General features: G+C 41.5%; 3 protein-coding genes across 3 annotated transcripts in view; 2 read left to right on the top strand and 1 right to left on the bottom strand.

Moving 5' to 3' along the window:
* Window positions 1-7255: 7255 nt before the first annotated feature.
* On the bottom strand, window positions 7256-67416 carry DNAI3 (dynein axonemal intermediate chain 3). The gene is made up of 24 exons (XM_004603632.2): window positions 67202-67416; window positions 64726-64793; window positions 60837-60875; window positions 55392-55573; window positions 54176-54280; window positions 52682-52828; window positions 50526-50725; window positions 50175-50291; window positions 48928-49118; window positions 47649-47773; window positions 46319-46408; window positions 43783-43869; window positions 42302-42430; window positions 38843-38916; window positions 35357-35405; window positions 35225-35320; window positions 32260-32347; window positions 24291-24418; window positions 21387-21450; window positions 15909-16039; window positions 13230-13434; window positions 10577-10668; window positions 8325-8447; window positions 7256-7742 (listed from the first exon to the last, which is right to left on the bottom strand). Exons 1-24 carry the CDS (start codon window positions 67414-67416, stop codon window positions 7632-7634), a joined length of 2856 nt encoding a protein of 951 aa, XP_004603689.2. The 3' UTR covers window positions 7256-7631.
* A 10139-nt stretch (window positions 67417-77555) lies between these two features.
* MCOLN3 (mucolipin TRP cation channel 3) lies at window positions 77556-105273 on the top strand. The gene is made up of 13 exons (XM_055140044.1): window positions 77556-77663; window positions 81735-81964; window positions 85492-85659; window positions 92011-92164; window positions 93630-93714; window positions 93791-93887; window positions 95370-95469; window positions 96853-96965; window positions 97045-97194; window positions 100933-101034; window positions 101145-101267; window positions 102975-103181; window positions 105139-105273. Exons 1-13 carry the CDS (start codon window positions 77597-77599, stop codon window positions 105271-105273), a joined length of 1731 nt encoding a protein of 576 aa, XP_054996019.1. The 5' UTR covers window positions 77556-77596.
* A 14135-nt stretch (window positions 105274-119408) lies between these two features.
* Window positions 119409-121518, top strand: part of MCOLN2 (mucolipin TRP cation channel 2) — a 61293-nt gene continuing 59183 nt past the window's right edge. The window contains exon 1 of the mRNA XM_004603317.3: window positions 119409-119523. The gene's annotated coding sequence lies outside the window, so the exon portion shown is untranslated. The remainder of the gene's footprint in view (window positions 119524-121518) is intronic.

Below are 121518 nucleotides of genomic sequence, written 5' to 3'. Positions count from 1 at the left end.
CTATTTTAGAGTTGGCCTCACGCAGGAACACAATCTTCTATCCCAGCAGCTTCCCCCACATTGCCACATTACAGGTGATTTGGCAGTTATAGCACATTGAGAGAAGAAAATAATTGAGTGCCTGTCCAGGTTTTGTGGGCTTGTTTTTAAGTATATCTGACTTTGTCCTCACCCCACGGCTGCCCGGGGACTTAGAGGAGAAGCAGGTGGGACAGCCCCTGAACCTTGAGTTCTGGCAGTGTATGTGAGCCCTTTGGTAACCACCAGCTGGTGAGACGATGAGACCAGTAAAAGCAGGTCATAAATGCATGGGAAACAGACCAAACTGATAGCAACTGCTGTCATAGCAAAGAGAAGCCCTGGGCTTAGTTTCTAGAGCAAACATTGTAATCATGTTGTTTTTGGAAGGTAGACAAAATAATAGCAAATGTACTTCCTGCTTCCTATCGACTCGGCCCTTGATCATTCTAAGGCAGACAGAATTTATACCCATAATCCATTTGTTCTATGCCAAATCAAACTCTGCTTCTGTTAGAACAACGTGCAGCCCTGGGGAATAGCCCTATGTCCCCATTTTTTGCTTGGGGGTGGAGTGTGGGGGGTCTGGTGGTCTCACACCTACTTATATTAGGCAAAATTGAGCAGAAGTCAGCTGGATGGGGAGCAGTGATGCAACACGCTGCTTCTTGAGAGGGACAAGGAAACATCCCTCACCTTTGACTCAGATGTCACCCTTTCTAACTGATATTGAATACCTGTTTAAATTTCAATGGCCTGGCCCAGACTAGGTACTCTAAACAACATAGTGAAAATTGCCAAAGAAAGCACAGAATGATACACACGTGTGTGGGTCAAAGGACCCACCTGGCCTGTTTGATGACTCTGGTTCAGTGGAGAGGAGGCGGTAGAGGGTTTGCCATTTGTACAATAACTTTTGGCTTGCGTTCTGTATGAGCCGGGACCCTGAGTTTCTCAGAGCCCCACGACAGCTTCTGACTCCAAAGCATCCTCCCGTGGCTGTGGAGAGAGGGATGGGGCCGTGGACCTTGGTGGTTGGACAAGAAGGAGGGAAGTGATCAGGTTCTGTATCTATTTTAAAGGTGTGTTGAGCAAAATGTAGACTAGGGGTGAATTCTGAGAGAAAGAGAAATGAAGGGTGATTTCAAGGCTTTGCCTGAGCTCTAAAGCAAGGAGGTTAGCAGGGTTTTTTTGGGCATCACTCATGTGCAGATGCTCATTTACCCCTCATAAAAATGTTTCAAAGTAAATACTCTAAACTTGACTTAATAAAGAGAGCCTGTGTTTCACAGTATAAGTCACTTGTCTCAAATCATACAGGTGATTAAATGGTCACATCTGATTTTTCAAGTACCAAGACTGATTTGTGTGTGTGTGTGTGTGTGTGTGTGTGTGTGTGTGTGTGTGTATGTTGGGGGGGGGTGGAGGAGTGGGGTTGGGACCACATTCAGCTGTGCTCAGGCTCAGTGTGCTAAGGGATCATTCCTGTCAGGGCTCCAAATAGGAGTGGGGGATTAAATGCAGCTTGGCCACGTGCAAGGCAAGTGCTCTAACTGCTATATTGTCTCCTCAGTCTCAGAATATTTTTAAGAAGTTAATAATTTTTTACTTTTGTATTTATTCCCCAAACAAAATATCTTCTCGACCATAAGTGTGTTTGGGGCTGAGGGCAGGTAAGATAGAGAAGAGACTGCTATGACAATAATAGCTGGGAATGATCACGGCTGGGCAAGATCTGAAGGTTAGAAGTTGGTAAGGGATATTCTTTTTTTTTTTTAATTGAATTACCATGTGGAAAATACCAATGCTTTCAGGCTTAAGTCTCAGTTATACAATGCTGAAACAGCCATCCCTTCATCAGTGCACATATTCCACCACCAAAAAAAAAAAAAAAACTCCAGTATACCTCCCAGCCCGCCCTCCCCGCCCCCTCCCCACTGTGTAACTGATAAATTTCACTTTACTTTCTGTTTACTTTGGTTACATTCAATATTTCAGCAAAAAACTCAAGCTTGTACTCTCATCTGTGGTCCTCATAATATGGCGGTCGCCATGCCCTCCCCTCCCCCCCGCCCCCCCCCCCCCCCCGGAAGGAAAAGGTGAGAGAGAAAAACCTTTCCCCTCCTGGGCAGGCATGGGGCCGCAGCTTAGTTCTCAGTCTGGAGATATTTTGCAAGGAGCTGCTGGTATCAAAAGTAGTTTAGCTGGCCTCTGGAGTCATGCTCTTGCAGCTGCGGTGAGGACGCGCATGTATGGCTCTCGGGATCACATCTCAGCGGAGGTAAGGGATATTCTTGATAACCTTTCAGTATCAATAATGTAAGAGAGAGGAGGAGGAGGATGAGGAGGAGGAGGCGGAGGCGGTGGCAGCAGCCTACCAAAGAGGCAGGCAAGGTGTGGGGAGTGAAAGGTGATGGGAGGGAACCTGGGGACACTGGTGCTGGGAAATGTGCACTGGTGGAGGGATGGGTGTTGGAATACAGTATGACTAAAATTCGATCATGAACAGCTTTGTAATGCTCTAAACAAAATTTAAAACTCATATCTTCTCCCAAGAAAGGTTTTGAAGAGGGAAGTTCATGTTACATTCACAAGAGATTTTAAATTCTTTCTTTATTTGGGAGGGGTGTACTTTTAAAATATTTTTCTTTTAATCTTTATTAAAACACTGATTCACAAAGCTGTTACTATTAGAGTTGTCTCAAGCATATAATGTTCCAACACCACCAGTATCCCCCTCTCTCCACCAACGTCCCCAGGTTCCTTACTATCCCCCCCCCCCCGCCTTCCCTCTTCTCAGGCATATGACAAATTGATTTCATATTACTTGCTCCAACAAAATTTAAAGGAATAGCAAATGGAATTATCAAAAAATAAATCAATGAAAGTCCATTTGTGATGATTAATTGCATCATGATTTTAACCAACACAAATAAGACATTAATTCATTATTAAAAATGTATAAAATTCTGTTGCAAACTAGGAGTAAACATACCTTTCTGAATCTAGTAGAAAGAAACCATATGCACCAATGTCACACATTGGGGAGTTTGTTCTGTCCTTCAGAAAAGCTCTCTTAATGCTTCTTGCAAAACTGGTTTCAAGGCTGTGAATTCCCTAAGCTGCTGCCTGCCCATGAAGTTCTGTATAGTTCCTTCAGATCTGAGTGATAATCTAGCTGGAAAGAATATTATTGGTGAGGTGTTTAGTTCATTAAATGTTTCTGTGATATCCCTCCATACTCTTCTGGCTCACAGAGTTTATTTGATAGATTTGCTATACATCGTATGGGTTTTTCTTTGTAAGTTTCTTTTTTGATTTTTTTTTCTTTTTGGGTCACACCCGGCGAGGCACAGGAGTTAGTTCTGGCTCTACACTCAGGAATTACTCCTGGCAGTGCTCAGGGGACCGTATGGAATGTTGGGAATCAAACCCGGGTCGGCTGCGTACCAGGCAAATGCTCTACCCGCTGTTTTATATCTCCAACCCCAGATTTTGTTGTTTTAAATACTCTGTCTCTGTCTTTGGATTTTTCAGTTTGAGTACAATGTGCCTTGGAATTTTCCTATTTTTGCTGGGAAACTTTGGGCTTCTTGGATCTTTGAAACTGTAATCAACTCTGGGAAATTCTTATTAATGATTATTTTAAACCTATTGGTCTTCATCACATTTGCCATCCTGTCACTTCAATGACTGTTATATTGTTCCTCTTGAACTCATCTTCTAGTTCTCTAGTATGCTGTTCATTTTAGACTATTTTCCATCTTCTGCTTCTCCCTAGCAGTTTCTTCCCTCTCATCTCTTCAGCTTTTGTTAGTCTGCTATTTTAGAGCTTCTGTTGAGTTCTTTAATATCACCAACCATGTTCCTTATTTCTGACTATAGTAGCTTTTTTAATTTTCATTTTAACTTATGCTCTTGTGTGCCTTGCTGACTACTAGTGCTATTGTTTCTTTGAATTCATTGAACATCCCCATCATGGTGTCACAAAAAACATTGCTTGAGAGTTTAATGATGCTGTTTATGTCTTTGGTGATACTGTTTTCCCTCACTGAGCATGGTGTGCTTTTCTGTGTTTCCCCCATTGCTTTCTTAGTGCTCTTGCTGTGCTGAGCGGGGGTGAGTTTCTATTATAGTGAAACCCCTTGGAAGAGGTTGAGGGATAAGACGGGTTACACTCTTTCTCCTTTGTCCATCTTCTCCAAATGACAGAATAACTAGTGCGAGAAGCATGGACTTTGTTCAGGAAAACTGTTGCTTCAGGAGTTGTGTTGTGGGCCCTGAATTTAGCACAGGTTGGGAGTGGAGGCTGCTGGCGCCTTGCTGCTAGGGAGGGTCTCAGCCCCCCCTTCAGATGACAGTGATGGCTTCCCTTGGAATAGCTGAGCTTCAAGCAAAGTGTCAGGAGCTATAGTATGAGCCCATTTATATGGCTTAAATGTCTTCTTATGGTGTTCTCCTTTCACATGGCTTACCTTCTTTAAGGAGATCTTTCCTTGCTGGCACAGAAATTCTAAATGACTTTTTCTTCAACAAACAGGTCTCGAAAGGTGCCTTATTCTTCAGTTGTATAGCCACCTGCTCACTAGAGTAGCGAGGCAGATATGGGCTATGGAACAACCCCATTCAGGACCTTCAGATTCTTATCTGACTCCCCAGATTATCACAGATCCCCCAGGCTGTGTGGCTGGTCAGCAGGGAACTTTCTAACGGGGCAGGACACCCATTCCTTCTCTTCCCTGGATGAAAAACTTGGACACACAACTGAAGGTGTCATCTGAACACTATCCTTAATTTAATTTAATTTTTTAAATTGTAGTTTAGATAAGATGGTTATAATAATGTTAAAGTTTATGATATTGGTGTGCAAAGTTACTGCATCCACCACCACCAATGTACCTTCCATCACGGTTCCTATGTCACCTCTGGTCCTGTCTTCATCTTCTCATTGCTTGTTAATCATTTTTATGATTCAAGGCTTGCTATGCGTAGATACAAGTGTATTCCCTTGTTAGGACTCTGAATTTTATTTCCTCTATTCAACCAATTTCCCATTTCTACTTGCACCACGAAGTTCCAGAACAGGATATTCATGGGCTTTTATCTTGAACTATCTATTACCATCAACCCCTAATAGGACTTTATGTCATGAAACTCACTGCTCAAATTCATTTATCATTGTCCTGAAAATTAAAGCTAATGCATCACCTTCCTGCTCAGCCCTTCTGTTGATGTCTATTCTCTGTAAACTCTATTCCAGCATCTTTAGTTGGTTTATAGAAGCATTCACAACATGCCTCGTTTCCATCCCCTGCTCGTCTCCCTACAACTCCTCTCCCTATCAGTCACTCTTCTGCTACATGAGCCTCTTAGTGAGATACAACTAGCTCTTACACAACAGAGATTCATGTGTGTTTTCTCCTTTCTCCCCTTGTTAATTTGCCCCTAATAAATGAAGGATCAGATGATAAGAACATAAGTATCCGATCTTTTTCCATGGCTCAGAGGAAAACTTTCAACTCTTTGTCAGGAAATAATGAGCTCATCACAGGGTTGTCTTTATTTTATTTTACTTTATTTATTTACTTAATTTATTTGTATAAACTTGTTCTTCATTTATTATATCCAATATTCCAACAGCAATCCCACCACCATTGCACCTTCCTACCAAGGATCGTCTTTTGATGACCTCCATCAAATGGAGACATTTTTCTTCCTCCTGTAGTTGCTGTCACTGTCACTGTTATCCCATTGCTTAACTGTTTTTGGCATATCAAGTAATCCATAGGTAGCTTGCCAGGCTCTGCCGTGCAGGCGAGAAACTCTCAGTAGCTTGCCCGGCTTTCCGAGAGGGGTAGAAATATCAAACCCGAGTTGGCTGCGTGCAAAGCAAATGCCCTACCCACTGTGCTATCGCTCCAGCCCCCTGTAGTTGCTAAGAATTATTTTTTATTTATTTTACTTTTTAAAAAGTTTTATTTTATTTTTATAAAGTTGTTCACAATAGTTCATTACATTTAATATTCAAACACCAATCCCACCACCATGCACCTTCCCATCACCATAAGAGGAAAGTGTGTGGAGATTGTTGTATTTCATGCTGGAGCCAATTAAGGCCTGGCATAAGAGATCATAAGCATATATGTTAAACCCAAACAAATGTGTGCTACTTTTGGTACATCAGTGGGCTAGAGTCTAAGAGGTCGCAGCCGTGTGTTCCAGGATTTCTATGTTGCTCTCTTCTGGGAGCTTTATTTCATAGTCTCTGGATCTTGGCTGTTGATGAGATTATATGGCACTGGGGGCAGTTTGTGGGTGTGACTGCCAAGCTACTGGAAAACTGGGGAGCTTGGGGGAGGAGGCCCAGTCCTGTTCAGAATGAGCTTGGAGATCCATTCAGGGTCCTGCACCTGGGGTTTTCCTATAGGTTTCCTCATAGGTGAGGCTTGTCAAAGCCTGTGTAGAGCAGCCATGAGCATGGCTGCACTTTTGGCTGCCGGGGTTCTGCTGGAGTGGGGAGGGAAACTCAACCCACCCCCTCTGAGTTGCCTGGTGAAGACAGCCTTATGTGGGGTCAGGACCAAGAATTAATTTTTATTCTATTATAAATGAGTATTAGGTTTAGGAGAGGGTTATACCATCCAAGCAGTACTCAGAGAGCCCAGGGATCACTCTGAGCAACACTCAGCCTGGCTGTTTGGGAAGACTAGAGATGAGTGTTTCTTAGGGCCCCACAAGGCTGTGGACCACCAGCAGTGTTGGTTGGGTGTGGGAGGGAGGTGCTTGTGGTGCCACGGACAGATCTCAGGATGTTAGCTCAAATCCTTTTAATTTGCCCCTGGTCTTGGATGTTATATTTTATCAAATGTTCTTCTGCATTTACTTTGTACATAAAGTCTCTCCTTTTATCAATCACTGACTTGTTTTCTATGGCTAAAGTAATTTTTCATTCCCTGAATAACCTATAAAGGTGTTTTTCTCTCTCTTTCTCTATCTCTAAAGCCAACATATTTCTGGATTCAATTTGTGCTATTTCATTGGCATATGACCATGCAATCTGATCCTGATCAGTGGTTCAAGAGAAACAATCTTTTGAAAAGACAACCACAAAAGCCACCTGGGTAATTGGCAGCAAAGTTTGATTTCTGCTTCAGTCTGAAACAAATAAGTCTGGATTAGAGTTGAGGGCTGGGATGGAGAAATTCTGAAGCAAACTGAAGCATCACATTACTGGACGAAAATGACAGTTTTATTATTGGTATTTTTCATATTCAGTACAAGGTTTGGAACTCTGTTGTCCAGAAATTGAAACAAATATCATATTGTTATAAATCAAAGGTTTTAACAGCACAGAAATAAAGTTTAATCTTTATAAATAAAGCAATTTAATGTGCAGTGTGTTAGCATATGAAACATAAAAAAATAATTAATAAAAATAAAAAAGACCCAGAAATGTGGCTCAGTGGTAGAATACATGTCTTGCATGTGTGAGACTGAGTTCAATTCCATGCACTGCAAATAGAAGGAAAAAAGGAAAAGAAAAGAAAGTTCTATAGAGTCCCTGCCAACCCCACCGTGATTGCTTCCCTGCATTTTAATATATTACTTCTCTGTTACTTGGACAGGCCAAGATTCACAAGGATGGACCGTTCCAGACTTAAGTACTCTTCATAGTCCATTTTCAGTTCAGCTTCGAGTAGTTCTTTGGACTTCACATATGTTCTCTAGGGGAAGAAAAGGAGCACATCATCCCTTGTAAACCAGACAACCTTGACAACCAGAAGTACCAAACGATGAGAAATGGGTGTTTTACAGCAGTTGACCTCATAATTCTCTCTGGAAGGGGTGTGCAAAAGGGTGGGAGGACTCTTACACAGTGAGGGGGAGCCGTTGTCCAGGCTCGGGGGGGGGGGGGGAAAGAAGGGTGGAGAGGAGTAGAGAACTAGAGGGAGGAATGTGAGCACACTCCAGTGTCCAATCAGTGGTTCTTAATGAGGGCAAGACAGACAATCAGATAAATACCCTGGTGGGGGTGCAGGAGGAGCCAGAGATATTCAATAGGCAGAGTCCATTTGCATTCCCTACCCCCTAACACATTGCACTATCCAATCCCTATGAATTGAGACAAGAGTATCCTGTCTGGGTGAGAGCCCCTCAAACAAAGTCAAAACAAAAGTCCCAGCAAACATCTCTCTGCGCTCTGAGAGAGGGTGAGGGGAGACGATGAAAGGCATGGTTTTCTACCAAAGCCACGGAACAAAGCCAAACAGATATATAGTAAATGTGGGTTCTGAAACTTAACTTACAACTTTTTTCTTCTCATTTTCGAGCTCCATGTCAACCTTTTCTTGTTTACGAATAAGTTTGCGCTGTTCGACATATTCCAGATGCTTGACTTCTCTCTCAAAGTAGTAGTTCATACTTGATACCTGTTGGGAACAAAGGAAAATGGAGCCCAGGTGCACAGCCCATGTTCTCAAGGCTCTGAAGAACTTCTGCCACTTGTCAGTCATCGGGCAGATCACCGACCTGCTACTCCATCTGCAGGAGGAGTTCTCTTAGCTGGAGGAGTTCTCTCCATTGGGGGCCACTGTGCTAAGGTGTAGGGATCTGTAAATTGGAGAGCTCTAGGAAGGGAATAAGTTTGGAAGGGAAAAGCAACAAAACACTTCACTCTTCCTAGAATAGTCAAGGATTGCTTTTGTGTATTATGTGTGTGTGTGTGTGTGTGTGTGGTAGGGGAGAACCTTCCAAACAGTGCCCAGGGGCTCTTGGGGCCACTCCCAGTGATACTTGAGCAACTGGACCTCATGGAGATGTGGTGAGGCTCAGGTCCAGTAGAACCAGAGGCAGCCACACTCAAGGACAGGGACCAAATTTAGGTCTCTGTGCAGGTAGGTACATGGGCCCTTACTCTATAGCTGTCTCCCCAGCCCATGGTGGGCTCCCTGCCCACCCCAACTCCTTTCCTTCCTTCTACTTCTGAAATAGGGAAGTTTCATAATAACAATGAAGTTTGGAAAGTACAGATGGTAGGTGGAACAAGATGAGTTCCGCTACCCAGTGTGACAGTGTGTGGATATAACACTACAGCAGGAAAAAACCAGCAGAGCCTGGGTAAGGTGAGCGGGGACAGAGAGGCCCAGCCTGTCAGTGTCTGGTCTCAGATGCTGGGGCTTGCATGTTTCACGTGGGCCTGATTGTGTTGATCTTTATATACTCATTGCTCTTTTTACGTGCACATTAGCTATACAACTAAACACTCCTGTTCGTAGATGAGTGAAAATGCCAGTAAGGGCTCTCCACGAAAGAGCAGAACTGAAATAAGCATCCTTGGCTTTGGTTATAAGTGGAAAATATCATTTTCAGATTATGAACCCACAAACCAGTTCTCTAAATCTGAGCTTCTTTTACTTGGCCTTGCTCCGTATGATCTTGACAGGGATTTTATTTTTTTTAAGCCATACTACAGAAATTCATACTTTCTTTTCTATTTTTTAATGAATAAATATCATTTTTATTGAAAGAAATTTAGAGAAATGTAAGAAGAGAGAAAGATAAATATGTATCCAAGAAAGAAAAGGCTTCTCCAGAGAGGAAAAGGTGAAAAGGGTATATCCCTTTATTTACAACTATGTGTCTCATTTGTTTGTTTTTCAATGTACAGAACTAACCTAGGCCTCACACATGCAAAGCAAATGTTCTACTACTGGGCTATATACCACTGAGCTATAAGCTTGGCCCTGACATTCTTTTAATTTTTATTTATTTATTTATAATAATAATTATTTTTTATGAATCACCGTAATCACCACTGGAGCAATAACACAGCAGGTAGGGTGTTTGCCTTGCACGCGGCCGACCTGGGTTCGATTCCTTCGCCCCTCTTGGAGAGCCTGGCAATCTATAGAGAGTATCTTGCCTGCACAGCAGAGCCTGGGAAGCTACCATGGCATATTCAACACGCCAAAAACAGTAACAAGTCTCACAATGGAGACGTTACTGGTGCCCGCTTGAACAAACTGATGAGCAATGGCATGACAGTGACAGTGATACAGTGATATGAACCACCGTGAGGTACAGTTACAGACTTACAAGCTTTCGTGCTTACATTTCAGTCATACTATGATCGAATACCCATCCCTCCACCCATACCCGTTCTCCATTACCAATGTTCTCAGTATCCCTCCCATCACCCCCCACCTTATCCCCCCCCCACCTCTGTGGCAGGATGTTGTGGTCTACATGGCCCTGACATTCTTTAATTCTCTCATTAATACAAAAATGTTGTCACTTCTATTTGGAGGGGTTGTGTGAAGAAGTTTCCATACCCAGAAGTACACGGGAGTTCTGGCTCTGTAGTCGGGGATTACTCCTAGTAGTACTTGGGGTAACATATGCAATGCCAAGAACTCGAACCTGGGTTAGCAGGGTACAAGGCAATAGTGGAACTATTGTTCCACTCTCTTCTCCAAATGTTGTCGTTTCTAAATACACTATTGAAACCCAACTCAGCAACATCTGTTCAGAAAAATCCCCAAAGCCAAAAGCTACTGACCTCATTGGAGGAAGCGTGACTTAATGACCAAGGAATTTCTAGTATATGCAGTGTTCCATAAAAATCAGCTATGGCTACAAACTGCTGCTTAGCTGGAAGATGAAGAAAATGAAAATGGGGTAAAAAAAACTGCAATTCGGCACTCCGAAAGTCACCTAAGAGGTTAAGCATAAAATGTTTTGTTGTTTCATGGTTTCCCAAAGGATTTGCTGCGGTTGTAATGATCTTCCCATTTTCACAGACGTTCGTGATTGGGAAGGCTAACATATAAAAGTCATTTTTTCCATTTGGTGAAATGAAAGCTAAGCCGCTGAGCCTTTGTCAGCCACTCTGTCCACAACAGACCTTGTGTTCTTGGTGTCTAAATAAGGAGTTGGCTTCTGACTAAGCCTGGCCTTTCCTGTGGCTGGGACTTCTGTGTAGTCTTGAGAAAAAAATTAGGAGCAACACATGGAAAGACTTTCAGAGATAAATCACAAAGCTAATTTTTGCCAAAGAAAAGGAAAACTCTGAAAGACACCACCATTACTCAGATGGATTTTAAAGGTACAGCCAGAACCAGTTTTCTTATTATAAAAACAAATTGCTTCCTTGATCATTTAAAATGGACACAAAACATAAAAGTGCTTGAGGATTTTAATTCTATAGCTCCTCATGTGAGGTTGTTTCCCTTCTAATTTTCAGATGGTCTCTTTCAGATGGCTCAATCCCAGGCTTCTAAGCCCTCCTGGGTACTCAGAAGCGATGTTTTATAACAAAGACAGGAAAATACTGGGTCACCTATAAGGCAAGGCACTTGATAGGCTGGAATACTAAAGATTCTGAAAATTAAATCTCTAATCATAATGTTTCTTGGGGCTAGAGAGATAATATAGGGTTTAAGAGGATGTACCTCGAGGTTGTGTGCCTTGAGGCTACTCCTAGCAATATTTTGCCCAGTAGTGCCAGACTGACAGTTTGGTGCTCATGGTGAGGAGGTTCTGCTCAGATCCTGTGGGGCTGGGGCCCCCAGGACCAACACTGGTGACTGTGGTTGTGGAGCCACATTGATCAGGGATCAACCTTGAGCCTACCTCATATAATACACATGTTCCAGCCCTTTGAGAGAAACTTTTTTTTTTTTTGGTTCACACCTGGCGATGCTCAGGGGTTACTCCTGCTCTGCATTTAGGGATTACTCCTGAGGATGCTCAGGGGACCACACAGGATGCTGGAGCTCAAACCCAGGTTGGCAAAGGTCCTACCTGCTGGACTATCTATTTTTTTACAACTTTTTACAAATGCAGAAGTCGTAGGTTTACACAAAATATAGGACTTTGCTGAAACAAAGATTGCGATGCAAGAGATAAATTATTTTTCCACAGACACATTCTTTGATTTTTGCTTGCTTTGTTATACTGACAGACAGTGCTACCATGTAATACATTATTTCCCTTCATAGTTAATTTGGAGTTTAAATAGATAAATGACCTTAAAGAGTCCTTTGACCTCAGGAAGAGAAATTGCTTGGTATTGTTCAAGGAAGATCCACAAAATGTTACAATATTTAAAATTTGTTGAGATAGTTAAAAATTGGAGATTCAAAACTTATTCTATTCAGTACTATGCAGCTGTTAGAAAAAAGGAGGTCAAGAATTTTGTAGTCAAGTGGATGGGCATGAAAAGTTTCATGCTGAGTGAAATGAGTCAGAAAGAGAGAGACAGACATAGAAAGATTGCACTCATCTATGGTATATAGAATAACAGAGTGGGAGACTAACACCCAAGAACTGTAGAAATAAGTACCAGGAGGTTGACTCCATGGCTTCGAGGCTGGCCTCACGTTCCGGGGAAAGGTCAACTCAGAGAAGCGATCACCAACTACATTGTAGTCGAAGGCCATGTGGGGGAAGGGAGTTGCGGGCTGAATGAGGGCTAGAGACTGAGCACAGCGGCCACTCAACACCTTTATTGCAAACCACAACAGCTAATTAGAGAGAGAAAACAGAAGGGAATGCCTTGCCACAGTGGCAGGGTGGGGTGGGGGGGAGATGGGATTGGGGTGGGTGGGAGGGACACTGGGTTTACGGGTGGTGGAGAATGGGCACTGGTGAAGGGATGGGTTCCAAACTTTGTATGAGGGAAGTATAAGCACAAAAGTGTATAAATCTGTAACTGTACCCTCACGGTGATTCTCTAATTAAAAATAAATAAAAAAAAAAAAAAATAAAAAAAATAAAAAAAAAAAAAAAAAAAAAAAAACTTATTCTATTCAGAAATGAAGCAGAAACAATGCCACAAAAATGTAGGAATTACTCTATGTGACCTGGAGAAGATGAGAAGGTTATTTTTCACATTGTGTGAATCAAAATCACTTCTTCTTGGCAACTAAAAATATACTAAGGCTGACTTCAGAAACAATTGTTGGTAAAGAAAACAGTAAGGGAAGCTAAAGCTGCATCTAACATATGGTTTAAAGAGATAAAGGAAGGAGGGGGTATGGGAAGGGAATGGAAGGGAAAACCTGCAAGAGAAGGAAGGGAGGGAAAAGGAGGGGAAACAAAAACTTGAGAAAAGAATGGAGATTTTTCTAGGAAAATGTCTACAATGGTTCCTAAGTTTTACAAAAACAAAGACAAAAGGACCTAAAATTATTAATTAAGAACTGACATACCAGAGAAGGTCCAGGGTTTGATGAAGGTAATGACAGTTATACAAATGTTTTGCGAATGGGCTGGTTCATGAGTTTTCTCCAAGAGATCCCAGATGTCAATGTATCCATCTTCTCGGCCAACATAGAAGACTCCAGGCCTAGTAAGGGACCAGTGCCCTGAGGTATACCTTTTTGCTGAACAGGATGACTGAAGGAGCGGTCCAGCCTTAAAACACATTTTTCAAAAAGACAAATTAAAAGATTTTTTTTTTTTGGTTTTTGGGTCACACCTGGCGATGCACAGGGGTTACTCCTGGCTCATGCACTCAGGAATTACTCCTGGTGGTGCTCGGGGGACCATATGGGATGCTGGGAATTGAACCCGGGTCAGCCGAGTGGAAGGCAAACGCCCTACCCGCTGTGCTATTGATCCAGCCCCCAACAAATTAAACGCTTTTACTACTATAAGAGAGATATTTCCCACAACTTCAAGTCCAAATCCCATGACTATAATTATGTAACAGCAAACTTAGATCCATTAGGACTTGTCATTCCTTTTTCTTGTAGGGCTTTTATATAATGTCATCGCTCTTCTCTTGTATGTTATCTCACTATCTTGTTGCCCCTATTTTAGTGACTTTCAGAGGTTGACCACAAAGGTTGTGGTTATTCTCAGTTCTGAGCTCAGGGTTAACTCTTGGGCATTATGTGGTACTGAGGATTGAACCTTGGTCACCTGCATGGAAAGCTGTGTTCAGCCCCTTTCTAGTCCTTTAATGATTGCTTTTTAGAAGAAATAAGAATCTTCCAGGTGGGCTGTTGATGGTTTTAAACAACTACTGCTAAAGCCCACTGCTCTTTCTGTGGAGGTGACGGAATAATAAATAAATAAAGATTATGATGATTATACCTTTATTTTGTTGTCAGGTGTCTGCTTCCCATGGAAAACAGTTGAGGTGGCCAGGAAACGCAAACAAAAAGCCAATTCTGTGAGCTGCACTCAATGGCTTATAATATTGTTCGGAAGAGATTTCAAGATCTTTTCTCTCTTGTGGAGGTTACTAACTCCTTTGGGAAGTTCTAGTAGGAATAGATCAGAATGCACCTTCCTGCGGTCGTACTTCACCCCAACCCTGTTATTCATTTATCTACTTACTCGTATGGGGCCTGGACTAATCCACAGAGCTGTCTCCTACCCTTCCATTTACGCATAAGAAATGAATGATCCAGTGGGAGACAGAGGAGGGCACAATTCATGGACACTCTAAGCCTGTTCTTGTCACCTCAGGCAGCTCTTTCTGTTTTTGTGGATAACCAACATCCTGATGCTTATGTAATCTTTGGACAATCTTCCTAAATTTTCTTTAACTCTATGCCATCAATATTATTTATTTATTTTTGCTTTTTGGGTCACACCTGGCAATGCACAGGGGTTACTCCTGGCTCTGCACTCAGGAATTACCCCTGGCGGTGCTCAGGGGACCATATGAGATGCTGGGACTCGAACCTAGGTTGGCTGTGTGCAAGGCAAACACCCTACCATCTGTGCTATTGCTCCAGCCCCTCCATCATTATTTTTTTAAAAGACCATACACAAGTATGTCAGAGAGAGTAAAATTTCTCTCTGAAATAGTAGTTGACAGTTAACAACAAACTGGTTCATAGTCATACACATTGATTTTTTTTAGGATTTGTGTACAGTCTCCAGAAGCAAAACTGTTAGTTCAAAGAATATTTTCTCCCTTCCTTCCCTTCCCTTCCTCTACTTTCCCTTCCCCCTTCTTCTTCCCCTTGGGATAAAACTCAAGGCCTCCCCCATGCTACTTTGCTACTTTAGCATGCTGTGCTTTACTACTTGAGCCATACTTGCAACCTCTGTTATTTACTTAAATAAAATTCATGTAGTATTTATATAATTTATCCAAAAGACACATGTAATTAATTCAAAGAATAGACACACTGTACCTGGAAAATACTTATTTATGTATTTCAGGTTTCAATCATCTTAAAATCGCTCACCAAAGTAACATATTAATCTGTACTCCCATTAAAAGTACCAATTCCCACACTCTTGCCTCACGGGATTTTGTCTGTCTTTCTAGGTTTCCTCAGTTTTGTTTATCAGCTTGGCCCTAGGCCTTTCCTTATTCTGACTGTCTCCCTATGGCTTATTCATGTCTCTGGTCAGCCTGGTGATGAGCCCCTCAGCTTTCTCAGTTCCCCTTTTGGAGCCTCCTGACACATTCCTTGCCTGGTGATGTGCCCCTCAGCTTTCTTGGTTCCCCTTTTGGAGCCTTCTGACATGTTCCTCACGCAGAAGCAAAGTTGACAGGCCTATTGTTTCTCCTTGGGCCTCAAGCAAAATCAGCACCTCATCTTGTATTTGAAGGGGGTAAAAAAAAAAAAGCACAAATCCAAGTCAGCTGCCTCACAATCTATTTCCAAGAAAAGACCTTCAAAGGTTTCAGAGAACAAGGAGTTTGTAAGGTCTGTTAGCTCCCCTCGGGAAAGAAAAGCAAATGGTTCATTTTCAAAAGACTCCCAGTGGTTCTGCTGACAAGCTGGAACCCAGACCATCTGTTCCAATTTCTCTAAAAGTGTCCCCTGGGCACTGTTATGTCACAACAGTCTGTGTTCGTATTGTGTCTCTCAGTAACGAAGGACCACACGCCCCACTGCTCTGTGTTTCAGGCAACTCACAGTAACCCCTTCTTTCCAGATGGCCAGGTTCCATCCACCGATGGTGAGGATGATGTCCTTGTAGAAAGGTGACCTCTGAACCGTGTGGACAGATCCATCATGGACGGCATACAGGTTCATTGGCTTCTTTGCTGTTGGAGTGGAAAAGGTCATCTTTCATCTTTAATAATATGGCTTTCATTCCCACAAGGAACAGTATACAGATTGGGAGATAGGCAGGTGGATAGGTCTTGGACCCAACTAATGATCTGAGAATGGAGAAGCAAAGATCCCAGGAGTGGCTCATCTGTCAGGGGGCAGCTGCTCCTCTTTCTGTGGCACATACACTGAATTTCCCTCCAGGACCATTTTTTCAGGCTCAGAGGAAACACTGCATGTTCTAATTTACTCACTTATTCATTTTGCTAATAAACTTCTGTGCATTGTCACTCCCAGTTATTGTTGATGGGCGGGTAAACAAGAGTTAATATGCAAACATGGTCCCACTTCCATGAAGCTTACCATCTAGTTCGTCTAGTGGAAAAGATGAGTACACATCACAAATAGATCCCAAAGCATATACTAAAAATATGTCCAGAGAGAGAACTCAAAAGGATGAGCACATACTTTGCATGAGGGAGGCTGTGGTTCAATCCCCAACACTAAATGATCCCTTAAGCAATGCCAGAAGCAACCTCTGAGCAAAGAACCAGAAGCAGCCCCAGGGCACAACAGGGTATGGTCTTCCAAATAATAAAACAATGAAAATATTTAAATGTGGAAATTTTTATGAAAGAAAAATCAATGATCAGAGAAAACAACAGAAGACAGTCATAATTTTAGCTGAATGTTTAGGAAAGACATCTCTGGTGAAAAATCCTCTCTGAGTGGTAGTGTGGAATGGAAAGGTTTCATTTTGGTGGTTCAAAACCATCACCAAAATCCTAAGGAGAAAGGTATTGAATAGTCATTATACATCTGAGAAAGGTAATGAGGCTGCATTCTAATATTCTCAGCATGAAAAACAGGAAGTGAATAAGATCCAAAAGAGTCTAGACCATCCTCTAGATCGTGGCTTTATAGAAAAAGGAATTTAGATTATATGCAAAGTGATTCAATGAGTCTTTTAATTCTAGAAGACAATATGGTTCCATGGAACTGTCTGGCTGCTGCAGGAAGAACAGATTAGAAGCAGGAGAAAGAAGAGGTAGCAGATGAGGTTGTTATGGTTATCCTTCTGGGGAGGATGGGTGCTAGTATGGAAGAAGGTGCAATGAACCAGCAACACTTCCTTTTTACTGCAGCTCCTATTTCTTAGAACCTAGTATTGTCGCCAGCTAGTGAGCATCATCTCCAAGTCCTGCAGTTATAGCTGACAAAAACAACCCATTCCACTCTGTGACACCTTCACCTGAGCCACCATCCTCCCACAGAGGACCACAACAGCCTCCTCAGGTGTCCCCGCTTTGATCGCCTGGCTCTGATCAACTCTCCCCCAAGGAAGCAGGATCATCTGCAAATCCCCGCAGAAAGACGGTGATGGAAGAGCAGGATTGTTCTAAGAAGCGTGTCAGAGTCCTCACCCTATAGAGACTTTCCCTTCCCTTTCTTCTGTGAAAGCTTGTGTGCCGTTCCACAATGCATGGTGCTGCTCTTAGGTTATTAAGTAGCATGCCAGAGCCCTCCCGGCCAGCTTATTATAGGAAAATTACAATAAGCAGGTTGAAAGGTAGTAAAGTGCTATACATGAAAAGCAATTTGCAAAGTACTGGAAGCCACAATGTCAAAGTTAGTTTTGAAAACAATTCCTCTCACAGGGGGCGGGAGGGTGAGTGGGAGGGAAATGGGGGAGGCGGCATTGGTGGAGGTGAAGGGATTGGTGCTGAAACACTGCATTCCTGAAACCCAAGTATGAATCACTTTGTCATTCACAGAAAATTAATAAAAAAGTAAACAGAATTATTTTTTAAAGAGAATTTTTCAGAGCACAGATGGAAAACTCAACTCATTGATAAGGCAAGTATCAATGAGTGGCTATGAAGAAGTAGGGGAAATGGGTTAAGGGGTGGGTGAGGATAAACTTACTGTAGCTTTGTCTATAGCTCTGTCGTCCTGTTGTTCATCGATTTGCTCGAGCAGACACCAGTAACATCTCCATTATGAGACTTGTTGTTACTGTTTTTGGCAAATTGAATACGCCACGGGGAGCTTGCCAGGCTCTGCCATGCAGGCAGGATACTCTTGGTAGCTTGCCAGGCTCTCCGAGAGGGATGGAGGAATCAAACTCGGGTCGGCCACATGCAAGGCAAATGCCCTACCCCCCTGCTATTGCTTACTGTAAAAATTAATTTTTTAAAAAAGAAACCTCCTGGGGCTGGAGTGATAGCACAGTGGATAGGGTGTTTGCCTTGCACGAGGCCGACCTGGATTCAAGTCCCAGCATCCCATATGGTCCCCTGAGCACTGCCAGGACTGATTCCTGAGTGCAAAGCCAGGAGTAACCCCTGAGCATCGCTGGGTGTGACCAAAAAAAGCAAAAAAAAAAAATGTAAAGAAAAGAAATCTCCTGGTGATTGTTGCATTAGACTTGTGAAGCTGCTTCACCCTCCCACAACCAGAGTCCATAACCCTCCGCCACAGACCTACTGTCAGTGGGTCCTTTCTTTACCAGTTTAAGAAAGTCAGTCCCTTCCCAGTATCCCACGCCACTTGATGTTTGCTTCCAAGCATATCACTAATATCCATGTAGTGCCATCATTTGTCAAAGTAAGTCATTGAAACTTACTTTAGAGCATCTTAGCTCTCTGGCACAGCTCTATTAGTAGGTTCTCTAAAAATTTAATGAATGAACGAAACCAAGAATAAACATCTGTGATGTTCAAACATACAGTGTTTGGTTTTTAAGTTTGTTATTGGTTATTTTATGAATGGGACAAAACTGATTTAACAAAAAGAACTGGACCTTTTATTATAGGCTTTTAAAAAAAGCAATTTAGGAAGCTTGGCTCCAGAAGAAAAGACCCCCAAGACAATTGTTGAGATCAGGAGGCACCAGTGCCCTCCTATGCATATTCAAGTCATGACTTGGACCCTAGGGTATTACATTTTAAGACATACCCTGGGGTATATCATCTTAAATGGCGCCTGTCATTCAGTACATGCATAATGAAACATTCATAAATTAGTGATAAGGAGATGCATGAACAGGCATAAAGAAAGTTGAGTGTAATTGACCGTGTTCAATATGTCATTTTGAGTTCAATTCTCAACCACAGGAATAAATGAAGTGAAAACCCCATTTCAGTTCTTCAAGCACTTGATCCTCCTTTGTGTTACATTTTACCTTCTCTTAATGCCCCACTCCTTCCAACCACATTTGGGTTTCCAGTCAAAGGGCAACAATGGAATAAGTAGGTATACCTCTGATTCTGGATGATGGAAGGGGAAGAGATAAAATATGAGAAAAAGCCATCTTGCCGCATTCAACAGAGAAGAATCCAGGTGTTCTGGTAAGCGGCGCAGCAGGCCAGAGACTGCTCCAAACCCCAAACCGGGCCAGCAATACCAGGGAGGCAGACGGAGGAGGCACAGCCGGTATGCCTTCTCCAGATGGAGCTCCAGCGACAATGAGCAATGACTAATATGGCTCCGGGATGCAGGACTGGGACAACTCCGAACTGCACAGCTGCACTAGCGGCCGCGAGATCTTTTCTAAAAAATGAAAACATACAATCTATTGATGCCATCTAACATGTCTGACTGGTGGAGGAAAACCTCCAAATAATGATAATGAGATTCTTGTTGAAAATTGAACGTAATCAAAGTAAGGAAAGAGTAAAGTGAAAAATGTCTGCCACACAGGCAGAGGGGGAGTGGAAGGGGGGTATGCGGGGTTTACCCGCATGGGTGGATCAAATATGAAAACTTTATAACTGTATCTCACAGTGATGCAATAAAAAATAAAATTTAAAAAAATATGAGAAAAAGACCCGAGTCCCAATAGCTGTTTCCTCTGACCTCTGACCTCTGGCCCCTGCCAGTCACTTCTCCCAACCAGACACAGGACTAACCAGCTAACTCAGTTCTCTGCAAACCTGCAACCCCTCACTGATCCCACACACAGCACTCTTGTATTTCTTCCTTTACTTATGGTTATTAGGCTCTTGCTAATACCCTTTTGATTTACTAATAATTATTCCATACTTTGAAATGTAATTCAAACCCATTTTTATGTCATGAAAATCTTTTAAGAAAGCATTTGCAATTATAGTAAACCTCAGTGCTCTGAATTTATTCAAGACAAGGATGGGACCTTCAATAATCAATCAGTTGTTACAAAAGCTCATTCATTAGCAATGACATTTGGAGATTTGTTAGTCTAAACAATGATTCTCAGATTTTGACCTGTATCAGAATTATCAGAGGGACCATTAAAGCTTAGATTTATTGACATATCCTCCAGACTTTTAAATCTGTTGATTGGGGATAAAGCCAAAGTATTTGACAAATTCTTAAGCAACAGAATGTGCAAGTCATAGGAGCACACTCTTAGAACCACAGGACTGGAACAGGCTGAAGAATTCTTTGAAATTATATTGCTTTATGACAGATACTATAACAGAATCAACTATGAATGACTCAGCCGATATATTCATACATAAGTAGCACTGTAGCACTGTCATCCTGTTGTTCATCGATTTGCTCAAGTGGGCATCAGTAACGTCTCCATTGTGAGACTTGTTGTTACTGTTTTTAACATATCAAATACACCATGGGTAACTTGCCAGGCTCTGCTGTGCGGGTGGGAAACTCTTGGTAGCTTGCCTGGCTCTCTGAGAGGGATGGAGGAATCGAACCCGGGTCGGCTACATGCAAGGCAAATGCCCTACCTGCTGTGCTATCGCTCCAGTCCCATACGTAAGTATTAAAGTTAAATAAATCACTTGCATCACTTGTCATCCTGTTGCTCATTGATTTGCTAGAGCAGGCACCAATCAGTTAAATAAATATAGAACTTTTATTCTTAGTTGTAATCTTCTTGAGAATAGATACCATCTCTTTTTTACAAATGTGCATTCTCAACAGTAGATCAAAAGATTTAGATAATGAAGGGAGTGGTTAGTATCCTTGCATATGTCATCACTTACAGATATCTGATAATGGACAGACCCAGGCAAACATCGAATGACTTTGGAATCTAGACGTGGGAGGTTCAGCCTTTTGCCAAGGCAGCTGACGTTTATCTAGCCTTGAGTGTATTGATCAATGCTATTTCTTCTCCACAGATGAAATAAATCCTGATCAAACTCAGTAGGTTTAGGTAAGACCCATGTTCTCTATTCCTAATAAGTTTCCAATTGACAGACAATTATAGTACTCACCAGGCATAACAAATGTAGATTTGGAATCTCACATACCTTCCTCCTGTTGGCAAGGTCAGAGTTACTCAGAACTTCATAAAGAATGAACTTTTTCAGTGAAGCCATCGCTAAAACTTACGTAAAAATCGGCCAGTTTCGGGGTCTCTTTCCATTTTCCAATCTGTGTATATCACTTCACCTTCCTAAAAATATTAAAGGTTCCTGGTCAATTATACAGTGACAACTTAGGAGACAAAAGACCTTGCATTCAATTGCTAAGATGAATTGTAACCCAGTAACTGTAACTGTAACTCACTGTAACCCAAAGCAATTGTTAATTAATCAAAGAATTATTTAAAATAGCAGGGAATGAAGAAGTTAAAAATTGATCTCATATTGAATAACAAAACTATGAGCTTGTTGAGTTTTTAATTTAATAATAAGTGATATGAAGAATATAGGCAATTATAAAGATAATATATGCACACAGGTTCCAATGACCAGACTGTTAAATATTTGTTAATAGAAAGTTGTCCCAGTGAACTGAAAGGAGAAAAGTGAATTCAATTACCCAGTGATCTCTCTCCCTAGCATGTTACACAATCAAGGCTTAAAAAATATTCGTGGATAAGAAAAGAAATATGAATTCATAATATGGTCATCATTGTCTTTTCAAAATGAGTACAGAAAACAAAGACCTATGTTCTATCCAAGTAACATAAACAGTAACTATTTTAGCTTTACTTATAATCATTTTAAAGACCAGAAAAAGTGGAGTGACCTCGGGGCAAAGAGAGGCAGAAAGAGCCACAGAAGGAGAATAGAGAGAGTCCATGAATGACAGAACTATAGAGATTTGAAGAAGATTTATCAGCCTATTTTTAGTCTGATACCCCCATCTTCAGTTAGGAGTTTAACTTCCTTTTAACTAGGTTTCGAAACCAGTTCAGTGTGCTGGACTCAACTCCATTCTGGGGGTGTTGGGGAGAGAGGTTGGTGAGTTGCTCGGTGCCACAAAGAAAGAATTTGAGCTTTAGGAACTGGATGTGACTCATGGGCAGGATACATGCCTTAAAGATATAAGGTTTAGATTTGGTTCCTCATAGAGTTGTTTTTATTTTTTTTCTTGTATAGTTTTAAAAACTTAGATTGTATTTGTTTCACCAAATCATCACTGAATTGTTTAAGCAGAGGGTATCAGGATTTCATTTCTTTTTAAAGATCTCATAGTCATTTGTCTTCCCAAAGGGATTGTCCCACTATTGCTTGCTAAAAGCTCTGGCGTGCTCCAAGATAAATATGCTTCTGCTAATAGGAGCTAGAACAGCCTCAAAGAGTGTGAAAATAGAATGGTGGTTGCCAGACCCTGGGGCAGGAGAGAATGAGGAGATCTGTTCCATGGATGCAGAAATTCAGCCATGAGGAGGGAAAAGCACTAGAGATGGGCAATGGCCACGGAGACTCAGTGACAAGAATCTACCTATTACTACTAAATTGCATGCTTAGACTGGTTAAGAGGGAACATTTCTGTTATTTGTACTTGCCACAATTTCAAAACAATTTTTGTTTTGTCTTGGGGGGGCGGTCACAGCTGATGACGCTCAGGGGTTATTCCTGGCTCTGCACCCAGGAATCACTCCTGTCCGTGCTCACAGGACCATATGGGATACTGGGAATCAAACCAGGGTTTGCTGCGTTCAAGGCAAACGCCCTATCCACTGCACTGTTGCTCCAGCCCCTAAAACCATTTTTTAAAGGCGGTACAAAACCCATATCATGAACACATGGACACTTGGTGTTGCACCATTGCTTACCGAAAGTAATTTAAGTGATGGCCTAGCATGGCAGAAAAGGCCTTTTGCTTGGACCCCCATCTTGGTTTCTATTCTAGGCAGAGCTTCCCCTCTCACACCAAACACTTTCACTGTCTCCTGACAAGTCCTGAACTTTTATAATTCCCCGCTAGTTTTCAGGGTACCTCTCCTAGGATTGGACTCTCTCACCTTGACCTTTCAGGTTCCTTCTAAACCTTCAATCTCCAGACAAACTACATGTACCCCCACTTCCCCCATCCCCTCACTCCCTTCTCCCCACCCCACCCCTTCTTGGAGGTGAATCGTGCTGTCAAGGTGTCAGGTCCTTGGGCAGTGAGTGTACGAAGAGAGGACCCTGGTTGACTCATCTCTAATCCAGAGCCTTATGCTGCCCAGCAGGCAGTTCTGTCTCAAGAGCTGGAAAGTTGGGGCTGGAGTGATAGCACAGTGGGTAGGGCGTTTGCCTTGCACGTGGCCGGCCCGGGTTCGATTCCCAGCATCTCATATGGTCCCCTGAGCACCGCCAGCGATAATTTCTGAGTGCAGAGCCAGGAGTGACCCTTGTGTATCACCCAGTGTGACCCCCCCTAAAAAAAATAGCGGAAAAAAAAAAGAGTTGGGAAGCTGGACTGACTCCAGAGTGGTACCAAAATAGCACGCACTGAGGCCAAGCTCTGACCTGGCCTGGGAAGACACTTCAGGGAAAGTAATTCTGCTTTTTCAAATTGTCTGTATAATCTGAGCCTTGTAAAATGTAAAATAAATTCAGCCTTCAGCATTATTGGGATTAAATGCAGTATGATTTGAAGACTACCTGGCACAGAATTTTTTCTATAGAGAAAATGTCCAATAACCATGAAATCATGTTTGTTCTAGCTGTAAGTATAAAAAATGGCAGTCATTATAACCAATGATCAAATCCTTTGAATCAAATAAATACATCTTTAGTATTTAGCACTGTTTATAGGTGCTTTTAATATATTTGATCATTGAACAATAAGTTATTAGTAGAAAAATTCAGACCTAATTTGTGATTTTTTTATCCTTGTACAGGAACATTTTAAATATGAATCCAAGGCATTAAAGTCAACATTTTAGTGAAAATAAATATTTTATAAACACAGTATAAATATTGCAAGTCTTCGTAAAGCAATCAAGTACAACAAGTGCTACCACCATGCAATTCAATGTAATCACAACAATTAGGAAAACATGTAAGTGTGATTCACCTCTGTTCCCACAAAGAACTTCGTGCAGAAATCTTCTATTGGCTTAAACTGATCAGTCATCCCCACTTCCAGGTTATTGTATAGGCTCATATCTCCTATTTTCATTGCTGCGATCTGGGCTGACTTGTCTTCCAGTGGAGTAAGGAGAAAAGGATTATTATAAAATATAGTTGATTTATGTTTTACATCCCTTGCCCTGTTCCCTCCCCACCATGATGAATAGACATAAAAGCATCTTTAGGGTTGGAGTTATAGTACAGCAAATAGGGCATTTGCCTTGCACATGGGCAACCTGAGTTTAATCTTGGGACCCCAGGTGGTTGCCCAAGTTCCACCAAGGAGTGATTCCTGGCAGAACGAGAGCCCTGAGCACTGCTGGCTGTCACCCCAAAGCAGAACAAAACCAAAAAGCATCTTTATACTTAGAATTTAGGAGAAGAATAATTTTTTCAAGCCAAAGCTTGTATAGATCCCCTGCATGAAAAACTAATCCGTCTCAAGACTCTGGGAGAGGGTTTCCTGCGCCCACCCTCCGCCCCCTCTGCCTACTTCTCAAAGATTCTGTTGAACACCATTTGAAAATCACTTCACATCATTATAGATTTATTTATAGCAAAAATGGAGCAGATAATAAACCGTCTGAGTTAGTTTTTTTGATAGTCTCAATAACTCTCTAATGTAAAACTCATGCCATTTTTATTCAGTTGACATCAAATGAAAATGCTTCAAATCATTTAAGAGTAGCCTTGTCAATGTCAAAAATTCTTTAACGTCTTAGAAAATGTTATCTAAATTTTTTAAATGTATTACTTGTTATAAAATATAAACATATGTGTGTTAATTACACATGAATATAAAACATAGTTTAGTGTTTTCTGAATACCTCAGGTTTATGTTCAGGTAGGATAACTCCAGACCAAAAACAATGCTTATCATTTACTAGGTACAGTAAATTATGCTAATAAACATAAATCATTATATTAGAGATATGATTATACAAGCAAATGATAAGAGCATAGCTAATTCAGGGGCTGAGATTAAAAACGTCATCCAGAATTTCCTTCTCTGTAAAAGTGCCTGATGTCTAAAAATGACTTTATTATTATCTAAAACAAAGCTATTTTATTGAGACCTTTGAAATGAGAAAAAAGCATGAGAAACTGTCATCCATGATCAAAAAACTATGATGCAAAACAAATTATTATTACATCTCCCATAGATCACAGCTATTAAAACGTTGCATATTTCCCATTATTGTTATGGAGAAAATATAAAGATTTCATTTTGGAAATTGAAATTTTAGCATTGTATCCTGTTTTCTATAGATACATCTCAGGCATTTTCGCAAATTATTCATTAGTTTTCATTTTATTTTGTATTTCTGGGGGGTGCCACACTCAGAGATGCTCGGGGCTTACTCCTGGCTCTTCGACCAGGGATCGTTACTGGTGGGACCTGAGGGACCATATGTAGCGCTGTGGATTGAACTGAGTCTCTGCCATGCAAGACAAGCACCTTATCTTCTTACTACCTCTCCAGCCCTTAGAATTTTTTCAATGTAGTATTTAGGGCTGGGAAGATGGTTCAAAAGACTGGAAGACATATTTTATACGTGGTAACCCTGGGTTTGATCCCTGGCACTTCATGGTCCCCCTCATGAGTTCCCCATGAGCACTGTGCCAGAAGTAGCCTCGAGCACTAGGTGTAGTGTGAAAACAAAACCAAAATAAATAAACAAATAAATAAATAAATAAAAGGTTTTATTTATGTAATTAAAATAATGTTGCAAAACTTACAATATTTAACTTCTGGGAGAAATGGCAGGAAAATAGATGCTAATAAACCCTCCTCAATACATTCTCTGGGTTCTCACCCATGAGAAAAAAAAATATAAAAACCAACAATATGCAGCTATATAAGTAAATGACCATGTATCTATTTACCTATGTATGGATACATGTTCAGATAGGATAACTCCTGACCAAAAACAATGCTTATCATTTACTAGGTACAGTCAACCAACACGTCTTTTGTGCTTTAAGTCATTTTTTTTCACTCCCTCCTCCCTACCCTTTCATCATTGTTGTTCTTGTTGTGATGACCAGAGGCCACACACTTCTGGCTGTGGTGCTCACTAGAGTCACATATTAGGTTGTGGTGCTCACACATGAAGCCTCAGGATTTACCCCAGTTTTCTGCCTTGTGGTTGTGGGTTGGCACACATTTTGGGGCTGGCACTCCTGACAGAGACACAGTTCTGTGGGCGCTTGCAGCAGTGCTCAGGCGTGCTGTCTGGCTCTGGATCTTGCACGTTCTTTGAGTAGCTCTGCTAGAGTTGGACCGTTTTGTGGTGCACCACACACCCCTGTCTGCGCAGTGGTTGGCGACCACAGACAGCAGAGCTTCCAGGCTCCAACAGCAAAGCTGCTAGCATCTTGTCTCAGTGTGGCAACCAGAGATTTGAACTCCTAACCATACACTTGCAAGGCAATAAACACACTTTAAACCCAGTTTCAACTGTAGGGGTGACACCACGTGGGTTTGCATAGCTTTGAGAATTTTTGCTTTGAAATAAATTTCTTTATCAACTATTATCAGCAAATGTTTGACTTGCACACCTGTTTTATATACCTCCAGACATGGGGTCATGTAAAAGTGTCTCAGGTGAAAAGAGTCACAAATGAGTAAGTGTAAGAAGGCTGCTGTAAGCCACTGGAACCTATGTTTTATTTTTCCCACTAGTTAACTGTTGAAAATAAGTACAAAAAGAAGCCAAAGAGAATTTTTAATAGCTAAACCACAGTGTCAATCAACATTTCAAACAATAGTACCTGCAATTACACTGTGCTTACTAAAAGATATTATTCATGTAGAAAGAGCAAAAAGCATATTTTTATCAATTCAATATACAAAATTTCAATGACAAAAATGTTTGTTTCCAATTCTTCATTCTCATTTCAATGTCTGTTTTTTTTAAAAAATAATGTACATAAGTGTATTTCGTCGCACAGAAGAGCCTGGCAAGCTCCCCGTGGCGTATTCGATATGCCAAATACAGTAACAATAACAGTCTCATTCCCCTGCCCCTGAAAAGATCCTCCAATAATTGGGAAAGATGAGTGAGGAGAGGCTGCTAAAATCTCAGGACTGGGACTAATGGAGACATTACTGGCGCCCACTTGAGTAAATTGATAAGCAACGGAATGACAGTAATACAGTGAAGTGTATTAGGTAGAGTAGAATATGCACATAATTTGCATACAAATCCAGGTTAATTGAGAATGTATTCTCTAACACAGTGCTTAATAACAGGGGGAACATATGACCTCGTGGGCCTCATCTCCCGGAATCATGAAACCACATTCCGGAAGTGCTTCCAAAAGCATGTAGAGCAGGAAGAGAGCAACATAGGATGTCCAGATCCTGTTCCAGACTATCTTTGCCTGGGCAACCCAAAGTGGGGGCAGATTGAGTTTCCCTCCCTGCTCCAACAGAGCCCTGGCAGCTGAAAACCTCCAAAACCCAAGCGTCGTCATGCCCACAGCTGCTCTCCACAGGCTCAGATGAGCCTCACCCATGAGGGAATCCACAGAAAAATCTAGGAATGCAGGACCTGTGACTTTTCTCCTAGCTTGTTCGGAGTGGAATTGGCCTCCTCCCCCCATCTTCCAAGTCGTCCAGTAGCTTGGCAGCCACACCCACAAACTATGACTCCCTCCCACCCTCCCCCCGACACATGCACACACCAACATAGAATCTCACCAATGGCCAAGATACAGAGACTCAGAAATATAGCTCCTGGAAGAGAGCAACATAGACCTCACCCACGAGTGAATCTGCTGTATAATCATGTTCTAGATTTTAGAATTCCTGGAGTAACCTCTCATACTCCACTCCACTGATTTACCAAGAGTAGCACACAACATTCGATTGTTTTTTTTAAAAAAATTATTTATTTATTTAATATATTAGCTTCTTGGGTCACACTCAGCAATGCTCATGGGTTGCTCCTGGCTCAGCACTCAGAATTACCCCGGCGTTGCTTGGGGGACCATATGGGATGCCAGGAATCAAACTTGGGTCGGCTGTGTGCAAGGCAAACGCCCTACCCACTGTCCTGTCAATCCGGCCCTCGATTGGGTTTAACAAATATGTCAGTAACCTCTTATACAAGGGCCTAATAGTTTCAGGATAAAATACAGCAATCCTCACACACTTCCCTCTAAGGAACTTTATTAGACCATTTTTATCGGATTATTCATAACAAGCAATACAAAATTAATTGTTTCAGTTCTGCTTGGGGGGCACGGTTTGAGATTTGGGGTGAAAACATTCGAAATATGGTGGTGGGAAGGTGCAATGGTGGTGGGGTTGGTATTTAAATATTAAATGTAATGAATTATTCTGAATAACCTTATAAAAATAAAATTTAAGACAAAAGCATGCAGAGCAAAGGCGGAGTCCTATCGGATAAATAACAGAAATTCTTCAAGAATGGCTCACACGCTGCATTGCAAAGAAGGTGCAGCTTGTGGTCGCTAGGTGGCAGCAAAATATGGGATGCTAAGGTGAGCGCGGTTCCAGCATGCGAGGGAGGGCAGACTGTGGTTCAGGGTTCAAGCAGCGCTATAGGCTCAGTAAGCAGAACAAGCATAACGAGACCAAGAAGCACATGAAGGTATCCGAATCAGAGGTACAATCCGGCCAGAACAGATGAAGCCACAGAAGAAAGAGACTGAAGACAAAACCTAACTGTACACTCCTGAAGTGAATGCAATGCTTAATTCAATGTTACTTCAACTAAAATAAATAAATAAATGAATAAAAATAAGGGAAAGGAGAAAAGACAAAAAGCTATTGTACTAGTGACAATGAAAAGAAAGTTGGGGGGCTGGAGAGATAGCACAGGGGATAGGGCGTTTGCCTTGCACGCAGCCCACCCCGGTTCGATTCCCAGCATCCCATATGGTCCCCCGAGCACTACCAGGACTAATTCCTGAGTGTAAGGCCAGAAGTAACCCCTGAGCATTGCCAGTTGTGACAAAAAAAAAAAGTTGGATGGCCATCGTGATATTAGACAAATTATATTTCAGAGTAAGAATATTGCAACTCATCAAGGTGACATAACAGTTTTAATAAAGGAGCTTCAAAACATGAGAAACAAAAACTGATAGAACTTCAAGGAAAAATAGACAAATCTGCACTACTGGGTGTGGCTCCCTTCCCCCCAAAGTGAAAAAAATTGAACCCAGAAATTTAGGTAGGAGAAAAATGGCCTTAGATTCCCTCTGGAGTGAAGTGAGCCCAAACACACACACACACACACACACACACACACACAGTGATATTTAGTGTGTTGCCTGTGTTTGTGAGTCACTCCTGGGGGGCTGGGGGCTGCTCTGGGCTGTGCCCCATGTTCAGGGTTTACCCCAGGCAGTATCCCAGGGACCATTTGGTGCTTGAGCTCCAGCCTTAGAGCTCTCTTCCTGGACTGAAATATGGTATATTTTGATACCGTTTTCCCTGCTAGCCAAAAGGACAGCTTTTTATTTTTTAAATTGAATTGTAAATGGAAATGGCAGAAGGTGAAATAGTCAACCATTATCTTAGAGGGAAAGTTTGAGCTCTCTCAAGCTCCCCAGAGAGCCAACTAAGTCAAATCAAATACTCTAGTAAGTCTCCAATACCACTAACATAGAGTAAGCAGGAATAATATGAGGAAGATGATATGAATGATGAGTTCCCTGTGAAGAAGTTTGGCACTGCCAGTCTCACTGCTCTCTCAGCTGCTGCAGAACAAACGCGGAATGCCCTTTCTACTTTTCACTTTTTGCCAAAGAAAAGTCTTCTTCAGTGTTTTTTTTTAATTAATGAAAACGAATGCAAACATAGATTATGTTGTTGTTGTTTGGTAAAAGTAAAGTGACATAATGCAAACTTTCAGAAAGCAGGGGACATCTGCATTGTTTTGAACAGGTCTATAAAAATTCAGTGATTCCCCTGTTTTCAGCAATTCTTGCATTGCATTACAACATATATTTTGAATTCAACTTCAGTGAGTCGAATTTTGCTCAAGTTGAATATTAAAGATAATTCTTTTCAGAACTCCTATCATTTAACTGAGAACTTTATATTTGGAAATCATTTTGACAAGGTGGATACTTGAAAAACACTTCCGAATCGAAGAACACTTTGTTTTTAAAGCTGGATATCAATGAGAGAGATCACAGTATCCCCTACACACTGTTTGGGAGCCTATACAATAACAATGACAACAACAACAATAACAAAAGAAAACCAAACATATTTTTATTTATGAGCTATGCTCAAAGCAGGATATCTAAACATAATTTTATTTTAATCATTTTATTATTATTATTATTATTATTATTTTGCTTTTTGGGTCACACCTGGCGATGCACAGGGGTTAGTCCTGGCTCTGCACTCAGGAATTACCCCTGGCCATGCTCAGGGGACCATGTGGGATGCTGGGATTTGAACCCAGGTCGGCCGCGTGCAAGGGAAACGCCCTACCCGCTGTGCTATCTCTCCAGCCCCAATCATTTTATTATTAATATGATTTAATGAGATATATATTTACTTCAGTAACTTTATTTTAATATGCACTCCCTTCAATTACTTTAACAAAGATGCATAGGCTGAGTTGAGATTCACTTAACAATTAACAGTTTCTTTACTTTTAAAATTTTAGTTTAATTTTTTTTAGATTTAAATTTTTCTTTTTGTTTTTTTCTTTCTTTTTATTTTCTTTTGGGGTCATACCTGACGATGCTCAGGGTTACTCCTGGCTCTGCACTCAGGAATTACCCCTGGCAGTGCTTGGGGGACCATATGGGATGCTGGGGATTGAATCCAGGTTGACTGCATGTAAGACAAATGCCCTACCCACTGTACTATCGTTCCAGCCCTTGTAAAGAAATGATAATATATAAAAAATTATCATGTACGAAGTGCCTTTTTTAAAAAAGTAAATTAAAAAACGTAATTATTTTTTAAAGGCACCTCTTACATATTAATTTTTCTACTACATTCCAATTAAGAATGGTTAGTGGCTTCATAACACTTCACAGCTCATTCTGCTAGACTTGAGATGTATGGGATTCTATAGACTTATTCTTTGAACATATAATATTAATAAGGTTCTCATCAGACTTTACAAGCCAGGTTTATTTGGGGCCAGGGATCTGGGGCTCATAATTTGTATATGCAGGGACCTTATTTCCACACCCAGCACAACATCAGCCCCTGAGCACTGCCAGGTACAGCCCTGGTGGCATACAGCACCACCCTGTCACACAACCCTGCACTGCTGCCTTAGTACTAAACATCTGACCCAGCCCTGTGGGAGCAGCCTCCCAGTTTCCTGAACATATTTGGGGTCCCCCTAGCCCGACCAAGAGGCTTACTTAAAGTTTTCCATGGGATAAGTTTTGTAGCACTCATTGTAGCACTGTGGCACTGTCATCCCGTTTTTCATCAATTTGCTCAAGCGAGCACCAGTCTCGTTTCCATGGTGAGACTTGTTACTGTTTTTGGCATATTGAATACGCCATGGTTAGCTTGCCAGGCTCTGCCGTGCAGGTGAGATACTCTCGGTAGCTTGCCGGGCTCTCTGAGAGGGATGGAGGAATCGAACCTGGGTCAGCCACATGCAAGGCAAATTCCCTACCCGCTGGATGAGTTTTGTAAAATTCATCAATATGCTGAATAAATGTTGGTGAAATTCTAATTTTGAAGCAAAATCTGTGAAATCGTTTTGTGTGTTGAGACAGTTTTAACCTGCCAGTTACATAGCTGTTGCAGCTTGGATAAAGTTCCACATCGGAATTCTTGATTTTCTGCATTTTTTAAAAAACAAGTTAGGCTATTCTAAGAAGAAACTCAGTGTGGACATAATGAACCACAAACAATGAAAGAATCAAATCTTTTAGTAAGCAAAAGCCATTACCTTGTCCTTTGTATGTGAAATGGTCTTTACTCAGTGTTAACTTGGTCGGGCAGTGATCTAAAGTTGTTTCACCTTTAGACAGCCTCATCTTTGGGGAGAACACACAGTAAAGGTTACTTCCATATGCCCTGAAATCATCTGTAGGTAATATCTTCTTGCCTTTTTCTTCTTCCTTCTGCCCTCAGATTGCCGGGGCCCTCCTCCCACTCCTGCTCTTTCTTCTAAATTTCTGGCTACTTCTTCCCACTGAAAGCATCCAGATCACAGTTTCTAAAATTGTGCTGCTGAAGGGAAAATCAGGGGGCGGGGTCTTCACTCCCATATCCCCAAATCCCATGTGTGGTTTATTTTTGAAAAATGTTTTGTAATTAATATTAATATAAAATAACGTTTCATTCTCCTGTTGCCTGTCATTCACATTGATCGGGGAAGTGCTCCCACCTTGGGGACACGTACTCCTAAGATTCAGAAGTGGACAGGGCCTTGCCAGAGTGGGAAAATGTCACAGTTGACCTTTTCCTTCGTGTCTCTCACTATTTTTCTCCCTCGAGATGTTTGTCTATGAGTTAGCAATAATTCTAAAGTGATTGGTTTTTTTCCTAAAGTATTTACAGCTCAACAAATAGCTTACGGGGCTGGAGCGATAACACAGCAGGTAGGGCGCTTGCCTTGCACTCGGCTGAGCCGGGTTTGATTCCCAGCATCCCATATGGTCCCCTGAGCACTGCCAGGAGTAATTCCTGAGTGCAGAGCCAGGAGTAACCCCTGTGCAGTGCTGGGTGTGACCCAAAAAGCCAAAAAAAAAAAAAACACCCACACACAAACAAATGGCCTATGTGATTTCTTTTTTTTCCTTTTCTTTCTTTCTTTCTTTCTTTCTTTCTTTCTTTCTTTCTTTCTTTCTTTCTTTCTTTCTTTCTTTCTTTCTTTCTTTCTTTCTTTCTTTCTTTCTTTCTCTTTCTTTCTCTCTTCCTTCCTTCCTTCCTTCCTTCCTTCCTTTCTTTTCTCTCTTTCTTCCTTTCTTCCTTCCTTCCTTCGTTTCTCTCTTTCTCTTCCTTCCTTCCTTCCTTCCTTCCTTCCTTCCTTCCTTCCTTCCTTCCTTCCTTCCTTCCTTCCTTCCTTTCTTTCTTTCTTTCTTTCTTTCTTTCTTTCTTTCTTTCTTTCTTTCTTTCTTTCTTTCTTTTTCTTTCTTTCTCTCCCTTCCTTCCTTCCTTCCTTCCTTCCTTCCTTCCTTCCTTCCTTCCTTCCTTCCTTCCTTCCTTCCTTCCTTCCTTTATTTTCTTTCTTTCTCTTTCTTTCTCTCCCTTCCTTCCTTCCTTCCTTCCTTCCTTCCTTCCTTCCTTCCTTCCTTCCTTCCTTCCTTCCTTCCTTCTTCCTTCCTTCCTTCCTTCCTTCCTTCCTTCCTTCCTTCCTTCCTTCTTTTCTTTCTTTCTTTTCTTTCTCTCTTTCTTTCTCTCCCTTCCTTCTTCCTTCCTTCCTTCCTTCCTTCCTTCCTTCCTTCCTTCCTTCCTTCCTTCCTTCCTTCCTTTCTTTCTTTCTTTCTTTCTTTCTTTCTTTCTTTCTTTCTTTCTTTCTTTCTTTCTTTCTTTCTTTCTGCTCATTGGGTCACACGCAGTGATATACAAAAGTTACTCCTGGCTCTGCACTCAGGAATTACTCTCAGTGGTGCTTGGGAGACCAGATGGGATGTCGGGGATCAAATATGGGTCAGCTGCTTGCAATGCAAACACACTACCTGCTATGCTATTGCTCCAGCCCCCAAATATTTTTTTTTCTTAAAAGAGTTCCATCACAAACATTCCAACAAGACTGGCTATTCCCACAGATGACATATTTTGTTTTAAAATGTTTCCAAATTTTCAAAACCTTAAAACAATTATTTTAATGTATACATAAAGCTCCAGAACATAGAATCCAGGAAACATCCTAGGAGCAGGTCACATGTGGGTCCTGATGTCTCTCAGACACTGTCTCTACATTTAAAGCATCTGTCAGGGGAAACAGACACATACACTTCCACCTGCACCAATTAGGCAGTTGAGTTTCCCAGATTTGGGGGGATTGTAGGGGCCTGTACCTTCAGAGGAAGAAAACCGCCCTAGTGATGGAGAGGTCTCCCTGCCAGGAGACACCTGAGTGTCTAGCTGACCACATAATCCCGCATGGTGAAAGAATATTGTCACTTTTCTGGGACAAATACACAGTAATAATGTAATTCTAGTGATGCAGATCTATGGGAAAGCGTTGTTTGACATTAGAATCAGGCCTTCTAGAGAAAGCCATCCCATGCTTTAAAGTCCATTCATACTTCCCACTTATATGCCCTACCCACAGTCATATCTTCATTAAAAATTGACTTCCTGCAAGACCTGCCATTCAATGACAGCTTCAAATAATTTCTTCTTCAGTTTTCAGTTTTGTTTTGTCACTGGTGTTACAGAACTATTTCCTATTATTGATGTGCAAAATATACAGAATTTGAATTACAATAGAATTAAAATGGACTTTTCCAGGCTAACTTGAGTGGTCAATTTTGAGCAACTAGTATATAATTGAAACTATAATACATAATTTATTATACAAATCTCTTCTTAGTTGTGGCTTGCTTATATAGGAGTAACTAGTAAGTTCACAGTAATTTTTATTTCTGACATAATTGCTCAAAGTCTTTATAGGTTGAATGAATACATGAATTGCTAAGTCCACTGTTAACATGAACTGTATTACTTCGAGACTATCTGTGTGTATCTATGCTTATTATATAAAATTATGTGTGTATTAAATTCGGCAGAGCCTGGCAAGATACCCGTGGTGTAATCAATATGCCAAAAACAGTAACAAGTGAAACGTTACTGGTGCCTGCTCGAGCAAATCAATGAGCAACTGGATGACTGTGACTGTGACTGTGTATTAAATTATATAATATATCCAAGAAATAAGATCAACTAAATCCCATGGTACTTACCTTAGTGATGGGTTTCCAGGAGAGATCTAGATGTGAAAAGGTAGGTGGCACATCCAAAGAAACTTCAATAATTTCTTCTTTCTTTTTCTCTGTTGGCTGAGAAGGTGCTTGTATAGATGGTTGGCCGGGTGCTTGGGGGACTAAAATTTTCTGTGATCTGACATCCCAAAAGCATATTGTGCTTAAAAAAAATTTACATTTTACTACTTTATTAAGTACAAATAAGAGGAGTAGCCTTAGAACAACACTTGCAGTTATACATTAGCAATGTAACCATGATTATTTTTTAATATCCTGAAACCAAGATTTTTATGAAATGGGACAATTTTTTATATTAGAAAATTATAAAATTTATGCTTAATGACATCACTAACCAACATCATATGTGAGAATTGAGGCTAGAGAACTCATAGTCTTTTTAAAGAATTTCAGTTATTTCATGTAGCTCACATACCACAAAACTCACCTATTTAAAGTGCACAATTCACTTTGAGTGCACACGTTACAAATTAGAGTGAATTTAAATGGTTATAACAATCAATTTCAGAAGATTTTCACCAAGGCCCCACGTACCTCCCCTCTAGAGAAACCCTGTACACATCGTTTGTAACAGTGTATTACCACTAACCACTCCCTCCTACCCCCAGGAAACACTATTTTACTTCCTATCCCTATCCTTATAGTTTTGCCTGTTCTGAGTATGTGTGTGTGTGTGTGTGTGTGTGTGTGTGTGTGTCTGTCTGTCTGTCTGTCTGTCATTGGCTTCTTTAACTTAGCATGCTTTTAGAGTGCTATGTCATAATACATATAAGCACACACTTTATTCCTTATATAGATACACCACATTTTATCTAATCCCCAGTGAAAGTACTGATGACAAAGAGAGAGCTTGGTTTGTTCCTCCTTTTTAATTTTCATGAATGATGCTGCAATGAACATCTAAGTGTGCTGTGTAGATACATGTTTTCATTTACTTTGGATCTGTATCTAGAAGAATTTATGACAATATAGTATCTTTTGTATTTAACTATTTTTTTTTAAATTTTTTTTTAAATTATAGTCAAGTATTTATTTTTGAGCATTACTGGTCTCTTACATATTCATTAAAATTGCCTTTGACCTGAAAAAATTAAAGTAATAGGGGCCCTTGGCCAACATTGATTGCTGCCACTGTATTATTTGTTGGCACTATGATAGACGCATTAGGATGAGATGATAATAATGTAGAGCAACATCTAGATGGAAAAGAAACACCAATGTTGAATCTAATCATTTTTGCTGCCATTTACAAAGGCTTACTACCATTATTATTGTCTAAACTTGTATTTAACTATTTTTTAGCAACTGAATCATTTTTACATTCTTGTAAGACTGAATGTCCCAGTTTTTCCATATACTTGCCAGCACTTGTCATTTTCATTATATTTATTATAGTCATTCTAGTGGATGCTAAGTGGTATCTCATCAAAAGTAACTTTCATTTTGCATTTGCTTGTGTTATCTGCTTGTTTATCCAATGTCACAAACATTTATGACAGAGTTTTATAGTTTTTTTCTGAGAGTTTTTTCTCTGAGAGTTTTAAAGTTTTAGGTCATAGATTTACACCATTATTCCATTTTTGTTATAGTAGGGATTCAACTTCTTTGTTACATGTGGCTATCCAATTTCTTGGTACCAACCTATTCTTTCCCTATCAAATTGTCTCAGCGTCCTGAGCTAATCTCTTTATTGATATACTGAATATGTGTGTGTGTGCATCTTTATGCTAGTACCAGCACATCTATATCCATATTATAACTTGAAGAGAGTTTAGACACACAGAGTCCTGGTCCTCTTACTGTGTTTTTTTTTTCAAAGATAGTTTGGGCTATTTTATATTTCCTTGTCGTTTGGATTTGAATTTCCTTGACAGCTAATGATATTTATCTTTTCATGTACTTTATTGGTTATTCGTATTGCTAAAAAATGTCTACTGAGAGTCTGTGCTCATTTTTTAAAATGAAAAAATACCAATGAATTTATTGTTGATGCTGTGGTATTGGCATGCAGTGTGTCAGAGACAACACAATTGGTTGTGATGCCAGGGAGCTTCACGGCAGGCAGCGCAGGGAAACAAACTCACAACTCTATTCCTGCCAGGTAGGTGCTCTACTGCTGGGCCTTATCACTGGGTCCTGCTCATGTTCACATTAGGTGTTCATTTCTTTTTTTATTGTTGAGTCATAAGAATTCTTTCTTACCAACTATATGAATTTCAGTAAGATAGGACAGGAGATAGGCACTTTCCTTGCAATTAGCAGTTCTTGGTACCACATATGATCCCCAACACCACCAGGTGACCCTTGAGTGGAGAGCCAGAAATTGACCCCGCGCACTGTTGGATGTGGCACAAAACCCAAATCCACGTTCCCAGATGCCAAAAGGATATAAATCTTTTGGGTGATATTTTTATATAATATATATGTATATATATGTAGATAGATAGATAGATAGATAGATAGATAGATAGATAGATAGATAGATAGATAGTATCTACTCCCATCCTGTGGTTGTCTTTTCAATTTCTTGATAGTGACTTTCGTGTTTTTATCTCCTGGTGTGGGGGGTACGTGTGAGCACACCCAGCAGTGCTCAGAGCTTATCCAAGCTCTGCCCCCAGAGATCATCCCCCATTATTGTTGCTGTGCCTCATGAGAAGCTGCATCCAGGAACCACTAGGGTGACTGGCAAAGGCTGTTGTGCTTCCTCACAGCTGTTTTGTTGCTGTTGTGAAGGGGCAGCGATTGCTCCCCTAAATGAGATGGACTGTGGGAATCCAGAGGAGCTATGATCACAGCAAGACTAGCTCTGGTTCGTGGGCAGCGACTCTTAATTCCTTTCCTGTCCACCTCCCCACCACCAAGGATGACAGAATTCAATTTCGTCAAACTAGTTTTTAACAGAAATTGGACAACTCCTAGAAAATCCATACGTAAATTCAAATAAATTCAAACAACGAAACCAATGTTGAATGGCCAAAATAAACAGGATATCCTGCTTGTATTTTTGTTGGAAGCAGGACAGTATAAGATAGTAAATTTCCAGTAAATGGTTTTTTAAGCTTCCAGACCTGTGTGGGAGGACCATAATGTGTCAGACAAGAGCTAGGCTGGGAATAGCATTGTTGCTATGATCATTTGCTGCACACCAGAAAATTCAAATTTCTTTGAGGATAGCCTGCCCTTTGTCTCGAGGGATTTGTCCTCTTCCTCGGTGCTGGCCCAGTTTTGTGATTTTTGTTCCAATCTCCTTAATCCGGTGCTAAAGGCTTTGGAAAAATTATTCTAGTCTGTGTTCTGACTAAATACCACTTTTAGGCATGCAAATCTTGGTGTCAGGGCACTGACTTTCACAGATAATTCAGTGACAACAGAACCTTCCTAGTTAAGTCTTTTAGCAGAATGTTGTATCTGTGGAAAGATTTTTTTAAAAAGCAGGAACAATCTATAACATTCTTGTTTCAGGTTTCATTGTCACAATCAGATGACTTACAGAACAGAAAAGAAATGATTTTAGAAGCATCTAAAAACATTGTACTGTATAAAGATTATTAAGTAATTGTTTAAAATGAGACATACCAATCAGTGGAACATGTGACGAGTTGACAGGAGACTCCATTTCTATTCTCAAAAACATTTCCCATTCTGTTAATCTATTTTTAAAAATGCAAGAAGTAATCAACTGCAAAAGGCACATGAAAAAATGCTCTCTATTACTAATCATCAGGGAGATGCAAATTAAAACAATGAGCTATCATCTCATGCCACAGAGAATGACACACATCCAATTGAACAAAGACAACCAGTGCTGGCATGGATGCGAGGAGAAAGGGACTCTCATTCATTGTTGGTGGGAATGCTGATTGGTCCAGCTTTTTTGGAAAACAATATGAACATTTCTCAAAAACCTAGAAATTGTGTTCCCATTCAGCCCAGTTATACCACTTCTGGGAATAGATCCTGGGAGTCCAAAAACACACAGCAGAAACACCATCTGCACTTCTATGTTCATTGTAGCACTATTCACAATAAACAGAATCTGGAAACAACCTGAGTGCTCAAGAACAGATGTATGGATAAAGAAACCATGGTATATCTACACAATGGAATACTACACAGCTGTTAGGAAAAATAAGGTCATCAAATTTGCCTATAAGTAGATAGTCTTGATAGGATCATGCTGAGTGAAATGAGTCAGAAGGAGAGGGACAGATATATAATGACTACATTCATTTGTGGGATGTAAAAAGAAAACAGTATGAAACTAATATCCAAGGTCAGGGAAAATGGGTCAGGAGGGTTGGTCAGTGATTGGTCAATGGTGTGGGAGATGGAAAGTGGTTAAGATAGAGGAGGTTTCATTATGACAGTACTAGTTGGAAATGATCACTCTGGACAAGAGCTGAATGTTGAAAGCAAGTAAAGGGATATAAATGATAACCTTTCAGCCTCTGTATCACAAACCATAATGCTTAAAATGAAAGAGAGAGAAAGAGAATAGGAGAGAGAGAGAGAGAGAGAAGGCAAGGCAGGCTGGGGTGGGGAGTGGCTTGAAGGGGTAAGAGGGAAACTGGGGATACTGGTGTTGGGAAATTACACTGGTGGAGGGATGGGTGTTGGAACATTATATGATTATAAGGCAATCATGAACAATTTTGTAATGCTCTATGTCACGGTGATTTAATTTAAAAAAAGAAATATTACACTTTAATGATCTAACAAAAGTTTTAAAAAAGAATCAACTGTGTGCCTAGAACAGTAATGACTTTCTTTTTCATAGCTTCTTATATTTTGTTATTTTTTTCTTTGTTCGTAATTTTATTCAAAGAGCACTTTATAATATATAATCTATATATTATAGAAAGATGACACATGAGTTTATAGGTAAGTTTTCAAATTAGTTAACTGAAAATTCTCAAAATAGGAACTTGAATGCAAGCTTGTTAAGACTCTGTAAAGGAATATATAACAAATCATATCTTCTATGATCACATGTGCTTTAAAATTTCTTTTACTAAAGTTTTGGGCTACATGTGACCAAAGAGATAGAACAGTGGGTAAGGTGTCTTGAATACAGATAACCTAGGTTTGATCCTCAGCAGCACATAAAAGCCCCTTGAGCTCTACCCAGAGTGATTCCTAAGCACAGAGCTAGAAGTAAATAAGCCCTAACCACAGTCATGCGTAGCCCAAAAAACTTTTGAAACACAGGCTATTTCTTAAAACACCCATTTAAAAACTAAATAGATCCTGAAGCTGGAAAGATAGCATAGTGGTCAGGGAGCTTGCCTTACAAGCAACCAAGCTGGGTTCAATCCCTGACACCACATATAGTTCCCCCAGAGCGCCACTGGGAGTGATCCCTGAGTACACAGCCAGGAGAAATCCCTGAGAGATACCAGGTGTGACCCAAAACCCAACAACTACAACAAAATTTAATAGGTTCTAAATGGCATAATATTGTTGCCTTGTTATTTAATACTAGAAAATTGGAGTAATTTTGTGTATATTCATTGATTTCTTTTCAGAATATGTTGTTTGTTATTTATAGATAATTATCTTATTTGCCATATTTGGAGTACAATTTTTCACTTTGTTATTTATTCTTTTCTTTATAATTTGGAAATTTATATGTGTATATTTTTCCTTTACATTAACTAGCATAGAAAACTATCCCTATTACAGAAATGTGATCTCCTATCTGATTTGTTGGGGTTTTGTTCCCCTATGATTTATATTTTATTTGAAGTACCATTATTTAAAATACTGTTAATGATGGGGTTTCATGCACACACCATTCCAACTCCACACTCCACCATAGTGTCCACCTCCCTCCACCACTATCTCCGGTTCCTTCCTTCCCTCACACCCTTCTACCCCTCCACACCACTCCCGACCCTTGTTCAACTCAGTTGATTTGTGATTTTTATTTAAATGTATGATCATCTGATAAATTTTTTAGGATAATATGAGTTAAGATTATGATTTTTCTCTTGTGCTGGAACTTTCATTACAATAAATGAAATATTTATAAATAACAGAAATAATATCTGGTCTATTTATTTTGGCTTATTATCACTTTTCCAACTATTCTTGCTTTGTATAACCTATTTGATTATATAATATATATAACATAGTTAATATATACTATGTAATTAATATTATATATGTAATTAATTTATAGTATATCATACATATAATCTGTTTGATTATATAGTTTTTATATAATCTATTTCCTTGAGGTACTCATAGCTAATTTTTCAGGATAATCTTGGATAATTTCACCTGTTAATTCTTCCACATACATAACTGATCCTAAATGCCCCCAAATGAGACATTAGGAGAGTTAATACTGGTTTCTGAATTCACAAACACCAAACTGTGAGCTGGATAGAATCACAAAGTCTAATAGCAAAGCCTACTCTCAGCAATAAATCTTACAATCAGCCTCCTGGCGCATTCAATTCAAGACTCTCTTGTGAGGCTGCAGAGATAGTACTGTGGGCTAGGTGCTTGCCTTGCACAAGGCAATTTGAGTTCACACACATATGGTCCCATGAGCACCATCAGGAGTGATTCTTGAGTACAGAAAAAGGAGTAATCCCTAAGTACCACGAGCTGTGACACCAAAACTCCTCAGAATTACTCTCAGCAAAGTTACATATTAATTGATGTCATGGATCTTCAAATTGTATACACCAAATAGTTCAAATTATACATTTTAACTCTACCAAAAAAGTTAGTAAAATACACTCTTTACTTGTCAAACCTCATCTTCTCTATTATCAAATCAAATCAATGTTCACATATTTACATACTTTAGTAGTTTATAAACCTTCCAAAGTTGAAACAATGACCTCATCCTTATCTCCAAATCAGATATTTGACTAGTAGCCATGAAAATACCCATTTATACACCAGGAATTCCTGGTAATTCCATAATTAAAATGACTGTTGACTTAAAACATGCTCTTTGAATAAAGCTTTACACGAATTTACAATCTAACAGAAGAAAAGTATGAAACCATTAAAATTCACCTCGAAAGCATCAGACAGCCAGTGTAAATCTGTAATCAGTTTCCTATGCCCATTTTCTATTGAGGAGACTGCACAGTTCCGGATATGTGTTGGTTTTGTATTACTTTCTGGTTCAAGGAGAAACATAGGCTGAAAAAAAAAAAGATCATCATGTCTAACTTTAGGGAACTGATGAATAGACTCATACTTTCCTCAGTGTTTCAACTTAAAGCAACATCCAGTTAGAGGGGAAAAATATATCTTCATTTTTCTATGGATCATACCTTTAAGCCATGGATTATGGATGGAACCAGGACTGGCTCAATGGCATAAGTGCCTGACTTGCAAACATGAGTCTGAAATTTCAGTATGTGATGCCACCCACATGCTCCAGACAAGGTCCAAACTTGGTCTGGACCCCCTGACACAGAAACAGAGGGTACAAGCTCTGGCACACCACTGTCAGGACTGTGCAAGCATGGGAACTAAAGTGTGTCACCACCCATGAGCACTGCAACTAAAACTTTATGAGCACCATGGCCAGCTGTGGAACCTGGAGTGAGCACATACATAAGTTCTAGAGCTAAAAAGTGAGACCCCAGTGAGCACCATGCAGTGTGTGCAAAAAAGCCTGTGAACGCCCACATCACAATATCAGCAACACTGACCAGGAAGGGGGAAGACTGTAAGTTTCCCCCTTCCTTAGAGTCTTCAATTTTATTTCTAAACTCAATAATTGTTGGCCCCTTGGCCTAATGAGATGCTGTTTTGGGAGAACAGCATTTCTTAGTGTGCACAGAATTAAATTGTATAATTGTATGTTGTAAGATTCACCCATTTCATGGAAATTTTAAAATAGATGAGCACAGAATTATCCATGATACCAATTTTTAAAATGTATGTACTTCTGAAAAAAGAAATATATATCCTTTAAATTCTTATTAGAGAATCACTGTGATGTACAGTTACAAACTTATGAACTTTTGTGTTTGCATTTCACTCATACAGTGATTGTTTACCCATCCCTCCACCAGTGCCCATTCACTTCCACCAATGATCCCAGTATCCCTCTCACCACCCCCACCCCGAAAAAGGAATATATTTTTGAAAAAAATTGACTTTATCAACATCATTGATCTACAATCTTGTGAAATTTCAGGAGATTAGATCTATTTATCTCTGTGTAGGTGTCACCACCTCTGCCAAAGGAAAGGGAAAAAAAGGAAAGAAAATGTGTCTCTCATATGTGAGATTAAAAAAAAGAAATATAGTAAGGGAACTATAAATGGTCAAAGTCACTAGAACTGAAGATTTTGTCTACAGAACATGGATGTGGAGGGGCGCTTAGGACAAGGTGGAGGGAAGCAGGTTCCCTGATGATGGGTGGGGTGCTGGGACACTGCATGAAATGTATGATTAGCAGTACAGCAAATCCCATTACAGCAATAAAAATGGTTAGTGAAAAAAAATTTTAAGGAAAATAAAAGTAATATGAAACTAACCTTGAGAACAGCCTTTTTACCTCGATTACCACCCGTCTTAATGTTTTCTATGTGTTCTACATGTGGAGTAATGTCCCATAGGACAATCTAAAACAGAAATAAATGTCATCACAATACATTTTCAGAAAATAATGGTTGGATCTTCAAAAAGCCTATTGGTGTTTGTTTGTACATGGGTCCACCAATCATCTTGGGGGATAATAAGATTTAACATTATATTAAATAAACCAGCAAGTTTTAAATTTAATATAATTTAAATTTTTTTTGCTTTTTTTTGGTTTACACCCGGAGATGCACAGGGATTACTCCTGGCTCTGCACTCAGGAATTACCCCTGGCGGTGCTCAGGGGACCATATGGGATGTTGGGAATAGAACCCGGGTCGGCCTCGTGCAAGGCAAATGCCCTACCCGCTGTGCTATTGCTCCAGCCCCAAATTTAATACAATTTATACTTTGATGTTTGTGATTATGATAATACGTGTCACTAGTTATAACAATCCAAGCTAGATATTCTGCATTTCTGTCTACTATGAGTGGATTTTTTTGGGAACATGCTATGATCATGGAGAGCTGCCTTGGATATGAAGGAAAAGTGTTTACTTCAAAATAAAGGTCAAGTGTTCAGTCATTCAAATAGACTAGAAAATGGTTCAACTTACTGGAACATGATCACCAACTCTAAGTTTGCACATATACATGGGTAGAATTTTTGGAAAAATCAGGATAAAGGACAATGTTCAACACTGAAGTAATTTCAAAATTTAAGTCATAAAATGTACATAACAAAGTTGACAAAATATTAGGGTTTACAGAATTGTACATGATTTGATTTCATCATTTGCTTTTTTCAAAGCTCATGTCCTCCTTCACATTGAGCAAAAAAGGCATTTCAGGATTGGCAGAGCTAGGTTATCAGTATGGCCACCAGTTATTGTTGAACATGGCTCTGAAAGATCACTTGTTTTTCTGGTTGTTTGTTTTTGGATAGATGAATATAAGTGCTACCAACCTTCCCATTTCAATTACAAGAGAGCTTTCTGACCATCCGAGAAAAAAACCATATATGCTTATAATAGTCAAACCCAGTGGATCACAATAAATTTAAATTGATGCTAAATAGCTATAAGAATTTTGCTTTACATATTGAAGAAACAAACAACTTTAGAATCAAATCTAAATAATACACAAATTAGAGAACTTAAGAGGAAAAGTAAACAATGAGTCAAATTATATGAACAGAAATCTCAAGATGTATATAGACATTTTCCAGTGGACTTCTGTTTAAATTCTGGGTCCTCCCCTAACTCCTATGCCCCAGAGAAATTTCAGAACAGACCATGACCAAGAGATATTAATGCTACTGGGTTTTGATTTTCTATGGAATCTCATACACTGTGTGGCTCTATTCCAGCACACAAATAGATATGACCTTGTTTTGTTCCAGTTATTAAAACTGGGTTATCCTGTGCACAACTTGAGACCCCCATAACAAGCCTAACCCACTTTTCTATTTCAGTAACCAGCATAAAAATGGGCATGCCTTCCTTCTGCTGAGTTGAGTCTTCAAATTAAAAAACACAAACAAGGGCTGGAGAGATAGTATAGCAGGCAGGGCATTTGCCCTGCAAATGCTATACTATACACAGCCCATCCAGATTCAATCCCCAGCATCCCATAAGGTCTCTGGAGCACCACTAGGAGTAATTCCTGAGTGCATAGCCAGGAGTAACCCCCGAGCATCCTGGGTGTGGCCCAAAAACCTAAATAAATAAATAACACAAACAAACTACCAACAAAAATTTAACCACAGAATGTTTCCTAATTAATATATATCTAGGGAGCACAACATGAAGCCTGCCATGGCCATGCCACTGGACCACGTACCCGACTGTTTCACTCGAGGCGCCCCAGAGGGGAGTGGGTAGGAGCCCTCCTCGCCCCTAAGGACCCAGGGAGCCACAAACCTCCAGATCCCAACTGCTTCCATGCTCAAGGCCGCTCCCCACATGCTCAGGCTGAGCCTCATGCATGAGTGAACATATTCTTAGATCGCGTGACACATCATAAGACACTCATTCCCTACCCATTCTCTGTAACTACCACACCACATTTGATGGGGTTCAGATAATAGGCAACAAACCATAAAGGTAAATATATATGCATATATACATATTTTCATATATATATGAAAGCTCACATCACTCAACCTTTAACAGCATGTTAGTGATATCCTAAAGAATGTCTTAATGGCCCCTGCCAAAACAGAACCACCTTCACACTGTTTCCTACATGAATACTTGTTTTGGTAAGCATGTTCAACGGTTCTTCATAGCAGACCATTCAAAATATATTATTTCGGTTGTGCTTTGGGACAGCGATCAGGGCTTGAGATAGAAACATCCCAAATTTGGTGGTGGGAAGGTGTAATGGTAGTGGGATTGGTGTTTGAATATTAAATGTAATCAAATACTGTGAACTACCTTATACATTTTTGTAAAAATTAAATAAATATATATATAGGAAATACGTCAGTACCTGCCCATTTATGCAGCCTCCAGCAATGATATTTGGGTCACTGGGACAGAAATCAAAGCAGAAGATATCTTCTGGGCTCTCCAGCATCAGCTGCAGTACACCCCACAAGCAAGACAGTGAGAAAATGTACGAATATCATAACTAGAAAATATACTAGCACACACACAAACTTACTTCTTTTTCTATGTTGAAGTACTATTGTCAGCATTGAGCACTTACAGATTCATTTCTCAGAATCCTACCTGTAGATTGAAACTTGCTTTTGCTCCTTTTCTGGATACTGGCCATGTATTCAGAACTGAGAGGTTCATGGGGTCAGCTCTGTGAGGGCAGTGCATAAGCCCATTTTGTTCCCTGCTATCTACCTAGCTTGGCACCTAGTGAGCACTCAAAACTAATTTGCTGAATGAGAGGAAATGTAATTATGTGATAATTATCTTATCACTGATAATACTCAGAATTTCTAAACAATACAGAAGGTGAATAAACTCAAATACCCAAAGGATCTGGTCCTTGGAATTGCGGGAATTGAATGGTAGGCTAAAATCCATTTACATGGCCACAATTTATGATTAAATAAAGTCCAAACAAGACAGGAACTGGATTAATTGCATAGTGGATAGGGCCTTGCATATGGTTTAATGTGGATCAATGGCTTTGCATGTGGTCAACCCTGTTTTGATTTCAGGCATCCCACATGGTTCCCGGAGCTCTGCCAGGAATAATTCCTGATTATTAACCCCTGGAGCATCGTTGGGTGTGTCCCTCCAACAAAAAACACCAAACCAGAGTTTCCTGTTTATTTACTTTTAATTTGGGGGAGAGGGCTTCCTAGTCAGTGCTCGAGAGGCCTGCTAATGATTCTCTGCCAGCATGGAAGGTAGTTCATGCTGGGGTCAGGGAATGCTGTGGTACTTCAGCTTTGTGGTCCTGGAGGTAGCCCTGTCACCCCCTTGGTGCTCAGAATCTGCACCTGGCAATGCTTGAGGGGCACATGGTATTGGGAATCAAGTTTATCGTGCTCCCTAACTGCTATGCTATCTCCTGGCTCAAGGGATTGCCTTTTAAAATCAGTTTAACCATCCTCTTACAGTTTTCTTGTTTAAAGAGCTCATTTATTTAGTCAGTAACCATTTCAATAAACTATGTGTAGACCCTAATCGTGCATAAACTGCCTGACAGCACATTTTGGTCTAAAGAAAATCTTGCTTTATGAAGGGTTCTAACATTTCAAGGTCACCAAGTCATTTGGGATTCAATCTGTTAAAGAGTCACGTGAAAACAGTATTTGGAAATCTTAGATTATGGGTGGAAGATGCTCCTCCATTACCTGAGGATGTATGGGGTCAGAGAAACTCCAGAAAAGGATTAGCGAGGGCTGCAGCAATAATTTACCAGACGCATGAACTCTCTCCTCATAGGTCATTCGCACAGCCAGAGACACAGCTATTAGCCCTGATGGACACACAATGAGAATTTAAAATCAGCAGACACAAAGACTTCTTTCTAGATTCTGCTTTCCAATAGCATTGCTGTTCGTTTCATCTTGAGGAAATCTGAGTAGACATATTCTAGAGGAGACAATGGGTTTTCCTGAAGTTTTACTTATTTAATGTGTAGCCAGCAGCCACCGTGGCTTTTCTAGCTCTTGTAAAGTGATGCCCAAATTGAGATGTACTATAAGTACAAAACAAATGTTAGATTTCAAAGATTTACGAAGAATTTATCAATTTTTTAAAAGTTTTTTTTTTTTTGCTTTTTTTTGGGTCACACCTGGCGATGCACAGGGGTTACTCCTGGCTCTGCACTCAGGAATTACCCCTGGCCGTGCTCAGGCGACCATATGGGATGCTGGGATTTGAACCCGGGTTGGCCGCGTGCAAGGCAAACGCCCTACCCGCTGTGCTATCTCTCCAGCCCCAATTTTTAAAAAGTTTTTAACTTAAAAAATTTCTTTCTTTTAAAGTCATTTCGATATGCCAGAAACAGTAACAAGAAGTCTCACAATAGAGACATTATTGGTGCCCGCTTGAACAAATTGATGAGCAACAGGATGACAGTGATGATAGTGATGACAGTGACAGTGATGAAAGTTATTTCCCAATAAATAAATGGGAGGGAAGGAGGAATAAGGAGTTGGAATCCCCCCTTTGTTTAAACAGTTGCATCTCCCCTCGTCAGCCTCTTATTCAAGGGCTGGTGGGGTGGGGGCTGCTTTTTGCCTTATGCAATGGGCAGAGGGCAGCATGCAGAAGACAAGGCAGCCTTGGTTTCTAACTCCCAGGAATTCCAGGGGGCCTCAGTTCCCCCCACCCACCCCCCCACCACTGCCCCCCATGGAATTCCTCCTGTAGGGAACTGAGTCCATCATTCCCTTGGTGAACTTGATCCTTTCCTGGGAGACTAGACACAGCCCTGTGTGTGTCCTGCAGGACCCCCGGGACACCATAAGATCAGGAGAAGGTGCTGGAAAGACTTGAGCCTGGCATCCAGCAGTCCTTAATGAAAGGGCGCTCTCTGCAGTCTGCCATGTGAAAGCAACTGCCCACTGAAATGCCACCCCAGAACACATCCTCCTAGCCCTCCCTTTTGGAGTGCCTTAGTCAGACCGTAGACAACGGGATGCCAGGCGATGCAGGTGATCATTTTCTCCATGAGGTTGTGCAGGTCAGTGAAGGACTGGTACTCCTTCAGGTGGGTGTCAGTCTTGTCCCCAAAGGTGCCTTCTTCCTCTGCCAGACATCTCCAGTCATCATAGAAGGTATTCATGATCTCATTTTGCTGCAGGGCTATTTCAACGCTGTTTTGTTTAATAAAACAGAAAAGGCAATTAGAACACTGGTTTTCAGTATTTAATGGTATGACTTACTTGATTTTATTTAAATTTGGGAGCTATACCTGGGGGGGAGGTGCTCTGTGCTTGGGGAAGTTACTAATAAGCACCTTCGTCTAAGTACTATCTCTCTGGCCCTAATGACCTGTCTACAAATGGATAACTGCTGATTATTTCCAGGTGATAAGGGGCTTAGGAGAAAAAAAATCACAGTGATTTTTTTTGATACTTTTGATACCTACTATTCCCTAGACATGTGATTCTGTATATCACAGGTGAGTGAGAATATTCGGTATTGTCCTTTGATCAGTTTCATTTTGGAAGTTACTCTAAGTGGGACTGGGGAGATAGTTCAGAGGGCCAGGCTGAAGCTTGATTCCTGGCACCGTATGGCTTTCTAAGCATCACTGTCACTGTCATCCCGTTGCTCATCAATTTGTTCGAGCAGGCACCAGTAACATCTATCATTGTGAGACTTACTGTTACTATTTTAGGCATATCGTATACGCCACGGGTAGCTTGCCAGGCTCTGCCGTGTGGGCTTGATAATATCGGTAGCTTGCTGGGCTCTCCGAGAGGGGCGGAGGAATCCAACACGGGTCGGCTTCGTGAAAGGTGAACGCCTTACCGCTGTGCTATCACTCCAGCCCATGCATATGGTAGCTTGAATTAATTAATATAGCATTTTTGTAGTCTATACACTACTTATACAGAATAGGGTATGCTTTGAGGATTAAAGTTAGTTTCAAGTTTAGAATTATTTTCAAAATTCTTTCCGTTTCTGTCTGAATGGAAAATGAATTTCCAAGAGAGTTCAGTACTCGAGGCTACCCTCTCTGCCAGACATGGCAGAGGATTCACCAGAGAGAAATGAAATGAGGACTTTTCTCTGTTTTTTTTTTTCTTTCTTTCTTGATTTTCCTATACTCTACCAAATAGTTTTTGAGAAGGAGGACCTGGAGGCCAGCAAAATGGGTGTCTGAGTTAAAGCCCACAATATAATTTTTTTAGCCTAATTTTTACCTTGTGACCACATTGCCAAGGAAATCAGCCAAATGCTTTGATTTTCCGAGTTCTTCTTTTTCTTCTTCTGAAAATTCTCTTGCATGATATTGGGTAGTGGCATTTTGTGGATATGTCCTAATAATACATTTGAAGAAAGTCGAGGAATTAGATCAAAGACATATATAAGCTGTCACAGGCCAAATGGTTGTGTGACGGTGCTACAGTGCTATTCTAAATGTCATTGTTGAGTGCTCTAAATATTCCTAAATTGAATTACTCTGTGGAAGTCAATGTTATCTTTGTCAACCCGTCTCTACTTCTTATAAAAATTCCTCAAAATCATCATGATCCTTGCTCAAGCTGACTTACCATTTTGTCTGAGTACTTGTGTCCCTGATTTTAGGAACTACTTGCATGCCAAGATCTTTCTCAAATACCTTGACGGTAAAATTTTTATCTGGGTAGGATGTACATTCGATGTAGCCATCCTTTACACTGGAAGCATTATGGTCTTTGAATTGAACTGGTGCACCAAAATCATAACGTTTTCGAGAAATCATGTACGCAATCTGTAACACAGGTTAGCAATAAGGGTTCATATGATTACACCACCGGATGAAACAAAGTGGATGTGTGGAGGAAAGTGGCAGTGCTCTGCCCACAGCCCCGCAGCTGTTAGCATACTGGCCACTGAGCCTCTAGTGCTGTGTGTGTTCTGTTCCCAGAGCCACCGTATCCTGTGCTTACATGCAAGATGCTTTTAGTCTAAGGCAGCACTCCCAGAACCACTCTGCCCCATGGAACAAAGACCAGAACGTGTCTGACCACTCCTATTTTACCCACGGGGCCAGTGGGAGACACACAGAATCTAATTTCCTAAGCTCATTTGAAATCACTCTGAGGTGTGATTTAAACTCCAGAATTCTGTAGATGTTCCCAGACACCTTTGCCCAATTGTCCCCTTTGCAGAAAAATGAAAAAAAAATCACTTAGAACGCTTCTGGAAATCCACCTTCGTAATCAGGCAAACAGAATATGCACCTGAGACTACTACCACCTCCTCAGCCTCACGGCATCGCTTTGGGAAACTTTGTCCTGAGCGTTTAGGATGAAGCTCCTTCTCTCTGGCACTTGCCTGAGGTTGTACTCTTGTGGGACCCTATGTGTGTCCCTGTTCTGCTACTTTTCCTATCGCCTTATGGGACACTTTCATAATCAATGATTTGGTCACAAATCCTCCTTTGGGGCCTGCATTGGGGCCACCACTGTGTTGTTTCCTAGGGCTGCTGTGATTAAACTTTGAGGACTGGGGGGGGGGTGCTGAAAAAAGCAGAAACTGGCCTGGGGAAGTAGTTCAAAGGACGGAAGCACACGCCCTGCAGAAGCGAGGCTCCAAGTTCTTGCCGGGCATCACCTGGGTCTGGCCCCACGAAAGTAAAGCTATGGTGACCACAAAACATGCCGGGCTGAGCACAAGCCGTCAGGCCAAACATCTCTGGCTGGACCAAACGTCAATAGGAGTGACCTTGGGGTCCCTGAGGAGCATCTCCACTACCACATAGCAAAAACTAAACGTAAATAAAGCAACAGGGATGTACTGTGTCACTGTTGTGGATTCTAGAAGCGTGAGACCAGGGTCTTGGAAGGCTGAGTTCCTGTCTCTATGTGATCCTTTGCGTCCTTCAGCACTTAGCTACAGCACTCTGCTCTCTGCCTCCTCCTTCCCATGATATTCTCGCTGTCTCTGAGAATGGTTGTTTTTTTTTTAGGATCTTCATCATATCAGATTAGGGGTCCCATTCTCCCTCAGGTCATATGGCCTCATTTTGTCTGATTCTATCTGCAATGACCCTACTTCCTATATAGGGTCACATTCTGCAATACTCTGGGGTTAGGCCTTAACATACCCCCTTTTTTTCCTTAAAAAAAGGGGGGAGTTATAATTCAACCAGTACTATCCACTTAAAATAGCAAACATTATTCTGTAAAAGAAAAACCTCCAATTTCCACAATACTGACATCCCATTAGGAGCACACCAAATTAGACAGGAAAGTAGCATAGAAGCCAATAAGTTCAGTAAACAAAAATGTTAATGCAGAAAGCTCAAGTAGCAAGAAACAACTTGGTAAACCCTCAGACAAGGACTACAGTTTAGTGGTAAACTATAACAATTTTCACAAATTTTCTTTGACTGAGGTATTTTTGATAATTTTTGACAATTCCATTAGCCATTTAGTTATAACAAGCAATATAAAATAAATTGTGTGCGTGCTAAGGGGTCAGGTTTGGGGGTAGTTGGGTAAAATGGGGACAATGGTGGAGGGAGGGTCACTCTGATGGTGGAATTGGTGTTGGAACATTGAATGCCTGTATTAATTGTATTATGAACAAACTTGTAAACCACAATATTTAACAGGAAAAAAAAAAAAGAAAACAGCCGACCCTGTGGATCTCTCAGGACTAAGTAATGTACAGTGAGAGGAAGAGAATGAATAGAAATTACATATAAGAAATTACATCTAACCTGTTTTGTAGATTCCTTAACTGATTCTGCCTCAATTTCTTTTTCACTGCCCAGTGAAACCCACGGTTTAGAGACAGGCGGATAATAAATAAATGCTTCATCAGGAAATTTTTTAGTTTCATTCTGTTCTTCTAGTGCCACCAGGGACTAAAGTAAAATAAACAGCATTAATATATATGTATAGCTACCCATGGTGTAGTCTATATGCCAAAACATTATAAACAAGTCTCACAATAGAAATGTTACTGTTATGTTCGAGCAAATTGATGAACAACAGGATGACAATGACAGTGACAGTGATATATATATATGTATATATATACACACAAACGTAGGTTATAGCTACTTATGCATATTTTGCAATAAACATTACTTTTTGTGTTCTTTTGTTTTTTAGTTACACCCATGCTGAGTGATGCTCAGGCATCGTGGCTCTACATTTAGATATTACTCCAGCCAGGCTCGGAGGACCATCTGGGGTGCTGGAGATCAACCCACATTGGGTGCATGCATGCAAGAGCCTTATGTTTTATACTATTGCTCTGGACCAAATAAAAGTTAATTTTATATTGATTAACTTTCTTATTTTTTCTTCTTCCTTGGTGTATTTTTTTAATTATGAGAAAGAAGCCACGCAAAAAAGAAAGGTCATTGAAGAAAAAAGAAATCTATCAAGGAGATAGAAAGAAAATGAAAGAGTAAAAGTCAAAAATAAAAAGTTAACGAGAAGAGAAAAGTATTTATTGCATAGATTTATTAATAAGATGTGTTAAATTTTGATGAAATGAAGCTAGTTTTCTTTTATTTAATTAGTTTATTTAATTCTTTGGCGGGCCGGAGCGATAGCACAGCAGGTAGGGCATTTGCCTTGCATGCGGCTGACCCAGGTTCAATTCCTCCGCCCCTCTCATTGAGCCTGGCAAGCTACCAAGAGTATCCCATCCGCACGGCAGAGCCTGGCAAGCCACATATATTTTTGGCATATTCAATATGCCAAAAACAGTAACAGCAAGTCTCACTGGTGCCTGCTCCAGTAAATCTATGAACAATGGGACGACAGTGCTACAGTGTTACAGTGTGAAATAATTTAAATGCATGAGAAAGTCTCCACCAGTATTAATTGGTTTAATCTTCTCAACAGTCCCCTGGAAATGGGCTCTATTGGTGCAAGTGTCCTGAGGACGAGAGGTTCAGAAACCAGCCTAACATCACAGTGATGGGAGGAGACCAGGAATATGGCCAAGAATGGTTGCCCAAATTTGCTTTCTCCTTTTATAGGGTGAACAAAGGACAAATATGTAGCGTGTGTTCTACTCTGCAGTACTTGGTTCATTCTCCACTTACTGATGACCTATTTTAGGTGCCAAAACACGATAGAGGTCCCTCGAAAATATGACTGAGCAAAAATAACTGCATGTATGTACATACTTCTCTCTCAGAGGTATCATTTCCTTCTGACAATCAGCAAGCTGCAAGGGCTTAGGGCATGCTTACATTTAAATAGAGTTCCTTGCCTTCTTCTGTTCCAATAAGATAAAAGTTTAGTCCATATTTAAATTCTTTGTCATAAACAACAAGAATCTCATCTCCAGGATATTCCTACAGAAATATAACCAAAGAAAATCAATGTTCTATGGTTAATTCATTCAGACACACATACCAAATGGATATCCCACTAGTCAATCAATCTTAAATGATTAGCAAAGTAATAATCTGTCAGTAATACTTTCAAAATAAAAAATATTTTATTATTTAAAAAATTAAAAACTCGGGGCTGGAGCGATAGCACAGCGGGTAGGGTGTTTGCCTTGCACGCGGCCGATCCGAGTTCGAATCCCAGCATCCCATATGGTCCCCTGAGCACCGCCAGGGGTGATTCCTGAGTGCAGAGCCAGGAGTAACCCCTGTGCATCGCCAGGTGTGACCCAAAAAGCAAAAAAAAAAAAAAAAAATTAAAAACTCATAAACACAATGTATATAGGAAATTAGTTCATTATTTCTAACAGGAAAAACAGAGAAAAACATTTTTAATATTCAGTCATGTGCTCTGTAATATGTTTGGAACCAAATCAGGACCAAAGTTATTAATCAAATGTTTTAAAGCAGGACTAAGAACACAAAAGGGCCAGAAGGATAGAACAGCAGGCAGGGTACTTAGTTTATACATGACTAATCCGGGTTCCATCCCTGGTACCCCATGTGGTCCCCCAAACCCCCAAGAGTGATCCAGGAGTAATCCCTGAGCACTGTTGAGTGTGGCCCAAAAAGAAAAGGAATGGGGGGGGGGTGGCGGGTAATGACACAAAAGTAGATTCCTAGTCTAGATAAAACTGGCCAGAGTTTCTAGGTGTAAAATTAGTCACTGATAATTTGTTCTCATAGAGAATCACCAAGCAGATTCCAGAGGAGGTATGATGAAACTCACAGTTACAAAAAGTAATGAAGAATGCTAGATTTGTTTGCTTGATGGGGGTACTCCTAGCAGTGCTCAAGGGTTATTCCTGCCTCAGTCTTGGGTATTGCTTTCAGTAGTGCTCAAAGTAGCATGTGACACCACATATTAAATTTGAGCCTCTAGCTTGTAAAGCATGCACTGTAAACTATTGAGTTATTTCCCTAGACAGAATGCTAGATTTGAATACATTTGTTAATTATATGTGAGAAAACTCTAGAGGTAGGAATGAACTATAGAGAGCAATGCTGTATTGACCTGAATGACTTTTTTTAATGGATAGAAATCAGATACTGCAGCTCTGTTTATGAAGTCTGAAAAAATGGCTTCTTTTTTGATAAGTTTATAAGGTTTTTCATCTGTGACATCTTCCTCTACTCGAAGGCCGAATATCTCTTGAGTCTTGGTAGTTAACACTAGAGGATAAATATGTGGGTGATCTGTGAAAGACAGGGTAAAATTTGGACACTTAAATTATCAACAATAAGAAACATGAAATGTTTGCCTTAATATTGCCTTGGTAATACCTTTAAAAGACTTATAAAAATAACTGTTCTTATTTTGAAATCAAGTATCTCCATTTTTGGTAAATGTTTGAAGGTGGGGTTGTGGTTCAGCGGTAGGGTGCATGCCTTGCATGCATGAGAAGAAAGAAAGAAAGCAAGAAAGAAAGCAAGAAAGCAAGCAAGCAAGCAAGAAAGAAAGAAAGAAAGAAAGAAAGAAAGAAAGAAAGAAAGAAAGAAAGAAAGAAAGAAAGAAAGAAAGAAAGAAAGAAAGAAAGAAAGAAAGAAAGAAAGAAAGAAAGAAGGAAAGAAAGAAAGAGAGAGAGAAAAAGAGAGAGAAAGAAAGAAAGAGGGAGAGAGAAAGAGAAAGAAAGAAGAAAATAAGGAAAGAAAGAAGAAAGAAAAAAAGAGAAAATAAAGACAGAAAAAAGAAAGAAAAAGAATGATAAATAAAGAGAATGAAATAAAGAGGAAGAGAGAAAAAGAAAAATCAGAAAGATTAAATGCAAGAAAATAATGATCACTCATAATGCTGCATCTCAAGAAAAAGGCTTTCTCTTAGGACTTTTCTCTGTTTCCTCCGAATCACTCAGTGTTTGTGATATTCATTATATGTAAATATGTAACATATACTGTACAGTATAGGGGCTTCCCCAGGACTGCTTAGGGTGGGCTATTCTGGCCTGAGCTGCTTGAGCCTCACAGTGTGGTGCTGCTGACAGAAGTGCAGGAACTACTTGGGCAAAACCCAGTAATGCCTGGGAAGTCTGGGGGGCTGGCTCCAGGACCGTGAGCACACCCTCAGTAAGGGCTATCTTAGAAGACATTTCAGTCTTGCCTTTGATGCTTACACAGGTGCACTGCTACTATATAAGTTTTATAATATTTTAAATTAATGCAATTATATCATCACTTAGTCATACTGTGGGAAACATTACATTTCCTCCTCATTTCTTTCCAAGACTTCACTAACTACCTTCCCTTCTACGTTGCCTACTTCTCTATTCTTTTTCTCTAGCCTATTGATAGGATACCGCTTCTCCATCAGGCTCTTTTTCTTTGTAGTCAATCTGTCACCTAGCTCTCCATCCATCCCTTTTTTTAAAAAAAGTTTAATGATTACAGTTTAAGTCACATTTTAAAATAGTGGTGTTTGTTTTTGATATACTTGGTTCCCACAGCTCAAAGTTCTTGAGACTCTCTCCATCAAACCATTTTCAGCCATTGAGAGTAGAGAGACAGTGAATTAGGGGGATCTCTTTTCCTTGTTCTGGGTCCTTTGTCCTAGTATGGCTTTGCAAGGAAAGTGAGGCAAGGTTCTTTTTCCTCCTGTCCCTTTCTCCCCAGTCATACCAATCCTTGGCAGCGTCAAGCCCTGGGGCAGCGGGGAGACAATTTCTGGTTCCTGTCATTCTTTTTCCAAGCCCTCTTCTCATTTTCTTATCTTTCTTTTCACACTCAGGCTCCATCACTCCAGTTTCAGTTCTGCCTGGTACCAGCGGCCCACGCTCCGCTCTCCAGGCTCCCTGAGTCCTATAAGCCCCCTCTTTTTCTCCACTCCCTGCACACCTGCGTGTCTGCCATCCTCCTGTCCCCTGCGCCAAGGAGCCATCAGTAAGGGCAGGACTGTGTGTGTTGTCAAGCTGGGATTCTGAACGGATTCATTTAATAGAAATATTTATCCCAACTGGCCTTCTGGTACAATTATTAGGACAGTTTGTGAGAGGTTGTTGATTATGTGTGTGACAGTCATTATATGTGGGGAAATATTTCTAATTGCAATCAGTGGCTATCATAAACAAACATGCAGAATAGATGTGAATTTTCCTGAATGGGAGACAAAAATACATATATTGCATCTTCTGAAAAATCCTAATCCTAAAACCTAGCACATGTGCGATGCTCAACGGACAACTGTTGACTTGATTCACATAAAAAGAATCCTTCCAAAATGCAAGATGAGGATCCTGTGTGCACTGTTATTTGCATAGTTCCACGGCACAGTTATTCATTTTTCGCCTTTGAAAACCACTAGATGGTGCTATGAGACTCCCATAGTTCAATGTGCCAGAGGAAGGACTGTTTTCCTAATTTATGACAGCAGAAAGGCCTGGAAATTTCTATCATTTAAGAAATTAAAAAGTGATAATAATTGTGTTCTCTATAACCTGCTCCCACAAAGTCCCTTCAGGCTGGATATGTTTTATAAAATGATCCTTCCACAATCATTTGATTTCAAGGTAACTAAAATATAGTATAGGGTGTTTGCCTTGCACAAGGCCTACCCAGGTTCGATTCCTCCATCCCTCTAGGAGAGCCTGGCAAGCTACCGAGAGTATCCCACCCGCACAGCAGAGCCTGGCAAGCTGCTCGTGGCATATTTGGTGTACCAAAAACAGTAACAACAAGTCTCACAATGGAGACATTACTGGTGCCCACTTGAGCAAATCGATGAACAACAGGACAACAGTGCAACAGTGCAGTGCTAAGATTCCTCTTTCTAGAAAGAAGTTAGTAAAACTAGTGGACCATTTCTAGTTAGGACTGGAAACCAGGAAAAACTGCAAGCAAAAGACCTTTTAGAAGATTCCTACAGTCTAGTCATACCTGCTCTGAAAAACAACCAACTTAAACTGAGCAAGGTTTGACACTTCCTGTGAACCCACAGCACCTCAGGTTAAACTCAGCAGAAGAATTTCTGTTATCAACACCCTGAAAACAACAATGAGGTAGTTGACTGGCCTTGAGAAGGGCTGTAGGCTCAAGTGTTCCTGCAGCAGAGTGGATAAGAATGATGCTGGAGCATCCTGAAACTTAGAGGCCAGGAGTGCCTGTCGTGAGTCATTGAGGAGGGTTCTGGGGAGCCACTAGCAGGGATTGTGAGGAACACCTGTCAGTGACAGTGACTGCCAATGGTGGAATGATGGACTCAACTTACTGCACTGCACACAAGTATCTTAGGTGGATTTTCACTTACTCTTCACAACAACACCCTGAGATCATTACTATTATTGTCTCCAGTTTTTAACTAAGGACCCCAAGACCCACTAAGTTTATGCAAAGTGTTCAAGGTTGGCAGGCGGGAGTTGGCCTTAGGAGTTTTAATTTTTGCCAAATTAAACTTGAAACACAGAATTGTTTAAAACATACTTTTTAAATTTATTATCAGTAAATGTTTGGTTTATATGCCTAACTTATTTGCTCAGGATCAAATTTAAGAAGGACAGGTGAAAGTGTGGAACAACACAGTAGCCAGAAGCTGGAAACATCCTTAGTGCCTGACAACAGATGACTGGTTAAAGAAATTTTGATACATCTACACAATGGAATACTATGCAGCTGTTAGGTAAGACGAGGTCATGAAATTTGCTTATAAGTGGATGCTCATGGAGAGTATCATGCTAAGTGAAATTAGTCAGAAAGAGAGGGACAGACATAGAATAACTGCACCCATTTGTGGAAAATAGAATAACATAATATGAGACTGACACCCAAGGACAGTAGAAACAAGGGCCAAGAATATTGTTCCATGGTTGGTAGCCTGTCTCATAAGCTGGGGGAGAATCAGCTAGAGTTGAGAAGGGATTCCTAAGTCAATGATGGTTGGAGGCGCTGGAGTGATAGCACAGAGGTTAAGGCATTTGCCTTGCACGTGGCCGACCCGGGTTCGATTCCCAGCATCCCGTATGCTCCCCTGAGCACCACCAGGGGTTATTCCTGAGTGCAGAGCCAGGAGTGACCCCTGTGCATCTCCGGGTGTGACCCAAAAAGTGAAAAAAAATGGTTGGAGGGATCGTTTGGGATGGGAGATGTGTTCTAAAAGTAGATAAAGAACCAAACGTAGCTCTCAGTATCTGTATTGAAAAGCATATGCCCCAAAGTAGAGAGAGAGTATGGAGGAAATTGTCTGCCATAGAGGCAGGGGGAGGGTGGGGTTGGGGGGATACTGGAGACATTGGTCATTTGTGGTGGAAAATATGCACTGGTGGAGGGATAGGTATTTTATCATTGTATGACTGAAACTCAAACATGAAAGCTTTGTAACTGTGTCTCACAGTGATTCAATTCAATTCTCTCTTTCAATAAGAGAGGAGAAAGAAAGAAAGAAAGAAAGAAAGAAAGAAAGAAAGAAAGAAAGAAAGAAAGAAAGAAAGAAAGAAAGAAAGAAAGAAAGAAAGAAAGAAAGAAAGAAAGAAAGAAAGAAAGAAAGAAAGAAAGAAAGAAAGAAAGAAAGAGAGAGAAAGGAAGGAAGGAAGGAAGGAAGGAAGGAAGGAAGAAAGAAAGAAAGAAAGAAAGAAAGAAAGAAAGAAAGAAAGAAAGAAAGAAAGAAAGAAAGAAAGAAAGAAAGAAAGAAAGAAAGAAAGAAAGAAAGAAAGAGAGAGAGAAAGTGTGGAACAAGTGTAAGAAGCCCTACTCTAAAACATAGTCAATTCTTAGTGCTGGAGGAGTGTACAAACGGTAGGATGCTTGCCTTGCACACAGTAACTCAGGTTCAATGTCCTCATATGGTCCCCCAAGCCTGCCAGGAGTGATCCCTGAGCACTGAGCTAGGAATAAGCCCTGAGCACATCAAGGTGTGTCCACCCCTTTAAACAAAACAAACAAAACTCCCACAAAATCCAAAACATAAGCCAACTCTGGTATACAACTATTCTCTAATTACCATCAATAGCACCCATCCTATGTGATCAAAAGCCCAAAATCTTTACAAAACCTTACTCAGCTTTTAGATCTCCTTCCTGCCCAGCTTTTCTATTTCTAAGCATGAAACAAATGCTCTAACTTAACTCTAAAAGGAAAGTTTCAACACAGCAAGAAAGTCCTGTTGGTAGAAGATTATTTTTCATTTAAAAGTGCTAACAAAAATAGTTTTGGTTGTCTAAGTTCTACTTAGACATGAAGTGCAAACAAATGTTACCAGTGAATTAGAATTTGAAGGATACTATTCTTAGAAAAGTTAATAACAGTTCCTGGGCATATGCCCTAGTACTTGGGCTTTCTTCCTGGCAGCAAGGATAAACTTCTAAATTTTTTAAAAAATTCTTTTTTTGAATTTTTAATTTCATACTCTAAATTATATAGTGTAATTTTAACCTAGATACATTTTGATCAATCATTACAATGCATTGTTTTCCCAGTTGCTCACTGCATAAAGTATTTTAATATGGGGACATAAATTCTGAATTTTCTTTTCACTCACCTGCAACTGCCAGATTTTCAGGTTCTTCATCTTCTCTAACTAGGATAGAATAAAGTTATGTCAAATTTATATTTTTGAATCATGTAAGTTATTTTCTTAATAACTTTCAATAAAACTTTAAGTATAAAACACAAATGTAAATATATGAAGTCAAGCCATTCTAGAATAATAAAACTGAAGAAACTAATTATCTTTTATGCAATATACTTTCTCAGTTGGGCTGGAGCGATAGCACAACTGTTGGGCGTTCGCCTTCCACGCGGCCGACCCAAGTTCGATTCCTCTGCCCCTCTTGGAGAGCCCGGCCAGCTACCGAGAGTATCGAGCCCGAGCGGCAGAGCCTGGCAAGCTACCCGTGCATATTGGATATGCCAAAAACAGTAACAATAAGTCTCTCAATGAGAGACGTTACTGGTGCCCGCTAGAACAAATCAATGAGCAACGAGATGACAGTGATGACTTTCTCAGTTATCTTGCTATGTCAGTTAGTTATTATCGCAATGAAATTTTTTTTAAAAAAGTGAATATCCTTATCTTGAATTTCTGTCTGTAAAAAATACACACAAGAAACATAAATCATGATCATCTGGACTGCTGATATTGCACAAACTCTAGCTCTATAAAAATTCATTTCAAGGTCTGGAGAGACAGTACAGTGCTTCCCTTGCATGCCGCCAACCCAGGATTGATCCCCAGCATCCTATATGGTCCCCTGAGCACCACCAGGAGTAATTCCTGAGTGCAGAGCCAGGTGTAACCCCTGAGCATCTTCAAGTGTGGCCCCCAACCAACAAAACAAACAAATTTATTTCATGTAAAAACCTACCAGATAATGGTCTTTTAGTTTTGCCTGATTTGGCCTTTTTTTTTGTTGCAAGCTTGGGCTTTTGAGCTTTAGGAGCCATGGTTCTAATTTAATCTGCAGACAGAAGGACTATCATTAGTGAATTCTGGTTGGTGTACAATTGACCTGTCAACACTAAGCACAACAGAGGACCCTGTCGGACTCCCTGCCCCCCACAACTCTATGCCTGTATATGTAACCAATAGGTTCTCATCTGAATTGTCAGAAAATACCTCTAAACATTTTTTTAAAAGAAATTGCTCTTCAGTCTTGACAGGATATAAACTGACCAAGTTCGCTGCCAAATATATCAAAGTCTTATCATCTCAGTACTATTTTCCATTTTTTTTTTTTTTAGAGGACAAGACATCCGAGTTTATTGGCTGTGAAGGAAAAGGCTGCAAGGTTAGGAGCATGATTTCAGAAGTCTAATCAGTTGGGCTTAAAAACAGGCTATATTCACAATATGGAAAAAAACAGAGTGCCCGAAAACAGATGATTGGCTAAAGAAACTCTGGTATAGTTTCCGCCCAGAGATGAACCGGGAGCCGCGGCACGAGAAACAGACCCTCCGCGCCTATTGACTGTGATCCTGAGGTCTCCTAACCCATTTTGGCACCAGAGCGGATGCTTGCAGCCATCCATTTTGACTGTGAACTGAGCTAAAATATTAGAAACCCAAAACTCAAAATCTTCACTCTCAGCAATGAAGAGAAATTATTAGATGATGCCTATTCAGCAGGCCTGATTGTTGGGGAAAATTTCCAATCAATAATAGTGAGTTCTGTATGGAAATATGGAATGTACTCAATATATATAGAGAATAATGGGAATATCATTAGCTACTTACATGGGGGGTGGGGAGGAGGTGGGTGTATTGGGGTTCTTGGTGGTGGAACGGGTGCACTGGTGAAGGGATGGTGGATTAATCAGTATTTGACTGTGACTTAAACCTGAAAGCTTTGTATTTTTTTTTCTTTTTTTCACGGTGGTTCAATAAAATATTTCTTAAAAAAATAAAAGAAAAGAAAAGAAAAAGAAACTCTGGTATATCTACACAATGGAATACTATGTAGCTGTCAGAAAACATGAAGTCATGAAATTTGCGTATAAGTGGATCAACATGGAAAGTATCATGCTGAGTGAAATGAGTCAGAAAGAGAGAGACAGATACAGAAAGATCGCACTCATATGTGAAATATAAAGTAGCTGAGAGGTACAAGCTTACAATGTTGCGATTTCTGGCAAATATTTCTCTGGACTTAGTTACTAAAATACTAAAATACAGAAATCCAAAACTGTGCTGCTGCTAGTGCGGCCTCCTGACCTCATATCTCTTCATTCTCAGCAATGGAAAACAAATTACCAAATGCTTTCTTTTCAGCAGATCGACTTTAGGGGGGAGAAACTCCAAATCGATAATAGTGAATTTTTTGTTGAAATATTGAATGTAATCAAAGTAAAGTGAAATTTACCAGTTACACATGCAGGGTGGGGGGCTGGGGAGGTGGGGGGAAGGGGGAGGTATACTGTGATTCTTGGTGGTGGAATATGTGCACTGGTGAAGGGATGGTGTTTGAGCATTATATAACTGAGACTTAAACCGGAAAGCTTTGTAACTTTCCACATGGTGATTCAATAAAAGATTAAAAAAAATAAATTAAAAAAAAACAGGCTATACCGGGGCTGGAGCAATAGCATAGCGGGTAGGGCATTTGCCTTGCATGCGGCCAACCCGGGTTCAAATCCCAGCATCCCATATGGTCCCCTGAGCACCGCCAGGAGTAATTCCTGAGTGCAAAGCCAGGAGTAACCCCTGTGCATTGTCGGGTGTGACCCAAAGAGAAAAAAAAATTGAAAACAAAACCAAAAAAAACCAGCTATACCTTTTTACCAAATGATCCTGAGGAAATTAATGACCTTGTAAATCTTTATTCATTTGTTAATGAGGGTAATGATAAAACATAGTGCCTAAGGTATTTGTGAATATATAATAGATAAAAGTCAAATCACCATCATCAAATCAGTCATCTCAGACTGGTTTGTACCATTTTAATAAACCAACACAAGTCTAATATTATTTCATAGCCTGAGTTAAAGTATCACAAGTTTTAATTTATGCCTCCTTGATTACTGTCTTGGCTAAAGTGCACGTATGACTTTTTATATGTAAATTTTCCCCCTTAGATTTTGGTGTTTATTTTTTTCAAGTGACAAGGATGATTTCCCACTAATGTGGCACTGAGCAAAGACATAAGTAAGAGAAAGGAAGAAATGTAGAGTGAGAAGAGAGACTTTCAACCAGAGGGAACAGTAAGTGTAAAAGTTCTGGGGCTATGGAATATGATTAACACATCTAAGAAAACAGCAAGGTCACTTTGACTGTAGAATTTGTAAGGAGAAATCTAGGAGATGAAGTTAGTCATCTCCTAGATTTAGATAATGGAATCTATATTAGTTTTTCTGCAGTAATGAATAGTCCCCAATCACAGTAACATAAAACAAAAACATTCATTTCTTCTGTTCCGTATAGTGATTGGGAAGACCTCCTGAAAAAGTTCAGAGCAGGTTTTCTCAAGATGTATTACTTTGACATGTGAATTATTTCATACTGAGATCATTCAAGGCCCGGCAGGCTTTTGATAAACTTTTACTACCACTTTAGCTCCATAGAAGAATCAATATAGTGTATTGCCCAGTGAATTTGGGACATTACCTAGAATTAGGTTTGTTTGTTTTTTTACTAGAAATATCTTTTCTATTGAAGAAATCTATCAATATGGCAGGGCAAACATCTTATTATAAACATCTGGTCTACATCATATAAGGTCTCCCTTTTCATCCCTTGAAACCCAGGTTCCTTTATATTCCTTGGCTCGGGATATAAACACTTATTTTGCCTCCCAACATTAGAATCCATTTCCAAGTGAATTCTCTACATATGTGTAATTAAATTCTATTTTCTCCGACTAATATGTATGGTGTTAATTACATTTCCCAACCAACTCTAAGAACCCAGAGGTCAAGGGGGAAATGATCTCTCACCTGTAGGTGACAGTGGGTGAATCGTTGCTTCTGGTGTTATTCCAGGACTTGGGCTAAAGGAAGAGGTCCTGCTCAATAAATTTCAGGCAGGAGAAAAAGTGAAAGAGATAGCAGAACTGTGTAATACTTCCTTAATTTTCCTGGAATTTGTGTACTTCTTCTTCCACTGCCCAAGCAAACCACACATCTAATCCTGATAACTGCATAGGAACACTTGCCTGTGTGGACATGAGTGAGAATGTATGCTCCTCTTACAGGGAAGGGAGTTGATAGTTGAGGACAGTTATATATTAAGCTATAAAATGGTAGGTTGTGTATAAATCTGTGGACTTCAATTTGAATGAAGGGGTTGGTCTTGATCTAGGTTACTTTTCAAGATCTGATTTTCAGTAAGGAAGGACTAACTCAGTGAATCCAATTAATAAGCATTTAATAGGGAAGGAAGGGATAGCACAGGGGTTAAGATTCTTACCTTGGATATGACCAACCTCCCAGTTAGATCCCCGGAACTGCATGTAATTCCTGAGAACCATCAGGGCCCACTCATTAGCAAAGAACCAGGAATAACCCTTGAGCATCCCTGGATATGTCCCCATCATCACACATGAAACATTAAATATTTAACTTTATTATGAACATAGTATTAATAAATTATGGCAGCTTAGACTAGAGACATGTGTGAGAAAAGTGAATAGGCTCTCTCTCTATATATATGTGCACACATAAATGTATACACATATATACATCATGTATGTACATACATACATATATACAAATATATATTTTGTTTGGGGCACATAGCTGGCAATTCTCAGGGGTTACTCCTAGCTTTATACTCAGGATACTCCTGGTGGGGCTCAGGGGATCATATATGGTCCCGGGGATTGAACTGTTGTCAATCATGTTCAAGGAAAATGTCCTACTTACTGTACTTCTGCTTTGCTTCTTCCTTCTGACAATTCGTAGTTTATGATTTCCAGTTTGAGGCAAAGAGTTTTGCCTAATGGACTGTGTAATAACCTATAATCATGTTGTATTAGTTTTTAATTGCTATTAATAAATCTCTATAAACTCATAACAAGATGCATTTATTACCTCAGAGTTCTTTAGTTTAGAAGTTTGCTTGGTTTTAGTTTATGGACTGAAGTGTAAAAGTACAAAAGGGACTTCACAAATTAATTTTTTATTAATAGTATTAAGAGTTATTAATAGTAATAGCTATTTCTAGTAAAAGAAGAGGAACCCAAGAGATAGAATGGGGGTTAAGGCTCTTAAGAGATATCACAGTGGTTAAGGTTCTTACCTTGTATGTGATCAATCCCCAGTTAGATTCCAGAACTGCATATAATCTCTGAGAACCATCAGGGGCCACTTCTGAGCAAAGAGCCAGGAATAGCCCCTTGGTAGGTTGGTTGGCTCTATCTTGCACATGCCTTGCATATGGCTATCCCTGCTTCCATCCTCAGCATCACAAATAGTCCCTGAGCTCTGCCAGAAGTGATCCGTGAGCACAGACCAGGATTAACCCCATAGCCAAAATTAACCTCTGAGCACAAGCAAGTGTGGCCCCAAACCAAAAACAAAATAGCAACAGAAGATATAACTTATTTTAAAAAAAGATTATTCTTATCCTGGTGTGTCTTTTGTTACAATTAGTTTTATGAATTTCTAAACAGAATTTGTGAACGCCAATTCTTTTTTTTAAATTCTTTTATTGATTCACCATGTGGAAAGTTACAAAGGAAAGCCAATTCTTAATCTAAAAATTCCATAAAGAAATTTTTGTTAAAACCACTTATGTTTATAAATTAATTTTGTATCTATCTATGCACCAACAGAAACATATTCCGCCTTTAATATTTATAGCAAAAGGCATTAGAAAGTGTTAAAAAGGAATGAGTCTTGGCAAATCCTCCATGTAACTGCCCAAAACCTGGACCATCACTATCAAAAGCCCATGATTTGCTTCCAAACTTAGCTTTCAACAATTGTCCATGACAAATGTTGCTTCTAGTACTCAAGAATGCAACTACTAAAGATGATAGGGAAGTAACACAACTTATAATTGACATGATGCAGCTAAAACGTCTTTAAAAACCACAGGGGAGATGAATTATATTTAAAATTATCAAAATAGTTTAAAAATAATAACACAATCTATGTTTCTTTATAGCACAGCAAATAAAAAGATCCTTCATGCATTATTTTTTGATCTCTGATCATACAGAAGTATGACAGGCAACGGAGATATAAAACCTGTGAACAAAACGAGGATCTGCTCTCTAAGTTAATAGTGTCATTAACTGCTCTCGTTGCTATTTTTGTCTTCCTGACTAGGCAGGAAGACTTTGAAAACAGGGAAAGTTGTGCACTCTTTTGTAGTTTTTCACTGCGAGTATTCCAAACGCCCGCTAAAGAGAAAAATACAGTTCCAATTGTTTTCCACGTCTTCTTTCCCATTCAGAGATTCCCTTACCTGATACTGTTCAACTGAAGAGGGGAAAAGCTTCTTTGACGTACCCTTGAGAAAAACTCCTTCGGGGGCTGTAAAAAGTTTGAACCTCCTTGGAAAAATACAAGTCTGGAGAGTTCAAACCGCAGATCCCTGCAGGCTGTTGCTAAGACGCACTTGTTGCTAAGAGAGGCAACGCCGCTGCGAGATTGACAATCACCTTCACCAATAGTATCCATGTCCTCGTGGTCGAAGTTATAAAAATGTGGTGATTGGGTGATAGGATACTGACGTCACATAACTGGAACCCAGGCGAAGTCCTTCGTTCCTTCGTTTTCTACTAACTAGGAACAAGTTGTGCAATTTAAATTTTTTCTAGACCAAGGTCCGGCCTGAGGACAGTTCAGACAGACTCTTTGAGTGCACCGCGCTAAGTTCAACCGTGCCGAGTGGAAAATCCTTCTAGATCGTGATCTCCAGCTGCTGCGAGTGAAAGATGCTCTCTAGATTCCCGGCTTAAATCCCTTAGCTCAGTGGCCCTGGTCAGCCCGGTGCTCTGCAACCAGCTCCAGACCCCGGTCCCTGGAAGAGAAAGTCGTTCCAATTGGGTGTCCTGGGTGTCCTGGACTATTAAGTGTGACTTTACCCTTTTGCCAAAATAATTTTCATATTAAGGTTTAGGATCAAGTCGGAGTAAAGTCTCAGGGGAAGAAGATCGAACCCCAGAGTAACTCCAAGGCTAATTTTACCTGTTACGGTGGGACACATGCGATTCACACTCTGAAGTTCATCTCTCTAAACAATTTCCCTCTCACTTAAAAAAGAATCATAATTGCCTAATTTGTAAGGTAATAGAATTTAATAAAGTAATGTAATCAACTGCTGTCATTGGTCTAAACTTTTTACACCCAAACGTAAATTAAAATATCTAATTAAGATTTATAAATTATATCACATCTGAGACTTACTTATCTGAAATAAAATAAGACTTGACTTGAAAGATTTTGTAGGTTCTTTCAATTTTCTGATGAATTTATGTTAGTAAAATACAAATAAATTTTAATAAATCTTAAAAAAAAAACCAGGCAGATTTACCACCGTGACAACCTTTTCTCAGATTTCTACCCTCCCTGACACAGATTTGCTTTCTCCTAGGCTTAGTCCTGAGTCTTTTCTCACTGTTCAGCATTTTTTCTCTGACATCTGATCTATCCCGTTTTGCTTCAATGATCCCTCTAGATTTGTCATGACTTCATTTTGTTCTTCCTGCCTTACACATTTCTTAAATTTGGTTTGACATTACCTAATGGACACTTCTGAATTTATGTCTAGAGTAATGTTCAATGAGTGAATTAATTACTACACCAGAGGCATCACAATTTAGCAGAGTCAAGTCAGCTAGGGAGCAGAGATACAGTACGGGGATTAAGGTGCTTGCCTTCAATGTGACCACGCTGGGCTAAGTCTGAGTACCACATGGTCCCCTGGGCACCGCAGGTTATGGATCACCCCCCTAAAAAAAGTCAATCTTTCAGATAGCCTTTAAATTTTTTTTTCCTTCTTTGTTTTTCACCTTGGGTAAGAATATCACTATCCACCCTTTTGCCAAGCTTGAAATCTGAGAGTCTGACTCCACCTCTCATGTCCAAATTCAACATTATCATTAAGTTCAGTTATTATTTTTTTCTATATATCTTTCAAATTATCCATCTCTTAGCTATTCTGTCTCTGTCTCTATTCTGTCTCATAATTATCAGGTTGCATAGTGTTCTCACAGGGTTAGTCCTAGCAAAACTGCATGAGTAGGCTCAATCTGACATTAAACTCCACATAAACAGGATTCTGGAAGATTCCTGAAAAATAGCTGGAAGATAATGAATTTTTTTCTTTTTTAAAAAATTTATTTATTAGTGAGTCACAGTGAAGGTACAGTTACAGATTTATACATTTTCGTGCTCATATTTCCCTCATACAAAGTTTGAGAACCCATCCCTTCACCAGTGCCCATTCTCCACCACAAATAAACCCAGCATCCCTCCCACTCCCACCAAAACCATCTCCCCCCACCCCACCCTGCCACTGTGGCAGGGTATTCCCTTTTGTTCTCTCTCCCTTATTAGGTGTTGTGGTTTGCAATAAAGGTGTTAAATGGCCATTGTGTTCAGTCTCTAGTCTACATTCAGCCCGCATCACCCTTCCCCCGCGTGGCCTCAAACTACATTTTACTTGGTGTTCCCTTCTCTATCTGAGTTGCCCTCTCCCCAGAATGTGAGGCAAGCTTGCAAGTCATGGAGTCAACCTCCTGGTACTTATTTCTACTATTCTTGGGTGTTAGTCTCCTACTCTGTTATTTTATATTCCACATATGAGTGCAATCTTTCTATGTCTGTCTCTCTCTTTCTGACTCATTTCACTTAACATGATACTTTCCATGTTGATCCACTTATATGCAAAGTTCATGACCTCATTTTTTCTAACAGCTGCATAGTATTCCATTGTATAGATGTACTGAAGTTTCTTCAACCAGTCATCTGTTCTAGAGCATGAATTTTTTTTCTAACCTCATTTCCTATATCTCTTACCAGCTAATTTTAGTGTAGCGCTTCTCAACTGACACCTCTAGAAGCTAAAGAGTGGGGACTGGAGTTTGTAATAATATAATGGTATGAAGTGGTCTAGCTTGAAACAGACCTGCAGCTAAGATATTTGTTTTATATAAAGAGCTCCTGGAGATTTTGCATTCTGCTCTACAGTGTATCTCTTTCCACTAAAAAAGAAGTGTCTAAATGTGTCAGTATCTTAACACTGAAAAAAGTTCTTGAATCACTTTAAATAATTTGACATAAACTAAAAAATATTTAACTAAAAAACAGAAACTCAGGTTATAGCTCAGGTTATGCAGAACTGTTGTCTTAATTTTCTTTTTTTTTAAATTTACTTCTTTTTTTCTTTTTGCAATGAGGGCATTGAACCCAGATATCATGCATACACACAGGCACTTTACTACTGAGCTATCTCCCTATCCTATGCGAACCCTTGAAGTCCTTTCCAGGATACTATGACCCTATATAAGAAGCATCTTTTAATCCCACTGACACACTTTCAACTTTTATTCAGTAAAGTCATGTGTTTTTCAAGATCCAACTCAAATATCACCTTCTCTGTAAAACCTTCACACACCCAGCAGAATTAACCTTTTTTCCCCTCTGTTTTACACAGTAGTAAATACATTTTGTTCCAAGGACCTGCTTATAGCAATGTCTCTCCCCCACTGAACTTTAGAGAAAGGCTGGTATCTTATTACTTTATTAATTCCATTGGTTAATCCAGTATCTGTTTAAATATGTAGTTAAATACATGTTGAATCACATGATTTTAACTATTCTTGAAATCAAATCTAGAGGAAGCTCTCTAAAAGACTTCTTTATATTCTCCCAAAGAATTTTCTTTTCTTACAAAAATATCATAACTCTTTGCAGGAAGGATTTAAGAACATAGCAGTAATGATCTTGTGATTTGAGCAAGATACCAAGACTTTTCTGTCCTCTTTGGAGATACCCCAAGGGGATGTCCCTTTGGAGGGATGAATCATGTGTCACATGGTTAAAAAAATAAGACACTAAAAGGAAAATATTTAGCAATTTCTTCCTGTTATAAATTTATAATTGACTGAACATCTGTGTTTTCATGGGAGTGGTCAGAAATGAGATATTCCCATCACCAGTAGCTGACACTTCAGTCTTTCTCCATGCAAAACAGAATTAAATTTTCCTGAAACCTGAAAAAGTTTAAAAGTTAGATTTGAATGAAAAAGTTACCAGTTGAGTGAAAAATATAATGAGTCAAGAATAGTAGGTAGAAATAGTTCTCTGATTATTTCTGGGCAACCTGATACATTTTACATTGTATTTGAAGAAGGGTAATCAAATAAATGTGACTTTTTACTAAGCATGTTTTGGACAAGGGGGTCCCAAACAATTCTGTGGGTGCCCAGGGGTAATGCTTGGCCAACTGGTCACAGAGGTCAGGACTCAGTCTGACAACGCAGTACTTCTCGGGATGTTGTGCCAAAGTTCACCAGGGCAACCCCACTGTGCTTGGGGGTACCCAGGACTGTCCCTGGAGGTCATTTGATGGGGACATTGGATAGTGGGGTTCTACCTTTGGTCCCAGAGTATGCAAAGCTATCTTTTTGAATCCTGAGATTTTTTTTTCTATTTCCTTTGGGACCATACCCAACTGTGATCAGGAGTGACTCAGGAGTTTGCTTCCAATGGTGCTGGGGGCCTGTGGTGCTGGGGATTGAACTCAGACCTCTTATGTGAAAAGCATGTGCTCTAGTCCTTTGAGCTATCTCCCCCTACCCCCCACCCATCAATCCACCCGCCAAGAATTTGTTTTTTCAAGAGTTCAGATACCAGTATTTGAAGACCTTGAGTAGGAATCTTTATGTCTTTTGTCTGTTTGAGCATGCCTGGGAGGAAAGGAGAAAGAGAGGGAAGGAAGTATCCTGACTTGAACTTTAACGTCTGGGATTCTGAAACAGTTGCAAAATGTTTGAGGAAAGTATGGCAACAGATTGAATGATTGAATAATTGAAAAATACACAAGAAGAGCATTCCATGTCAGAAATGAAAAAACGGGGCCTGGGGAAAGGCTCAGCAGCAGATTGCATGCCTTGTATATGAGCCATATATGCGGCTGGAGCAATTGCACAGTGGGTAGAGCGCTTGCCTTGCACGCGGCCGAGCCTGGTTCGATTCCTCCGTCCCTCTCTGAGAGCCCGGCAAGTTACCGAGAGTATCCTGCCCACACAGCAGAGCCTGGCAAGCTACCCGTGGCATATTCGATATGCCAAAAACAATAACAAGTCACACAATGGTGCCCGCTCAAGCAAATCAATGAACAACGGGACTACAGTGCTATATGAGCTGTGGGTTTGACTAAAAGTATAAAATTAATTTATCAATGAAGTAACATATAATAGTCTGTCTAGAGTGAAAAATGTGACTTGGGAGCAAAAAAAACTTTAGCTGTTGAAAAGGGAACCCATAATCAGGGCTGGAAACATAGTAGAGGTAGAGTGGGTAGGGAGTTTTCCTTGCTTGCTGATGACCCAGGTATCCTTCCCACCACCACATACAGTGGCAGACATGGAGCCCTGCCAGAAATGATCCCTGAGCACAGAGTCAGAAGTAGGCTCTGAACACCACTGGGAGTGACACAAGAACCAAAAAACTAGGGAGGGCACAGAGGGATCAGTTGTGAGAATTCTAGAAAAGGAGTAAAGGGTCTATATGAAACCAAAATAACTACAACATAAATACAAAATGCTTTTTGAAACTTCTGCTAAGAATGACTTGAATTTCTTGGTGACTAAAGGGGACACAGTCCCCTCACCACCCCCACGAGAATTGCTGGTCCTTTCCACAAGGAAAGGTGGATTGCATCGATGGTCTGATGGCTGTGTACAAAGGATGTCACCAGCAGAGCCAGTGCAGGAGCTAAACAAGTAGCTTTGGGTCATAGTAGTAGCAGAGTGGACTTAACTATGAGTATAGGCGAGACTCTAGAGCCAGAAACAATTGGTAGGGGGATACATTGCATGGTGGTGATCAACCCACAAAATCAACAGCTGTCATCAAGGGCAAGGGAATTTTTTAAAAAAATTTATTTATTTTTAATTAGTGAATCACCATGAGGGTACAGTTACAGATTTATACATTTTTGTGCTCATATTTCCCCCATACAAAGTTTGGGAACCCATCCCTTCACCAGTGCCCATTCTCTACCACCGGTACACCCAACATCCCTCCTACCCTCCCCAATCCCGTCTCCCCCCACCCCACCCTGCCACTGTGGCAGGGCATTCCCTTTTGTTCTCTCTCCCTCATTAGGTGTTGTGGTTTGCAATAGAGGTGTTGAGTGGCCACTGTGTTCAGTCTCTAGACCACATTCAGCCCGCATCACCCTTCCCCCGCATGGCCTCCGACCACATTATACTTGCTGATCCCTTCTCTGAGTTGAAGGGCAAGGGAATTTTTATAAAATTAAAAAAATTAATTTTTAAAACTAAATTTTAATTAATCAATTTAACTTAATTAATTAATTTAAATTAACAGAAGGTGCATATCTGGCAATGTTCAGGGGTTATTCCTGGCTCTACATTAAGGAATTACTCCTAGAGGTGCTCAGGGGATCATATGGGATGACAGGGATCAAACCCAGGTAAGATGTGTGAGGCAAACCGCCTACCTGCTGTATTATCTCTCTGGCCTCTTACATATAATTATTATTCTATCCAAGTCTTTTAATTATTAAAGTAGAATCATACCAATAATACTTAAAGGTCGAAAATTATATTGAAGTCAAAGCTTTTCACTTTCAGAATAAGCAGCATTAGGAAAGCTATTCAATGTTCTATGTCTCGGTTTGATGTTTGCAAAATCTGGGACAATAAACCTTTCTTCAGAGCCAAACCAGATAAAGGGTGAGAGAAACAGCCTTGCTGCCAGAAGGATCATTCTTCAAAGGAGATGAAGCTTCACAGTAATCAACTGGAAATAAGCTGTCAGATCAAATTTCTCTAGAAAACTTCTCACATACCAGGACAGGGAGAGAATTGATTTGTCACTCAACTAAGTGATACCTTTTGATTCGAAATAAAATCTTTGTTGGATATTTTTGCTATGTGAGCATATCAATTAAAAGGTTTCACTAAAAGACAATGTACCCATCCTTCATGTGACTAAATATTAAGTCTTAATATTTAAATTTTGAACAAACTCAATACATTCCCTCTAGATTGCTTAATATGAAAAAATATTTAATAAATCATTTTGAATGGAAAGGTATATATACACATACATTTGTGTACATACCTATATACATACTATGTATGTTTCTTTTGGGCTGGAGAGATAGCACAGTGGTAGGGCCTTCGCCTTTCACAGGGCCTACCCGTGTTTGATTCCTCCGCCCCTCTCGGAGAGCCTGGCAAGCTACCCATGGCGTATTGGAAGTGCCAAAAACAGTAACAATAAGTCTCACAATGAGAGATGTGACTGGTGCCCACTAGAACAAATCGATGAGCAATGGGATGACAGTGACAGTGACAGATGGCCACATCCAGTGACATTCAGGGTTTACTCCTGGCTCTGAGCTCAGGAATCACTCCTGGCAAGGTTTGGAGGAGTGGCAGGGATAAAATCCAGTTGATCATATGCAAAGTAACCTCCTTTCCCTCTGTGCTATATCTCTAGTTCCCAAGGAACAATTTTAAAGAAAAAATATTTTTCCTTATTTTCACTAGATATATTTAAATATTTCCTTTAATTCTTCTCATGGTCACATGCTAAAGTGGGACAGGAGTTGACAGAAAGCACTCCTAGTGACCAAAATTCAAATAAACTTTCCCTCTCTAGAGAAGCCCATGTTCTCTCTTGAACGTGTATTTCTATTTTTGAGAAGCTCATGTTCTCTCTAGACATGTATTTTTCTCTTTCTCTCACATTTCTAAGTAAATTTCTTTCAACAAAAACTATTTTGCTTCACTAAGACAAAATTAAAAAGGAGCAATAAAATCAATGAAATAGCATTTGATTATAACCTAAAGTGAGCTAATACTTAGTTTACAAATGTTAAATTGAAAAACAATTGAAATTTTAGTTATATATTATTTTCAGATGCAATTTTGTCTTGTAACTTATGCTTTTAACGCTTTTAATTTAAATTTTTTTGCAGTTTGATATAAGGGCTGGAGCGATAGCATAGCGGGTAGGGTGTTTGCCTTGCATGCGACTGACCTGGGTTCGATTCCTCGGTCCCTCTTGGAGAGCCTGTGAGTATCCTACCCACACGGCAGAGCCTGGCAAGCTACCCGTCGCATATTTGATATGCCAAAAACAGTAACAAGTCTCACAATGGAGACGTTACTGGTGCCCACTCAAACAAATCAATGAACGAAGGGATGACAGTGCTATGACAGTGCTACAGTGCTAATAATTTAATATTATTAAATAACAACTAAATATTATTAGAGATAATTCAATGGGCTATCTTTATATGTAGGAGTATATACCTTATATATAGGAGGATCAGATTTAACCCTCGGTACTTCATAATCCTCACAGTACTTCAGGGAGTACCCTTAAATCGTTGAGTCAATAGTTACCCTTAGTACCATTGGATGTACCACCCAAGAATATTAATACAAAAGGATAACAAATTATTAGTCAAAGTTGCATGCAAATCTTAATCTGTTTTTTCCAGCGCTGCTTTATTTTTATTTATCTATTTATTTAGTTTTTGGGTCATATCTGGTGATGCTCAGGGGTTACTCCTGGCTCTGCACTCAAAATTACTCCTGGTGGTGTTTAGGGGTCCATATGGGATGCTGGGATTGACCCTGGGTCATTCTTGCACAAGGCAAGTGCCCAGTTGCTCTATTATTTCTCTGGTTCCAATTTTCCCAGTACTGCTTTAAAAGGGCCTGTATGGTGTCTCAAATTTGGCATATGCTGAGAAATGTTGAATCAGAATTAATCTAAAATTATATCAAAGTGAATTTATAAATGTTGCTTCTGACCTTTGGTGATATAGTTGGGATATTAAAACAGTCAAGTGTCTACAAGATTACATATTGCTATTTAATACAGGGTTACCCAAAGTGTGGCCCTCATATTAGAATTAGTCACAACACGTTTTCTACTAGTCCATTCAATCTTTGCTACCCATCTGCAGCTATTCAAACACTGGGAAATATAGCAAACATGATTAAGCAGTACTTAATGCAATATTTGAATCTCCTAGCAAGATCAATAGTACTACATACAAATATGTTGAAAGTGCCAATTGAGGGGCTTGCTTGTTTTTTTAAATTACAACCCATAGCACATTGCATTGTATGTATATACATGTTTGTATATAAGGAATGTACATAATGTGAATTATAAACCAAAAAAAAAGTATGTAAACACACACGAACTTGCAAATGTTAGTTTAATTTGCAAGAACTACTAACCAGAAAGGTCAAGAGCAAACAACACAAAAATTATTACAAGACAAACTGCTTAGATCTTTTGGATAACATTTTATTAAATCCAAAAAAACCCTTGTATTAACTCTTGATTTTTATTTAAGAAGTGTCACACCATCTTACTATGTTAAAGGTTAGGTAAGATAGACTTAATTCAGCGCCATAGAGATAATTATAGAGACTACTGCAATGAGATTTTACAGTGAGGAGAGATAGGAGGCTTGACAGGGACAAGTGGAAATTTATAGCCCGGGGGAATGGGAGGATTTTAGGGAAATTACTAAGAGCTAATGGAACTTTGCCAGAAACTCATCTAACAGGATTCTTGATGAAAACAGAACAAGGTGGAGCTGGAAAGATAGTACAGGGAGTAAGACGCTTGCCATGCACGAGGGCACCCAGGGTGTGATCCCTGGCACCACACAGCTCCACCAGGAGTGACTCCTGAGCACAGTCAGGTGTTGACCCCTCCCCGTCACCCTCCCCCCCTCCTCCCCGAAGCCTCCTAATGAAAACAGATCAGGGAATGTTGGAGAACGGGGAACCCTGTGGCTTATTGAGGACGATAAGATACTGAATAGCAAGGGCGAGTTCTGGTTAAACCGATTTAGGAATTTTGCTAAAGCTGGATTCTACAAGGAAACGCCCAGGGGAACCTAGGAGAAGGTTGAGGAGCCTGATAAAAGTCTTGCCAAGCAAAGTATCTGAAATATTCCGTGTCCCACGGCTTCTGAGACTTTTCCAAGATTCTCCGGGGTCGCAGCGCCCAGAGCTGTGAGCAACGCGCCGGTTTCGCGCCGGTTGTCGGAAACTTGCTAGGCCCGCTCTGGGTCTCCCCGGACCCTAGCCGATTGGGGGTGGGGGGGCGAGAGCCGCGCGCTAGACTGGGACCCAGGGGGCGCCGCAGCGTCTCCTCGGCTCCAGCACCTAGACAGGCCTCGCCCCGTGGGCGGCCCTTGGCCGGGCGACGCGGAGTCCGCGCTCCGCACAGGGTACCCCGAGCAGATCACTCGCTCCCCGGGACGCGGCTGCAGGAGCCCGGAGGGCGACCGTCTCGGGCGCCTTCAGGGGTCACCCCCAGCATCCCCGATTCCCTGGAGGGGGCGTGGAGGGGGCCGGAGCGACGTGAGGGGCCAGCCCCGGGGTCCCGCCGGGTGTGACGACGAGTCCCCGCGCCCGAGAAGACCCGCCGCCCCGGGCGCTCCTCGCCCCGGCCGCGCGCCCCCGCCGGGCCCCCGCAGGTGAGCCGAGCGCCGCGCCGCCCCGGGCATCAGGTGTCGGCGTCGGCGCCCGCGGCGCGCGGGGAGGGACCGTCCGCGATGCAGTCGGCTGCCCGGGGACTCGGAGCGGGAGGGCCGGGCCGCGCGCGGGACGCCCGCGCCATGGACCGCGCAGAGGTGGGAGCCGGCTGCGAGCTGCAGCGGGTCGGCCCCGCGCGCGGCCCCCGAGGTCAGTAAGGGGTGCGGGCGGCGGACGCGGGGTGGGCACGCCCAGGGGCTGCGGCCAGGCGAGACCCCGACATTGTGCAGTCCTGCAGTTCAGGGGCGCCCCGTCTGGGGGTGCGGGGTCCTTGGGAAATGGTCTCAGCGGAACACTGCGAGCCTCTCGGACTCCGGCGGCCCCTTAAATAACGGGGGTGGGAGGAAGAGCAGAGGGAAACGGGCTCTGAGCCTCTACCAGGGTTCCGGACCTTAGGCTGCGGGAGGAAGGCGCGCTGCAGCCTCCTACGGTCTCCGTGACCTGCAGCGGCTTCCAACCCTCGAGCGCGTCTGAATGCACGGTTCGGGCTAACAACTGACGGGCAGAAAAGAGAGAAAGAGAGAGAAAAACAGACAAGACTCAGAAGTTTGCGGGTGGTGAAGTGGAAAGCGCTCGCGACCTGAGGTTGAGTTAGTTAGCTTTGCCCTCGACTCGAGGCTCTTATTCCGAGCACCCCGCCCCCTGCCTTTCTCTGGCTCTGTGCCTCAAGATCCGTTTCAGCTTCTGCTCGCCCACCCGAGTGAGTTACATCTGTGAGTCTGTCGGTTCCAGGAGCACGTCTAAGACCTAGCTAGGTTCCCTCCCCGCCCAGGTCTCCACCTCCCTGGTGTCTTTCGGTGCTGGTCCCTGGTGCACTGGCTGACCCTCGGCAGCAAACACAGGCCTCAATCCGTGGGAGTTTTCATTTCATCTATTTGTAGGCGCAGGGGGTCGTACCCAGGGTTCACAAGTGAGAAGTATGAGTTTTTTTCTACTGAGGATGCCCCCACCTCTCAACCCCTGGGTCGAGGTGTTTAAAGTGAACCTTTGGAAGGATTACCCAGGGGGGGAGGGAGGGTGGGAGCTAAAGTTTGCAGCAAGTTGAATAGGTTGTCCTTGTCAAGGCAATGTCCAGCTCCTGGAGCACTTTTGCTGTGGCGTGCTGGATACATTCATCCTCGTGGCTCATCTTCTGTTTGTTCCTGTGGGTTACTTGGGTTACTCGTTTGTTTAAAATTTAATTTTCCCCTGTCTCAAAATAGAAAGAGCTCAATGACTCGAATTCGTAATTCACTGACATGCTTTATTATTTACAGCTTCCCTACGATGTTGGTTTTGTGTTTGCGTTTTGATTAGTATAAAATCATCTCTTGATAAATGTATTTCTTAATTTTTATATTCTTTTTCTGAGTGCCACACTCGGCCGTGCTCAGGGCTTGCTTCTGGCTCTGAGCTCGAGGATCACTCCTGGCAGGGCTCAGGAGACCATATACAGTTCTGGGGATTGAACCCTGGATACCGCGTGCAAGGCAAATACCTTCTGTACTATTACTCCTGTGCCCATCTTACTTTTAAATTCCATAGACAAAATCTCTTTAAGTGCTCGTTAAACATACCTTTTTAGTCTTATTTAAAGGTTTGTTATTTAGGGGCTGGAGCAATAGCACAACAGGTAGGGCGTTTGTCTTGCACACGGCTGACCCGGGTTCGATTCCCAGCATCCCATGTGGTCCCCTAAGCACCGCCACGAGTAATTCCTGAGTGCATGATCCAGGAGTAACCCCTGTGCAATGCCAGGTGTGACCCCCCTCCCCTCAAAAAATAAAGGTTTGTTATTTTTATTTCTTTTAAAAATAATTATCATAATTTGGTAACATGGCTTTTTAATTTTTGGTTTTGGGGCCACACCCAGCGGGTGCTGGGGTCTTACTCCTGGTCCTGCACTCAGGGATCACTTCTTGGTGGGCTCAGGGAATCATATGGGGTGACAGGTATGGAACATACAAGGCAAGCACCTTAATCCCTATACACAGATCAATTTTTAACGATGTACTGCTAACATATGTATCGAATGTTAGAGTGCAGTGTTATTTAAGTAAAAATTATTAGATTCTCTATCACAGTTGAAGCTATAAACATTCACTCTTTTACAAGTATTTGAATTTAGTAAACATTTGTTAAGGGAGAGGAAACAATCATATTTGAATGGGAGGGTGGGCTCCTAAGTCGTGTTCTGGAGGTCTAGGGGCCAGTCTGGCAATTCTCGGGCATCCAGGCTGTTGTTTTACATCTGAGAGTGCTCAGATGGTGTTGTTCCAGGACAGCACCCATCATGCAAGGGAAGCGTGTAGTGCTGGAACTGAACCCGAGTAAGGGGCATGACAAGCCTCCATCCTAACCACTGTACTAACTCTTGATCTCCACCATGCCATTTTGAAAATGGAAATAAATATCCTATGGTAAAAATTCCAAGGAATATGGCTTTCCCTCTTCCTAAGTCTCTCCCCAAGGGTTATTGTATTCAAACTTTGATAAGCACTGTAACAAACATAAACTACATTTTAATGAGCTCTAATTATTTTCTCTAGAGTGTACAACACATACTATTGTAAATGTTTTACGTTCAGCAATATCCTTTTTTTTGGGGGGAGATGGACTTTATTGGACCATACTTACTGGTGCTCATTTCTTTGCTCTGGCTCTAAGCTCAAGGGTCACTCCTAGCAGTCTTGGGGGACCATATCGGGTGTGAGGGATTGAACTGGGGTTGGCCGCATGCAAGTCAAACACCCTACTTGCTGCACTTTTGCCCTGGTCCCAGCAGTATTCTTATCAATCTTTTCACTATTCAAGTATTTAGAACTTTTTTCCTGTTTTTAGAATTGATTTCTGTTCTTTGAAGGTATAAGTATCATTATGTTGGGTTGGCTAAGTGCTGAATCAAAACAAAATGTGAATTCCAGGCTTAGAAAGCAGTGTGATAATGTAACAATGACTTGTCAGATACTGTATTAACATTTAAATAATTCCTCACCCCTGGTGTCTCTGAGCAGAAGTTATTATAAAAATATCAGAACCAGTATTTCTATTTTGTGTTGATGAACTCCCTTTGGCTTGGAGGTATTTTATTATTAATAGGTTACCATAATATCAATATTAATTGGAGGTAAAATTTAAGATAGTTCCTCAATATTAGTTGGAAGTAAAATCTAAGAATCTCTTCTTAGCTATTTTGGAAAATTTTAATACTTTGCAAAAGTTTTTTTTTATTAAAAGAAACCACTGACAATTTTTCAGAGGGACAGATGGAAAAGTAGAAATTAGAAAAATAAAAGGTGCTACTAAAAATGCCTTTAATAAAAGCAACTACAAGTTAGCAGCTGATTTGATTTAGACTTAAGTTGAGCTCTGAATTCACCTTCCAGAGCAGTTAATTCCTGGAGACTCACCCTGACCCTTAAAAGCATGCATAGCTATTTAGAAAGCTGAGTTGGTTGCTGGGCTCTCAGGTAAGCCAGGCTGCTAACTTAGTATTAGACGCTCTGTTAGGAAGGACTTTATGTGCATTTTAGTCATTGTTTAGTACAATAATAGGAAAGTTGGTGGTGTTGCTCTGATTTTGCAGAAGAAAATGTGGAAATGCAGGGTGAGGGATTAGCATAAAATCACAGAAACATTATACATTCCATGATATGTATGTACATATATATATGCTCATATAAAATAACAATACATGAATGTAACTGTCATCCTGTTGCTCATCAATTTGTTTGAGCGGGCACCAGCAACGTCTCTCATTGAGAGACTTATTGTTACTGTTTTTGGCATATCCAATATGCACAGGTAGCTTGCCAGGCTCTGCCATGTGGGCTCCTTACTCTCGGTAGCTTGTCGGGCTCTCCGAGAGGGGTGAAGGAATCGAACTTGGGTCGGCTTCATGAAAGGTGAACGCCCAACCACTGTGCTATCGCTCCAGCCACATGTATGTAAATGTAATATAATTACTGTATTGTCACATAATACTTTTATTAGTAGAAAGAGCTCTTGAATATAACTTTCAACTGGGTGGAAGTTCACTTAGTAAGTGAAAACAAATAGAAAAATGATCTCTTACATTCTAATTAATTTTTTAAATATCTGAAGTGTGGTTTAGAATAATGTTCTTGTTTGAAACTAGACATTTTGTTTGGATTTCTTGAAATATCCTACAATCGCAAAGAGTATAGAGGTCTTCCTTTACTTACAAAATAAGAATGTTTTTCATTTTCTCCTTTTCCCTAGAGATGGCAAATCCTGAGGTTGTTATTAGTAGCTGCAGCTCCCATGAAGAAGAAAATAACTGCAGTTATAACCAGGGGACATCTCCCACTCAGGAGCTCCTGTTAGAAGATCAGATGAGACGCAAACTCAAATTCTTTTTCATGAACCCTTGTGAGAAGTTTTGGGCTCGAGGTAGAAAACCATGGAAACTGGCCATACAAATTCTAAAAATTGCAATGGTGACTATTCAGGTAAGCATCTCAGATCATGAGTTCAGTGAGAGCCTTTCTCTTAACAACAAAGGATAGTGAGTTTTAAATATAACTTTTAATTTTGACTTTTTGAGTCACCTGGTTATTCTCAGGGGTTACTCCTGGCTCTGCACTTAGGAAATACTGGTGGTGCTTGGGGGACCATGTGGGATGCTGGGGATCAAACCCGGGTCAGCTGTGTGCAAGGCAAATACCCTACACACTTTACAATTGTTCCAGCCTCTTTTTTTTTCTTCTTGGGTCACACCTGGCGATGCTCAGGGGTTACTCCTGGCTCTGCACTCAGGAATTACCCCTGGTGGTGCTCAGGGGACCATATGGGATGCTGGGAATCAAACCTGGGTCGGCCACATGCAAGGCAAACACCCTACCCACTGTGCTATTGCTCCAGCCTGCTCCAGCCTCTTAAATATAACATTTAGCTGAATTGTTAAAAAAAAGTAAATAAATAGATTTTAGAGCCTTTTATCTTAAATATTTGTGTAAGAAGACTTTGAACTTTTCCCTTTTTCCATTCTTTCATTAAATTATAATTTTATTCACATAATTCTAATTAATTTTCTGGAAAATTTTAATACTTGTCCTAGCTTAAAGTTTCTAAATTGACCTGAGAATCCCAACCAAATGATTCTTTTCTATCCAAGTTTGTTTTTATGAGAATGTCTTTCTCTTCAGAAACTTCAAAGGGTTCTGTTATGTCAAGTATTTGGACTGTCAGACCCTGGCACTCATGGGGGCAATGCCACCTTCACTTGAAAACGAGAAGGTCAAATCTTTTTTTTTTCTTAACTCCATCTTTATTCAAAACCCATGCAAAGTATTCAATATTCTAAATCTCTTTTAAAATTAATGTATTGTTATGGTTTTTCTATGTGATATTCCAAGAGCATATAGTAGAAATTTTCTTCCTTATTTTCTTTTATGAACTCTAGCTTTCCCCACATCTCTACTCTTGAAGCGCTTAGATGTAGTTTTTTTTTTTTTAAAGAAATATTTTATTGAACCACCGTGAAAACAAGAAAAAAAATACAAAGCTTTCAGGTTTAAGTCACAGTCAAATACTGATTAAACCACCATCCCTTCACCAGTGCACCCGTTCCACCACCAAGAACCCCAATACACCCCCCTCCCACCCCACCCCCCATCTAAGTACCTAATGATATTCCCATTATTCTCTCTATATATTGAGTACATTTCATATTTCCTTACAGAACTCACTATTGTTGATTGGAAATTTCCCCCAACAATCAGGCCTGCTGAATAAGCATCATCTAATAATTTCTCTTCCTTGGTAAAAGTGAAGACTTTGGTTTTGGGTTTCTAATATTTTATCTCAGTTCACAGTCAATTTGGATGGCTGCAAGAATCGGCTCTGGTGCCAAAATGGGTTAGGAGACCTCAGGATCACACTCAGTAGGCGCGGAGGCTCTGCTTCTCGTGCCGCGGCTCTTGGTTCATCTCTGGGCGGAAGGCGCGCCGGGAACACCTCCCCTCCCAGGATCACCTACAGGCTACGTCACTAAAGAGAGTCCTACCTCCTGGTGGAGGGGTCTTAGAGGGTGGCTCTCACTGCATGGCTGCTGCCGCTGCCGCCATTTTTGCTCAGAAAAATGGGGTGGAGAGGGAAAAAAATCCCTCCCCGGGCTGCACGAGGTTGTAGTTCAGTTCACAGTCAAAATGCATGGCTGCAAGAATCTGCTCTGGTGCCAAAATGGGTTAGGAGACCTCAGGATCACAGTCAGTAGGCGCGGAGGCTCTGCTTCTCGTGCCGCGGCTCTTGGTTCATCTCTGGGCGCTGTAGTTTTTTTTTTTTAATTAATAGTTTATTTTTAATTAGTGAGTCAACGTGAGGGTACAGTTACAGATTTATACATTTTTATGCTCATGTTTCTCCCTTACAAAGTTTGAAAACCCATCCCTTCACCAGTGCCCATTCTCCACCACCGGTAAACCCAACATCCCTCCCCCCTCCCCAGTCCCTTCTCCCCCCACCCCACACTGCCACTATGGCAGGGTATTCCCTTTTGTTCTCTCTCTCTGATTAGGTGTTGTGGTTTGCAATAAAGGTGTTGAGTGGCCATTGTGTTCAGTCTCTAGTCTATATTCGGCCCGCATCATCTTTCCCCCACATGACCTCCAACCACATTTTACTTGGTGTTCCCTTCTCTGAGTTGCCCAGAATGAGAGACCAGCCTCCAAGCCATGGTGACAACCTCCTGGTACTTATTTCTACTGTTCTTGGGTGTTAGTCTTATAGTCTATTATTCTATATTCCACAGATGAGTGCAATCTTTCTATGTCTGTCTCTCTCTTTCTGACTCATTTCACTTAGCATAATACTTTCCATGCTGATCCACTTATATGCAAAGTTCATGACCTCATTCTTTCTAACAGCTGCATAGTATTCCATTGTATAGATGTACCAGAGTTTCTTCAACCAGTCATCTTTTCTAGGGCACTCGGGTTTTTTCCAGATTCTGGCTATTGTAAACAGTGCTGCGATGAACATATAAGTGCAGATGTCATTTCGACTATACTTTTTGGCTTTTCTGGGATATATTCCCAGCAGTGGTATTGCTGGGTCAAATGGGAGCTCAACCTCTAGTTTTTTGAGAATCGTCCATATTGTTTTCCAAAAGGGCTCAACTAGCCGACATTCCCACCAGCAGTGTAGAAGGGTCCCTTTCTCCCCACATCCTCTCCAACAGCGGTTGCTTTTGTTCTTTTGGATGTGTGCTAGTCTCTGTGGTGTGAGGTGGTATCTCATGGTTGTTTTGATCTGCATATCTCTGATGATTAGTGATGTAGAGCACTTTTTCATGTGCCTTTTGGCCATTCGTATCTCTTCCTTGGTAAAGTTTCTGTTCATTTCTTCGCCCCATTTTTTGATGGGGTTGGATGTTTTCTTCTTGTGGAGTTCAACCAGTGCTTTATATACCATTGATATCAACCCCTTATCTGATGGGTATTGTGTAAATATCCTTTCCCATTCTGTAGATAGTCTTTGTATTCTGGTCACCGTATCTTTTGCGGTGCAGAAGCTTTTTAGTTTAATGTAGTCCCATTTGTTGATCTCTGTTTTTACTAGATTGCTTAGTCCCGTGTCATCTTTGAAGATACTTTTATCTTCAATATCGTAGAGGGTTTTGCCTACCTTATCTTCAATGTACCTTATGGTTTGTGGTCTGATGTTGAGGTCTTTAATCCATTTTGATCTGACTTTTGTGCATAATGTCAGGTCGAGTTCTAAGCCCATTTTTTTGCATGTGGTTGTCCAGTTGTGCCAGCACTATTTGTTAAAGAGACTTTCCTTGCTCCACTTCACATCTCTTGCAAGAGAAGGTCAAATCTTTTATCTTTAAGGACAAACTAATTCACAAATAATGTTGAATTTCTACGTAATATATTCAGATGAATTAGACACTGAATCTTGTATAGATAATTCAATCATTGTATGGAACCTTTTAATTTCATTAATTTTCACCTTCTTTTTTCCCCCTTTTAAGCTGGTACTTTTTGGATTAAGTAACCAGATGGTGGTAGCTTTTAAGGAAGAAAATACTATAGCATTCAAACACCTCTTCCTCAAGGGATACATGGATCGTATGGATGACACCTATGCCGTGTATACACAAAGTGATGTGTACGATCAGATCATCTTTGCAGTGAACCAGGTAAACCAAGTGTGCTCATTCTTTAATTTGGAAAGAGAATAGAGGAGAACATGGTTATCCCTCTACAGAACAAAAGTTGACATTCAGGTGTAGAAGGGTGAACATTTTTATAATGACATGTAAAAATGACATGAAAAGTACTTAAAGTTGTTTTTAAAAATATCATCAATGACTTTTACAAAATTCAAAATTGAGAAAAGCTTTTCTTTGCATGCGGCCGACCCATGTTCGATTCCTCCGTCCCTCTCAGAGAGCCCGGCAAGCTACCAAGAGTATTCCGCCTGCATGGCAGAGCCTGGCAAGCTCCCTGTGGCATATTCGATATGCCAAAAACAGTAACAAGTCTCACAATGAAGATGTTACTGGTGCCTGCTCAAGCAAATCAATGAACAACAGGACAACAGACAGTGCTAAGAGAAAGACAGAAATTGTAAGGAGTTAATTAAAATAATCATACCTTTGGTATGACCAAGGAGTCTCAATAATTCAAAACTAGAACTTATTATACTGCTTGTAAGTGGTCATTAAGTCTTCAGGGTTTATATTTCTAAGAGTCCTTAGCAAACAACAAAACTACTAACTGTGCAGAGTGTATATTAACTTTGCAGAGTATAGCAACTAAAGCTCAAAAATTCATTTTGAAAATAGATAAGGCCTTTGTGTCATATAAACAATGAGATTTTATTGTAACATAAAGTAATAATGTCCCTCCCCCTACCAAGTAAACTTTTTTTTATGAGTCAGATTTCTATGCTGAGTTGCTAATCAACTAATGTTTGCAGTAAGCAGTACATAAGATCCTAACCTCTTACCTTATAGGTATCATTGAAATTATTTTTTAAGTCAGGGTTTCCCACATTGGTTAGTTTGCAGAATACATGTCAAAATTATCACTTATTCAAAAACTTATGATAGTTCTGCAGCCATGACTCTTAATTAGACACAATCCATACACAGAAGAGGTTGTATACCACAAGTCTTTCTGTGAGCATTTGTGTTGGGAAAATATGCCAACAATCTATAGTTTACTGCAATTAAGTAAACTTCCATAAATTGTTAAAACAGAATAATCTCTGAAAATTTGTAAGGGAAAATACAATAAAACTGGAGATAATTTTAAGAGTATTGTTTTCAGCTTAGTACGTTTCCTAAAAGCTGTAGTTTTCCTTTTGGCACATGCATAGTGGTGTTGGGAGCTGGGGACTATGATAAGGTCAGTGGGTATGGAAATAGAATGCAGTTACATTTCTCTAAAACACTTTTGCTTGTAGGGCTTAAAAACAATCTTGAAAAGCTAGTAGTTGGCATTCATGAGCAGACCATTCTGGATACCAAATTTCTGTGCATATCTTCACTATATCACTGTCATCCCATTGTTCATCGATTTACTCCAGTGGGCAACAGTAACATCTCCATTTGTCCTAACCCTGAGATTTTAGCAGCCTCTCCTTACTCGTCTTTCCCAACAATTGGAGGCTCTTTCAGGGTCAGGGGAATGAGACCTGTTATTGTTAATGTTTTTGGCATATCGAATATGCGATGCGGAGCTTGCCAGGCTCTGCCATGCGGGCGGGATACTCTCAGTAGCTTGCCGGGCTCTCTGAGAGGGATGGAGAATGTATATCAAAGAATACAAGCAAGTATGTTAAAACCAAACGCATATGTGCTGCTTTATGCACATCAGTGGGGTAGACTATAAGAGGTTGCTTTGTCTTAATAGTGATATATATGAATTCCCCTCCTAGGACACTAGGGAGTATTAAGTGGGGTTGTTTACATAGGGCAGATGATTCCTCACTGTCTTCTAAGCACTATCAGACATTTTTAGTTGAAGATTAAAATCATCTTTATCATAATATTGATGAATAAGGTAGGTTTTACTATTAATAAGCTCAGTTCTTCTGTCTACCTATGCCCAGAGAATTGCCTAGGGAAAGTATGAACTGATAGAGATACCTTTGGGTGTCAAAAGGAATAGCCTGACAGTTGAAGGGGTACTCAGAGAGGAGACCTAAGAGATGAGACTCTGGCATATCAGTCCCCAAGTAATTCCAGGACCAAGAGGTTAGTTATACTGATGGGATCAGTTAGCTTCTTGATGTCATTGGCCTTGAAAAATCTCTCAGGGTCAGTTTGATGTAACACTGTATTACAACCACAGGTTTTTGTTTTTTACACATGCTTATATATTTCAATATCAAAGACTTAAGTTATTTTGTGTTTAGACTGTATCCTGGCTGTCATCATCTCTTCTGAGTTCTTTTCTTCCCCTTAAAATGTGGGCAATCCTAACAAGGTCTGTCCTTTTCCAGCCGAAATCCCCTGCAACACACATGTGCGTCCCATCACAGTCAGGTGACCCCTTAACCACTGCTCCCTGTGGGTGGTGGTACCAGGTTGTCCACAAGCTCCTCACAAGCCTCTGCCCAGAGCAGGTTTGTGGTTCCTTCTCACCTACTCCCAGGCCTGCTTCTCTTTCTGGTCAGTTGCTTAGGCTAAAGACCCCAGGAAAGCCAGAGACAGGCCCAGAAGGTGGCAAGGGAGGCAGAGATGGGACGCCTGCAGACCAGGTGGCTGCGGACCAGCAAATGCCCAGGAGAGCTGCAACTGCTGTGGCTACAAAGAGACAAGAAAGGTGCTTGGGGGCAAGAGAGATAGTTACGGGCATTAGGGGGGCTGGGACAGGGCAGGAGGAAAGAAGAAATAGAGAGAGATAGAGGAAAAAAAAGAAAGAAATAGCATTGTTTGGTCTGTGGCTCAGTAGCAGAGTATCTGCCTTGCTGTTTGAGGCCCTGGACTTGATCATGACCACTGGTATTACAGAATTAAATAAACAAATGCCTGATATTCTTGGAACCATTTACTCTTGCAGCTCAAGAATAGTCTATAAACTTCTTCTTCTAGTGGGCTTCCCTCCTTCTCACCTCCCTGTGCGACCACTGCTTGGCTACTATTTTCTCAGGAACTCGCCTAAGTGCATCGATCTGATTGCATCATCTATCTATGACCTATACATACACATACTTAGAGCTTTCTACATAAAACTTTCTATATCCATCTCTCTACCTGTCTTTCTATTATCATCATCGACAACAACATGTATCACAGAGTTTAGCACATAACAGCCACTCCGGTGTGTGTGTGTGTGTGGATGAATGGGCTCAAAAGGTTCATTTTTTGGGCTGGAACAATAGCACAGCAGGTAGGGCATTTGCCTTGCACGCAACCGACCCAAGTTCTATCCCCGGCATCCCATATGGTCCCCCCAAGCACCGCCAGGAGTAATTCCTGAGTGCAAAGCCAGGAGTAACCCCTGAGCATCGCTAGGTATGACCCAAAAAGAAAAAAAAGTTTCATTATTTGTGATAGAATCAGTGATCACATTAGGACCACAGACAAATGATCTATACTCAAGGAGCAATTGACTTTAATCTGCTTATTGGCAGGGAACGGGACTTGCTCCTCATTGAGGTAAGGACATTTGGATGCCAGGGACTCAGCCTAGGGTCTCACACATGGAATGGGTGCCACTAAACCCTATACCCAGGAGTAATCAATGAGTGCAGAGACAGAAGTAAGCCCTGAACATCGCCAGGTGTGGCTCCAAACCTACCAACCCAACCCAAACCAAACAAGAGGTTTCATTTGTCCAGGAAAGAGACACAGATTGTAGAGATTAGGGAAGTAGCAGTGAAGATGAGGAGAAGCATTTAGATATGGGAATTATTTGAAAGTAATGCATAAAGTTCTTATTGATTAGAAGAGAAATATAAAAGAAAGAGTCTAAGGGATCATTTCTAGGTTTGGGTCTGCACTATTAATTGACTCACAAAGTTTATTTATTGTGAGGAGAGATATAGTAGAACAATTTTTCTTTTTTTAGTTAATTAATTTATTTTAAATTGAATCACCCTGAGGTAGAGTTACAAAGCTTTCATGTCATACAATGATCGAACACCCATTCCTCCACCAGTGTACATTTTCCACCACCAGTGACCCCAGTATCCCCCCAGTCCCATCCCTCCCCCTGCCTCTGTGGAAGACAATTTCCCCTCATACTCTCAGAAGCATTTTTCTGTTGTACATTTAAGATTCCTCTTAGACATTAAAGGTGTCATGTAGCAGATTGCTACACATGGATGGAATTTTGTGAAGAGGTCAGGAAGTTGTGAGCCTACAGGTGGTGTTTAAAATACGGGACCAAGGGGCTGGAGCCAAAGCACAGCAGGTAGGGCATTTGCCTCGCACATGAACCGACCCGGGTTCAAATCCCAGCATCCCATATGGTCCCCTGAGCACTGCCAGGGGTAATTCCTGAGTGCAGAGCAGGAGTGACCCCTGTGCATCGCCAAGTGTGACCCAAAAAGCAAAAAAATAAAAAAATAAAAATAAATAAAATATGGGACCAAGATCTCAAGCTTTCTTGTAGATGGATGGTTGGAGCATAGGACTCAAAGTCAAATTGAGATTTGAAGATATGAATTCAAATCTGACATATCACACACACACACACACACACCCATTACAGTCACGGTCACAGTCACAGAGAGAATGTGGAGAAAGGTTGGGGACTAAATCAAAAGACAGCCAGAGAAGTAGAGAATATCTAAAGAAGGACTCACTAAAGGAAATTAAGAAGGAACACCAGAAACCAAGTGAAAAGTGTCTCCCATCAAAGGAGAAAAAGCTTTTAAATGCATCAAAACAAGAGAAGCTGAGTTAGAGGAGGGAGAACTCAGAGTCAGCTCTGGCAATTGGCTGCTCATTGGAACTCAACAAGGCCCACCTCAGAATCCATTTTGTTGGGGCTCGAGTGATAGTACAGCAGGTAGAGTGTTTACCTTGCATGCAGCCAACCCAAGTTTGATCCCTGGCATTCACGTGGCCACCTGGGTTTGATCCCTGGCATCCCATATGGTCCCCCAAGCACTGTCAGGTATAATTCCTGAGTGAAAAGCCAGGAGTAACCCCTGACCCCCCGAAAACAAACAAACAAACAAACACAAAACAACAATATAAAAATTTATCCTGTAGACCCAGAATTGAAATAATTTTTTTCTTTTATCATAGTTCACTTCACATATATCTGTTAGTAAACTTACGTATCTATGTGTCCTTCCCATTACCTCCTTAATCCCAAGGGAGAGGTATTACATCCTTATCTTAATATCATGAATTATGCCAAACAACATCAGTCATTTTTTATAATTTTCATTTCAGAAATCCTTTGAGTTTCAGTAGATAATTCTGATCCATAAGATTTGTTTGTAAAAGCAACATTTTGTTTTATTTAGAGGATCCTTGCATGATTAAGCAATGTTGCTGTGAACATGACTAAACTGTATTCTTACAAAAATAAGATGAAAAATGTTTTCAGAGAAAAAGTTTTTTGGGGACAGAGATACAGCTCAATGGGATATCATATCCTCGTATGGAATAGGTCCTCTGTTTGATCTTCGCCAACAATGCTCACTCCCTCTTGTGCCACTTGGTGTGGCCCCTATTTAAAGAAAATCTAAAATAAAGTGAGGAAAAGGCACATTTTTGTTTAGTTTGGGGGCCACACCTAGCAGTGCTCATGGATTAGTCCGGGAGGTGCTGGGGGAACACATAAGATGCCAGAGATCGAACCCTGGGTCGGACGTGTGCAAGAACCTACTTGCTAATCTATCACACTAGCCCCAGCACATATTTTAAAATGAATAAGTTTTGCTTGTTAGTAAGGAAGAGCTGCATCTCACTTCCTGTATTAAAATAATTAAGCTGACTCTGACCTTTCAGGAAATAGTTCAATCTAAATAAAATTTGTAACCACACAAAATGTAAGTATGAGCTTCTGAGCATAGTTCTTTTCTTTTTCTTTTTTTCTTTTTTTGCGTCACACCCAGCAATGCACAGGGGTTATTCCTGGCTCATGCACTCAGGAATTACTCCTGGCAGTGCTCGGGGAGCATATGAGATGCTGAGAATCTAATCTGGGTGGCTGTGTGCAAGGCAAACGCCCTACCCGCTGTGCTATCACTCCAGCCCCTGAGCATGGCTCTTTAAAGAAGAAAAAGAACCTCTGAGTCAACCATTTAAAGTCTCCAGTTATGAAAATAGGAAACCAGAAACTTAGAAGCTTCCATGGCTTGCCCAGGATGACAGAAATGGGACTTGAGCTCACATCTGTAATCCACCTGTGTTCTTTGCGTGTGCATAATAGACTGTCACTCTGCATTTCAGAGTGACCGTCCCCACCAAAGGGTGGGCGGGCGCCTACTGGATCCTAAAATGGGGAAGAAAAGGAAACACGAGTTCACTTGGGTGCTGGCAGGCAGTCACATTTTCTGTTTCTCTCTATTGTTGAAGTACTTGCAGCTCCGCAACATCTCTGTTGGCAATCACGCTTATGAAAACAAGGGAATGGAGCAGTGTGCCATGGCCATCTGTCAGCACTACTACAAGCAAGGGAACATCTACCCTGGGAATGACACCTTTGACATCGATCCAGAAGTGGAAACTGGTGATGTTCTTCTAACATGTTAGGGTTTCTGTTCTTACTGCTTGATTTATGCCTATGATCAGTGATTTCATCTTGAAAACATTGATCAGAGCAGTCTGTTCTGCTATTTTACACACCACTTGGAGTTGATATGTTTCAGGTACTGTCCTAAGCCCTTTACTATCACTCATGATTCTTAAAACAAGAACAATGAGGTCCTGGCTTCGATTCCTGACTTGGCCAGAAACAAAAACAAACCAACAACGACAACAGCAAAGGAAGGTTTGTTAAAGGTTTGGTGGAAGACTAAAGGATGACGTTTAAGGGCATTAAGTGATCTGCCCAAGGAGTTAATAAGAGGCAGTGTTAACATTCTGGCTCTCAGTGCTCTTAACCACTCTATCCTGATATTTCATATGGAATCAGTCATTCGATAGATAATATCCAACAAGATATAACGCTGAAAATTACTGATGCCCATAGAGCTCCCTTCCCTCCATGGCACTTCAGAAGGCAGAATCTTTGCAGGTGGGTAGGGATAACAATAAGAAGGAGAGCAAGGAGTAGCAATAGTTTATTAGTAATAAAGCTCTCCAGCCCCTGGGGCTGGAGCGATAGCACAGCGGGTAGGGCGTTTGCCTTGCACGCGGCTAACCTGGGTTTGATTCCTTCAACCCTCTTGGAAAGCCCAGCAAGTTACCGAGAGTATCTCACCCACATGGCAGAGCCTGGCAAGCTACCTGTGGTGTATTCGATATGCCAAAAACAGTAACAAGTCTCACAATGGAGACGTTACCCAGGGCAGGTCAGGGAACACTATGGGGTGCCAGGGTCAGCTTTGTGCAAGGGAAGAGCCTTACTGGATATACTGTCTCTCTGATCCTCATCTTTCTTAGCTCTATTTTCTCCAGGGAAGTTGAAGTTTTTTGAGTGAATCATTGTAACCAAGTGTTATTGGTACCTTGTGGGGGCAGGATACTGGGGATTAAACTTGGGGCCCCACATATGCAAAGCAGGTGCCTTAGCCATTAAGTTATACTGCCAGTCTCAAGTTCTAGTTTTTAAATGTAATTCAAGAAAATCCCGAGTGCTTGAGTATCTAGTCTTATGTGTATTATCCTTTCAAGGTGCATCATCATCATCGTCATCATCATCATCATCCAGTTGATCGTCGATTTTCTCGAGCAGTCTCAGTAACATCTCCATTCGTCCTAGCCCTGAGATTTTAGCAGCCTCTCTTTACTCGTCCTTCCCAACGTTGCCGCATTGGAGGCTCTTTCAGGGTCAGGGAAATGAAACCCATCATTGTTACTGGTTTTGGCATATGAATACGACACAGGGAGCTTGCCAGGCTCTTCCATGCTGGCAGAAAACTCTCGGTAGCTTGCCAGGTTCTTCGAGAGGGAGAATTAAGCTATAAGATGTTTTTCAAGGTGCAGTTTTACTTATTTCAGTTGCTAACATGTGCTTTGTTCATTTTTTGCAGAATGTTTTTTTGTCGAACCAGAGGACTCTTTCCACATTGGAACCCTAGAAGAAAACAAGCTCAATTTAACACTGGACTTTCACAGGTGAGGGAAGCAGGTGGGATTGTAACTAGTCTATGTGTATCTGTTTTCACTATATGGGAATGTTCTCTGTTTCTAGACTCTTAACCGTGGATCTGCAATTTAAACTGAAGGCCATTAATCTCCAGACTATTCGTCATCATGAGCTCCCCGACTGTTATGACTTTACTCTCACTGTAAGTGCAAGTTAGGCAGAATCTGATTCTGTTTTTATCTAGTTGTAGGTCTTATCAGTTTGAATGAAGGTGTGATCCAATAATGCACAAGACAACATATTTGAGTGGTGTTCATTAGGTGTGAAAGGTGAAAGTCACTGTTTCCCGAGCACTTCTAGAGTTTGCTCATCTAGTTTGTACTGTTTCTGTTGAGAAATCTGCTGTCATCTTCACTATTGTTCTTAAACATGTTCTATTTTTCTCCTGGCGCCACTTCAAAAATTTTCTGGGCTCTAGAGATGTGGCTCAAGTGGTAGAACACATGCCTGCCCATGTAAGGCGCTAGGTTCAATCCAGATCACTGTATGGTTCCATGAGCACTGCCATCATTGTGGCCACAATTGTAAAATAAATGAAAAATTAATCGGGCTGGGGACATACCCCAGGGATTAGGACACATACCTTTCATGCCCCTGACCTGGCTCAATCCCTGACTCCACTTGATCTCTAGAGTGTTACTGGCCTGGTAACTAGCCAGTACTACTGTAACAAAGCACTACTGGAATGATCCGTTTGGTCCCAGGCACTGCAGGGCAAGAGCAGCACCACATTCTTGGACCCTTGCACTGAGGTCCTGGCCTGGTTGGCTCTCACCTGGAGTGACCCATGGGTCTCTGAGCACAGCAAATAAAACAAATAAAACTTTGAAATAGTAAATTAGCTCAATGGCTAGAGAATGTGCCTTGCATGTGTGAGATCCTGACCTTGATCTCTGGCATGAAATGGCCCTTTGGACACTGCTCGGTGGGGCCTAGGTGGTACCCAGCACTGCTGGCCCAAGCACCATGGCTGAGCTCTACCAGGAAAGACCCCCTTGCTCCCAAGCTCTGCAATAGGTCCCTATAAAATTTTTTTAGTAAAAATTTTCTCTGATCTAACAATTTGATAGTGATGCACCTTAGTATAGTTTTCTTCGTGTGTGTGTGTGTGTGTGTTTCACTGTATTTCTTGAGTTTTCTTTTAAAAAAATACCAAGTTTCTTCCTTTTGTGAGATTGTTACTGAAAGCCAGCAGTTCTGGGAATGGTCAGACTTGAAGCTGCCCCTAGGATCCTCTGAAAGATGTCCACCACCCCAAGGAGCATGGAGATAAAGCAACCAAACGCAAAGTCTATCTGAAATCTTCTGTTTAAGGCTTTATCACATTGCCCCCGGGAAGAAGCTTCAGTAAAACCATTTATATGACAGACACTGTGTGTAGAGGGGAGGGTCCCATACCAGTGGTCAAAATTTAAACATCTCAATCAGTCTTTTAATTATGATTTAATCAAAGTAGAGAGAAGTAAATAGAACCTCCCAAGATTGAACCAGAGTTAGTAATAAGTCAGGATGAGAATTTACATTGCCTTGAGTCTTAAGAGAAATGCTACTTCTCAACTGAAACAGAGAGGTATTTTGGCTTCAAAACTTGTTTGTGACCCTCTTCCTGATCTATGTTACACAGATTACGTTTGACAACAAGGCACATAGTGGAAGAATTAAGATAAGTTTAGATAATGACATTTCCATCAGAGAATGTAAAGACTGGAATGTATCTGGATCAAGTAAGTGATGAATTTATGAGTCTTCAGAATAATTCTGTAATTGCTGGTCTCTGAGATATGTGGAATATCAGCTGGACTTTACCCTTTTTCCTTGTGTTGATGTTGAAGTGTCTGGGGGTCAGACACTTGGTCCTGCACACATTAGGGGCACTAGAGACACATGCACCTGTGGTGATCACAATCACTCAGGCGCTCTCCCACTGAGTTACGTCCCCAGACAGGTCAAGAGGCCTATTATTGGAACTTGACAGTCTGACCAAGGATACACAGGAAAAAATAAGCATGAACACACAACAAAAACTTCCAGTGGAGTAATAAGTTTTTGCCTCAGGTATTAAGACACAAAAACATCAAAAGGCCAGGATATGAATTTGAATATATATCTCTTTGATACCTAATAAAGCTAGCTTTTCATATCACTGGGAATGATAGTAACTTCTTTGTATAGCAAATGTTATTGGTTACTCATAGTGATGGAGAAGATGAGGAGATATATATCGCTTTGTAAACAGGCAAGGTTGTATCTGAAGGGTAGTAGCTTAGGACTTCCTTTCAAAAACATGTATATGCCTAAGCCCAATAATTCCACCTTTAGATAGTCACTCACCTAAATAATCACTTGTGGAGCCAGAGAGATTGTACAAGGGTGAAGGTGCTTGCTTTGAATGTCACTGGCCCTGGTTTGATACTCAGCACTGTATTTGATTGTCTGAGCACCACCAGGAATGATCCCTGAGCACAGAGCAGGAGCTATTCCTGAGCACTGCTAGGTGTGTCAAAAAAAAAAGGAGAGATATGGAGGGCCGGAGCGATAGCACAGCGGGTAGGGCATTTGACTTGCACGCGGCCGACCCGGGTTCGATCCCCGGCATCCCATATGGTCCCCCAAGCACCAGCAGGAGTAATTCCTAAGTGCAAAGCCAGGAGTAACCCCTGAGCATCGCTGGGTGTGACCCAAAAAAGCAAAAAAAAAAATGGGGCTGGAGAGATAGCACAGCGGGTAGGGCGTTTGCCTTGCACGCGGCCGACCCGGGTTCAAATCCCAGCATCCCATATGGTCCCCTGAGCACGGCCAGGGGTAATTCCTGAGTGCAGAGCCAGGAGTAACCCCTTCGCCAGGTGTGACCCAAAAAGCAAAAAAAAAAAAAAAGGAGAGATATGGAAAAGAAAAGAATCACTTGTACCTATACACAGATAAGACGTGGAGAATTGTAGTAGGGAGAAAATAGATTACAGTTTATACTTGTCAATATTATAAACATCTATATGGTGGTATGCAATATAACAGGAAAGTAAATAGGCTACAATATTTTTAAAAGTAGGAGGTGTATGTCATCATTTTAATGTTCAACTCCATTAGCAAGTAACCGTCTTTCCTTCTAGTTCAGAAGAACACACATTACATGATGATCTTTGATGCTTTTGTTATTCTGACATGCTTGGCTTCCTTGATCCTCTGCATTCGATCTGTAGCTAGAGGACTTCAACTTCAGCAGGTAAGGATTTTTGTGTGATAGGAATTCTAAGGATGGTTTGATTGACAGATAAATTTACTGTCTTTCCTTTTCCCTAAAGGAATTTGTCAATTTTTTCCTCCTCCACTATAAGAAGGAAGTTTCTGTTTCTGATCGAATGGAATTTGTCAATGGATGGTATATTATGATTATTATTAGTGACATATTGACAGTCATTGGATCAATTCTGAAAATGGAAATTCAAGCTAAGGTAATTTTCTAATGCCACTGCTCATATCAGATTTACATTAATGACCATTTGTTTTTCCAGAACTCATATTTACAAAGTAAATGATTTCTTTAAATTTTATATCAAATTAAGTTGAAATTTATAATAATTTTCTTAAATATAGTCAGCAAATCCTTTAAGCATAGTGTTTTTAAGTATGATCTATATCCGTCATTGTCATAATCATTCTGGCTTCCTGATCAAAGTACTCCTTGAGACCTAATGAATCTGAGAACTGGGGGAAGGCTGTGCATTCTTCTACACACAAAAATTCATGTATATAACAAGGTAACAAAGGTAAGGAATACTTTCTGTTTGTTCTTACAAGAAATGCCAAGATCCTGAGCCAAAAAAGAAAAAAAAGGAAAATGTGGCCAACATATTGTTATTGGATGTTGTTGTTTCCTCTGTTCAAGCATACTGACAGTGTTTCTGGATTTTCCTATTTTAATTCTGAGCCAAGACTAGATGCCAGTTTTTACTAGCTAAAAGCAAAAATCAAATGAAAAAACGAATTGTTTTACTGCCGGGAATGTAGTTCAAGGGTAGAGAACTTGCTTTGTATGTGTGAGGCCCTGTCCTTGGCGCCTGACACTACAAAACATAAACAATTAAACCAAACAATTAATCATTTCAAGTGAAAATAAAAATTCTAGCCTTGATTGCAACACAATCTAGGTATGAAGTAGTTAGTGTGCCTATAAGACTCAGATTCCTGGGAAGAGATCTAAAAATGCCAGCATTCAGCTGAGCTAAGAGCTTACCTCTCTCTTGGGCACCTGTCAAGGTTTTCTAGATTGTTCATTTGCTTAGCTCCAGGCAGCCATCCAGGGCCAGGCTTTCTCCTATCATGTTGCCCTGATAGTCATTTTGGGTCCCCCGCCACACACACACACACACACACACACACACACACACACACACACATACACACACACACACACCACCCCACCACAAGACCATATGACTGATGCTTGGTTACATAACAAACAGGTTCCAGCCTGTAGGAAGAGAAAGCATGTGGTGGCGGTAGCTCTTAGAGTCAGGGTCTGGAGTGAAGGATTTCATTACTGTCTACATCCCACTAGAGACAACTTAGCCACCAGGAAGGCAGGGGACGAGGGGGTCTGGGAGCACAGTCATGCAAGGACCTCAAAAGGGGAGAGTGGGTTTGTGTTGGAGCAGAACAACCATTATTGTCCATTGCTATGACATCTATTATTGAAACACAGGTTTTACTTTAGGAAAACCAAAAAGGAAAGCCATGAGAGATTTGTACTGCCCTAGTCATTTCATCCAGTCCCAGGGTTTGAAGTAAAAATCTATTTGCGGTGGTTTCCAGTTTTAATCTCCAGTCTGAAATTCTTCACTTGAAATTTATTCTCAAATATCCAATGATCTACTTCTACATTACTGTCAGGATGCCTACCTGGGCTCCAGATTTAAATTACCCCCTAAAATATCCACCCCCACAGTCCAAACCTCTTCCTCAATGGCCTTTTTTCACTTGAGGACCATCCCCTGTGGTATTTGGGGGCTACTTCTGCCTTAATACTTGGTGGGGCTTGGTACTCCTCAGCAGTTCATGTGGGACCATGGATCAAACCTGGGGTCTCCATATGTCAGATTTGCATTCTGTCCCTTTGTCCTGTCTATCCCTATCTCCTCTGCTCTCTCCATGGTGTTTTATTGGGGGGTGTGGGGATGGGTATTGGGGGGGGGGTGGTAGGTGACATCTGGCAGTACTCAGGGGTCACCTCTGGTTCTGTGTTCAAATTCACTTCTGGCAGTGCTCAGGGGAGCATATGTGATACTATGTATTGAATTAGGGTCAGCCACATGCAAGGCAAGTGTCTTAACTCCTACACTATCTCTCCAGCCCTCTTCATAGCCTTTCAAAACTCAACTTACAACAACTCTTTGCAGCTATTCAAAAAATATGCATCCTTAGTTCTCCTCTTTTATTAATCCTCCCTTCCTAACGTCTTATCCAGAGGAAATCGCATTGATCGACCCTCAGACCTCACTCCAGCACCTCCACCATTACCGGTCTGGTCTACGCTATCATCATGTTTTTCTTATACTGTTACAAGAGACTTCTCACTCCATCCATCTGATTTTAAACAGCAAACATTTGATCATATCTGTCCTGTTTAGAGTTCCCCAGTCTCCTCGGCCTATTCCGATTAAAAGGTACAGTGGTTAAGTTAACCTATACTGTCATCCCCCTTACACCCTCTCTGCCTCTCATTTCAGCAGATTGATCATCTTGCCAGCCTCTGCCTGACTGGAGGCAGCTGATTCCTGTGCCTGGGGAGCTTGCCCTTAGCATCCTTCCTTTGGTCCTTCTTCAAGTGCCACTTTCTCTGAAAACTATTTATTAATTTTTGCTTTTTATATTTTTCTGGATGGGACACACTTAGAGGAGCTTTGGGCTTCTCCTCACAAGTACTTGGGGATGACTTCTGGGAACAATTGGTGGGCCAGGCAGGACAGGTAGCAAACTTGGGGTGCTATCATGCAAAGCATATGTTCCAGCCTCTGAGCACTCTGATAGAAATGCACACCTAACTTCATTTCGTTTCCCTCTCCTAAAGTTTCTCTGCCCTAGTACCAGCTAACACAGAAAGGATTTTGTTTACTTATTGTTTTCGTCTCTTTCACCCTCGCTAGAATGTAAGTTCCATAATGGAGTGAGTTTTGTTCCACTTACTGCTTTGTCCTTAGCATCCAGAACTGTGCCTAATTCAAAGTCACTGTCACTCACTGTCATCCCATTGCTCATCGATTTGCTTGAGCAGGCACCAGTAATGTCTCCATTGTGAAACTTGTTTGTTACTGTTTTTGGCATGTTGAATATGACACGGGTAGCTTGCCAGGCTCTGCTGTGCGGGCGAGATACTCTTGGTAGCTTGCCGGGCTCTCCTAGAGGAGCGGAGGAATCAAACCCCGGGTAGCCTCATGCAAGGGGAATGCCCTACCGCTGTGCTATCGCTCCAGTTGTGCAATCGGTTAGCACTCGGTACTTATAGGACAGTACGTGCAGAGCCTAATTCAAGGTACTATTAAAAACTCGAGCTCATAAATTTGGGATTCTAATTGACTTTATTAATCAATCATTAATGGATAGGATCCTATCTAGTAAGTGAAAATTCCTGGAAAAACTGGCAAAAAACAAAGTATTACACAAAATCACAGTGACACATTGTTATTGATTAAAGATGAAATTATTTTCAATAATCCATCTTCCCTCAGGGCAAAGGGGGTGTTTTATCATGTAGATAACCTTTTAGTGTTGACCTGAAACTTTGACTTAAGATTACACTCCTGGGTGAGGCTGAAATGACTATCAGGTTAAGTTTGGGTGAAGGGTCAGTTTTCTCTGTAGCACTGTAGCACTGTCGTCCAGTTGTTCATTGATTTGCTGGAGCGGGCACCACTAGTGTCTCCATTGTGAGACTTGTTACTGTTTTTGGCATATCAAATATACCAAGGGTAGCTTGCCAGGCTCTGCCATGTGGCAGGGATACTCTAGGTAGCTTGCCGGGCTCTCAGAGAGGGACAAAAGAATCGAACCCGGGTCGGCTGCATGCAAGGCAAATGCCCTACCCGCTGTGCTATCGTTCCAGTCCAGTTTTCTCTGTCTCCAACATTACCTAATAAGTGTCCCTTGCCCAGATGAATATCTGTTGGACAAGCTATTCTTCTCTTCTATTTCAGAGTCTAACAAGCTATGATGTGTGTAGCATCCTTCTGGGTACTTCCACCATGCTGGTGTGGCTTGGAGTCATTCGATACCTGGGTTTCTTTCAGAAGTACAACGTAAGGAATTCCAGCGATTTCCAGATTGTTGGTATTTCTCTCTTTCAAAGTTAACTTCATTGCTTTGGTGGAAGGACAAAGATGCTAATGGCCTCTCTGAACTTTTCTAGCTAATTATACTGACGCTTCAAGCAGCGCTGCCCAACGTCATCAGGTTCTGCTGCTGTGCAGCAATGATTTATTTAGGCTACTGCTTCTGCGGGTGGATTGTGCTCGGGCCTTACCATGACAAGGTACTGATAAACAGCGTGTTTTTCCCTATTACTCCTACATTCTTGAAGTGGTGCCATTTGGCCTGTGACCCTTTTAAACTGTGCTCCATTTATTTTATGATTTGGCCTGAAAATGTGGATGGTGGAGTATCTGTTGCCATGTTTATAAACTGTTTCCAACTCAGGAGGGTGATGGGTTCCCTCGGCCGCCTCATTTTTTCCTTTGGTGGTAATTAAGTCCTTTCTATCATCAGTGAAGTCATGTTTATTCAATTTGATCCATTAAAGCAAGCTCTTTAGGTAAGCCTTCTTGAAGTATGGCTTTATTTTAGAGAGTGAAATTTACAGGAATATTTGAAAGGCGTGCTTCCAAGTCAGGAGTCTTCACTTTACCCTTCTCTCCCTATCCCCCTCTCTCTGTTTTGGAGCCACATCCAATGGTGTTCAGAATCTGCTCCCTAATCTGTGCTCAGAGAGTAGCTTAGCAGCCACACTTACAAACTGCCCCCACCCCCCATGTAATCCCATCAATGGCCAAGATCCAGAGACTAGATAACAACGCTCCCTGAAGTGCTCAACCTCTAATAGCCTAGTTCTCCCTCTCAGAGAACCTGGCAAGGTACCGAGAACATCCTGCCTGCACGGCAGAGCCTGGCAAGCTCTCGTGGCGTATTCGATATGCCAAAGACAGTAACAATGATGGGTCTCATTCCCCTTACCCTGAAAGAGCCTCCAATGTGGCACCACTGGGGAGAACGACTAAAGAGAGGCTGCTAGAATCTCAGGGCTAGGATGAATGGAGACGTTACTGGAGCCCACTTGAGCAAATCACAGTGATACAGTGATTCTGTGCTCAGGGTCTGCTCCTGACAATGCCTGAGAGACCATGTATTAGTGGGGATTGAACCTGAGTCTCCTGTGTGCAAAACATGCATGCAAACCTTTTGAGCTATCTCCTTGGGTCTAAGTACCCTTACCAAAAATGGGACAGAGGCATATGAAGATCCTGCTTTGCATACAGGAGCCCAGGATTTAATCCCCAACACAGAGTAGTCTCTGAGCACACCTGGGAGTGACCACTGAGTACCACTGGGTGTGGCCAACAAACAAACAAACCCCTCACCATTTACATTTGAATTGGCCATTCTTTAGAATTTGTCCTCTTTGACCCAGAACCTTAAGTTTTCAGGCCCAGTATTTTTTCCGGTTTCTGCCTGAGACATCTCCTAATGCTTCAGGTACTAATGAATCACTTTTCACTATACATCCAATTTATATAAATTGAGTGTGTGTGTGTGTGTGTGTGTGTGTGTGTGTGTGTGTGTGTTTAAATAACTGAATCTTTTGCAAATGAGAAGCATACACATATCTGAGTCATGGGCTGGGACTGGAGTTTCTCTGCAGAAGCATTTCAAGAATGACACTTTGCAGAAAGGAGGGATGGGTAAGGGTGAGCACAGAGGGTGCGACCAGCCCAGCCTGTAACACCTTCAACTCAACTGAATCCTATTAAGAGGAGCAACAAGAAAGGTTATTCTAGGAAAACTAGTAGGTGTGGTTTTCCTATATGTACATAACAAAGCCAATGCCTATAGTTACCTTGAGTTATCTGTGTGAAGGATAGGGCTTATCTAGCCCCATTGTTTTGCATATGGTGGAAAATATTATTTTGCTCCTTTGGGAAGGATCATGGAATAAACTGACTTTTTCCTTTTTCTTTTTTTCTAGTTCCGTTCTCTGAACATGGTCTCTGAGTGTCTTTTCTCTCTAATAAATGGAGATGATATGTTTGCTACCTTTGCAAGAATGCAGCAAAAGAGTTACTTGGTTTGGCTGTTTAGCAGAATTTACCTCTACTCATTCATCAGCCTCTTTATATATATGATTTTAAGCCTTTTCATTGCCCTTATCACTGATACATATGAAACAATTAAGGTAGGTTCATCAATAATTATTTCTAGAATCTGTGGTGTGTCAACAAATTACAGTGTCTATTGGCAGTGAGGTGGGGTGGAGATTTGATGAATTGTTCATTTTTTCAGGGTGGAAAAGAAGGACTTGAGTGGTACTAAACAACAGAAATGGAGGAGAAATATAATTTCTTCTATTTCTTTTCTATTTCTATTTATAAATGCTGGAAATTATGCCTCTAATTGTGTTAATTAAACTTCCTAGCTTCTTATTAGAACTGTAAGAATCAATATGTATAGTGAGGTATACAGCCTTTCAGAAAGCAAAAATTTTGTGTGGGGCTTGTTCAATTGACCTCTTTATTTGGAACATGCAACCAAAAAACCCATTTCTCTTTGCAAGACCCTGCAAGGCATTACACTTCGAGCCAATCTTCAGAACAGCGAAGGTTCTGATATGCCGAGGACCAGCTGTGTATGCTTTAGGTAGTTGGAAGAGATTTTGAAAAGATACAATTCATATTGTCATGTTCACATAAGACTGACACTGAGGTTCCCAGAGTTCACGTAGCCCAGGGGCCCTTTCAGCAATTCTCACTCAGCCACCGAACCTCTGGCTCAGTGCAGTGCTGAAAACTACCAGGTCACCCTGGCAGTGCTCAGGGTCACAGTTATGATCAAGGTATGATCAAGGTACCATTTGGTGATGCCAGGATTGAACCTTGGTAGTCTATATGCAAAGCATGCACTTTCACCCCTGTGTATCTCTCAGCCCCTCACATGGGGTGTTTTTAAAATCAGTTTACTTGTTTGAAATATGGAAAGACAGACTAAATCTCCCTGGATATTTCATTATGGTCATGAGTTGGGTATTACAGAGATTTCAGAAACTGAATGTCTTAATTGCAGATGTGTGTTGATAGTCACCATTGTGACAGAAAAGAAGGTAGTTGGATCCATCCGAACCGCACCCCATGGTGCCCCAAAACTTCACTACCTTCAACTCTACATGCAGAGAACTCAAGGGTGACTTCTAAGAGACCTGACTAACCTGACTTGAAAACTCCCCATGACAAGCCTGACACCACACTTCAGATGATAATCTCTTTCTGTCGACTTAAGCACTTATCAATGGGCTAGCTAAGCTATTTCTGATTCTTTCTTGCCTCATTCATAAGTATGAATGAGGTACTTGACAAAGCTGTCTGTCCAAAAGAAAGATACCAAAATGGTGTCTTCCCATATAGCGTTCAAATCTTGGCCCAGGAACATCCAGCTGAACTGAAATCTCCTGAGGAAGGCTAAGAATGTGCGTGTGCACGTGATACACACAAACACACATGCACGCATGCATATACATACACATCTCCAATAGTACCATTCTTAATCTACATCAGCCTGACTACTTGTGGCTGTTTTACACTGTACTGTTTACACTGTACATTGGGCTTGCGCTGCAGAGATAGAGCAGGGAGGAAGCTGCTTGCCTTGCAGGTACTTGACCTGGTTTTAGTCCCCAACACCACACAGTGTCCCCCAGAGCACCACCCAAAGTGATCCTGAGCACAGAGCCTGGAGTAAGTCCTGAGCACAGCAGGGTGTGGGCCCCCACAACAAAACAAACGAAAAACAAAAATAAACATTCAGCTCCAAGAGAGAGTGGTAACAGAAAATTTTAGACCTGGGTAAGGGCTGACTGGAATCTCCCTGACTGAAAGGTTCAGACTCAGTTTACCAGGTCCCTCTTGGGCTGAACTACAGCTACATGAGAGTTCAAGAACACTGCAAGCTCTCAGACATACATTGCCTCAGCCAAGTACAAGGATTGGCTCCACAGGTGACATTTTCCTGAACTTACAAGTAACTAAGACGTTCTAGAACACCTTTCCCCCCATTATGCCAAAGGATATGTTTAAAATTTCAAATTAAGTGTTTTTACGGGACTTATTGATGGAAGTTTCCCACCCCCTTCCTCTGTATAGAATTACCAACAGAACGGCTTCCCGGAGACTGACCTTCGTACATTTATATCCGAGTGCAAAGATCTACCCAATTCTGGAAAATACAGATTAGAAGATGACCCTCCAGTATCTATATTCTGTTGTTGTAAAAAATAACTGTCAGGATTTTCTGTGCCCTGAAGGAAAATAGAAATTACAACTGAGCTGGAAGATGATATGGACATTTTAAGATCAGCTGTACTATGTTCAAAGGCTATTACTCTGAGCAAATTAATAACTGTAATTCATCAAAAAACTATTTATATTTTTAGAAGATTGAAGTCTGCAGCTTTTATGGCGTGTTTAAAAATAAACTTACTTTGATGAGAAATTTTGGGTTGCTGGTTGGGTTTTTTTTTTTGCCCCCCTTTTTCTTTTTGGTTAAGAAGCAGGATTTATTGTGGTGGGGTGGGATGGTTGGTGAGGACTGGGGTGGGGGGTAGGGACTGGGTGGAGGGACAGCTCCCAGGCTCACAGGAGTGCAGTGCCACCACTTGGCCACTCAGGGATGGATTTGGGATGAGCCGCTTTTCAGCCATCAGGGCTTCAATCTCATCCGCATTCAACTGGGTAAAGCCCTTCTCCTTGGAGATGTGGGTCCCCTTGGCAGACAGAGAAACAGAACTTGGCGCTGCACAGAACCTCACTCCCAGGCTCCTTATTCTGTTTGAAGCCTGAGATTGGGGAGATTGGGGCCAGCATCAGAGCAGATAGGAAGGTCCACTGCACAGGACTATTTCCAAGGTCCCTTAGAACAGCCCATGCCAGCCTGCTGGTCCAAGGAGTGGCTTGCTTCCTGCACACCTGGCTCTGCCTGGCAGAGATTGTGCTGCTTGGTTATTGTTCTTTCTTGTTTATTTTGCTGTAACTTTTAGAATGTCTTCTCTATTACCAGAAAACAGTTTTACAGTTTTTCAACTGTTTTCTCTTCATTTTTTTTTTTTTTTGCTTTTTGGGTCACTCCTAGTGATGCTCAGGGGTTACTCCTGGCTCTGCACTTAGGAATCACTCCTGGCGGTGCTTGGGGGACCATATGGGATGCTGGGGATCAAACCCGGGTTGGCCACGTACAGGGCAAACGCCCTACCCGCTGTGCTATCACTCTGGTCCCCTTGTCCTACCAGTTGGTCTTCTAAACTCACACTATAGTTCCATCATTTACCTGAGTTTCACCTGTGACCCCCTTGGAATATCTGGGGGACTCTCAGAACCATATGAACCCTAGTTGAGAAATGCTCTTCTAAACTAATCTCCTTTTTTGGTATTATATCTTATGATTTTTTAATCATAAGATTAAAGTTCAGTTTAAATTAAAACTGAAAAAAGCAAAATAGCAAAAAAAATTAAAAAATAAATAAATTAAAACTGAACTTTATATTGTCTTCTTTCATTTAAAAAAATTATTCACTGTATACTACTCTGTGTGTGTGTGTATGTGTGTGTGTGTGTGTGCATGTGTGTGTGTGAGTTTCTGGGAGAGTGACCATTCCTGGCAGCACTTGGTGACAACTTCTGAGTCAGTTATCAGGGGACTGGGGACTGGGCATTGAATCCAGGTTCCCAGTATACAAAAGCTGCGCTCCAGTTCTTTGAGCTATCTCTGATCCTCTAGATCTCTCTATTCCAGGTTTCCCAGAACTCCAGCTGTGCTGTGTCACCAGTGGGAAACAGTACCTAGTCTGACCGAGGTTTTGGAAAACTCACTGACTCCAGTCTGGGTGCCCCTCCGTGAGAGACTGCTACGGTTGCTTAACATCCAGTAACCAGAGCTGTTAAAAATCTATTCGTAAGGGCCAAAATGAGGAAGAAACAACTGGCTCCAGTAAGTACTTCAGTCTTGAGTTCTGAGGAGAACTGCTTTCAGGCTGGCTAGAATCCATAATTTACAAGATTTTTGCATTCCTTCAGTGTTAAAAAGTACAAAGTTTAAAAAAGTATCATAGCGGATAGGGCATTTGCCTGGCATGCGGCCGACCCGGATTTGATTCCTCCGTCTCTCTTGGAGAGCCCAGCAAGCTATCGAGAGTACCCCGCCCGAACAGCAGAGCCTGGCAAGCTACCCGTGGTGTATTTGATATGCCAAAAACAGTAACAAGTCTCACAATGGAGACATTACTGGTGCCCACTTGAGCAAATCGATGAGCAACAGGATGACAGTGACAGTGATTGAATTACAAACCAAATGTCTATTCATCACACAGTGATGCAATGCAAATCATTAGGATTAGGATTTGCATGACCTTTGTGTGATGCAGTGTACCCTATATCTAGTCCTACTTTAAAAAAAAATGTGGATTTTAATGTCAGAAGCTGTAGTATCAGGGGAGAGATTCTATAACGCACATGTTTCAATGTGCAAACAAAAAAAGTTTCAGCAAACAAGTTTGCTCAAAATGTAAAACAACTGGGAAATGTAAACAATAAAAAGATACGGAAGGGCTGGAGAGATAGTAAAGTGGGTACGGTCCCCTGAACATTGCCAGGAGTGATTCCTAAGTACCAAGCCAGGAGTAACCAGGTGTGGCTCCAAACCCAAAACGAAAAAATAAGACATGAAAAGGTTGGTGTGAGGGTAGTCCATGGGGCCAAAGCATGGGGCTTGCTGTGTAGGCCCAGGGTCTAGCTCCTATATCTGACACTGCACCCGGCACTGCTGAGGGTGGTCCTGGTAGCCTCCATACTACTGAGCCTGGGATGTGCCACAGATCATATCAGACTGTTGGATATCATTGGTTTGTCCTTTCCCCCTTGCCACTAGGAGCTTAGGTTTATCAGTCACACCCATCAAAGTGCTCCCGAGTCACTCCCATTCTTTTGTTTATCTGTAACCAATTCTACCAGTTTATCTGCTCTTCCCTTAATCAAACTCTGTTAATTGGTAAGGTCAGAACTTCCTAGGACACTGAATATTATAACATTGCCTTTCTCTCCTCTTTATGCCTTTTGAATAATTTACTTTAAAGCTATGTCTTTTTTGTATAGACACAAGAAGACAATATTATGTTTTTATAACTTAAGACTTAATTGGCCTCGATATTCCCTCCTGGGCATCTGCTCTCTCCACTTAAGCCTCAGTTGCCCTCAGTTCCTAGCACCCCAAAGTAGGGTCCCCGACGTGGGACAGGAAGGATCCAGGGCAAGCGGTGAGTTATGTGCTACCCTGGCATCGAGATGGGCCTGGCCAAAGTGCCTAATTCTTAACTGTAAGTTAAGAGCTTGATCATAGACAAATGCTGTCATGATCCAATAGTAATTATGAGACTGGGACCCTGCCAGGGCTAGGAAAGACTGATCTGGCCTGAGCACTGTAGTCTGAGATTGAGATGGCCCCAGGAGAGCAATTCTATAAGCTTTAATGCATCTCTTATTGTGTCCATACAAAATAATTAATATTATGAATTCTTATATGTTTGCTGGCTGAGGAGAAGAGAAACACAATCATGGGACTCTGCCCTTGGGTGGATCCTCCTGCTGATAGAGAATTAAGTCCTAGGAGAAGCATCCCCTGAGGGAAAAGAACCTTACCCTATTGCTGACCACACCTATGTGTATGCCCCAACCCCCTCATGCTGTGGAGATTTAACGAGGCTGTAAGAGTGGGTGGGGGGCCAGATCGATGGGAGCCAAATCCACGGGCCAGATCCACGGCGCCAGACCCACCGGAGCCAGATCCATGGGAGCCAGATCCACGGGAGCCAGATCCACGGGGGCCAGATCCACAGATTGAGAGAGAGACCGAGAGCCGGGAGAGAGGCAGAGAGAGAGAGAGAATGAAGTAGGATGGGGGAGAAAGAAGCAGGAGGAGAATCAGAGGAGAATGGAGATGGACATGAAATAAACCGATCGAGCAACCAGTTTGGCCTTGTTCCTTCCTTCACCTGCCTCGCCGCCTGCGCGCCTTTTCTTTTCTTTTTATTATTACACACAGACCAACCAGTAGCTGAATATCACCCATAGAAGGGAATCCCTAAGTGCTGCTTGGGATGCTCCCCAGCACCCTTACACACACACACACACACACACACACACACACACACACACACACACACACACACACACACCATAAACAAACAAACAAACAAAAAAGTCCTACTCTTTGCAGACCAGTGATTGGAAGTTTCATGAATCTTCACAGCACGAATCTTCAGTTTTGCATACTAGTATGTATATTTGATGGCACAGCCTGGCAAGCTGCCCGTGGTGTACTCGATAAGCCAAAAACAGTAACAACGACGGTCCTCATTCCCCTGATCCTGAAAGAGCCCCCAATATGCCATCGGGCTACACTACCATGTGACAGTGACAAATGGAGATGTTATTGGTGCCCGCTCCAGAAAATCGATGAACAACGGGATGATAGTGATACAGCGATACAGTATGTATATTCATTTCCCTGGAATTGAAATAAATTCCACGATGTGCAATAAAGAATTTTTTTTTTTGCTTTTTGGGTCACACCTGGTGATGTACAATGTTTACTCCTGGCTCTGCACTCAGGAATTAGTCCTGGCGGTGCTCATGGGATGCTGGGAATCGAACCTGGGTCGGCCGCATACAAGGCAAACACCCTACCCGCTGTGCTATCACTCCAGCCTAAGAATTTTATAAAGCAAAAATAATTTAAAGAAAACCAATTTGTCATTTTTTTAAGGATTAAGTAAAGATAAACTCTGACCATGTCTGATAGATACTGGTATCTTTTTAATTGTAATAATGATCATAATAATATGACTTCAGGTGTTGAAATAAGAGTGAGCTATTTTTGTAACACCTGTGGCTTTTTTTTAAATAAAAATTTGAAAAAAAAAAGAGAAAAATTGGGGCAGGAAAGATAGTAGAGCAAGTCGGGTGTTTGTCTTGCACACAATTGGCCCAGCATAAACATGTGGTCCCTCAAGCCCTGCCCTAAGTGATCCCTGAGCAAAAATGGGCCTCCCCCCAACCCCATAAAAAAAAAATCAGACCTATAGGTGAGTTTTCTTTTGATATGTGATATTTGTATCAAACATTTTTGTTAGAATTTACTAAATTGCAACATGGATTTTAAAACCATGTTTATTATCTGACAAATACTTGACTCCTTATGAGATTTTCTTTATTTTTGGCTCATGACAGTATCATATATGTGTGTATATATATATATATATGTATGTGTGTGTGTATATATATATGTATATGTGTGTGTATACACAAACACACACATTTTTTTTCTGGGAACAGAAAGAAGAGGAAACATCCCCTGCTGTATCTAGAACCTCTCCTGGAACCTCTCTCTGTCCTGCAGTCACTGGGCTTCTGCGGTGGGTTCATAGCCAGGGATGCTGCCCCCTTAGTGCTAACTCCCTTACTGTAGCAGGGGTCTCTGAGAAGTGTCAAGGCTTCCCTTGCCAGCCATGGAGAGCTTCTACTATTTCATGAGAGAGATGGCATTTACTTTGTTTGAACTGTCCCCAACTCGTGCAACGGGTTGATCTGGGTGGCAGATCAGTGAATCATGGGCGGTCCTTTCAGCATTCCTCTCCTCCTTTTTCATAAAATATGCATCAGAAGGAACACCAAGCTTGTTGTAAGAATAGGAATCGAAAACATTTATTTTCTCCCAGGTTTCTTTTTATTTTTTTTCCTTCCTTTTTCTGTTTTTGCTTTTGGGTTCCACTCAGAGATACTCATGCATTACTTCTGGCTCTGCACTCAGGATTTACTCCTGGTGGTGCTTGAGGGACCATATGGGATGCCAGGGATTGAACCCAGGCCAGCTTCAGGCAAGGCAAACACCCTCCTTGTTGTACTATGGCCCCCACTCTCCCAGGTTTCTTGACTGGGGGAGCAAAGACAAGATAGGGTGAGATTTGTATTGATGGTGTCTGCCCCATCCCGAGCAGCGAAGTCTAACAGGGTCCCCGAGGCAAAGGGACAAGGGCGGTGGGGTAAGGAGGGCTGAACAAGCAATGCACATGCAGCATCCTTATTAACAAGCAACAGACTTTTACAGGTCTCTAGAAGAAAGCAGACATGGGAAAAACATACAGGAATGTTCAGGGTACATAAGTTTAGAATGTACCGGGCTTCTAGACGTCAATGATGTTTTTCTATAATTGCAGCATTTCCATGATATTTTCCTTGGTTATATATTGATACACTTTAGCAACCTGTTCTTCCATAAGAACGAGGAAAGAACCCGCTGGAAAAACAAGAAAGTCAACCCTTAGATTGTGTAACCTCAAGACAAGGATTTCTATAAACCAGCCTTTAGACAACACGTCCCCAGGACAAGAACTTTCTTAATATCCAACGAGCACAGGCTCCCAACAGGTGTCTGTTCACTTGGGAGTTAGGTTATCTGCCGACTCCATTTATAATAATGCTACCAGGGATGGGAGGTTGGGTGGGGGGATAAGAGGCATATAACTCAAAAGAGTGCATATAAGGCAGACATGAGGTCCCTAGTCCAGTCTCCAGAACCATATGGCCTCCTGAAGAATACTTAGTATATCCCCACTAGGCCTGGGCCCAGTAGCCCCCAGCACCAGTGTGCCAGAGTAGCACTGCCAGCCCCGGCATGGCCATCCGCACTGTCCTGAGAACTGAGCTATTCAATCCAGTTGGCTGACATTCTTCTCTGTCAAATCCTAGGTGGTGACTAGGAATCTACATTTTTAGCAGGCATGCAAGTAACTAGTTCTTGGCTGCTGCAGGGCTGAGGGGACAAAAACAAATCAATCTAAGTTTCAAATAAGGAACTAAGCCTCAGGACTAAGAGTGACTTCTGTTTTGTGAGGTCAACAAACAAATCCCTGCGGGGCAAGAAAGATAGGATGGATAGAGTGTTTTTCTTGTGCTTGGTTCTACTAAATTCATCCCCAGTACTCCATATGGTCCCTCAAGCCCACCAGGAGTGATCCCTGAGTGCAGAGCCAGGAGTAAGCCCTGAGTACTGCCTACTGTGGCCCAAAAAACTGTAGCCCTGTCATCCAGTTGTTCATCGATTTGCTCGAGTGGGCACCAGTAATGTCCCCATTGTGAGACTTGTTACTGCTTTTGGCATATGGAATACGCCATGGGTAGCTTGCCAGGCTCTGCCGTGCGGATGGAATACTCTCGGTAGCTTGCCAGGCTCTCCAAGAGAGACAGAGGAATCGAATCTGGGTTGGCCTCATGCAAGGCAAATGCCTTACCTGCTGTGCTATCGCTCCAAAAACAAAAAAGAAAAATTGAAAAAAAGAGAGAGAGAAATCCCCAATTAGAGGGCTTAGAACCCTCACAATAGATAACATAGGATTTGTGTTATCTATTTTTTTAATAAAAATTTTATTTTATTGAATCACCATGTGGAAAATTATAATGCTTTCAGGTTTAAGTCTCAGTTATACAATGCTAAAACAACCATCCCTTCACCAGTGCCCATATCCCACCATCAAAAAAAACTCCACTATACCTCCCATCCCCCCCACCCCGCTTGTGTAACTGATAAATTTCCCTTTACTTTCTGTTTACTTTGGTTGCATTCAATATTTCAACAAAAAACTCACTATTATTGTTAGGAGTTCCCCACTAAAGTCAGACCTGCTGTGAAGAGAAATGAGGTTTTGGATTTCTGTATTTTAGCAACTAAGTCCAGGGAGATTTCTTCCAGATATTGGATCACCACAAGCTTGTAACTCTCATCTGTGGTCATCATAAGATGGCGGTTGCCACGCCCTTCACCCCCAGCAAGGAAGAGGCAAGAGGGAAATACCTTTCCCCTACTGGGCGGGCATGGGGCTGCGGCTTAGTTCTCAGTCTGGAGACATTCTGCAAGGAGCTGCCCATACCAAAAGTAGTTTAGCTGGCCTGTGGAGTCATGCTCGTGCTGCGGAGGGGCCGCACACGTGCAGCCCCTGGGATCACATCTTGGCGGCAGCTGGATTTGTGTTATCTATTACAATCATTTTTAGGCACATGACTTTTCTGATGCCATATTTTAAAAAAACATTTCAAGTACTACTTTCTTCTACCACTTGAATTAAACTTTGAAATGTCCAATGCCTATACTAGATCCTCCTTAACCAGGGGGAACAAATTCCAAGATCCTAAGTGGGTGCCTGCTAATTGTGAACCTAATAGCACCCTACACACAGACTGTGTTTCCCCCTATATATATACTGATGGTAAGTTTAACTTATAAATTAGGTATAGTGGGAGCTGAAAAACAATAATTAGTTATAAACTCTCATAAAAATATCTTATGATAACATTTATGTGTATGAGGATCTTGCCTCATTTCATCCATGTGTGGCTGACAGTCTGAGACCATCTCTGCTTGTGCAATCATCTGTAGTTTTGTTCGGCCAACAAATTCAGCTGTGCCCAGGAGACTCTCGAGATCCAACTCAGTTGCTAGGTTGGCTACACATCTCCTGCTCACCACCTCTCAGAAGAAAGGAGTCTATAGAAAGCAGAAACTTCCCTCTGCAGGAGCCCAGTGATACACAAAAATAGACTCCCCCAAACTGTACAAAATGTGTGTCTTTCTCTGGAGGCCTCCACTGTGTCAGTCGGACGGGTGTCATTCTCTCTTTCAATAGATTCATTTTTCTCTGCCTTTATCATCTGGTTCTGTTGGTAAATTCTTTTACCACTCCATGGCTGGGACCTGCAGGGCCTGGATTCAAAGCAGCCCCTTCATTCCCTTCATTTAATTTGGGTTTCATCAGGTCAAAATTTAGGGACTCATTTATAGGAAGAGCACCATGGAAAAAGTTAAGCAATAGATGAAGACTTGAAGATAATATTTATATTATAATATTAAAACTGGCACAGGACTAGTAGCTTGATTATACAAAGACTAAAGGCACATCAACAAAAACTGAAGGATGTGAACAATAAGAAAAGTCAGCAATTTTCTACTCTTTTATTCTGTTCTTTCATGCAAACTCCACATTGGATGTCATTTTTGCTTTAACAAAATTTGCATTTTAATTTACTAGTCCATCTTATTATGTTTTTGAGATTATTTTAAAAAATTCCCACCAGCATTCCCCCCAGCCACGCCCAACACTGATTATTTTTGTTCTTTGTGATGTGTGCCAGTCCCAGTGGTGTATCTTAATGTTGTTAGATTTACATTTCCCTCATTAAGTGATGCAAAGCATTTTTTTTCATATACCTTTTGGCCATCTTTATATCTTCTTTGAGGAAGTTTTTGTTCATTTCTTCCCTCTCCCCCATTTTTTATGGATTTAATTGTTTGGTTTTTTTCTCGTAAAGTTATACCAGTGCTTTGTGTATCTTGGACATTAACCCTTTACCAGATGAGTGGTGAGCAAATAATTTCTCCCTCTGCAGAGTGTCTTTTTATTCTTGTCATCATTTTTTCTTTGCAGTGCAGAAGCTTCTTAGATTTATATAGTAGTCCTGCTTGTTTATCTTTGTTCTGTTTGTTTGGCCAATGTTATTTAATCATTTAAGATGCCCCTAGATTCAATATTATGCAGGGTGCTGCCTATGTTTTCCTCAATATGATTTATAAATTCAGGTCTGAGATTGAGGACTACTCTTGGGAATGTCAACTGATCCAGCCTTTTTGAAAAACAGGATAGACACTTATTAAAAAACTAGGAATAGAGAGACTAGAGCGATAGCACAGTGGGTAGGGCGTTTGCTGACCCAGGTTCAATTCCCAGCATCCTGTATGGTCCCCTGAGCACTGCCAGGAGTGATTCCTGAGTGCAGAGCCAGGAATAACCCCAGAGCATCACCAGGTGTGACCCAAAAAGCTAAAAACAAAACAAAACAAAACTAGGAATAGAGCTTCCGTATGACAGCAATTCCACCTCTTGGCATCTACCCCAAAGGCCCCCAAACTCTATTCATAAAAGACTTTACACTGCTATGCTCATTGTAGCACTATTCACAATAGCCCCAAATCTGGAAACAACCCAAGTGTCCAAGAACATGACTGGATTAAAAAGACTATGGTACATATACACAAGGGTATATGTATAGCTATTCAGCTATACAAAAGAGGTGAAGTCATGTGATTTGCTGCCACATGGATGGATCTGGAGAGTATTATTCCGAGTGAAGTTAGAAGGAAAGTGAGAGACACAGCATGAGCTCTCTTATCTGTGGGATATACATAGTATGGAAATAACAAAAGCCCAAAGGCAACAGAAACTTGGAACTGGCCTTCAGAGGAAGCTTACTAGGGGGTGGGGTTGGGGAATGTGGAAGGAAGGGACACTGAGACAACAGTGTGGGGAAGTGAACACTGGTGGAGAGGTGGCGAATGTGGTGCTGGAATGTTTTATGCACAATGCCCTGACACGAAGTTTTGTAAACCACAGTGCCTAAGATAAAAAAAAAAATTAAAGGAAAGGAAAATATTCCTTTTTAGCATTATAAATCAGTGCAAGTTTAATATGAGGGAAACTTGAAAGAGAAATTCAAGACCTCTAATTTGTAAATTTAAAATGCAGTGTTATAGCGTGCTATTGAGCAAGAGATTATTGTTACATTTTGGTTATTGCTCATCACAGATTTGAGTTAGGGTTCATAACCTTTGGTACGATGATATACAATAAAGGACATAGATATTTGGAAGGAGCAAAGGACAGTACAAAAACAAACAAAGAAACAAATCATTACTGGCGAGTGAGAAATAAGCCAGGATTTTTACCATAAATGATTAACCTTCTGAAAAACAAAAATTCAGGAATTATTTATTATGAGTCACTTCAATAATTTAGACTGATTAGATAAGGCACCTAGAATCTGTAATTCACATATTTTAGTCTAAGTGATATTCACAACATTTAGCCATCTGATTCTATTTTTCACTGTCTTTCTACTCTCCACCTCCAATTCTCTCACTTAGGTTGGAATATTTCCTAGGACCTTGCAACTTAAAGAGTGTACAACTTCTCATCAAAAATGCAAAACCCCAAGTTCTGTCATAGACCCACTGAATCAGAGTGTGCCTCAATAAGAGTTTCTTGGATTTCATTTGCACACTAAAATTTTATATTCTTGGACCTCTTTTTTTTCAACTACTTATCTTTCCACATATTTGATTTTTATTTTTTATTTTCAATTGAGTATCCTTGAGATAGGCCATTGCAAAGCTGTTCCACGATTTGCTTTCAGTCATACAATGGTCCTACAGTCATCCCTTCACCAGTCTACACGTTTTTTAACATAAGAAAATACTGTTTATTTTACAGAAACCATGGAAGCTCTCTGTTCCTGAGACTGCAAAATTGGTCTGTTAATTTTTTAAATTTTCATTTTTGTGATGCCAGAGATGGAACTTAAGGCCTCATACATGCTAAGGCACAGGCCAGGTCACTGGACCACAACCCTGTCTGCTTATTTATTTTTTAAAACCTTGACATCTACTGACTTGACATGAATCACCAATTGCAGGTGTTTGTGTACGAGTACCACTTCTCCACATTGTGAGACTGTCATGGACAAAATCTTTGATCAGGAAAGCCATTGAAGAGCAGCAACTGTCAACTGTCTGTTCATCTGCATCAGTGCAGCAGAGTGTGTGTGTGTGTGTGTGTGTGTGTGTGTGTGTGTGTGTGTTGAGAAGAAAGGTTTGGGGACTCAAAGACCTGAACAGAAATTTGGGGCCTATTATAAATTCTGGGGGTGGCCTTCAAAAAGTAGACTTAGACCTCTCTGAACCCATTTCCTCGTTTCACGAGAGAGAACAGTACGCAGTGCCTACTCTTCCACTGGCTATCTATAACACCGCCCAGGTGTCTAGAAGGCTCTCCGGTTCTCCTTTGAAGCATGATAGGTGTTCTCTTCCTAAAGGCAATGGTAATGGATTTTCTGCTTAATTGCCCACTGGCAAATGATTTAGAAGAACTGCCCAGTTTTAGGAAAAGCTTTACAGAAGTTTACTAATAATAAAAGGCTGTTTCACTTTACAGTTCTCTTCTGATGGGGTTACTGCTTAGTGGGACTGGTGTGGGTTGTTTTAGCATTTTCAGGTTAATATTGCCCCAGTTTGGTGACTTTGAACTAAAACATGCTGCACTGGAGAGATAGCATAGAAGGTAAGGCTCTTGCCTGGGTCGAAGCATCTTTGGTTGATCCGATTTATCCCAGCTTGCCTAAGGTCACCTGAACACCATCAGGGGTTATTCCCCAGCACAGAGCCAGGATTAACCCCTGAGAAACATCAAATGTGGCTCCTCCACCAGCACTTTTTTTTTTAATTTGACATAAAATTGGGAAATCCTTTATCTCCTTTGCTTCTTAAAAGACCTCAAAGCATCACTGGTACAGTCACCACTGGGGAGTGACCCTACACAAAGGGGATCTCCAAGTTCTCTATGGAAGCGGTGGAAACTACTTGGAAACCAGGTGCTCTCAAACACAGCATTTTGGTGATGACAGCCTATTGGCTCAGCCTAGAGGGGTAGTTATGATGGTCTTCATTCCGTGCAGTTGCTTCTAATGGGAGATGACAATTAAAAATTGTGCCTGGTAGACTAGTTTTGTCCCTAGCTAATCTGAGAAACCATGAAAGCACATAGTGATACAAAGAGCCCAAATTTGGAACCTTCGAGGCTGATGCTGCTTCTGCAGCCGCCATGCAAAAGGGCTGAGCTCTGGTTCCCCGAAAAAGGGAAGGCTGAAATACCAAGTCAACATTATCCTCAGCTGAATGTGGTGTTGGGACTTACGCGGGGTCCTTCTCTGCAGGTTCTATGATCCATGACCCTTGATGGTCTAGTCCCTTGATTCAGGGATTGAAGTGCAGAGTCCCGCTGCTCACCAAGTCCTGAGCCCATCACAGGGCACGTGGATAACCTTTCAGGGATCCCTGGGGACAGGCGACAGGCACCCTCTTATTGACCTCCCCTCTCCCTCCCCCGGCCCCAAGACCATCCATTCTCCCGTTCCACGTGCACTGCAGCACTTCCAATCTTTGGAACATAACCCAGATTAAAGATTTGCCCAATAAGTGAAATTGTTCGAACGCACCTGGCATTATAATATTTAATGCTACACAGAAATAACCTTGGGGGCCAGAGCGATAGCACAGCGGGTAGGGCACTTGCCTTGCATGCACCCACCCGGGTTCGATTCCCAGCGTCTCATATGGTCCCCCGAGCACCACCGGGAGTAATTCCTGAGTGCAGAGCCAGGAGTAACCCCTGTGCATCGCCGGGTAAAGAAAGAAAAGAAAAAGAAAGAAAAGAACTTTGTATTTGTCATCCCGAGATCCATAGCACCCAACACCTTGGCTGGGCACTCTGTGTATGATTCCTGAATGGTTCAAGAAAGAAAAAGTCTTTAAGATGGGAACATTCTGAACTGGGAGAGGTGTGTGGTGAGGGGTCCGACCGAGGGAAGGGAAATCAGGAAAGCTGCGGAGCAGGAGGGTGCTGCCCCGGCGCCCCGCCGCCAGGGGGCGATGTTGTGGAGCGCGCACGCCCGGGCGGGCGCCCCCTAGAGGTGCGGCGGCTCAGCGCTCTGTCCCCGCACTCACGCCGAGGAGCCGTCCGGGCAGGCACCCGCGACCCAGGGCAGGTGCAACGCTCCCACCCTGGGCCTCGTCCCACCTCTCCCGGGCCGCACCATGCCTGGAGCCGTGGAGACGCTGGACCTGCCGGTGTGGAACGGAACCTCCAACTCGGCCGAGGGGGCCCGCCGCAGGTCAGTACCCCGAGGGTGCACGAGTGCCCCACCCCGCCCGGGTGCTGCACCCGCCCCACCCCCCCCGACTCCCATCCCCACCCCCCAGACTTCTGGCTGCTTTTCTCCTGGGGGGCTTGGTATCCCCGGATCTCCGCGGCGTCCCGCACCGCCTCAGCCGAGCCGGGGTGGACCACTGGGACACCCTGAGCCAGGGGGAAAGTCTTGAACGGGGCACTACCTCCTCCCACCCCTCCCCCCGACGGTTTCGCCGCCGCCGCCGCAGGAACCCGGGCAGGGGGTGGTGACTTGGGGCGGGCCGGGAACGCCAGGCCACGCGCCACTGCCCAGGCGGGCGCTCAGATCAAGCCCGACTCCCGCCGCCGGGCAGCCGGGACAGGGGCGCCCCCGACCCTCACCGCCCCAGCACCCCCAACCTGGGCTTGGCGCATCCTGATCTGCGTTCTCCGGGCCGCAGGAGAGGAAGGAGAGCAAGGAGGACGGGGAGAAACCGGGGTTGTCTAGGGACCCCCAGTTTCAGAGCACGCGCGCCCGGTCCTTGGACCACACCTGGGGGTCGGGGAGGGGAGGGCTCCGAACCGTGTTTTCCGCGCAATTCCGACGGACCGTGGAAAGTTTGCAAGACGGAGGCGTGGCCCGGCAGTCCAGCCGCCCTTCGCCCAAGACCCCGAATGCACAGAGAGAATCAGGGGCTTTCAGGTTAACCTTCAGGTGAGGAACCCCCCGCCCCACCCCCGCCTCAGCTGCATCTTGACAGCATCTATGGCTTGGAGAAAAAAAAATCTTTATCCTTTATGCAAGGCTGCGTAGCTTTTGCTGTTCTGCACACGAACTTTCTCGCCGCCTGGGGAATGAATGCTTTTATTAACTGCTTGCTTTGCCTTTCGGAACAAACAGGCCTTTTCCCCCAGGTGGGAGGGTCGTGATGTGGTTAACCCCAATTCCACTGCCACCGGCTAAGGCTTACAGTGCCAGCGTTGGCGCTGCCAAAAGGCCCCACCTCCGCGGCCCGAACCGTCATCGCCAGCGGCCAAGTTGAGCCAGGGGGTGGTGAGTACAAACAGCCCTTGCTGCCCCCTTCCCTGCTTGCCAAACAAATACAGTGGGGGGCTGTTAAAGTTCTTAAAATAGTGTACAAAACCGCCTTTGCTTCTGCTCTGCGCTCTTGATATTATAAATAGGTGAATGCTAGCAAAGGAGCCAGAATAAATGAGAATTTATTTGATTCCTAGTGGCTGTCCAGAAAATTATTGAGCTTGTTCCAATCAAGTGAGGCCTGTATTTTTTAGACCTTTAAAAGACTGATGTTGAATTAGAAGATACAACGTTGGTACCAGTTTTCAGACTGTACATACCTGTGAATGTCATAATGAAATAATTGGGTATCATGTAATGTAAATCTCTCTCTTAAGGACGTCACCTTTCAGGAACTACTCACCAACTTTGATGTGCAAACCAAACTGCAGAGGCTAAGGCGATCTCTCTGGGTGTCTGTTTTTAAGAGGCGGATGGGTAGATGTTTTTACATTCCTCCTGTCTCTCTTAGTCTAAGTAATGCTCTAACGGATAGGGGAACAGATCAACTCTCCATTTATTTTCCATCTTCTGCTTGGGCTGATAAACAGGTCTGTGCTCACATTGGATGAGGCACACAATCTTCCTCTCTTTAATCTGGACTCCCATATTTTTTCCTAGCACATTTCCTTTGGGACTTAAGCAGGCTGATATCCAGTAAGTCTCTTTAGAAGCTTCCAATAGAGGACACACACTTGGGGTGTAACGTAAATAGCTTTTGAAGGGACTCAGATTTGAAGAATTTCTGTGTCTGGTGGTACAGGACCAGCCGGAAACGTCAAAAACAAACTGAGAGTCAAATGAGGAACCAGTAGTAGGAAAATTCGGAGAAACTGACAGGGTGTTAAAGTGTTAATTCTGATATTTTAGTTTGAGTTTGGGTTGGGGTCCAAATCCAGCAGTGTTGGGGAGTTGTTCCGGCAGTGCTTGGGGGACCCTGTAGTGCTGGGAATCAAGCTTGGGGCTCCTCCAGCTAAAGCCTGAGCACCAACCCTGTAAGCCTCCTCCATGGCCTGGGACTGTGATATTTTATGTTATGGGAACTTATTGCTTCTTCTCACAAGTGGAATGTGGACGTCACACTTCCAGGAACTATTCACCAACTTTTAGATGTGTAAACCAAATCACATAAGCTGGGGGACCCGGTAGCCTTTTGGTATTGAGTCAGACATCTCTAGGGATGTTTAACTCATCTTCCTTTTCATGCTTTAAGTGGACTCTCATAATCCCGAACTCTCTATAGGTACACCTGCTCCTTTAGCATAATTTATACAAGTTTGTGCCCCTTAAATGTAGGCATATTTTCCACATTTCCCCAACAGTTCCTGTGCAGAAGGCACTGGGATAGTGTCAATTATTTTGAATCTCATGCACTTAAAAATAGGAGAATCCTGATGCAGTGTCTGAAGAAGTCATCCTGTTCTTTTCTCCAAAGGAAACACATATCAAAGGTTTTTTTTCCCCTAAATAATAAAATAATTCATGTATCCCCTCGGCCAGGTAGGAGGAATAGGGAGACAATTATTTTTTTCTTTTTGGGTTACACCCAGCGAGGCACAGGGGTTACTCCTGGATCACACACTCAGGAGTTACACTTGGAGATGCTCTGGGGACCATATGGGATGCTGGGAA

The sequence above is a fragment of the Sorex araneus genome, chromosome 5 (genome assembly GCF_027595985.1).
Source record: "Sorex araneus isolate mSorAra2 chromosome 5, mSorAra2.pri, whole genome shotgun sequence".
Taxonomy (NCBI): domain Eukaryota; kingdom Metazoa; phylum Chordata; class Mammalia; order Eulipotyphla; family Soricidae; genus Sorex; species Sorex araneus.
Note: the sequence above shows the minus strand (reverse complement) of the source record. Positions and strands in the feature narration are given on the sequence as shown.

Bases quoted from the DNA above. Each gene is read 5' to 3' on its own strand.
- MCOLN3 (XM_055140044.1), top strand. From the start codon at position 77,597: ATGGACCGCGCAGAGGTGGGAGCCGGCTGCGAGCTGCAGCGGGTCGGC. The intron at 92,165-93,629 runs GTGATGTTCTTC...CATTTTTTGCAG, and splicing joins CGATCCAGAAGTGGAAACTG to AATGTTTTTTTGTCGAACCA. The intron at 103,182-105,138 runs GTAGGTTCATCA...TCCTCTGTATAG, and splicing joins ATACATATGAAACAATTAAG to AATTACCAACAGAACGGCTT.
- DNAI3 (XM_004603632.2), bottom strand. From the start codon at position 67,416: ATGGATACTATTGGTGAAGGTGATTGTCAATCTCGCAGCGGCGTTGCC. The intron at 46,409-47,648 runs GTAATGGAGGAG...GGTGTACTGCAG, and splicing joins CTGACCCCATACATCCTCAG to CTGATGCTGGAGAGCCCAGA. The intron at 35,321-35,356 runs GCACCCGGCCAA...GCACCTTCTCAG, and splicing joins AGAAAATTTTAGTCCCCCAA to CCAACAGAGAAAAAGAAAGA.